A 129,775-nucleotide genomic window follows, 5' to 3' on the forward strand; every position below is an offset into this window, starting at 1 on the left:
TCTGAATTGAAATGAGCTTTAATCACTTTCTCCAAGACTGTCAAAATGCTTTGAAAGTTAAGCAGAGGACGGGAGATGTTTAGGACAAGGACAAGCGTGCATCTTTGTCTCAAAATGGGAGAGTGCTGGAAAAAGCATGTGAAGATTCAGTAACACCAGGGCGATTGAGCGTTTTAATGGGGGATGGCCTCAATCTTAGGATGGCATACTCCACCCCCTTGACAGCAGACTGGCCTCTATTACTTCTTAGAAACTCTCCTGGTACCTACTCTTGTTGTTATGGCGATTGCTAAGTGCTTACTATATGTTAAGCACTATTCTACGTGCTGGGGCAGATACAAGCTAATTAGATCAGACACTGCCCCTGTCCTATGGAAGCCTCACAGTCTAAGTAGGAGAGAGAACAGATATTGAATTCCCATTTAAAGGATGAGGAAACTCGGGCACAGAGAATTTAAGTGACTTGCCCGAGGTCTCACAACAGGCGACCGGCAGAACAGGGATTAGAACCCAGATCTTCTTACTTGAATGCATGTGCTCTTTCCACTAGGTTTTGCTGCTTTCCCAAGGCCTTGCCCAAGATGGGCTGCCAATAGATGCTACTGACTGACTAGCCAGGGGAATAATAATATTTATTAAGCATTTACTATATGCCAAGCACTGTACTAAGTGCTGGGGTAGATACAAGGTGATCAGGTAAAAAACATCCCCCTCCCCACCCCGCCATACCTGAGACTCCCAGTCTGAGGAAGGAGAATGGTTATTTAATTCCCATTTTAAAGATGAAGAAACTGAGGCCCAGAAAAGTTTAGCAACTTGCCCAGGGTCACACAGCAGGCAAGTGGCAGAGCCAGGTTTAGAACCTAGGTCTCCCGACTGTCGTGTTCCCTTTCCATTAGTTCATGTTGTTCTTGTGCATTTTTTCCAAAACAAAAGCTTTTTCTACTTTTTGAGGCTGCAAAGTAGACTTATGTGGTTGAGTACATTTTTCTATCACTCCAGGAATTTTGAATTGTGAGTAGATTCACACCCGCCCAAAAGCCTCACATAACATTTGAAGAGTTTGGTTCTAAAGTCGAGTTTCAACTTCTCAGAAGTGCTACAGCCGTGGCCTTTTGCAATTTTCCATTTTGAAAAATGTCAAAAGTGGCCAGGGGAAACTGAGTTTATAAAGTTCATACGGTGAAGAGAACAAACAGGGCTCGGTACCAAATATTTTGCAAACGTGTTCTTACCATGCATTCCACATCCTTTGCTTTTGAAATTTCTCCGTGATCTTCAGAAGAGCCTCTGGCAAAAACCGCTTAGGGTTCTGGTATTGACAGGCAGGATTGCTGCAAGATATAGTCACCTCATTAGTCCCTGGGATGTTTGTCGTGAAATAAACCCAAATTCTGGATTTGTTTTGTAACATGGGACATTAATGTGAATAGTTTGTACCCTGTAGAGAATAGCCAGTGATGGAGGGTGAGACATAACTTAAGATAAATCTGATCCATGAATAAATCAGATTTTATTTTCCTTACCAAGGTAAGTGAATCTTTACATAAACGACTTTACATGGGCCTTCTTTCCAAACATTTCAAGGTCCAGGCCATTGTTTAACCTTTTAATCCTCATATCAGTCCTAGGAGGAAAAGTGGAAAAAGTACTTAGCCCATTTTCCAGTTGAGAAAACCAAGGGAAAGAAATTTCATCCAAAGTAAGCATTTACTGAGTACCATTATGATTACAAGTAGTAAGAACAATAGTATTTATGGAGTTAGGGAGCAATGCACTGTGCTAAATGCTTGGGATGTATACATCAGAGAAGTGGCAAGTTCCTTGCCCATATGAAACATACTTATTAATGGAGGAGATAGACATAAAATTATAATTTACTATGTAAGTAAAGGACCCAATCCCTGCCCTCAAGGATATCTTATTTTCTAATGTTGTTGTCTTTTGATGTTGTTCCTTCAATTTGGGGGTTGGAAAAGATGAAGTAAATTCCCTGAGCAGCTGGCCCTGGGTCCCCCAGAACTTAAGGTCCACCTCAAACTTCAGGTTATTATTAGTAAGAATAATAATAATGAAGAATGATGCTATGTATTATGCGCTTACTATGACAATCTGTGGTATTTGAGTGCATACAGTGTGCAGAGCACTGTACTAGACTTTTGGGAAAGTACAATACAACTGAGCTAGTAGATGTGATCCTGTGCACGAGGAGCTTACAGTTTTCAGGGGCAACTATACGCCAAGGACCGGGCTCAACTCAGGGTTAGATAATGTCCCGTGTTACAAAACAAGTCCAGAGTTTTGGTTCATTTCATGACATACATCCCAGGTGCTAACGAGGTGACTATATCTTGCAGCAATCCTGACTTTCAGTACCACAACACTAAGTGGTTTTTGCCAGAGGCTCTTCTGAAGATTATGGAGAAATTTCAAAAGTCAAGGACATGGGATGAGTCGTAAAAAACACGTTTGCAAAAATATCTGGACTCGAATCCTCTTGTTTGTTCTCTTAGATACATGAAGCTTATAAACTCAGTTTCCCCCTTGAGAGCAGGGACTGTATCTAGCAACTCTTACACTGGAGAAGATACAAGATGGACACAGTCCCTATCTCAGTTGAAGCTCACAGCCTGAGCGGGAGAAGAGGTATTGAATCCCCATTTTACGGTTGAGGAAACCGAGGCATAGAGAAGTTATGACTTGCCCGAGGTCACACAGAAGGCAATTGTTGAAGCCGGGGTTAGAACCCAGGTCCTCTGACTCTGAGGGCCATGCTCTTTCCACTACATTACACTGCATCTTGCAGTTCCCATTGCATTTGCAATCTTTGCTAGTGTCCTGATGGAGTCTATTTCACAGAGTCTGGTTTCAGAAAAGTAGTGCTGCATAAGAAGTTTCAGTGAGGCGGCTCGTTGCCTCAGTGGTCTCGGGCAGCCCCAGGGCTCACCCCTCCACCGCCCCTAAGAATCCCGTGATTGATTTGCAATTTGGAAATTTCCTTGCCCAGAAAATCAAGATCAAACGAAGCCTGCTAGATCCTATGTAGGGATGAGAGCCGAGGGCTGGGAGAGTGAATTCTCTTGACACTCTCCACTGACTAACCCTCTCGGCAAGGCTGTTTGAATTAGAGGTGATGTTCTGTTCCGCGGAATATCAAGTAGACCAGAGGAAAGAAGAAAAGAAGAAAATTATATATCATTTCACAGCCTACAAGGGAAGGGAGAAAGGCAATTCTACATCTGAGGCTGGTTCCGTGACATTATTTGAATAACTTCAACCTTTCAGCTGCCTCACAGCAGAATTGGTGAGTAATGGCAAAATGGCACTTCCCTGTTTTCCTAAATTGGAGCTCAGAGAGCAGGAGGAAAGGATTCTGAGAAACTCGAGTGTTTTAGGGGAAGGCAGGGCCGGAGCCTCTCCTGAGGCTGCACTTTGCTCCAAGCAGAGTGAGCCGTTCTTAGAGGAGTGGGGTTTCAACGGTTTCCTTCTGAAGCCCAAACTGCCCCTCTCCAGCCTTCACAGGGGCCACTTGCCAGGCACCTCTGATCAGTCCTTCACCATGAGGGCGGTAACAGCGGAGGTCATCCAGAAGTGGATTTTTATTAGCCTTTCTAACTGTTTTATTGTACTTGCTTAATACAGTGCTGTGCAAACAGTAAGCACCCAGTAAAAACCATTGATTTCTACTCCCGACTAGGAGGCTGTGAGTTCTCCCCGGCTAAGCTGTCAGTCCCTTCATGTCAGGGATTATGTCTACTCACTTCATTAGGCTCCCCCAAGCCTAATGCTTTGCACATTGCTCTGCACATAGTACGTGCTCAATAAATATTCTTTATTAATTGATAGGTGTGATGAAGCCTGAAACATCATGAGGTCTCAGGAGGCACCTGTCCCTCCGTGTTAAGATTGGCACTTACCTGACCTTGGCACTTTGGTCTCCTCCCTCAAGAGATTGGGAAGGAAAGAGATTCAGGGATAGGGGCCTGGCTCATTTAAAACTGTTTTGTGGTGACGATTGCAAAATAACTCCCGCCATTGATTTTATTTTATTTTGTTAGTGTGTTTGGTTTTGTTCTCTGTCTCCCCCTTTTAGACTGTGAGCCCACTGTTGGGCAGGGACTGTCTCTATATGTTGCCAATTTGTACTTCCCAAGGGCTTAGTACAGTGCTCTGCACACAGTAAGCGCTCAATAAATACGATTGATGATGATGATGATGATTGAGTGACTGATGGGGTAGGGAAATCTCCCAACCAGACTCTCACAGCCCCTTACAGCTGTTCTACAAACTAGCCTTTAGAGCTCTGTCAGCAATTACATACCTTTGTGGTTGGGAAATGCCTATTTGATATTTGTCAGAAGAGTAATGATTGTAGCCTTTCTTCAATTCTTACTGTGTTACAAACACTGTACTAAGTGCTGGGGTACAGAAAAGATTTATCAGGTTGGACTCAGTCCGTGCCCCACATGGGGCACAAAGTTTATAGTCTTTAAAATATTTGCAGTAAGTAAAAACCTGAATGCTTTTCAAAGAAATTGTCCTCCCATTTTCAAAAAGATGGCCGTGTTTGACCACATGCCTCTTGTGAAAATGTGAATTAAGCCTAATCATAAATGATTAATGGATCTGCAACACGTTCTTGGCAGGCACCTTGTTTGCCTCTTTCCCGTCTCCAGCCCATCACTCATGCCTTTCCCCGTGCTGGGAGGTACATCCCCGTCAAGTCCACTGATCTTGCCTCCCTTCCTCTGCAGCCCTCAGATGTAGAGCCAGTTATAATTTATGCACTGATTTGATTGCCTGCTGTATTCGTTATCACTGGTATCTTTGGTCTTGCTCTTTTACCTAGATCATATTTGGCCATTTGCTCCTGTTTGGCTCCCCATTTGAGTTGTAAGTTCCTCAGGGCAGGGACTTCACTTTTGTAAAGCAGTGTGGTCTAGCGGAAAGAGCGTGGGCCTCAGAGTCAGGGCACTTGAGTTCTAATGCCAGCTCTGCCATCTGCCTACTCTGTGACCTTGGGCAAGTCCCTTAACTTCTCTGGGCCTCAGTTTCCTCATCTGTGAAATGGGAACTAAATGCCTGTTCTCACAGACCACAATCCACCTGGGGCTAAGTTCAAAGCGTGAGGGAGGACAGGTATTGAGGGCCCATTTTCAACTGAGGAAACTGCTCAAGATTACACAGCAGGTGGCAGAGCTGGGATTAGAAGCATGGCTTATTATTGTTTTTATTGTTATTATTATTATTTTACTTTTGTTGAATGTTCCTAAGCCCTTGCAGTTGGTGGCATCTGATAATTGTTGTCGATGATGATGCCAAGACTCAGCAGGTTTGCATTCCAACAACAGTGGGTTCTAAAGTGCTTGTCTTAAATGTGTATTTCAAAAATCTGTAATGACCACAGTCCTCGTGGCAGCAAAAGCACAGTATTACAGAACCGTGGATTTTCCCAGCATATTTTCTTACAGCCCTTATAAATTAGCTGTGCTCATCCCTTCCTCCCTCCTGCCTCCACCAGCCTCCTGAAAATACTCCCGACTTGTTTATTGAAATGTAGGATCCTTTGCTTGTCTCTCCTAGCCCGGACCGTGCTAGCGAGACAAGCACTCCCGCAGAGGGCAGTGTTTATGCCGTGTGATAATTAAATTCTAGCGAGACTTCATCAGTTACCTCACCGTCAGACAGATTACTGGTGCTTATCTGCCCACACAAAATAGGACATCCCCCCTACTTATAAATTAAGTTGGATAACTTGTCACTTGGAAAAGTGCTTTTGTCCCTGGAGAGCATGTGGTGAGAAGATGAGTAAGTTGGCCAAGTTTCAGCTCCTCTGCAGTAATCAATTGTATTTTTTGAGCGCTTACTGTGTGCAAAGCGCTGCACTAAGCCCTTGGGAGAGTACAGTATAACAGAGTTGGTCGACACATTCCCTGTCCACAACAAGCTTGCAGTCTAGACGGGGAGACAGACATTAATATAAATCAATCAGTTATGGATATGGACATAAATGCTGTGGGACTGAAGGAGCGGGCGGAAAAAGGAAGCAAATCGGGGGAAGGGATTGGGAGAGGAGAGGAGAAATTGAGGGCTTAGGGAAGGCCTCTTGGAGGAGATGTGCCTTCAATAAGGCTTTGAAGGTGGGGAGATTAATTGTCTTTCGGATATGGAGAGAGTGTGTTCTAGGCCCGGAGGACTTAGGTGAAAGGTTGGCGGTGAGATAGACAAGATCGAAGTACTCTGAGTAGGTTGGCAGTAGAGGAGCAAAGCGTGTGGGTTGGGTGTGTGCAGGCTGTTCATATATTGTATATCCTATATAACTGCCCTCAGGGCTGTGCGGGTAATACTGCCCACTGTCCTAGGACCATTTGAAAGAGCAGTGTCAGAGAACTAGATGTAGGCGTGAAGGGGGAGTGATTTTGAAGGAAAAGAACGTCTGATTCGACTGCCCTTTATGAGGGTGGCTTTTGGCGGGGGCTGTGGCGGCTCCTGCAGCTGGGTTTGTGTGCACTCCCTCCCCACAGTATGTACACACCTAGCCTGAAGATCGGGGGCTTCTGCCCCCAAAGGCCCTGGCTTAAAATGGTTGTGTATCTGGGGCCTCATGCACGTGAGATAGGAGTAACAGATGTAAAGCCTTCATATTTTCAGTGGGTGCTGTATGTGGGTTGTTCTTTCTTGAACTGATTTGATGACATTTTGTGCAAGCTTCTGTATGGTTTCTTGTTCGGAACAGGCTTGCTTGGGATCCTTTTTTCTCTTTAATTTCTCTCTGTGTCCCATTCCCTTCATCCCCCCTCGGCATGCTTGCTTCTCTCTCTCACCTTTATCCCCACTGCACTACCTTCTCTCTTGCCCATGCTGGGCCCCCAAGCCCACTTCCAACCCATCCCCTCTGTTCCAGCTGTGCTGGCTATACTCTTTGGAACCCTAAACCTGACCTCACCCTATTGCCCAGTTGATTTGCAGCCTTTAAAGCTGAGGAACCCCAAAGCCACCATGGGGGGCAGGGGGTGAGGATGGGCCTATAGAGAGAGGAAAAAAACATTTTAAGTGGCTTAGTGGAAAGACTACAGTACTGGGAGTCAGGAGACCTGGGTTCTAATCCTGGCTCTGCCACCGGCCTGCTGTGTAACCTTGGGTGAGTCACTTAGCTTCTTTGTGCCTCAGTTTCCTCATCTGCGTAATAGGGAACAGCGACCCTAGGCTTTGGTTGGTGCAGTTTTGGCCCCAGGATGTTTTGGGGCCTGGGGCCTGGGGAGGAGTGCACCAGGGTGGCAGCCCTGCTGTGCTGATATGCCATTGCTGTCTCTTCCAGGAAGCCAACTCGAGGCTACGACCGACCGGCAGGGCCGCCTGAGGCAGGATGAGAGGTAGGGACCTGCCTCGGAGGGTGTTTGTGTGTGTGGGGGGGAGAGGGGACGCACAGTTTTGGAGAGTGGGGTCGGGAGGGGACAGCCTGGGCTGAGCTAAAGTTTAAAAGTGCCCAGACCAAGTCAGAAGCGAAGCCCATGGTAACTGGGACCTGCCTGACAAGGGAACACAATTGCTCTGGAGTGGGAAATGTTTGAGGTTTAAGGGGTCCACGTGATTACTCGAAGCTACACAATGGGGGCACATTCATTCATTCAGCCGTATTTGAGTGCTTACAGTGTGCAGAGCACTGTACTAAGTGCTTGGGAGAGTACAATATAACAGTAAATAGACACGTTCCCTGCCCACAACAAACTTACAGTATAGAGGGGGACCTGGTGCTGGGCACCACTTAATGGGACAACGCCATAAGGAGCGGGGTTGCCAACAGCTGCAGCTGTCTCCAGTGACTGGCCCTGCCCGCCTATGGGAGGGGAAGGGTGAGCGGTAAGTTCTCCAGGGATTTCCATCATGGAGAAAGCCCAGGCAGATTGATTCCTTCCTAAAGTGGATAGTCTTAAAAAAGAGGATTGTTTGGTCTGATTTATGTAGTGGGAGGAAGCACTGGCCCAGGACTCGTGCAGTCCCGGTTTTGGTTCTGAAACTGCCACCAGCCCGCTGGGCTACTATGGTAGAGTCACTCAACCTCTCTGTTCTAATCAATCCCTTCTGGGTCCCAGGATCTTTGCAAAAGAGGTGGAATCCATGGCAAACGTGTTTGCAAAGCATTTGGCCTAAAATGCTATTGTTTGCTCAAAAGATGAATGGCTTAAGTGTTTTCTGCTGCCAGGGCTCTGCACTTTTTAAATAGAAAATTGCAAAAGGCCAAGTTGATGGGACATTTCCTAAACAAGCCTCTCTCAAGTTATGCCAGACATAGTTGTTTGAAACCCTTTGACTCTCAGGAGTGCCTGAACTTCAAGAAAAATCTGTAGTAATACTTCAAAGTGTATAGTGAGACAAAATTTCAGACCCTTTATACAGATTTAGAATGTGGTCACTATTAATGGTATGAAAGATGTCTAAATAAACACCTGGCAAGATCTGGTCACGTGAAGGCAGCAACCTTGGAATCCAATAAAATAATAAACTGAGTTGAATGAGACTTGAAAGCTGATTGGGTTTCCTGGCTACAAAGCTGCATCCTAGAATTTTTCCCCAGAGGACAGGACATCGGTCCAGTTCAGTTTTGCAGAATCCCTGCTGGTTTCACAGATTCCTATATGTTGCCAACTTGTACTTCCCAAGCACTTTGTACAGTGCTCTGCACACAGTAAGCGCTCAATAAATACGATTGATTGATAGATCTGCTCTTCCCCCAGTTTTTCAGGCAATTTTCAAGGTTGGGAGAGGGTTAGAACTGGAAAATTAGGACAGAAGCGCACAAGGAATTAGTGTTTTGTTGCTTTTTATGCTATTTGTTAAGTGTTTACTATGTGCCAGGCACTATACTAAACAGCATAGGGGTAGATTCATGTTAATCAGGTTGGACACAGTGTCCCACATGGCGCTTACAGTCTTAATCCCCATTTGACAGTGAGAGAACTACGGCACAGAGAAGTGAAATAGCTTGCCCAAGGTCACACAAGTGGCCGAGCTGGGGTTAGAACCCAGGCCCTTCTGACTCCTGGGCTCATGGTCAATCCTCTAGGACACGCCGCTTCTCATTTCCGATTGATTAATTGATTGACTGATTTCTGGCTGTGATTCTCCGGGCCATCAGGGAAGAGAGGTAGGGCCAAAGTAATGGCCACCGTGGACAGTCCTCCTGGCCCCCAGGAGAGGATGTTGTGGTTGCTTTTGTAAAAGCTGCTGCCTGTAACCATGTCACAGGAACAAGTCACCTTGTTGACTTGGTAGATGCTGAGGGGCTCATTGGATTCAGTCTTCTGTTGGATACTAGAGGAGAAGACTGCTTTACAGGGCCTGTGACGGGGACATCTTTGACCATCATGACACTGCAGCATTAATGCTTTCCTGAGCTGGGCACGTGGAGTGAGGGAGGACTGGTCTGGCCACCCACAGTCTCCTTATGAATTTATCTGTGCTCCCTTTGCATGGGAAAATGGGGTTTTGCATTTCTTCAATTATTAGTAATAAAAGTAATAATTGTATTTGTTTAGGTGTTGACTATGTGCCAAGCACTGTGGCTGATTTCTGGGGTTTATTCAGTAAAATCCGATCAAACAATGCCTGTCCCACATGAGACCCACAGTCTGAGGGGAAGCAGAGAGCAGGTTTCTTCTCCCCATATTATAGAAGTGGAAACCGAGGCCCAGTGAAACGAGATGACTTGCCTGGAGTCACATAAAAGGCTGGTGGTGGAACCAGGATTAGAACCCAGGTTTCCTGGCTCCAGTCCTGAGCTTTTTCCACTGATGCTTTACCACAATAACAACCCTTTGAAAGGGTTTTCTTCCCTGTAGTCTCTCTCTAGACAACTATCTCCACTCATATGCCCTCATTCTACTTCGGGCATATGTGCTACCCTTATGTTTTTATGTGTGAGTATTCAAGTGCTAGTGAAAGCATTGGCAGTGTGGGGAGGGGGCGAATAGAAAGGGGAATTTAGAGATTAATCAGGGATGGTACTCTGAAAATCTCTTCTTTCAGCTTCTAATGCATCTTAGTTTGGGGCCAATTACATCAAGCAGGGTAACAGTAAAACGCTTAACCCTCACCAAGTTATAAGGCTTAAATCATTTGCAGATGCAATTGACATTTTTTTTCTGATCATTAGTCCCCTGGCAATTTTTTTCTTTATCTGTTATTATCTAATAAAGCCTCTTGAAGTTTTATGGATAGTACATCATTTCGCTTTGATTTTATGGATTCTAAATGTTTGGCGTCCTCTGGCCCAGTCTGGTGAGCAGTCAGTTTCTTGAATAGATTGTCTCTGAGAGGCCCCATTGCGTTTGATCCCAAGCATGAATTCCTTTCATCTCAGGAGCACAGACAAGATCAGGTCGGGGGCAGTATTCCCTTTATTTTAGTATCTGCAGCACAGCAAACCTAAGTGATTTATCTTGGATCCACTAGTGAGATTCGCCCCAGATTAATAGGTGGTGGAGCAAGAGAGATAACTTCAGGTTTCCTTGAATCCAGGCCCAGGTCCTCTCCTGACTCAGTGCAGTCCTTGGGAGAAAACTCCCCCAGGCCCCTAATGAGCTATGGATGAAAAATGGCACCTATTCTCCAATCTCTGAGAAATCTCCTTTTTGGCAAATGAATCCTAAACTGTGGTTAACCAAAAGTTGTCCCTTGATACAGAATTATATTTCATGTTGTAGGCAGAAGAGAATCTTGAAATCCAGTTCAGAAAATCCTGAAGACAAGGTTCTTAAAGTTGGGGGTGGGGGGAGGAAGATCATGCAGATTCTCAAATAGAATAATCCAAAGAAACCGTTGCCATTTGCCTCTCGTTGTTGCTGAAACTGAACTAGAAAGATTTTCAGTATGTATGATTGTACATTCAGCAAAAGAGCATCGTTGTTCTGAGTAAATTATCAGCTACCAAAAAAAAATTCCCAACAATAAAATTTGGCTTGACTTTCTTTCAGCGGTGGGGGGATCAGGCGAGGGAGTGCGGATGACTGCTTGCAACCCATCACCACTCCGGCAAAAGGAATCACATGCCCATCCTGCTGGTCATGTGAAATAACTTTCTCCTTTGCCCTGCCCTAAACAAAAGACCTAGAAAATATAGGCAGTCTGTGCTGGTCTGGATCTGCCATAGCCTCGATGTTATCCCTGATTCCTCCCTCTCTTGCCACCCCTACCTCCTGTCTGCTGCCAGATCCTGTCGGTTCTTCCTCCATAACGTTTCCAGAGTCTGTCCCTGCCCCTCCACCCAGGCACTTGTCAGAGCCGGCTAGACTATTCATCAGCTCCAGTCTCTCTCCTCTCCATGCTTCACTCTCCTACCCAGATCATTTAAAACAAATATTCTGCACACATCTCCCCACTCCTCAAGCTTCCAATGGTTTGCCCATTCTTCTGTGTCAAGCAGAAACTCCTGACCATCAGCTTTAAAGCAGTCAATTCATTCTGTCTCTCCTTCTTACCCACTCCTCTCTCCCACATCACCCCAGCTCACATTCTTGGGTCTGCTCAAGACAACCTACTCCCTGTGCCTTGTTCTCGTTTTCTCTCTTTTTGGGGGGTATTTTAAGTGTTTACAGGTAGGACGCAGTCTGTCCCCCCCACATGGGGCTCACGGTCTTATTTCCCATGTTACAGAGAAGCGAAGTGATTTGCCCTAGGTCACACAGCAGACAAGGAGCAGAGCTGGGGTTAGAACACAGGTCTTCTGATTCCCGGGCCCGTGCTGTTTCTGCTAGGCCACGCTGCTTCTCTTTTGTTACTGACATCTTGCTTTCACCCTCCCTTGTGCCTGGAACTCCTTACCTCTTCATATCCGATAGACCGCAGTGAGCCCCATCTTCAAAGCCCTTCTGAGACATCATCTCCAGGGAGCCTCCCCTGAGTAACCTCCCCTTTCCCCACTTTATATTCCCCAGGTGCCACCTTGGGCCTCTGCATCACCTAAATCCTTCAGTTACAACAATCTCCACAGCTCTTCATTCTGTTCATGTATTATATTCTCTATTTAACCACTCCCATCTGTCATATATTTAAGTCTCTGCTCCCCCGCTAGGCTGTCGACCCCTTGAAGACACAGTGGTCGTGTTTTCTAACTCTTACACGTTCCCAAGTGCTCCGTACAGTGTTCTGTACAAGGTAAACATTCAGTAAATGATGCTGTTGCTGAAAGGAGAGCAGGCTTCTCAACAGCAGCCTTGGTATGGGAGCGGGTTTCCCATCTGAGATTTGGGTTTGGAGGGCCCTGGGCTGGATGGCTTTGGTTTTCCTCTTTCACCTTTTGATCCGGGGCCCTGGAGGGAGCCGGGATTGATCATTCCGATTCGTCAATTGCGACTATGGTAGATGTGTGTTTCCAGCCCTGGGGGACCATGTCCAGCCCCTCTAAATCCATCCAAGGTATTTATCGAGCACCCACTGTGCTTGGGAAAGTACAATACAGTAGGTAGACACAATCCCTGCCTCAAGGAGCAAACTGAACTTTGCAGACAAGGAGCAGGGTGGTCTGAGCGTTCTGTTCAACCCTCCGGCTGCTTCATTAGAAGCACCAGGGCCGCTTCTGAATGTGCTCATCTCCTCCTGCTGAGAGGAGAACCAAGCCGCCGCTCTTGTGACCCACATTAGCTTTCCAATTATGGGCTAGTTATAGAGTTACAATACTCACTGCCCGTGAAGGATGGGTGACCTCAATGAGCAATTTCCTCCACAGAAGGGAAATGCATTCATCTTTTCTAGATGGTTGGAACCAGAGGGACCAAAGACTCTGACAGGAATTGATTAATTAGCAAGAACGAGAGGCGGGCTGAGAACTCTCGACAGTTTGGTAATAGATGATGAAAACGAAGGAGAGGTGATTCAGTCTGTTCTAATTAGAGGAAGGTAGCGAGCACAGACACGCCATCAATCTTGAGGAAAACCCGTGCGACTGCCCACTGGTTGACTTCGTTGCTTCTTGTGGTGCAGTGGGAGGAAGGTCAGAGGTGACCCTTTCCTCCTCAGGGCCGCGAAGGTGGGGCCCGTCGAACCCAGTCCTCCCTTCTTCTGGAGCCAGGCCTCTTCCAACCCAATTCCGGGGTGGCCCTGGGCTGAGGAGGAGATGCTACCGGTGATCAGACAGTGCAGAGAGACCGGAAGGAAAATGGTTCGGGTCAACCGCCTTTTGGCGTCTCTGAGGAGAAGCAGAGATTCAGGGGATTGGAGCAGGTCACAGAGACTCAGTGGGTCTGATTTCCTTTCTCCACTGGAAACAGAGTTTCTAAAGCCAAGCTAGTTCCAGGGCATTCTTGAAAAGAGATGCTACAATCAAAGCTGCCCTGAAACTGTCCCCTGCGGCTTATTCTTCCCCGTCCTCTTCCCCAAATTCACCTGAGAAATGTCCTGGCGCTTGAGAGGGGATCAGGTCTTGCTGGATTTTACCATGGATAAGTGCTAGGTGTTTCCCCTTCCTCCCCTCAACTGTCCCGTCCCTCATCGCCAGCCTTCCACCAGGCCAGGGAGGCCCTGGAAGTTTAACCGAGCAAAGCCGGGTTAAGCAGCAGCGGGGTGTAGCAGCTAGAACACGGGCATGGGAGCCAGAAGGTCGCGGGTTCTAATCCTGGCTCTGCCACTTGCCTGCTGTGTGACCTTGGGCGAGTCGTTTCACTTCTCTGTGCCCCAGTTACCTCATCTGTAAAATGGGGATTGAGACTGTGAGCCCAGTGTGGGACAGGGACTGTGTCCAACCCCATTTGCTTGTATCCACCCCAGCGCTTAGTACAATGCTTGGCACACAGTAAGCGCTTAAATAGCACAATTATTAATTATTATTATTACAATGGGCATCTAGCCATCACCTTCAGGAGCCGCATAATATACTGAGTGCTTGCCACGTGCCGAGCACTGTACCAGGTGTTACAGAGAGGATACAGTTGAGTTGGTAGAAGCATTCCCTGCCCGCAGGGAATTGACAGTTTAGAGGGGGCTGACATTCTGCGGCCATGTCTTGTCAGCCTTTTCAATCCCAAACGTCCTCTGGGGCAGGACCTCTGTGAGAGCCGTCTCTTAGCCGTCTCTTCCGTTTCAAACAGGGTACACCCTCTCTGTCTCTAGGTAACAAACTTAAGGGCTCTCAGTTTTCTGTCTTCCAACTTGAGCAGTCAGCTGATCGTTTTGACTCCAAACCTTTACCTTCTGGAAATAGAAATGGAAGTCCTTCCCAGGAGGGAGTGCGATCAAATGGAAAGAGCCCGGCCTGCGAGTCGGGAGACCCGAGTTCTAATCCCGACTCTGCCACCTGCCGGATGTGTGATTTTGGGCAAGACCCTGAACCTCTCTGAGGCTCAGTTTCCTCTTTTGGAAACTTGGGATAAGATCCCCTGCCCTCCTGCTTTCTGAGACGGTGAGCTTCTTATGGAATAGGGACCATGCCCAATGCACTTGGCACATAGTAAATGCTTAATGCTTGGGTGAGTCATTTCACTTCTCTGTGCCCCAGTTACCTCATCTGTAAAATGGGGAAGAAAACTGAGAAGCAGCGTGGCTCAGTGGAAAGAGCCCGGGCTTTGGAGTCAGAGGTCACGGGTTCAAATCTCAGCTCCGCCACTTGTCAGCTGTGTGACTTTGGGCGAGTCACTTCACTTCTCTGGGCCTCAGTTACCCCATCTGTAAAATGGGGATGAAGACTGTGAGCCCCCCGTGGGACAACCTGATCACCTTGTAACCTCCCTAGCGCTTAGAACAGTGCTTTGTACATAGTAAGCACTTAATAAATGCCATTATTATTATTATTAATAAGTGCCATTATTATCGTTTTGTATTTAAGTTTTTAAAAGGATTAAGAAAGTGCAGTTTGGGACCTAAAAGGGGGACACAGTTGTAATGTAATTCCATCTTTCCCCCAGCCCTAGCTTTCTCATCTTGGTTGTGTACTTCTGCCGAGGGGGGAAGGCAGGTGGAACATAATAAAAGGGGGCCAAGGGGACAGGGAGGTGGCCAGAAGTGTGTAGGTTTTGGGGCCGAGAGAGCAGAGTTGGCCAGCCACCCGTCCGCAAAATGTGCTGTTCTGAAGGAAAGGTTTGAGGGAAAACATTAAGTGCATCTAAACTAATTGATTGCCTAGATACGGTCCTTTGAGAGTTTGCTTTCTCCTCCTAAATGCTGTTTGGGCTGATTTCTGGTGCCCTGTCTATCAACTGGTTAGGCTGGATAATAATAATATAGCGATAATAATGGTATTTGTTACGTGCTTACTATGTGCCAGGCACTGTACTAAGCGCTGGGGTGGATACAAGCAAATCGGGTTGGACCCAGTCCCTGTCCCACACTGGGCTCACACTCTCCATCCCCATTTTACAGATGAGGTAACCGAGGCAGAGAGAAGTGCCTTATAATAATAATAATAATGATGGCATTTGTTAGCGCTTACTACGTGCCAAGCACTGTTCTAAGCACGAGGGGGGATACAAGGTAATCAGGTTGTCCCACATGGAGCTCACAGTCTTAATCCCCATTTTACAGATGAGGTAACTGACGCACAGAGACGTGAAGTGACGTGCCCAAAGTCACACAGCAGACAAATGGCAGCGCCGGGATTAGAACCCATGGCCTCTGACTCCTAAACCCGGGCTCTTTCTACAGAGCCACGCTGCTTCTCTGTCGCAGGTCACCCAGAAAAGTGGCGGAGCAGGAATTAGAACCCATGACCTTCTGACTCCCAGGCCCATGTTTTATAATAATCATAATAATAATGATGATGGCATTTATTAAGGACTTACTCTGTGCAAAGCACTGTTCTAAGCGCTGGGGAGGTTACAAGGTGATTAGGTTGTCCCACGGGGGGCTCACAGTCTTAATCCCCATTTTACAGATGAGGTCACTGAGGCGCAGCTGACAGCTGACAGTCACAGCTGACCGTTGGCGGAGCTGGGATTTGAACCCATGACCTCCGACTCCAAAGCCCGGGCTCTTTCCACCGAACCCCGCTGCTTCTCACCAGGCCATGGTTAGCAGTGCTCCTTCCATCTGTCAGCTGGTGGTCGCCTGCCAGCGGTTCGGGCGGGTCACTGGGGCTCCCGCAGTCCCATCTCAGAGGTCCTCTGGTGACCCGGAAAGAAAAATGAGAGCTCTGGGCCAGGCAGAATGGCTTGAGGTAGCTGCTTCTGCCTAACTGAGGACTCCGGCTTCGCTGGCCGGATTCCCAAATGGGTGCCGTGAGAGAGGAGATCCCAACTCCTCGCCCCAAGGCCCCCACCCAAAGCCAGGGACCACTGTAGAAGTCCAGCCGCTTAACTGTAGAAGTCCACTGTAGAAGTCCAGCCGCTTAACTGGCATCACGGGGTCTGGGGGATGAAAAGCGACCTGCTCTCCTGAGGAGAGACAGAGGTACAAAGAGAGACAGTGGGAAAGGTCAGAGGTCAGGTGCTGCTTTTGCAGGACTTGGTGGTGCAGTGTACTGGACACTTGGGAAGAGCGTGGTAAAGAAGTGACAGGTTCCCTGGCCTCAGAGTTCTCTCCCAGAACTCTACTGGGAGAGAGAAACATAAAAATAGTTAACAACTGAAGTGGGCAAACTAAATGGAAACCTATATGTCATCATCATCATCATCATCAATTGTATTTCTTGAGCGCTTACTGTGTGCAGAGCACTGTACTAAGTGCTTGGGAAGTACAAGTTGGCAACATATAGAGACCGTCCCTACCCAACAGTGGGCTCACAGTCTAAAAGGGGGAGACAGAGAACAAAACCAAACATACTAACAAAATAAAATAAATAGAATAGATAGGTACAAGTAAAATAAATAGAGTAACAAATATGTGTACAAACATATATACATATAAACAGGTGCTGTGGGGAAGGGAAGGAGGTAAGATGGGGGGGTGGAGAGAGAACCTATACATACATAGGTTCCCGTTTATACATATTTATGTGTGTGTAGTGTGTGGTCTCGTTTTTATGCACCGAGGAGGGGATTAAATAAGTCAGTGGCATGGCTCAGGGTACGGGGATATTAACGGGGAAGGAGCTGGAATTTTAAGTAGGATTTGAATGTGGGGAGTTCTCTGGTGGATCTGCATAATCAAAATGTAGTTCCTGAACCACTGTCTCAAAGACTTCATGGTCAACGGGGCTGGAAGGCACCTTAGGAGGTCACTTCATCTGTACCCTGAGTTTCATCCTCCCAAGGCTAGGGCCAAAGCTCATCACTTGACCTTTCTTCCTCGAATGTAAAGGAGGAGAAAACATCCCAATTGTTGAATTCTCAGAAGGGGGGAATTATCTTGTGCCCTTGTTTAGAAAGAAACCAAAGGCCTCAGAATTTAATTTGGAGCTTTGTTATTACATTCTCCAGACCAAATCAATTCAATTCTTCCTGTATGGCCTTCAGTTGGTGACATTTTCAGCCATTACCTCCTGGGTGCTTTTTGTCCTAAGTAGCTCTTAAATACAGACAAGGTTTAACCTAATGTTTAGAGTTATTCTGGGGAGGAACAAAAAACAACTTTAGTGGATGCTTTCGAAAGCCGTCATAACCGAAGAAAATAATGTTTCTTCTTAGTGGATAGGGTGAATATCTGAATGTAATAATAACAATAATAATAACACTAATGACATTTGTTAAGTGCTTACTATATGCAAAGCACTGTTCTAAGTGCTGGGGAGGTTACAAGGTGATCAGGTTGTCCCAGGTGGGGCTCACAGTCTTAATCCCCATTTTCCAGATGAGGGAACTGAGACACAGAGAAGTTAAGTGACTTGCCTGAAGTCCCACAGCTCACGAGTGGCAGAGCTGGGATTAGAACCCGTGACCTCTGACTTCCAAGCCTGTGCTGTTTCCACTGAGCCACGCTGCTTCCATTGATCGAACACCGTCCAATATGGGGAGTCCAAACCCCCGTCACCCAAAAACCCAAAGTTAACCCCAAGGATGGTCAGATAATGACCAAAAACTAACTCCAGAAAAATCAGATGATCCAAAATCAAACTTCAACTCCAGACAGTGATGGAGGAGGCAGATGACAAGGTGACGGGGAAAAGCCCACAGGATCCGTCCTTCCTCGGGCCTGGCAGCCCCTCCTCCTTCGTAGCCGATAGTCCACCACTCTCCCACCTTTGAAACCCACCTAAAATCACAGCTTCTCCAAGAGGCTTTCCCTGACTAAGCCCTCATTTGCCCATTTACCCATCCGCCCCACAACCCCCGCTCGGTGTCACCTATGCACTTGGCTGAGTACCCTTTAAGCACTTTGATACTTCCCCCAGTCCCACTGCACTTATGAATATATCCTTGTCTTGCCTTATCAATCAATCAATCAATCGTATTTATTGAGCACTTACTGTGTGCAGAGCACTGTACTATGCCGTCGAGTCATTTCTGACCAATAGCGACACCACGGACACATCCTTATATTCTGCTATTTCCCCTCCCCCTAGACTATTTTAATGTCTATCTCCCTGTGTAGACTATAACTGAATAAAATGGGGTTTGGCTGTAGTGCAGGTTGCCTAACTTGGTTGACCCTTTTGCTCCTCTTTGATTATTTTCCAGATTTGCTTCAGCCTGGACTCCAGAGTCACCCAGTCGGCTCTCCACGGCTGTGACAGCAGGTTAGGAGGGGAATTCGCAGCACAGCCAAGTCCCCGGCCCTGCCCACATACAAAATGCAGGACTGATTGACCGCACAAGAAACAGAAGAGTTGTCCCTGGGAAAGGCATGCCCTGACAGTGCCACCGATGGGGAAACTGAGTCCCTGAAAAAGGCCCTTCTCTCGGGTAAGTACAAAGTTTCTCCAGGATTTATGAATCCCTGGGAAGGTGCAAACCTAGATATTTCCACATCGACATTACTTTCCCTATCATACCCTCCCAGTGAGCACCTAATTCCACTCTCATTGTAATAATAATGCTGGTATTTGTTAAGTGCTTACTATGTGCCAAGCGCTGTTCTAATTCTTCCCATTTCAGTGGGACTTTTCATCTTCTTAACTGGGGCAGGGCGTCTCGAAAGACAAGGTTTAGTCCTCTAGCTTACAGCACCTAATTCCACTTTCATTGTAATAATAATGATGGTATTTGTTAAGTGCTTACTATGTGCCAAGCGCTGTTCTAATTCTTCCCATTTCAGTGGGACTTTTCATCTTCTTAACTGGGGCAGGGCGTCTCGAAAGACAAGGTTTAGTCCTCTAGCTTACATGGCGGCCAAAACACTGATTACCTACTGCTACTTGGGTTGTGGTATTTAAGTGATTACTGTGTGTCAAGCACTGAGGTAGAAGATGATTCAGCTCATAGAGTCCCTGTCTCACTGTTTAGGTAGGAGGGGGGAATAGGCATTTAACCCCATTTTTAAAGGTGAGGCGATTGAGGCACAGATAACTTAAATGACTTGCCCAAGGTCACACAACTCACTGCAGTGGGTCCAACCCATTTTTGTACGTTACATTAATCCTGGTTGAGGCTTTGCCCTTTGGACCCTGTGACTGAATGCTTGCAGATAAGAATATTATGGGTGGAGGCTCAGACTGACTGCTTTTTCCAATTCCCCTTTCCCCAGGTCAGGTGGAGCAGTGCTGCTGGGTTTTGTTGTTGTTGTTTTATTTTTAATGGTCCTTGTTAAGCATTTACCATGTGTGGGGCCCTAAACTCAGTACTAGGGTAGATACAAGATAACCAGGTTGGACACAGTCCCTGTGTTTCAGAGGGCTCTCGGTCTTAAACCCCATTTTACAGAGGCGGTAACTGAGGCACGGAGAAGTGAAGTTATGTGCCCAAGGTCAGACAGCAGGCAAGTGGCAGGGCTGGGATTAGAACCCAGCTGCTCTGCCGCCCAGGACCAAGCTCTTTCTACTAGGCCACACTGCTCAGTCAATCAATCAATCAATTGTATTTATTGAGCACTTACTGGGTGCAGAGCACTGTACTAAGCTCAGCAACTGGGGGGGGGAGCTCAGCAATTTTACTGGTGGGCTGTGATGACACTGTTGATTGACAAGCAAGCATTTTCATCCTCTGAATCATTTCTTGTTCAACCTCACAGGCCTGCCCTTTGGGCCAGCGGAAGCCAGAGATGCTTTGAAGTACGTCAGAAGGTGAGCTTAGTTTGATTTGTTTTATTTTTATGGTATTTGTTAAGTGTTCACAGTGTGCCAGGCACTGTACTAAGTGCTGGGGTAGATACAAGTTAATCAGGTTGGGCACAGTCCCTGTCCCACGTAGGACTCACAGTCTTAATCCCCATTTTACAGAGGAGATCATTGAGGCACAGAGAAGTTAAGGAACTTGCCCAGGGTCACACCGCAGACAAGTGGTAATAATAATAATGATGGTTTTTGTTAAGCGCTTACTATGTGCTGAGCACTGTTCTAAGTGCTGGGTTAGATGCAAGGGTATCAGATTGTCTCATGTGGGGCTCACAGTCTTAATCCCCATTTTACAGATAAGGGAGCTGAGGCACAGAGAAGTGAAGGGACTTGCCAAAGTCACAAAGCTGACAAGTGGCGGAGCTGGGATTAGAACCCAGGTCCTTCTGACTCCCAAGCCTGTGCTCTATTCATTAGGCCATGCTGCTTATGGTGAGTCCCACATTCTTGTGGGCAGGGAATGTGTTTACAAAAATCTGTTGTAGTGTACTCTCCCAAGCACTTAGTACAGTGCTCTGCACACAGTAGGGGCTCAATGAACACCACTGATAGATTTTCTTGCCCTCTCTTTCCTTCTCATTATCTCTTTCTCTTGTTATTCTCATCAACTCTTCTTTTCTCTCTCACAAGCAGAACTGGGGGGCCAAGAGATAGTGGTAATAATAATGATGGTATTTGTGAAGTGCTTACAATGTGCCAAGCACTGTTAGTGTCTCACTCCTTTTCTCTCTCTCTCTCTCACACTCTCTCAATCAATCAATCGTATTTATTGAGCGCTAACTATGTGCAGAGCACTGTACTAAGCGCTTGGGAAGTACAAATTGGCAACACATAGAGACAGTCCCTACCCAACAGTGGGCTCACAGTCTAAAAGGGGGAGACAGAGAACAGAACCAAACATACCAATAAAATAAATAGGATAGAAATGTACAAGATAAATAGAGTAATAAATATGTATGTATTTCACACACACACACACCCACACACACACACACACACACCCCACCCCCACCCCCCCACAACTTAAGTGGAAAAAGGGTCAGACAGAGAGCCCCAGATGTGGCTAAGCTAGCCTCATGACATCCAATTCCCGTTCTCTCCTGCTTATTTTGCATCCTGGGCATTTTCCTTGAGTTTCCTGTCAATGCCTGTAATGGTGCCTCCAGAACCATTTGAGGCTACAGTTCATCTCATTTCCCTCTTGGAAGAGGAGAGGCCACAATATTCCAATGAAAATCACTTGGTGGAATTTATTGAGTGCTGATTGTGTGCAGAGCACTTGGGAGAGTTCAATACAACCGACAGAAATGCAGGAGACAGACATTAACTTATTTTATTTTGTTAGTATGTTTGGTTTTGTTCTCTGTCTCCCCCTTTTAGACTGTGAGCCCACTGTTGGGTAGGGACTGTCTCTATATGTTGCCAATTTGTACTTCCCAAGCGCTTAGTACAGTGCTCTGCACACAGTAAGTGCTCAATAAATACGATTGATGATGATGATTAATATAATATAAATAAATTATGGCTATGCACATAAGCTTCAGAATACTTTCTGCATGCCACTTTAGAGAGAACAAAGGTTTTGGAAATAGCTAAAGCAGCACCATTTACTGAACTACAAACAATTCCGATAGTTGTGTTTGTAGCTGCAACCTTCACTATGGATTAAACCCCCATTCATTCATCCAGGGCCCTAGCGCTCGATAAGATGCGTTGACCCTAGAGAAAACTAGATCTATGAAACATGACACAGAACGTTTTTCAATCGATCTCAGTACAATGAAAAAGGCAGCGAGTGTACGAGAGATGTGTGGAACCAGCCCCTTCCCTGGGTGGACTGATGTTTTCCCGTTAGCACAGGTGGCTTTTTAAAACGAGTACCGGTGCCTGACTTAGGCAATAATAAGAGGAACAAACTCTCGGAGAACAAACCATTTAAGTTTAATAAATTACAAAAATGTCACCTTACAATCTGTTGAACGTTCATATTCAACATATTACATCTCTTTTAAATAAATAACATTCACCATGTTGCTGTACCTCTACAGATCTACCCCACCATCTGCCTATGTCAGTGAAGTGAAAAATCTTGAGGCGAGAAAAAAAAACAAACTGAACAAACTCTGCCTCCAAAAACTACCTCCCAAATTCCCTTTCCTTCCATTTTAGCTATCTTACTCCGTAGAGCTTGACTTTGGAGATGGGTCGTTCTGTAAAGGCCTATAACAACCTTCCTGGAAAGCTCAGTGCAAATGGACAGCTTGGAGGAGCGTGTATTACTTATATTGCTGTATTTGCTCTAAAACTGCACTGGTTTGCGGCCAGGAAAGGGCAGTGGAAGGATCTGGAATCTCTTTTTAGCGGTTCAACGGCACATCCGTCCAACCGTTATTTGAGGCTGAGTTGGTAATCACGTGGGAGTGTGTGTTTGTTACACACACACACTCACTCACTTTTTGTGGTCCAAGTTAGATCACTGCTCCAGGATGGGTGTTCAGAGCAACAACCTCTCCCGGCTCAAAGGCATCTGAGTAAACAGCCGGCCGAGCTATCCCACCTCTTAACAGCCAGCCGGTCGGGTCAGAAAGGGTCAGGCAGACATCTGGCGCCCGCAGACAGCCAGGTGTCAGTCCGGCCACCGGGCAGTACCTGAGAACAGTTGTCTTCATCTAAGAAAGAGCCAGGCCGAGTCGATCGGTGTTCCCGTCGATAGAGAGTCGAGCAGTTCGACAAAAACGGACCTGCAAGGCACTTGGCGTATTTCTTTCAGCTTAGATAAGGCAGTTAGCAGCTTCCCAAATGCCCACTCTTTGAGAATTGCTGTCCTGAGATTGTTATGTGCAAACAAATCAAAACGAGAGACAGAGAGAGACAAAACGGGTTGTGGGGATGCTCAAGTTGGCTTCTGTGTTTGCTCCAGGTGGGTGAGCAAAATGCTGCTGGAAACGCACTCAGAGAGAAACTCAGCCTTTTGGAGGATGGGTGCAGAGCATCGGTCCCTCAGTGTTCTTTAAACCTGCAAAACAGCCAATGAGGTGAGCCGGGGGGTGGAGGGGGCATTGAGTGTGTACAGATTTATCGAAGAATCAGGGGTGGTAAACAAAGTAGCCCGCCTTAATTTGACACAAAACGCACTTTCGGATTACAGGCTGTGCTGAGGCTTCATTCAGCAGAAACTGCCTCTCCCTGGCGAGGTGTTTCTTTCTGCAGCATAATACTGAAAAAGCATTTTCCCTAAGTGCTGAAGCTGGGGGCGGAAAGCGAGGGACAGCTGCTATCTCTGGCCAAAAGCTGTAGTCGCCTGCCAATGACAAAGGAGGCAATTTTCCTCTAGAATCTTTTGTTCAGATGCTGAAGACAGATTTCCATGAGCACAAATGGGCCCAGCCATTTGATTAGGAAGCAGAAGAAAGGGGAGTGGATGGGACGTGCGGCATGAAGCCAACCACTGATTAATTTTTTTCTAATGGAAAGGCAATGTGTAAAAGGCAGATAAGCCATAATGATGTATTTAAATCACTTATTTAATTCTAGCAGCCCCCAGCCCCCAAAGACTCTGAACTTCAGACTTACTGAACTTGGTCCACATTCTTGGATCCTGTACAGCAGAGCTCCTTGTGAATGAGACGTAATAAGAACTGCAACCAAAACAAAAACCGGGGCATTACTACAGGCAGAAAGACAAAACTGCTAAAAAGCTGTGGTCTCGTTACAATAAGATGACATCATTCCGCATTTAGGCCGTCCTCTGTTTAGACCTAATTAAACATTTCCGGTTGTCAGTTTTAGCCTCTTCACAGAAGGGCTCGTTCCTGGGAGATGATGGGAAGCCAGTTTCTTTTTTGAATAGAACCCCAGACTGGAATGTCTCTAGGAAGAGGAGTAGGAGGAGCTCAAGTTGGTAAGAGAATCCCATTTGGAATTCTGCTTGGCTTCATCCTCTCCAGGTGCAGCCTTAACTGCTTTAACCCTGATTAGGGGAGAACCCTGAGAAGGAGTTCTTCTTCCAGATTCACTTTCAGCCTTGTTTCCTGATCCCCCTCAAAAATCCACATGATGCTTTAAAATGAAATAAGTCTGCTAGAGCATGTGAGGATGAGGGTGGGAGGTAATAAGTGAGCCAGGAGTTTGCCCACCGGGAAATGCCCATCTGGATAATGTCAGTCAGCGGCATCTTCAGAGGGTCGAGGTCACGTCAGCCCAAGGCAAGGCAAATAACTCACAGTGTCAAGATTCTGAGGGCCTGGAAAGGTGTTAAAATGGTTAAAAACAGGACTGTAACTCTCCTGAAATACCCCCATCTCTCCCGGTGTAATCTTCTTCACTTAAATGCAATATTAAAATCATTTTGGCAGCTAAAAATGAGGGCAAAAATCAATGACTAAAGTTTTACTTAAAAATATAACCAATTTTCCTTTTCATTTGCCAGTGTAAAAAACACAGTCTTCCCTAGGATTGCGCTTTGTGACTGAGACCAATGTTCTCCTGTGTGGCCTTGGTGTCTGGCTCTGTTCCCCAAGTCTACCAAGCTGTGGAGTCGGCTTTCTAAGGTGGGCAAAGGAAACCCACAGGTAGCCTTCTGTTTTGCTTTTTAAAGGTATTAAGCGCTTACCACATGCCAGGCACTAAGCGCTGGGATAGATACAAGCGAGTCAGGTGGGACACGGTCCACGTCCCACATGGGGCTCACAGTCTTAATCCCCGTTTTAAAGGCACAGAGAAGTTAAGTGACTTGCCCAAGGTCACACAGCTGACAAGTGGCAGAGACAGGCTTAGGACTCAGGTCCTTCTGACTCTCAGTCCCGTGCTCTATCCATCTATTAAGCCCCCTGCTTCTTTGAACCATTTTAAACACTACTTGGTTCTCACAGTCTGTAACTCAAGAGGGTGCTATGATCCACGGCAGCCCCTATGACATGGATATTTTGGACCCCTGAAAGCCAAATGAAAGCCAGATCCCTCAATCGTATTTATTGAGCGCTTACTGTGTGCACAGCACTGTACTAAGCGCTTGGGAAGTACAAGTTGGCAACATATAGAGACAGTCCCTACCCAACAGTGGGCTCACAGTCTAAAAGGGGGAGACAGAGAACAAAACCAAACATACCAACAAAATAAAATAAATAGAAAAGATATGTACAAGTAAAATAAATAGAGTAAAAAATATGTACAAACATATATACAAGCTTCTCCCCACCCTGCATGCTGGGAGTGGGAGTGGGAAGAGCACCTAAACAGAGTCACAGAGTTGGAGTGACCATTTACAACCTGGCAGAGCAGGGAGCACTGCACCCAAGGGTTAATGTTCACAAGGAAGAGGCAGACCCCTCCTGGGGCTGGTCAGTTTTAGTCACTCGACTTTACTCGGGCTTTTCTATTGCTCTGACACCACTCTTCTGAGGTGTCTCTGCTCTCATGCTGGGGATGACCCCACAGATGGGGAAAATAATGCCATTATTATTATTATTACTATTATTATTATAACCTCCCCAGCGCTTAGAACAGTGCTTTGCACATAGTAAGCGCTTAATAAATGCCATCATTACTTGTATATATTTGTACAGAGTTACTACTCCATTTATTTTACTTGTACATGGTTACTATTCCATTCATTTAGTTAACGATGTGCATATAGCTACAATTCTATTTGTTCTGACGAGTTTGACACCTGTCTACATGTTTTGTTCTGTTGCCTGTCCCCCCCTTCTAGACTGTGAGCCCGTTGTGGGGTAGGAACCGTCTTTATAGGTTGCCGACGTGTACTTCCCAAGTGCTTAGTACAGTGCTCTGCACACAGTAAGCGCTCAATAAATACGACAATGAATGAATGCATGAAAAAGGAAACTAAGCGGGCCGAGTTCTAGCTGAATTGGAGTAAAGGGATTGAGCCCCCAGGGCAAGGTTAATTCACTCCGTGAGCTCTTAGACCTTTCTGTTTCCCCTGCAGATCTGGCTGAGGCAGGAGAGAAAAGATATCTGCTTTTTGCCTCTTCAGGCCTGCCCTATTTAGAATGACCACCTCTAAGGATGGATGCTCCGAACTTTCCAGAATGGCTGCGAGCTCCAATCAGGTATTCTAACTTTCTAATCCACAGAGCCAACTGGGGAGACATGCCACTGAGCCTGGCCTCCCCAGAGATGCTCCCTGCCACCCCCAAGAAACCCCCAGGCAGGTCTGGGAAGGGGCTTTCCCAGTGGAAAGGTTGACCCTTCTGCTGTGCCTAGAACAGGAGGTGATGGAAGGGGCAGAAAGAAGGATGGAGTTCAGATCCTACGCTGCCGCCTTCCTCCCTCCTCCTGCATCCAGCTAGTGATGCGCTGGCTCTAGCCCCCATGGCGGTGTCGCGCTCCTTGCAGAGCGCAGGTCTTGGCGGAGCAGGAAGAGGGCTGGGATTTCATTCATTCATTCAATCGTATTTACTGAGTGCTTACTGTGTGCAGAGCACTGTACTAAGTGCTTGGGATGTGGGGATGAGATCAGACCGGGCTTCCCTCAGGCTCCGCCCAGCACCCCACGGGGGGCCATTCTAGTAGTCAGTCAATCGTGTGTATTGAGCACTTACTGTGTGCAGAGCACTGTACTAGGAGCTTGGGAGAGTACAATATAACAGATACAGAGGTGAGGATGGACTTACCAGCAAGGCGCAAGCGTCCGCCACCATGAGCATGTAAAAAACGTTGTTCCACCCTGAGGGAGAGATGAGTCCGGCCAACAGGGGACCCAAGGCAGCACCTGCAATACAAGGCCATTTTACAGTGACGGCTCTCTTAGCTAACACTCGCTTAAAACACCCACCCTCCTTGGGCTCTTCTGGAATTCACTCTCTTCACAACTGGACGAATTGTTAAATGTGTACCCAGTGCAAAACTCAGGGACATTTTTGGCACCACATACTCCAGAGGGCACCAGATGAAAAGCTTTAAGCCGGATGGCAATTTTATGATTCAAGAGGGCCCCATGCACTAAGCGAAAAATTTGGCCTCCAGCTAAACAAAAACCAATTATGGCTCATTAAAACATTCAATTAATACATTAGCTAAGTGACTTCATGTTGCAAGAAATCCACCCACGATGCTTGAATTTCAAAGCAAACTTTTTCTCTTTCTTTGTTCCTGCAGGGTTTAATTTGTGGTCATGAATGATCCCCCTCAACAAACCGTCAGACTAAACAAAAGAAATCAGTCAGGAAAGACTCTTCCATCCCAACACGGAGGACTTGGCTCATGACTTAAGAAGATCGAGGAAGAGAATGATCAAATGATCAAATTAAGTCAAGGTCAAGGTGTTATGATTTTATATAGGCTCTAAGCCTGTTTTACATACGCCTTAAAGAGGTAAGTGCTTTTTGTGCCCAGTTTTTAATTAATATATTTAATGTAAAATGCAACACCTTAATTGCACCTTCCCCTCCTCAGAGCACAGACTGCTTGCATATGTGCTCTGCACACAGTAAGTGCTCAATAAATACATTGAAGGAATGAAGGAATATGTGACATTATCTCATTTGTCCTCCTGCTATCTCTGTGAGTCAGGCTGGAGGCAATAAAGTATTGTTCTCTTCCTCCCCGTGGAGACAGAGTAACTGAAGATTCCCCGACTGGGACCTCAAACTCCTGATTTCTAACCTGTCATCTCTCTGCCCCTAAGAAAGCATGAGCTTCAGTGAAAAACAGAAATGAAATCGACAAAATGTACTTTTCTTGTGACTAAATCCAATTTTAAAGTAAGTCAGAGTTAAGGGAGGCCAGTGGAGCTCCTGTTATTGGAGATCCTTTTGTAGCTGACAAGAGAAGTGTTCACTTCAACTTGGGATCTCAGTGATTCGTTTACCTTCCCGGATGTGTTTCCAAACCTGGCAGGAAAAGTTGTCTGTTTTAGTACTGCAGGGGGAAGGTACAACATCTCAAAATTCACTTCTAGTCCAACTTAGAAATGGGCACATAGCAACAGTGAAATCGGGCTAAAATGCCATCTCGTGGGCCTTAGGTTGATGCCATTTAATGGCAGAAGTGGTGCCTAAACCAGGCCTGGACAATTCAGAAATTGCTTCCAGTGTGTATTCGCTTCCCTTCTTTTATTTTTAAAAATATGTTAAGCACTTCCTATGTACCAGGCCCTGTCCTAAGCACTGGGGTAGATACAGCTAATCAGACTGGACATAGTCTCCGTCCCACATGGGGTCTTAGTTCCCATTTTACAGGTGAGGTAACAGAGGCACGGAGAAGTTAAGTGACATGCCCAAGGTCACACTGCAGACAAGTGTCAGAGCTGGGATTCCTCCCTTTGCAAAGACAGAGAGAGGAAGGCCCCTGGACAAACTTACCTACCTGAAAGGGTGAAAGACCTAACCCCCTGCTGGGAGAGGGGGCACAGGAGGAACATCCCAGGCCCAGGGTGGGCACATCTAGCAAGAAGTGGTATAATTATGCTCCCTGTACTTCAATTCAACAAGGGGCATTTCTGATTGAGGTCCAGAGTATGTCAGGCCATTTCAGGCTACAGGCTTCTAGACTATAAGCCTGTTTTTTTTATGGCATTTATTAAGCACTTACTATGTGCAAAGCACTGTTCTAAGCACTGGGGAGGTTACAAGGTGATCAGGTTGTCCCACGGGGGGCTCACAGTCTTCATCCCCATTTTCCAGATGAGATAACTGAGGCACAGAGAAGTTAAGTGACTTGCCCAATGTCCAACAGCTGACACTTGGTGGAGCCGGGATTTGAACCCATGACCTCTGACTCCAAAGCCCGGACTCTTTCCACTGAGCCACGCTGCTTCCCTGTTATGGGCAGGGACTGTCTCTATTGCTGAATTGTACTTTCCAAGCATTTAGTACAGTGCTCTGCACACAGTAAGTGCTCAATACAACTGAATGAATGAATTTCAGCTCTGGAATATATAATGACACTTTTTCTAACTTCTAAGAAGACATCAGTCAGCTGTGTGACCTTGTGACCTTAATTTCTCTGTGCCTCAGTGATCTCACCTGTAAAATGGGGGAAAGATTGTGGGTAAGTTCATTATGGACAGGTAATGTGTCTATTTATTGTTATATTGTACTCTCCCAAGCACTTAGTACAGTGCTTGGTACATAGTACGTGCTTAACAAATACCACAATTATTACTGCTATCCTGGTTTTCAGAAATGAATCAACTCTCATTTACTTGCCCATGACTTAAGAGTTGGGGAGAAGGGAGGCCAGTAGAACCAGTCACATTCACTTCTCTGGGCCTCAGTTACTTCATCTGTAAAATGGGGATTGAGACTTTGAGCCCCATTAGGGACAAGGACTGTGTCCAACCCGATTTCCCTGTATCCACCTCAGCACTTAGTAAAGTGCCTGGAACACAGTAAGTGCTTAACAAATACCATTATTATTATTATCATCATCTTTATGAGGCTATGGCTCTATGAGGAGAAACTTACCTACAGAACCGGTCCCATCAATAATGGCTGTAACAGTAGACAGGGCTCTTGAATTTCCTTTCAGACTCTTATGGGTGCCCTAAGGGGGGAAAACAATGTCCATCAAAAAGAGCAAGGCAAGTCAAGTTTGCAAAGCTACAAAAGACCTGTGCTATAGCAGTCTCACTGATCCTTCCCCCAAATCTTCCAAGGCAGCATTTGACAAACAGGCTAGTTTTCCATGTTTGCTTAAAGCTCTATTTCTCTTTGGAGTTTCTCTGAAAGGTCACATCTTTCTTTGATTATTTAAAATGTCTGAGAATGCCACAACTAATATACCATATACGCGAGCTAGGCAGGGAACTTTTAGAACTAAAACCCTACTTGTGGAAGCGGTATTAAATTTCACTCACGGCCTGTAGAATGTGTGGGAGAGTGAATTAATGCCAGCAGGGCTGGCCCCCTCCGACCACCTGTGATGTGGTTGTCCAGATCCCTGCAGGCTGTGGCACTGATGTGACGGTGTTGAGGGTCGGCTCTCCCTACAACATGGGGCTATGCTTCCCCCTCACCCTAAACCGTCCGTCCCACAGACGTTGACAACAATCTCAATGTTAACTTCAAATGTTAGTGACAGACTCTTTCTCAGGTTCCAGTCCTACTCTGGGATGCATATCACTCACTTCGCTGTGTGCCAGTTGGAATGGAAACAATTATCACCTTCTCCTAGGGATACTGTAAAGATTAATGGAAGGAATTTACTAGTCTGGAAGGAGGATAAGTATTCTGAAATCCACTCGTTTTTTTCTGTTTTTTTCCTACTAAAAGTAAAAATCATGAAACTTTTCATTCAACTCTCTGTTCTTTGCACAGAAGCCCTTTAAGGTAAAAATGAATCCCAGTTCCCAGAGACATAAGAATTTACCAAGTCAGCAGACACTGCAGTTGTGATTAACGCGTAAGGACCATTGACAAGTGCTCCACTGATGAGAAGCATAACTAGAAATCAGAGAGAGAGAGAGAGAGAGAGACTGAGAAACAGGCCAAGAGCAAATCTAGGATATACAATTACCACCTCATCCTGGGCTTGGCATCATTGGCAGGGGCCTGCGCTCTTAGACAAGGTGGGGCAGCTGAATTGGCTCCCTGGAGTCTGGGCCAAAGCAGGGAGGGCCGCCCAGAAACCTATACATGGAAAAGTGAGGGTTTCCGATGCAGTGTTTACTACTGCCCATGGCTGGCCAGGTGACCTCGTTCTGCTCACTGTCCTAGCTCGCCAGCCTCCAGGAAGCTAAATGGGGCCATCTCCAGTCAGCATAGGCAAGAGGAGCACCAACCCTCACAGCTGGTGACCTTCTGTTGGGAAAGGACCAGTTTCTAGGGTTCACCCGTGTGAAGGGGAGGGTGTGTGCGGGACGTATGTTTACTTATCCATTTCAGCCAACAGGATCAAATAGTCCATCTGGAGATCTTTCCAAGTCTCAATTTCACCCAGGTAACAAAGCCCTCTTCTAAGCAGCAGCCCATCCCCGCCACTGTACCCCATCCTCACATGGGGCTGGGCAGAAGGACCGTCTTCCTTTCTTTCCCTGAACTTTGAAGCCGCCCTGCACCAACCCAGATCCAAACGTGCAGCCCCGGCTGCAGGCTTCCGTGTCCTGTGACAAGCTCCCCAGAGGACTCTGGGACTGGCTAGCTAAGAAATAAGTAGCTGGCATGTCTTCCTGTTACCCTTTCTCTTCTATCGTGGGCACCCGGGGACTGCAGGTACTTAAAAATAAGCTTCCTTTTATGTAACTGCCCCCAGATTGGCAGGGAAGGAGAATTCACAGGTAATAAGAACTGATGCAAGTGGGTCCCCGCCAGCAGCGGCTAGGGACATATGGCAGCTAAGACAGTGAAAGGTGAGAGCGCACACTTCGCTGGCTGTCAGAGACGGACAAGGGTCAAGGGCAGGTGGGGCTCCTGGCCCAGGCCAGCTTGGAAAGATGGCAGTAGGAGACCGGCATGACTGATCACGCTACGGTTCTGGGTGACATCTTTACTCCCTCAGAGAAAGGCGAACTCCCTCGGCTCTGCCGATGACTCACCGGCACTTTGTTGCTTGTCTGAATGGCATGCTTCCCAAAAGGCTCTCGAGTCAGAAGGAAGACCATTCTAGACCTAAGTACCCCTCACTAGGAATCCTTGGAGCCTGCCAATTCCTAGCTGTTGTTTCAGCCCTGGGTCCTCCCCTTTGGCCTCAGGTGTAACTGGCTGTTTCAGGCCCACAATACTCTCCTCTCACGGCCTAGCTTAATCTGCAATTGTTTCACCTCTCACCTGCAAGAACAGAGTCAGTCCCCATCGGAGGCACTCACCTACTGTGGCTTCCAGGCCCATTTTACTGATGGTAGAGAATATGTAGAGCTGTAGTGGATTAAGAAAAATAGGTTCGAAAGCATGGTTTATAACAGCCAAGTTTAAAAGACAAAGTGTACATTCAATCTCATAGCAGAAATTAAGTTGGTTTACTTTTATGGCAGACATCCCGTGACCAACACCACTCCTTTAAGCCTATGTAGTATACAATAAATCCAATGAAAGATTTCCATGCCTTTCAGTAGGAACGCTAGTAGTGCCAGTTCAGATTCACAGTGTATTTCCTCTCTTAATCCCAGAGGGATGGACAGCCCTGACTTTAACGAGGGTGGGGAGATGGTCTAAGAAGTTTACAGGAGTGAGGGTTACTTTGTCTGTAAAAGGGAAGGCTGAGAGATGACTTACATAGAGGACTGGGCCGGGCTCTTCTCCCCCCTCACTAGCAGGAAAAAAACATCCTGTTAAACTTGGGGAGAGGGGTTTTGGCTGAGCTGACAAAGAACCCACTTATTCATCTTCCTCACCTCTTGCACCCAAACTCCACAAAGGCAAGTTGGGAGGGGACTGTTGGTTGCTGGTTCTGGGGCCTGGAGGGTCATGGCCAAGTTGGCTTAGAGGAGGGAGGAGGAAGCAGCAAGGGTAGAGGAACCGGTCAGACAGTAGGAGACAGGCCTAGAGCCATGCAGTCTGCCCATATTAGGGGCTGGAAGAGAAGAAAGGAGGTGGCCAAAGCCGGGCATGAAGGATTTGCTAGATCGCTGCAGTAAAGTGGACGGTAGCCTATATTTTGTTACTGGTATTGACTCTCAAAGAGCAGCATAGCTATATGCCTCTTGGATTCCAAGCTCCTTGAGGGCAGGGAGTGTGTCTTTTCACCAGGTAACCCTTCTATCCAAATACCAAGTGTACAGGGAGCATGCAACATCCCCTTGCTGCTGTATTTCCCCAGCCAGTTGCTGGCTGATATTGACAGAACTGACCACCTCCAAGAGCCTTTCCTTCCAGTATACATTTAGCAGCCCAACAGCTCCATCCTCTCTCGCCTCTGTTCTTTTGCTGAGATCTGCTTCTTCAACTCTGACCCCAGAGGGAATTCTAAGCTATATAAGCGGTGAGCCCGGACCAACCTAGCAGAGCCAAAAAGAGGGCAGCCTGAACCGTGGGTCTTACCGTTGGGGCTGCTAGCAGCAGCATCAGCCCACAGGTACAGGCCCGCTTTCCCAGCCGGTCGGAGATTGTGCCCGCCAGCATTCCTCCTGAAAAGAGAGGGGGTACACTGCTAAGCACTACTGCAAGAATGTAGGCACGACTTCCTACCGCTTTCACCGTGAGAACACCAGCTTCATGGAAATAGATCTACTCAGCACTAATAACCTCTCCGTTTTTCTGTGTCGGGGAAAAAACAGCCCCCTTCTCAAAATGCCCTTTTCCCCTCCATCATCACTAGGTGTCTGCTGAGTGGACGGGGACTCCCATTAGTGCAGAGTAAAAGTCACTCTAGATAAGTGGTAATCTGCCAGGATGTAAAGCATATGCAGCATATGTAAAACAAACAGAAAACAAAGGCAATAGTCAGGTTGGTCATTTCAATCAATCAATCAATCAATCGTATTTATTGAGCGCTTACTGTGTGCAGAGCACTGTACTAAGCGCTTGGGAAGTACAAGTTGGGGATTTCAAAAGAATGATGCCACTGTGAACGGAATCAAAGTTCTCCAACTCCCCTCCCTCCACTCCTTGGCAGGGAGAAGGGGTTGAAAGCCTCTTGGAGGTCGAAGGACCTGAGAGTAGAAGAGGGAAGGAGCAGTGAAACCAGCAGAGTCAAGGTCTGAATCTGGGATGCGCAAGGGGAGGGGAGAGATTAAGGAGGAAGGGAAGGGGATCCTAGAGAAACTACCACAAACATTGATCAGTCTTTGGCCCTATCCCCAAAGAGACATCAATCAATCAATCATATTTGTTGAGTACTTACTATGTACAGAGCACTGTAATAATAATAATAGTGGCATTTGTTAAGCGCTTACTATGTGCCAGGCACACTTGGGAGAATGCAATACAACAGAGGTGGTAGACACGTTCCCTGCCCAAAGCAAAGTCTAGAGGGGGCATATTTCCTTTGTGGGGTCCCTGAGACTAACATATGCCCCGGAATGCAGCAGGGCACAGTGGAGACTAACCAGGGCCTCATCAATATCTCTGAAAAAAAAAAAAACTTGCCTCAATATCCCTCTGGGATATTGACCTGGGTAGAAAACGCAGATCAAATGCACAAACTAACCCTTTGCCTGTAGGAATTTGGATGCGTGTATTATCAATATAGTACAGGAAATCCAACTTATTCTTTCCCAACCACTAAATAATAACCATATTCCAATCCTTTGCAAACTCCTTCCACCCCCTTCCAATTCTCCCCACACTTGATCTCAAGGAGCAAAAAACCACTTTTCTATGAAAAAATCGACATCCTCAGCTCATCTTCATCCTCCGCTCATCCTCAGCTTCTCAGCTCATGAGAAGCAGCGTGGCTCAGTGGAAAGAGCACAGGCTTTGGAGTCAGGTCATGGGTTCAAATCCCAGCTCCGCCAATTGTCAGCTGTGTGACTTTGGGCAAGTCACTTAACTTCTCTGGGCCTCAGTTCCCTCATCTGTAAAATGGGGATTAAGACTGTGAGCCCCCGTGGGACAACCAGACCACTCTGTAACCTCTCCAGTGCTTAGAACAGTGCTTTGCACATAGTAAGCACTTAATAAATGCCATTATTATTATTATTATTATTATCTTGCAGATACTTTAAACTCTCCCAAAGCGGAAGAGACTCCCCCCGGCGCCAAACCCCTGCCTCCTTGACACAGTGCTGAGCTCACCAAAGATTCCGCCCACATCGAACAAAGTGGAGAGATCGCCTGCTTTTTTGGCATCCAGGTGATCTGTTAAAGCAAAAACACCAGAGATTATTTGGTAGTCAGATTCATCTTCATGAAAACCAGAGAGGGGTACACCACAGGCAGACATTATTACTCTCTATGTTACTGGGGAAGCAGCGAGACCAGTGGCTACAGCATGGTCCAGGGAGTCACAAGGACCTGGATTCTAATTCTGGCTCTGCCACATGTCTGCTGTGTCACTTCAGCAAATCACTTCTTTGGGCCTCAGTTGCCCCATCTGAAAAATGGTTTAAATACTACTCCCTCCCACTCAGTCTCTGTCCCACATGGGGCTCACAGTCTGAGTCCAACTTGATTAACTTGTCTCTACCCCAACCCTTACAACAGTGCTTGACACATAGGAAGTGCTTAACAAATACCAGAAGTATTATTAATTATTATCCCAGTTACTGTTGTTTAGACTGCTGAAAGTGTTGAGACCTAAGCACCATGGGCCTTATAAAACTATTAAAATTATGTGGATTTGCAGAGAACTTGTGGTTTAATCCTGGCTCTGCTGCTTACCTGCTGTGTGACCCTGGCAGGTCACTGAACTTCTCTGTGCCTCAGTTCCTTCATCTGCAAAATGGGGGTTCAGTACCTGTTCTCCCTCCTACTTAGACTGTGAGCCCCATGTGGGACTTGAGTACCTTGAATCCACCCCAGTGCCTGGCATATAGTAAGTGCTTAACAAATACCATAACTATTAGTTTTGCATGGTGAAAAAAATTAAATGGAAACATTTGACTTCTTGAGACTCCAGCAACCTGCTTCTGTCAATAAAAAGGGTACTGCATTTCATTTTATTAGTTTAAGTAAGCACTCTATTTCTACCAAAGGTACGTACCTACATTTGTGATATACAGAGGAAGCCAAAACAGGAAAGTATAGCTCACCAGCTTGGCAAACAGCAGACACAGAGAGAACTCTATGACACCCTGAAAACCAGAGAAAACCAGTATTTAGGTGCATTGTCCAGCAAAATGCTTAGTTCATACATGTCCAACAGCAAATATAAACGGTTGGTCTATGACCATGAAAATCAGAGAGAAAGTTTTCATTAGTTTAGCAGCGCTCTGCACATAGTAAGGACTCAATAAATACCATTGTAAATAAATACACTCGATGAATTCAAGGAAAGGCAGTTACCCAAGTTGGAGCTCAGCAGGCAGCGTGTCTACCATCTCTATTGTAGTGTCCTCTCCCAAGCGCATAGTACAGTGCTCTGCACTCAGGGAGGGCTCAATAATGACCACTGACTGATTTCTTTCTCTTAGGAATCTCATCCAATTGTACTGCATTTTAACCAACAGAATGGAACCAATCAAAACTGGGCCAGCTCCAAAAGAGTGGCGAGATAACATGTTTGCTCAGAGACAGGAAAACTCTGATGGAGTCAAAGCAGGACGGCTGCAGTCCTTGAACGAAGTATTCCCGCCCCCTATGCTTGTACGGGAATTTGGCCCTTGGGAAGACTATCTGTGGGATTTCATGAGATGTGAATCACGGCTATTGGGTGTGTGTTGGATGGCGGTTTAATTTTTACTCAGATCCGTAAACATAAAATACCATATGGTGACATTCAAGCTTTTTTTTTTCTTTTTAAAGCCTTCAGCTGGCAGCCTGAACGTGGGTCAAAGCCCAAAGCGATTGCTTACAGTCTGAATAGTCAATTTTAATATAAATAAATGAAACAGAATCACTGTTAGACAAGCTTCTCCTTCTCATGCAATAAGCTCTTAGTAGGCAGGGAACGTGTCTACCAACTCTGTTGCACAGTTCTCTCCCAAGCCCTCAGTGCAGTGCTCACATTCATACTATTGATATGTAGTACTTTTGTTACCTGATCAGTATCCTTTCAGACTAAGAAAATCTTTGCACGGTTCTGGAGTGCTGGTGAGACAGTGTAACTCAACGTGGAAATTCAATGCCTGGGGTGGCCTGGGGTCACTTCGTTTCGGGGAGTACAGAGAGACAGCCTCTGAAGAGTAACAAAACGTTCGACTTTCCTGTAGCCACGTGAAGGCTTCCAAAATGACCAATTATATTTGGAAACGGGCGTCCCTTGCCAACCAGTTACTGTATCAGATGACGTTACTAAGCTTAATACTGGACATACTCCTGAGGAGCAGCTGTGGTCTAGTAGAAAGAGCCTGGGCCTGGGAATCAGAGGCCTGGGTTCTAATCCTCGCTCCGCCACTTACCTGTTGTGTGACCTTGGACAAGTCACTTAACTTCTTTGTGTCTCAGTTACCTCATCTGTAAAATGAGGATTCAATACCTGTTCTTCCTCCTACTTAAGACTGTAAGCTCTTTTTGGGACGGGGACCATGTCTGACCTAACTACCTTGAATCTTCCCCACCACTTAGAACACTGCTAATAATTGTGGTGTTTGTTAAGCACTTCCTATTATTCAAGGAGCTAGTTCAGAGAATCATCCCTGCATGGAACACACATCAGTGCCTATGGGGGACGGACCATTCTTTCTGGCTTTAAAATGAATCCCTTTGAAGCATTTCCCAACTGGAAGTGGTGTTTAGCTCAAATATTATTTTTTGCTCACCACTGTTTGCTCAGAGGAATGCAGGCACCTAACCAAGCATTAAAGCGGTGTTGGAGTGGTGTTGCTGAGGGCCCTCATTCAGCAAAATACCTTTCTTGGTTCAACTCCTTGAACTCAGGCAGGAAGGAATATTATATACCCAATTTAAAAAGGGATGGAAAACTCTCTCACCAAATTTCCTCTGTCAGAAATGATATGCACACGTTCATTTCTGAGAGCTGAATTAAGCCAATTAGTACTGCAAAGGCAGATGACAATTTCAAGAGAGAGAAATGTGTCCAAGGAGACTTCTGCATTTCCTACACCCCACCTGCTGAAAAGCTTCGCCCCAGGACTAGGTATTCCTTCCTTTCTTTCCCCTGAACTTTGAACACTCATCCCTTTCCCTCTTATTAGACTGATTTATTGATTTGGGAAATCCTCATCAGGCATGGCCAGCTTGCGTGCTCAATTCAGAAAGGATTAACATTTGTTTAACCTTTAGATGTGCAGTTTTCAAGCTTATTACTGAAGCTTGATGGTTTTGGGGGTAAGTTCTACGCCCTTGCCTTTAGGGTTCTGGTGCCTACATTCTCCTATATGAATAAACCTGACACTCATGATGTACCTCTATCTCCTTTGAGCTCATTAAAAACTAAGTCCATGCTACTAGTGACTCCTGTCTCTCAGATGGCTTTCTGTTTCAGTGATGCAGGTATCAGGTTAAGCATTGGGTTACACTCCCCTGGCACATACTCACAGGTATCCTCAAGGCCCCTATGAAGCTGATGGCTTTCATTCCACTCCCGCTGTCTCCATGGAGCACGGCGACGTGACTCGGTTCACTGGTGCCATTTTCTCTAGTTGCCAATAAGCACTGCATCTCTGGGTCCTGTTTCAAATCCCACCCCCAAGAGAAAAAGAATCGATTCATTATTTACAATAACATCCCATGCAGTCATTTTTTAAGGGCGATGGGGAAAAAGGGAAGATTTATGACAAAGTTTCAGGATCTTCTATTGGGCCAGCGGACGACAGTTTAGGATTCTCAAGACAATTTGGGGATCTGTAAATTTTGTATGCCTGTCCCTCAGACTGTAATCTCTTTGTGGGCTTGGGAACATGTGTTTCACATGACTTGTGCAAGGTCACACAGCAAGACAGTGACAGAACCATAATCAGAATCTTGGTCTCCCAACTTCCAGATCCAGGGCCTTCCTCTAGGCCCTGCAGCCTGTTTATCAGTATCCCAAATGACTCAAAAATAATCCTATTCAAAACGGAGTTATTGACATATCTAGCCCTATGACTTTCAGTTTTTCTAAGCATTCTCACACAATTTACAAAGCCAGCAATGTACTGCAGTGCATGATACCAGTATATGAAGGTACGGTTAGAGCACAGATCTCTCAGTTTGACAGTCCATTTATGGAAGTTAAAAAAGATGAATTTAAAAAATATTCAAGGTTTCCCAAATGCCATCACTTTTGTTAAGTCACAGGCCTATTTGAACCGTAGATGGATAGGTACCATATGCCAACAGTGAGCCAAGTCCTAAAAGGCAACAGTCCTGAAGTCCACACCAGTGATGCTGCAGGCCCTTAAAATAGCCTTAGAAGATCCAGGAAGCACATACTCTGAACCTCTGCTGCTAGTACAGCTTATGGGACCATTAGATTTATGGTCAGATTTTAAAAACGTATCCTACAGTAGGACATTTGGGTAGGAAATGCAGTGGTGAGAAGGGAGAGTTAGAGGAGAAGCATTAGGAAATGTCCTTGTTACCCTGGAGGACTGCAGAAGTTGAAGGAGAGACGGAAAAACCAGGGAACAACAATGATTAAAAAAAAAAAAAAATCTAACATATGCACAGCACATCCAAAACCAGCAGAAGCAAACATCAATGCTTTTTTGATCAATGCCTTCTCGATCAATTGTTGGAATGCAGTGTGGCCTTGAGAAGCAGTATGGCTTTGTGGGTAGAACATGGGTTAAGAGTCAGAAGGCCAGGATCCTAATCCCGGCTCCGCCACTTGTCTGTTATGTGACCTTGGACAAGTCGTTTCACTTCTCTGTGCCTCAGTTACCTCATCTGGAAAATGAGGATTAAGACTCCGAGCCCCATGTGGGACATGGCCTGTGTCTAACCTGAGTAGCTTGTCTCTACCCCAGTGCTTAATACAGTGTCTGATACTTAGTAAAGTGCTTGACAAATACCATAAAAAACACATAGAAAAGTGCAACTTTCCACCAGGATGACCAAAAACTGCTTTCTAAATTAAGGCCAAACCAGAAGGTTATATTTTATGTTACCCAGGCTCCGAATACTTCAAAATATACCCATAAATATACAGAAGGATTCTAATGCTCAACAGTTACTTAACCCGCAAAGATGATTTGCAAATTTCTTTAGGTCAAATGAAAACTGAATGTTTCTTCTGCATTAGGTCTCTCATCCTGATAGATGAGAGATCTAGCTAACTTAAATGTTTTAATATTTGGAAATTAGCCTGATATTTCAGATGGGAACGGTGAAGCCCCCAATGAAAAGGACCTGCCACCTCCTGAATTCTCGGCAGCTGGGAGAATGTTTCCTGTGAAATGCACCTTCCCAGCACAGTTTCCACTAGTTTGGGACTAATCCAAATTCATCCAATTTACAAGGATGCAATGTGGCTCCTGCTGTGCAGAGGAGACTGCTGAAAGCCTTGAACCTCAGCAAAGAGGCTAAGATGACTGCCTGCCCTTGGGCCTTGAGAAGAAAAGCTACTATTATTCAAATTCACGAGATACAAGAAACCATCCTTTGGATGTATAGAAATGTTCCTGAGGGGTGCTAAATAATAATAAGGCTTTGTTTCAGGTTGTTGCCTGCCCTGTAGAGTCATCCTGTTTCTCATTCTTTCATTTTTAAGCACAGCCAGGAGGGAAAGAAAGCCCCCTCTGCAGCAGGCAATCAATTGGCTGGTTTCAACTGATGAACATCTGCTCTTTCTGAGCAGCAAGCAGCCGCGCTAATGCTCTGCAGCCCTGTCTTTGTTGGGCGTCTGTCCTCTGCCAAACCTTCGACAGGGCATTTACTGCATTGGTCAAGTGCTCTCAAAATGGAATTAGAAACAGTCATCTCTACTGTTGAGGGAGAGAGCGGAGAGAAGGTGGGGCCGCACTAACTGAGTCGAGGCAAGCAGGAGGTAGCTTTTGTGCTTGGCCTTTTCTGCACATAATGAACGGTCGAAAGAGATGGAAATGAAAACGGCTGTGATGCGTTGGCAGCTTCAGTCAGCTGGGTCATAGTCTCCAGGCCTCTTACAATGCAAAACCCGTCCCTTCCCCAAAAGAATGTAGGACTACCTGCAAACGATCAGGCCGACAGAATGTTGACAGGAAATACCAGCTTAAACCCTGGGAGTTGAAGAACATTCACCAATGCAAATCAGGAAGCTCAAGTTGGTTAAAGGTTGTAAATTCGGCTGGGCACGATTTTAGGAGGCAGAGATGTTGTGAGCACACACCCGCCATGATAACATAATAACGGCATGATAGCATCTTTGCCCCACATTAAACCCATCCTGCATTTCAAAACTGAGGGAATCAAGATCACAGCACTGGAGAGAATCACCCCAAACTGGCAGGGAACACTCGGGTCCCATCATCCCCATCACTACCCCCACTGCAGGTTGAGAAAAATTTGGTTGTTGATGTGGGGCTGCTAGGGTTCGAAAACACCAACCAGCACGGTTTAGGAAGAAAACACTTCAGCAGAAAACTAAATACAAATATATTAATACAACAAATTGATAATAAAAACTGATAGAAAGAATTTTCAGGCTTGTCCCAATCTGCTCAGAACAAGCTTTGGGCTGCAGGGCTATCTCACAGTCACAATGCCTGAGACGGGCAAAACAAAGCCAGGATTCCAGAGTCACGCACCCCCACGGGGAGCATCTGAGATCCCACTGGCCCCACGTCTGCCCGCCTGAAGCCATTCCCCATGGTCTCGCTTTGCTTGTTGAGCACAATTGGGGCAGGTGGCCTGCCTGACAGGCTCCCCTGAAAAATGCTAACTACCAACCACCATCTTGTTGGCCTGCTTTTAAGTCATGTCACTTCAGTGACGTTCTGGCAACTGGGAAAGCCGCAAACTTTTCCAACCTAGAGTCGGTTCACCCCACGCAGACCCGGGCTCTGAATCTGGGGAGCCGCATGGCCCCCGCCACCAGCCAGGATGAGAGTACAGGGCCCTTCCAGGTGGGGTCAAGAGAGACAAAAACTTGGCACCCAGTCCCTTAAGGTGCCTTGGTTTGAGGCCCGCTGAAAGGTGATACCCGGGTGACTGCTGCCAGGCAGCTGTTCCGAATTTGCTGCACGGCCACCAGCATGGGCTCGAACCCTGAGCTGAAACATGACCTTCTGGGGTCCTGGTTATTTGAGCGTGAGCACAACTTCCCATTTTGTCCCAACCCTGTCAGGAGGCGTGAAGCACGTGCTGTTCAGAAATAGCACGCTGGCCATGTCAGTTTAGAAAAGTCCTGCCCCCTGGTTCCTCAGTGCAAAACAGGTGAAACCAGTCCTATAATAATTCTCCTTCGGGGCAGCCCTCGTGAATTCAGAAGCAAGGAGTGACTGGCACCTCTGGCCTTTGGAACTGCCTGCCTGTTCAGAGCAGGACTCATCGGGAGGGGGTTTGCCAGAAACTCGGAAGCAGGATGCTATTAGGATGCTCTCGGAACGCACTTGGACTAGCCACAACCACCACACCTGTCCCCAGCTTGAGTTCGGCCCTGCCTCCAAGAAACCAGATTTCAAGGTCACCTAGGCCCCACACTTGCCTCTAGTTTCCAAGTTGTAATCTGAGCTTGGAAGCCTAGAGCACTGTAGAAGCTTTCAGCTGTTGCAGTGGATGACTATTCTTTCCTCTCTCTTCCTCCAGCCCATTCAGCCCTCCCAGGCACAGAATCTGGAGGAAGCATTAGGTCCTCTTAGCTGCCTGCCTGCCTGACCAAAATCAGAGGTGGGAGGGACAGAAAACCTGCCACCAGGACTAGTTGTCGGCACTTTACAACTAAATTCACAAGGGAGTCACTCTGCAAGGCAGAGCAGGATCCGTCTGTTAAAAAACCCAGTTTACCTGTGGTCCTGCTCTAAGGCAGAGGACCTGGCAGGGAGGGAGGGAGATGGTCTGCTTCTGGATCAGACTATCTATCCAGCAACCTGAGCCCATTTGCAATGATGCCAGACTGCTGGAAGGAGCTGCCAGGGATAGGATTGGAGAGAGGAGTTTGAGGTGTGCCAGCAGAGTGCCAGAATAAGGATGGGCACGGGGATGGATGTGGTGGTGAAGCAGCCATGGAAGGCCACCTCGGGAGCTCATAGGGAAAGGGCCTGAAAGCCCCTGGGATGCCCCATTTAGTCCAAGACTAGGTGACAAAACTTCCTCCAGTAGTTTCACTCACCAGAGGTTTGCTGCTCTCCTGGACGCTGCTGGTTTGTTTCTGGATTCTGAATCTGTTGGTACCGTTCTCACAGCCCCTGGGGAGCTGAAAAATAGGATTTTTTTAAAACACGTTAATTTAAAGCACTTTCTGAAGAGACCACCAGAAATCCAACCCATCTTAAATTGTAGAAGAGATTTTTGTTCTTTCCACCACAGCTCTCGAGGAGAGTGCATGGCTCACAGCTGAAAACAATACACCGTGATTGACCCAATCAATTGCCTCAAGTCCAAAGCCCTGAAAACTTCACCCATCAGGACAGACTAAGAAAGAGCAGTTTTTTTTCCTTTTGCCAGAAACACTTCAGGTTCCCATGTACAGAAACAGAAGAAAGGCAGATACCAAATATTTCTTCAACCACGACGACGCTGGCAATTCAGAGTACAGGTTTTAGAGAGAAACTCCACTGAAATTGAACAGCCTCCTACAGTTCATTTAAGGAAGAAAAAAGAATCCTGCTTTTCTGGAAGATAGGCCTCAATTTAATGCTATTGCTTTACTGCGCATTCTTTGACCAGAAAAGTAATGGAGAATGCAGGAAAAAAGTGGGTTTGACTGAAACTCTCATTAAAGTTGCATGCGGTGAGCTCTCCCTTATCACAAATGGATTAATCACTTAGTAAATGATCAGTGGTAGATTCTGTTTAGCTTTCTCCATTTCTGAGTCTGCCTTCCTCTCCCACCTTGCAAGCAGCAGCATCCCAGTGAGCAGCTTGGCTCCCCGGTGGCACTGATCCAGGCCCCACTCCCACCATGACTTAGGAAGCTCTTAAACCTCCTCCCCCTGCTATCAGGATGGGATCCAAATCACCTCCCCATTTCGAATTTTCTCCCTTAGGCTCTCTGGGCCCCAACTCTAGTCCATTCGGGCAAGAGTCTTGGGAGCGAAACTGTACTCTCGAAATAGGGTGGGGAACAAAATTTGAATTGGATAATTCTCATGATTATATACTGGACAAAAGTACAGAAATAAAAAGTTACAGCCATCCTTTCTGATGGGACACAGACAGATGACTGTTTTGCGTTAACTCCAGAATGAGAAACACTATCCTGACCAAGTAGCATCTGATTGAGGTATGGCAAACCATTACTATACACGAATAGAAAGCAACTGCATATTTTAAAGCCTGCATTCCCCTCAGCATCAGTGAAACCCACTGCTATACTGGTCCTCTCATTGAGAGCAGGCTAAACATATGGGAGGTGAGACAATATCTACAGATTCAAAAAGCTTTCGGATAAATTCGTATATGAGCCTTCCATGATGGGCTATTCATATTTAAAAAGTTCAGGACTGTTACTGATTGGAAACTTCACCTAAAAATGGGATGGCAAAGGAGATTAGCCAATCCTCTGCTCCCCCAAACTTTCCCTGGCAGCACCGTGGAGACAACACTGAGATGGACGGTCCACCATTCCGACTATGGTCTTACCTTTCTTACCTTTTTGAAAGGTTTGGGAAAGTGCCAGAAATGTAGATTGAACAGATAAACAGACAAAAAAGGGAGCAGTGCTACTCAAGTGCATGAGGAATACAAATTAAAACCACAAACCCATTCTTTGAAGTTTTGATTTTAGGACTTAATTTTTTATTAAAGGACTTTCATATAGGTTGCCTTCTATTTTTCAGCTAGCAACTGTAATTCCTTTCATGAAAACTTCAGCTGTAAATTTCCCTGCACACCTGAAATATTTCCAAACCTCAGGATCTACCTGGATTAAGAGTTTCCTTAGGAATCAATTCCACAGTCAAGTACTAATTCCCAGGGACTCCTGCAGTTTCTCTGAACTATAGTGCCACCTTGTATTTTTCTAGAACTCTTCTTCAAGATGCTCAGAGCACTTTTTGACCTTCATCAATTAATCCTCATATAATGTTATGCCAAGGCAGAGATAAGCATATCTGGTGAAGCTGTGGTGGAACTGAGTAAAACACAAGAGTCCTTTCCACAGTTCCAAGAACACCCTCCATTAGGCCACTGAGAAAATGGCCTCAAAACAGAGAGGTTAATTTATACAGACCATACTAGAAACCCTGATTCTGTCTCTATTGAAGCTCCAGAAAATGACTTCTCCGGAACAGACCTCATTTGTAACAACTTGCTGAACTCCATCAAAGTTTATTTTCAGAGAGTAAAATCTTCATCTCTGAAGATTATACATTTCTGAGGTATACTGCTTCAAGGAATCCAAGGGAGATAGTAATACCTTTTTAAACACAAACAACGTCACGGAAGAGTTTGGACAGAATGTTTTGGAGTTGGAGTTTCTGGAGAGTAGTAGTAATACCAGAAGAAATACTTTTTACTGAGATCTTACAAGGTGCAGAGTATTGAATGCCGGAGTGAATGCAAAAACACACAAATTCACACATGGTCCCTGTCTCGCAAGGGACTCACAATTTGGGTGGGGAGGGCAGATTCTTGATGTTCTTAAACAGAGAAAACACCTTTGTTTGTTGTATTTAAACTTCTATGTAATACCACCAGAGCCCAGTATCTGGATTAACCAGTTGGTGGTTTACCCAAGTTTGTTCTTCCTCTTCCTGGCTTGGCCTGTCTTTGGTCATCTCTTATCTCATTAGCCCCTCCAGCTGAGGGGGAGAAGGGAAAAATATTCAAATTCAATCCTATAAAGGGGATAGTTCTGTGCCTGGCGTTAAAGTTGTATCATGGCACTGAACTGTTGGGACACCTTGCTGGGCACCTCGAAACAAACACACAGAAAGGAGTGCTATTATATTTCAACTCAACAGCAATTTCAATGTTTTTGATGTTTTTTACTGTGTTGTTCAGCTTCCAAAATAATTTAAACATGGGCATCCAGCTTAACAACTAGGCTACATGGAAATATTAATGAATTTTGTAAACCACTGCCTAGCTCGCAAGTTCTAGGGATGGCCTAAAATTTGACATAATTCATATTAGGCCTTTCTCCTTGAATTATAGAGAGTTGACAACAGCCATTTATAATCCCCTTCCCTCCTTCCTCTCCCTTCTCCCACATTGCTTGTTATAATTGGGTCAGAAAATTGACTTCAGATTAGAAGCAGCATGGCCTAGTGGCCAGAATGCAGGCCTGGGAATCAGAGGAACTGGGTTCTAATCCCGGCTCTGCTATCTGCCTGCTGTGGGTCCTTGGGTAAGTCACTTAACTGCTCCCTGGCTCAGTTTCCTCATCTTTAAAATGGGGATTCTGCTCTCCATCCCCCTTAGACTGTGAACCTAGTCTGGGACTGGGACTCTGATTTAATAATAATAATGATGATGATGGGATTTGCTAAGCGCTTACTATGTGCCAAACACTGTTCTAAGCACTGGGGGGATACAAGGTAATCAGGTTGTCCCACGTGGGGCTCACAGTCTTAATTCCCATTTTACAGATGAGGAAACTGAGGCCAAGAGAAGTTAAGTGACTTGCCCAAAGTCACAGAGCTGACAAGTTGGGTAGGGACTGTCTCTATATGTTGCCAACTTGTACTTCCCAAGCGCCTAGTACAGTGCTCTGCACACAGTAAGCGCTCAATAAATATGATTGATGATGACAAGTTGCGGAGCCAGGATTAGAATCCATGACCTCTGACTCCCAAGCACATGCTCTTTCCATTGAGCCACGCTGCTTCCTTTATCTACTATTGTGTTATATTGGAGTTTCCCAAGCACTTAGTACAGTGCCCTGCACACAGTAAGCACTCAATAAATACGACTGACTGGCTGACTACATCAGTGCTTAGTCATACAGCAAGCACTTAACAGATGCCATTATTATTATTATTATTAGCCTATCATGCTATTGATCTGCAGAAATTCCACCATAAAAGTTTGGAGGTGGCATCCTACAGTCACCTCATTTTCAAAGATGTATTTTTTCAGCCAAAAGTCCTTTTAAAGCAGATTTGCACCTTGATTGAGAGAATGTCCAAATGCCAAAAAATTCACATTGGCAGGTGGGACAGGCAATTCTGGATTTAACATTTCACTTTGCCAGCAGGGAGCAACAGAACTGCCCTCCCCTCTCCTCCACCCCACGCCCACACTTTTTGCTTCTTCCTAAAGCCTTTAAAGAGCTTTCTGCTTCCAGTTGGGAGGCAGAATTAGAGCTGACCGCTACTTCGCATGGCAAATAAAATTTAAGATGGGTAAAATTTTGATAATGTCTACACTACAAAATGACAAAATCTCATGCCCCAGGAAGTCATAACAAAATGGAAATTTTTCCATAATATGGTGCTGTGCCTACACTTTTGCTAATTTTGACAAACCTGGAAGATCATTTAGGGTGCAAGAATACATTCCGGAATTCCAGGCTGATAAGAGCTTTCTTACCCTAATTCTGAAATTAACCTCCAGAAATAAATACATCCTCTTTCTTAAAGAATGCCAATCATTTACCTAGTTCTTAATTGTCACAAACATCCTAGGACTTACTCAAACCCAGGGAATTTTGATTTCTGGCACAGTTTCCAGAATAATTTTGAGACCAAAATGTGTCCAAAACTACTTATAAAATCTGCAATTCAAGACCTATTTTAGAAAAGGTGATGCCTTGTGCTCAAGGGAACCAGGTTTCCATAGAAACAGAGGTCAAATACACCAGAAAATACTATTAGGCTTGGGGTAGTGCTCTTCCTAGTACTTTGGGAAGATGACACTAAATGACATCCTAAAAGAGGATTGTTCTAATTTGTAAATAAGGATCAGGCAGATAATAGACAGACTTGTTACTTCAGCATTTGCTTTTGGGAAGTCACCAAATATCTTTCCACTCCCCGCAGAGAGCTTTTTTCTGTATAACCCAGAGACAGGGTGCAAGTGAAGGTTTATTTTTTTTTCCTCTTCAGATTGATTTCGCTTCAGGCAAATAAGGGATTAGACTGCATTAAGAAGGGAATGTAGGAAAGAACGCTGCCATCCTACAATGTCCATGGCAACCCTACCAGACGAACACCCTTCACCACATCCTGTGAGATGAAGCAGAAGGAAGAAGAGGTAAGAGAGACGGCTAGCAAAGGGATACAGCCACTCCAAAGAAGAGGAATTTGTTTTTTCAAAAGAGGCTTTCTCCAAGTACTCATTTGCCTTGTCAGCAGAAGGGTAAGAACAAAGAGGAATATTTAGAAGGGACTAAAACTTGCAATTAGCTCCTGCAGGACTCTGAAGGTCCCTCCAGGCAGACACAATCTAGTGTGACGTGGATTTTTGCAGGGTTCTGCTGAATTCATACTCTTTTCCTGCAGGAAGAGATGACATTTTAGCAGTCTTCACAATGTCCCTGAAAGTCCTTTTTACTAAGATTGTAGAAAACGAGGAGGAAAAGGAAACCGTTTTCCTCACACAGCTCATGATTACACCCTCACAGGATATATGGCAAAAAACTTTAGAGGTTTCCAAATGAGGAAGTTTGCCCTGACAGCATCTTTAACTAGCGTATTGCCAATTACTGTTTAGAACAGCAATATCACCTGCCACCCTCTTGCTTTCTCGCCTGAGAGCACTGGGTGAGATGAATTACTAGTGAGTCCATTTTATAGATTAGAGGCAAGAGAGCTTTGGTGGCTCAAGGCCACCAGGCAAGCCTTTGGCACCCCTGGGATTCAAATGTAGACTGGTCCAACCCCAAAGCATTGCTTCCTCCTGGAAATCCTTGGTTCACTGTCGGGATATATTAGCCCTTGTTAGAGACTGGTAAAGTAATATCACAGCAGAGCAGAGCATCAATTCTCAACACTTTGGAACTAATGTTGTGGCTCTGAAGGGACACCTGCTCCCCAAGAACCCAGGACAGCCTTGTTTGGGCTAAGGAAAGACTGTGGGTGACTGAAGCTGGGTACGATTGGCACCAAGCCAGGACTCTGCTATGTTTGGGCTGAGTTCATTTGGCTTCTACCCTCTTGCACATCCCCATTTCTGGCAAGGGATTGGGGGCCACCAAACAAAGTCAGCTGGGCCAAACTGGAGGATTGCCCCTTGGCTGTGGGGACTAGCAAGCACCCTATAGGGAAGCCTCTCGTGTGCCAGAGTCCTCTCCATGGAAAGTGAACTTCTGGCCACTTCCAGTTTAGCCCAGATAACTACCTTCCACAGGTGCTACTCTGTGGCTGGTCTCGGGCTGGGGGCTACAACTGACTCCAGGGATATTAGGGTGGCCTACCCGAGGCACAGATTTCTGGCTGTGCATGCTTTTATTGCCCACCGACCCCTAATCACAGAGCTCAAAGCCAACATTACATAACTCGATAAGTGGTCTTGTGGTCCAAGGACCAAGGGTCTTCGAAGGGTAGGAACTAAAAAGAGAGAGAGAGGCTCTGCCCACCTGGGAAATCAATCAATCAATCAATCGTATTTATTGAGCGCTTACTGTGTGCAGAGCACTGTACTAAGCGCTTGGGAAGTACAAGTTGGCAACATATAGAGACAGTCCCTACCCAACAGTGGGCTCACAGTCTAAAAGGGGGAGACAGAGAACAAAACCAAACATACTAACAAAATAAAATAAATAGAATAGATATGTACAGGTAAAATAAATAAATAGAGTAATAAATAAGTACAAACATATATACATATATACAGGTAAGAAATACTTCCTGACTCGCTTTAGGGCACTGGGTAGTAGTCAACTGTAAAATCCAACTGGCTTGTTGCCAACCCATTCTTCCACTGGGTGGGGGGGGGGTGGTCAATGAGAAAGGAAATTTAAGGTGAATATTGAAACACAATACCTTTTCACCAATGATGTTGTTCTCATAAACAAACCAAGCTGAATCCAGGGAGGAGGTCTCTCTGAAAACCCTATAGGGTCTCTTGAGAGAAAAGGACTTCCTAGCAAGGTGGCTAGCTTTTACTCATTACACTTGTAATAATAATATTTTGAGAAAGTAGCGTTTTCAGTTGGATCAGTTTTATTCTATCATTTCCCTCCCCATCACATTATGTATCTTATCTTCATCAGCCTACATCTTTATTTAGAAAGTTCTGCTGAGCAAAATTTAAAAGATACAACCAAGTGATCAAAATAACATGGAGGCAAAGCTCTGCAGATATGACACTGTCCCTCTTGGTAGGTTATCAAACAACTATTTTCTTTGGTCTAATGCAATCTTTTGGTTGTCCTCCCTTTCCACCTTAAATTCATGAGCACAGAGATTTTCCAGGGAATAGTAGTAGATGGGACAAACGGTCTGGAGACATTTCGGTTTGGCCAGAGTCTAGCATATAGTCAGTTAGATTCACGTGAAGCCCTCAGGTTAGCCATGGCTTATAGGCCTGGACTCTGGCTCAGGTCCAGAGCTGATACTGCCATTTAGACTATAGATTTAGTCTTTTAGACTGTGAGCCCACTGTTGGGTAGGGACTGCCTCTATATGTTGCCAACTTGTACTTCCCAAGCGCTTAGCACAGTGCTCTGCACACAGTAAGCGCTCAATAAATACGATTGATTGATTGATTGATTGACTAGGGCGAGCCCTGTGAGGTGGCGGTGAGAGGTCCTGACTGGCAGTTATCTTGCAGTCTGCAAATTACCTGAAGGAAGTTTTGTCCAATTCCACGTTAATCAGAGTCCGGAGGTTCCCGGGAAGTTGGAACTGTACCAGGACTCGTGGTACAGGACTGAGCAGCGTGGCTCAGTGGAAAGAGCACGGGCTTTGGAGTAAGAGGTTGTGGGTTCGAATCCCGACTCCACCACGTCTGCTGTGTGACCTTGGGCAAGTCATTTAACTTCTCTGAGCCTCAGTTACCTCATCTGTAAAATGGGGATTAAGGCTGTGAGCCCCACGTGGGACAACTTGATCACCCTGTGTTTCCCCCCCAGCGCTTAGAACAGTGCTCTGCACATAGTAAGCGCTTAACAAATGCCATCATGATGATGATGATGACTCCCTGGGGGTTCAGACTGGTTCTGGGTATTGGGAGGAGACAGGAGAGGCTGACTTGGGACCATGAAGACCAGCCTGGCCCTGGATTGGACATCTCAGAGGAGGGCCCAGTACTGACTGACAGCATGGCAATTTAAAAGCAAATCCCATTTTCGCAACTGCCTCAATGTTTTGAAGTAGTGGACTCTGCCTTAGATCGGATTATTGTGTATTATATTATCATCACTTAATACGGTACCTGGCACATGGTAGGCGCTTAACAAATACCATCATTTTTATGGATATTATTAGGATCAGTGAGAAAAGTTCAAGCTCATCTCTTGTAGTGTTGAACTGGATTATCGTTCCAAGATCGGTGATCTCAACTCAGGGTCTTCAGCATGTCCCAGTGGAAAGAGCACTGGATTGGGAGTCGGGATACCTGGGCTCTATTCCCGGCTCTGCCACTTGCCTGCTCTGTGACCTTGGAAAAGTGACTTCACTTTCCTATGCCTCAATTTCTTCATCTTAAAATGGGGAGTAAATACCTTAGAGCCCCATTTGATATAGGGACTGTGTCTGATTTAATAATTAATAATAATAATTGTGGAATTTGTTAAGCACTTACTATGTGCACAGCATTGTTCTAAGCACTGTAGTCGATACAAGATAACTGAGTTGGACACAGTCCCTGTCCCACATAGGGCTCAAAGTTTTAATCCCCATTTTACAAATGAGGAAACAGGCAGAGAGAAGTTAAGTGACATGCCCAAAATCACACAGTGGAGAAGTGACCGGGCCAGGATTAGAACCCAGGTCCTTCTGACACCCAGGCCTGATCTACAACCAAGATCTGATTGTTCTGTATCTACTCCTGTGCTAAGCACTAAAAGAATACCACAATTATTATTACTATATGACTCAAGTGGCTACCAATACATAGATGGTGCTCAAAGAAGAAATCAAGAGAATAAAGAAGTTGGACTTACATTTAATGGTGTGGAGGAGCACTTTATATCTTTAGGATCTGAAAAAGTAACATAAAGAAGCATCAATAAAGAAAATCTCTACATGAGACCAAACACTGAGGAAAAGTCAGTGTCCTTAATTCAGGCTACAGGCATATCGAGACAGTTCCAGCAATTTATTGTAAATCATCCTACCTTCCAGACAACACTAACATCAATTTCCAAAGGAAAATTCCCTATGACTAACGGTGTTTCAGAGACAACTGGGAAACATGATATCCTAGTTGGGGGTGGGGGGGGGAGATAAAACTAACCTCACGCTTCAGTTTGTGAATGCAATGTTTAAAAGTTTCCCCTATGATTCCCATTCAAAATTTCAGTTTTATACACCCTTTTTGGATTTTTTTCCCAAGATGATATTTAAAGTGCTTTTTAGTGGACGATTTCCTAGACAGTACAGAATACTGAACTGTCTAGAGAGCCACATCCCAACTAGAATCTGTGCAGGGCATGCATGCATCTCTTCAGCATGCCTTTTATTTTTATGATCGTGCACTGCTCGTAAACTAGTAGCATAAGACAACAATGGTGAGAAAACCAAATGTCTTCTGTGGCCATAACCAAACTGGAGAGACCAGTTAGGTTCCCCCTTGCTGCACCTTTCAGGACATTGAAATCATGCCAGAACTGCTCCAGGATGTAACTTCCTTCTCCCTCAGGGCCACTCAAAGAAAGGAATGAGGAAGGGAAGCTTGTGGTGGAGGCTGAAGAGTGGAGAGAGATACTATTGAGAATGTGGGGAACACCCAAAACCCAGCATCTAGTTGCTCCATGAATCAATCAATCAATTGTATTTATTGAGCTCTTACTATATGCGGGCACTGTACTAAGTGCTTGGGAGACTACAAACAACAATATAACAGACACATTCCCTGCCCACAATGAGCTTGGAATCCAGAGGGAGAGAATGCACCTCACAGAACTGGAATAATTGAAAAGACACAAACAATAGAGCAAGGTCTCTCCAAAGACTCTCTTTCTGGGTCAGTGGGACAGGGCAATAAAAACAGGGACAACCCCATAAACAAGGACCATCTGGCAACCCCAGGGTGAGCCACCATGAAGACTTTGGCCCTCAGAATGGTACCAGACACTCCCACTAATCTCTACCACCTGCAGTGTGCTCCCTGTCCCGGTCAGAGCCCAGAGCCCAAGGGAACAGCAGGGAGTTGGAAAACAACCCATGCAATCAGCGACTTTCTTTCATCCACACAGTGTTGCGTTCACCCTATTCTTTGGCTCCCAATTGCCAAAAATGTGCCTTGGATGGGGACTTCTCCATATCTGTAAATCATCCAAGTTCCCTTATGGGAGAAAAGAGGTTAAAATTTTAAAACAGAAGGAGCGGGCTGTTTGCTTTGGCATAGATAGACCGGGGATAATTTCTTCCTCATTTCTAAAGGAAAAGGGGATAGGTTTTTGTGAGCAATAAAAGAGTGGGGGAGGAGAGAATCATTTCCTCACTTTTATTTACGAAACCGTCAAAAGAGCCTTCAATTGTAGTTTTCCACTGAACTGTATATCTGCCTCTTCACATTAACTTTCCTTAACATGAGAATTAACTGGCTTGATATGATGTTAGTAGCGAGAGTAATAATGGTATTTATTAAGCGCTTACTGTGTGCAGAGTATCATACTCGGCGCTGAGAAAGGAATAATATGCAGGTGGGAATTAGACACGGTCCCTGTCCCACAGGGGGATCACAATCTAGTGTTACCAGGAAAAGCTGAGCAAGTCATGCTCCGCTTGCACAGACCATTCTCTACTGTGTTCCTGCCTTGCACACAGTCAGAGAGGTCACCTTAATCTCTTTCCATCCCAGTCAAAGGGGATGGCCGTGTTAAATTAAGAGTGCCCTCGAAAGGCTTTTTGCCTAAGGTCTATAAGTGAGTGGGCTTGTTCAGAAACCTTCATCCCTGGTGACCTTGCCAACTACTTTGTAGACAAAAATCAAAACCATCAGGCAAGAGCTCTCCAAAACCTCCCCAGCTCCCTCCCCCGCCCCCCACCCCGCCACTCTGTCATCCTTCTGACCATCTCTCAAAAAGAGATACTGTTCCTGCTTTCAAACTCCGCCCCCTCCCCCTCTCACCCCTTCCGTTACAAAACACACTTCTGCCCACTCTTCTCTCCCTGACTTTCATCCTTCAACAGCTCACTCTTGGATGGCTCCTTCTCCGCTGTCTTCAAGCAGAGACATCTTCCCTACCCTATAAAAAAAATACACTCCTGAACCCCATCCAGTTTTCTTCCTATTCCTAACTGTACTCCTCAAACTGACTGTACATATGCCCTGCCTCCACTTCTTCTTCTCCTACCACCTCTCTGGCAGCTCCTTTTCAGTCTCCTTCCTAGCTTTCCTTCTGCCTCCTGCTCCTTAACTGTGGATGTCTCTCCTCTCTCCAGTCAATCCCACCCAGACCATTTTTCTAAAACATCATTCTGTGCACATTTCCCCCGCCTCACAAATCTCCCATGGCCGCCCATTCTTTGCCACTGAAACTTCTGACCACTGACTTGAGACACTAAATCAGCTTTCTCTACTCTCTGAATGAAGCTCTTATGCTTCATTCTCCTCAAGCCAACCTACTCAGCCTACTGTGCCTCCTTCCTGCCTCACCAGATGCCAACCACCTGCTCACATCCTTCCTCTTGCTGTAGCTCACTCCTCCTTCACATCCAGCAGACCACGCTTCTCCCCATCTTAAAGAGGCCTTCCCTGAATAATCTCTCATCTATCCACAGCCCCAATTGTTAGCACTTTCATATCACCTAAGTCCTCAAGTAATGCCCCTCCACCTCATAGCACTTATGTAAGTATATTTATATTATATTACATCCTCTTATCTGTAACTTATTTTAATGTCTGTCTAACCTGGCCAAAGTGTAGGCTCCTTGAAGACAAGGATCATATCTAATTTTATTACACAGTGCGTGCTCAATAAATACCACTGATTGATTAATAATGGAGCACTGCCAGAGCTTTTTTTTCTGCTGTGTTGTGATGGGGGGCGGGGAGTAGCCTCTTGTCAAAGTGGACACCTTCTAATTTGTAGGATAACACCTGAAGCTGGCAGAACTGGAGGCAAAGTTCCCAGCAAAAATTCATGCCAAATGATGATGAGATAATCTGTACTTTGGAACAACTTCTGAGGTAATCAGAAGAAAGCTATCTGACAGCATGTGATTTCTCCCTGTTGACTTCCTTGCCTATGCCTGCTGTGAGATGGGAAATGGAGAGGGAGAGGGGGAAAAAACAGTCACAACTTCCTTGCCCCTCAATTTCCTCGTCTTTAAAATGGGGATACAATACCTGTTCTCCCTTTTACAGGACAGAAACGGTTTCCAACCTGATTACCTGCTATCTATCCCAGTGCTTAGGCACATGGTAAACACTTAGGGAATACCACAACTATTATTATTAGACCTGTAGACTAGGGGTGGGGGAAGAGGTGAGGGTGGGTTGGAGGAAGCTCTGAGCTTCAAGCTCTGACAGAGGGAGGGTGGTTCTTTAAAAAAACAAACAAAACCAACAACCCTCAGTCCATGAATCTTTTCTCAACCTAGGAATTTGCTCTCCCTGACATTATTGACACCTGCTGTGTATACATCACCTTCCTGAACAGAGATCCCACTCAAGTGGGCGGGCACACCTTCTATAGTCTAAAACACAACTGGTCTGCAGAGCAGTGGTAGCAGCACAAAATACTGGTTCTAGCTATTTGGGTGTGTTTTGAAGGTGGACATCAGGAAGAAACAAATCACTGAGGGATGGAAAGCTAATGTGAAAGCTGCACTGCAGATCTTGGGCAGTTTGGCTTCAGGTCATCTTTTAAGAGACCACAGGCAAACTCCACATCTGAGGATGGGATGAGGCTGAGGTGGGGCCAGGAGAGCGTCTTGTCAAAAAGGACGCGGTCTAATTTGTAGGATGACACCTTAGGCTGGCAGAACCGGAGGCAAAGTTCCCAGCAAAAATTCATGCCAAACGATGATGGGATAATCTGCACTTTGGAGCATCTTCTTCTGAGGTAATCAGAGGAAAGCTGCCGGCAGCATGTGATTTATTGTGCTTTCACAGCTAAATCAAAGGACCTGAGTGCCAAACCCACCCACATGAAGATTATATGGATTTACGACACTTCTGAGAACAATGGGGCAGAACTAGAGCATCCTGACCTGGGCAGCAGGCTGTGCCTGAACTAACCTTCAGACATCTACTACACTTGGAATTTGTTCAGAATGATATACTGCTAGACACAATAGACTGCTTAGTCACCAAGAGCCAAGCTGTTTCCATAGGCAACCCAGAACACTGTGATGAAGGGTTGAGTTCCACCTGGAGTGGGTGAAACATGGAATGTAATATTTGCCGATAAGACATCAGGTGAGGGAAGATTTGATCAGTCCAAGCTCTGCTGGGTGTGCAAGGCAGATACAACACGCTGGGCATATAAAGGAAACTCCACTGCTAGGAACAACCACGTCAGAAAACTATGAAACCAATCTATAATCCTTAATAGAAGCACGGACTTACGTTCAATGAGAAACAGAAAACAAACGATCCCCATGGCAGCGATGACTATGCCAGGCACCACAAATGACAGTCCCCAACAGGTCGACACCCAGTAGCCAGCAATCAAGGACCCTAAGATATTCCCCACCGAGGTGTGAGAATTCCAGATTCCCATAATCAAACCTCTCCTGCAATACACACAAAAAAATGGGGCAAATGTTAAATTGGTTTCCTGGCTTTAACAAATTCAACTTAACATGGCACAGGCTCACCCTTTCCTTTGCATGGTGCACAGGAAGGATTTATTTGTTCCAAAAGGGAAAAGGGGTTCAAGTCACTTGAACCCATCCACTCTCATCTTGTTGGATAACCCAGCTATAGCATTTGGCCAATTGATTCAACACCTTTCACTGTTACAGTTATATGTTAATGATCAAACCCTTTTAGAGCCTGATTATGTGACTTCAAATGGTATCTGTACCAGCCTTTTTTCTTTCAACAATCTTTTTAACCCAAACCTGGTCCCAGTTCCTCTTGTGTAACTGCTTTTCTTCAAACTCATTTATATAAATTAGACCTTTGTGTTGTTAATTGAATCTGAAGAGCACCAACTGCTATTTGTTATTGGACAGTTATTTCACCGACATACAGTGTGGTGTTTCAAACTGTAAAAGAGCTCACTGTGGTGGCAAACATAAAGTACAGATTTTCCTAGCCAACCATTGGAGTTTGATTCCTGAAAGTATCCACAGTTGACAAATCCCCAGTGTTAAAACCAAAGGCTTATGAAATGAATTGAGGTCTGTCTGGCTTCCATCCCTTGGGGGTGGAATTCAAGGTTTGCGGAATACCAAAAGAAGCACTATACAAGCCAGCTGTAGCTCCTGCTTTCTACCTCTGGCCCTGGAATCACAATATAGGTCTCCACACAGTATCGGTAACATTAATTATATTGGGAAGCAATTAATTGTTTAAAGTCCCCTCACCCCAAGAGTCCTGTAACAGTGACCTTTAAACAGTTACATTTAAGGACCCTGGGTAATGCTAATGAACAAATGATACAGTGTGATAAAAGCGTGCAGTCAGCTTGAAAGGACAGTAGTGTTATCCTCAACCTTGAGTACCAGCTCGACAACCTGATATGCTTGTATCTACCCCAGCTCTTAGTACAGTGCATAGCTCATAGTAAGTGCTTAACAAATACCATGTAAAAAAAAGACCAAATGGTATGCAGAAAATCGACTGTCAATACTCCTAACTGCTGCTGGGGAAACGAAGACTGACCAGAGAAACCTATACAGTCACAGTTTCCTTTCAGGGCCTATCAACTCTGCTGTAGTGTGCTCCCCCAAGTGCTTAGCATGGTGCTCCGCACACAGTAAGTGCTCAATACATAATAATAATAATAATGATGGTATTTGTTAAGCGCTTACTATGTGCAGAGCACTGTTCTAAGCGCTAGGGGGATACAAGGTGATCAGGTTGTCCCACGTGGGGCTCACAGTCTTAATCCCCATTTTACAGATGAGGCAACTGAGGCACAGAGAAGTAGCTTGCCCAAGGTCCATAAATACCACCGATGGACTGTGCAATCTCTAACTCTGCATATTGTCAATCGTTAATGTACAATATTTTTAGTACCTTCCTTTCCCAAACCAATTGCCAATACAGGTAACCACGCTAGGCCAGCCAGTCGTTTGGACCAAACCATTAGCGATCTGCAATGAAGAAAAAGAAAGAAATAAAAGCACATACCAAAAGCTCACAGTTCAGTGCTCTGCTTCCTTTAAACTGTTCTCTGAAGGGGCTGGTGCGGGAGGGGAGAGGAAATGTGGATGCACGTATGTATGGCTTGTAGCAGAACCTGTTTAGGCCAGACCAACACAGTGCTGAAGCTAGACAGACTTGGGCAGGATTTAGCTGTTCCCACAGGGCCTTCAGAGTTGAGGCACAATTGCGCTTGCAATTTCCGCTCCAACGTGCGGCCCTGCCGAACACCCCATAAAGACAAGCAACCACACAAAGGACCATCTCAACCCTCATAAACCCTCTTCTGGCAGGGCCACGGTGGGTGAACTGTAGATCTCCAGCCTGCGAAAGCAACTCTACTTCATGGATTAGAAATGGGCAGCAGTACCCTTTACGGAAAAAATTCACTGAGTTTCTATTACAGACCAGGGACTGGCCACGGATTTCTCCGTTTCTGAAAAAGATCTCTGAGGAAATTTGAGAAGCAGTGCGGCCTTGTGGGAAGACTCCCACCTGGGCCTGTGAATCAGAGGCCCTGGGTTCTAACCTCAGTTCCATCACTTTGCCTGCTCTATGACCTTGGGCAAGTTGCTTAGTTTCTCGGTGCCCCAGTTTCCTCATCTGTAAAATGGGGATTTAATATCTGTTCTCCCTCTTCCTTAGAATGGGAGCCCCACGTGGGACAGGAGCTGTGTCCAAACTAACTTGTATCTATCCCTGCGCTTAGCACAGTGTTAGGCACATAGTATGCACTTAAATACCACACTAACTATCATTATCTTTCCTAAAGGGTGTGCTTTCATGAAAATGAATTGGCATGGGGGTTGAATTTATGCATGAGAATCAGTGGGCCTCTGCTCAGTCACTGAAACCACATACCCACCTGAACAATCCAGATTTGTTCAGAGGGTCACCGTTCTAAGAATCACGGTTTGACTTTCCTTTTAAAATTGATAAAAACCTGTATAAAATATTATCTAATTCTCACCCATCATGGGGGAGTCCTAGGGTTGATTCCCAGCCAACTGAAGTCACCCTCTAGTCTGTAAACTCATTATGAGCAGGGAATGGGTCTGCGAATTCTCTTGTATTGTACTCTTCCAAGCGTTCAGCATAGCACGGCCTAGTGAATAGAGCACAGGCCTAGGAGTCAGAAGGACCTGGGTTCTAATCCCGGCTCTGCCACCTGTGCTGTGCGACCTTGGGCAAGTCACTTAACATCTCTGTGCCTCAGTTACCTCATCTGTAAAATGGGGATTAAGACTGTAAGCCTTATGTGGGACAGCCACCAGAAGCAGTGTGGCTCAGGGGAAAGAGCACGGGCTTTGGAATCAGAGGTCATGGGTTCAAATCCTGTCTCTGCCACTTGTCAGCTGTGTGACTTTGGGCAAGTCACTTAACTTCTCTGTGCCTCAGTTCCTTCATCTGTAAAATGGGGATTAAGACTGTGAGCCCCACTTGGGACAACTTGATCACCTTGTAACCCCCCCAGCGCTTAGAACAGTGCTTTGCACATAGTAAGCGCTTAGTAAATGCCATTATTATTATTACAGGGACTGTGTCCTTACATTTAGTCGTTAGCCTCTCCTAGTGTTTAGAGCAGTGCCTGGTGCATAGTAAGCACTTAACAAATACCATAAAAAATAGTACGTGCTCAATAAATACCACTGATTAACTGATCATCAATGGTACTTACTGAGGGCTGTGAGCAGAGCACTGTACTAAATAAAGAAGGTCTCTCCAAAAGTGGGCAAGAGGAATCTGGAAAACTTCAAGTTAGGGAACCCAGAAAAGGCAGCCATTAGAGGGTGAACTGTCTTGGCTCAAAATCAAACCTGGGTCTTTGTTCAAAGCAGGGTGTGAGAGGAAAAACAGCTAGCCCTCTGACCAGGACAAACAATTTTTAGGTTTGGGGTCACTTAGAACATTTGCCGGGAAGGGTGGGCCCATAAAATTCAATCACTAGATGGCTTCCCCTTTCACTGACCTCTGGTGAACAACGCTCAGCCCCCTCAGAGTAAGCAGAGGGAGACAGATTTCTCCTGGCCAACCTGAGCCAGCCTCAATCCTGCCACCCCCAAAAAAGCACACCCGAATTTTTTCAACTTCCTACAATCAGGGCCAGTAATTCATTTATTCGAAGAGTCATCCTTAAAAAAAAGAAAGAAAAAAGCGGGGACTTGATTGTAATATCAGGGTCTCTATTTTAATTCCTGGGCGAATCCGTGCCGGGTTTAAATTAGGTGGGAAAACTTACCTGAGCTACCACGTAGAATCCAAAGTTGTGGATATTGTAGAAATAGCCCAAACCGAAAAGGGCAGTGAAGACTCCACTGGCAAGCATTCCAAATGTTAGGTAATATCTAATTGGCAAGCGCTCCCCGATTATGCCACTGTGGGTAAAGGAAGAGATGGGAAAAGGATAAGACCTCCGCACTTGTCATCTAAGTCACTTGCCTACATCTTTCAGTCAATGTGCGGAGCTTCCAGACCTTAAAAACCCTGAAGATTCCAGGAGGAGTGATATTTTGACAATTCCTCCTGACATTTCCTCTAGCGTGAAATGGTCAATTTGAGGCATTTTATAAATGTGGCACTTGGTTCAAAGTGAAATTCATGATTTCACAAATATTAAACTTCAGGAGGAAAACGTTAGCATGGATAATAAGATTTTGCTGATGACTTGTCAAACAAAAGAGCTTAACCATTTCTCATGCACATAGGGACTACTAAATGGAAATTATTTTATGTAGAAATACCGGTTGTCAAACTGAAGCAATTCAGCACTAAACCAGAACAGGATAGGCTGGGCATTTCTAAAGGATTAACGCCCCTCCTTCAAATCACTCTTCTGCCACACCAGAGGTGCTGCATGTCTCACTACTGCGCTACTTTCAGGGAGGACGCAAGACCTGCCAGTGATTTACTGACTGAATCAGCGCTTCTTGATGGTCCTGAGAAGAACCTTTGGGAAATTCAGTAGAAAACTGATTGTCCAAGGTTTACTAACCTCATTTCAGAATATCAGTTAACTTAGATACTCTGGCCTTTTCCCAAAAAGCCTGAATATCTGAACAAAATTCAGCAAAGGCCTACTTTGGAGAGCCAACCCAATGTTGCTCAGTAACCTGGGCTTCCCAGTTATCTGAAGTGGTTTTGATCTCAATGAGTTCAGAAAACTGGTTTCTTTGGAACTGATATCTCTGGAGGCCTTTACTTCCCCCACAGTCACTCCTGAAATGGGGCAGCTCTTTGCATTGGGGAAATGGAAAAAATTATTATTATTACTGATAATAATTTGATATGCACTTACTATATGCACTGGATTAGATATGAAAATCAGGTAGGAAACAGTCCCTGTCACAGATGGGGCTCACAGTCTGAGGGGGAGGGAGAATAGGTAATTAATCCCCATTTTGCAGATGAGGGAACTGAGGCAAAGAGGAGTTAAAGTGAAGGAGCTAAATGGAAGGTGAAGTTACTTGTCCCAGGAGAGCAAAAGGAATGGACTGGCATTTGGATTTGCAGATTTCTGGTCTACCCTCCCTCTCCTCCAACTACCAATCGTATTGACATATGACAACTTTTCCCTCGCAAAACTTTTTTTTTCCTATTGGAAATTCATTAACTGGGTCATTCCGGGACTAAGGAAGAAAACACCTTGATAATATGGCTTTAAGCCCTTTTTTAAAATAGTTTCATACAAGTAGTAACCATTTACACTTTACACCAAACCAGATACTAAATTCTGGATTGGATCTGCCTCCTATCTAATAGGAAGGCTGCTGGAGGATGAAGGCTGCATATCTGCTATTATGAATTGGATGTGAGACTCGAAATAAAAAGGTAGTTCACTGGCTAAGTTGTCTTACCTGCCCAGGGAGCAAATAAGCCTTTACTTCTCCCTTTCTTGTAACACTAAAAACCTGGATCCAATTCACTTCAATGGAGCAATGTGGTCTTTCCTGACTTTAGCTCCCTTTAAAGTTAGGTTCAAATCCTGACATGACTGCCGACTTCTACCGAAATAGTGATGTTTATCCCAGGGGTTTCTATGCACTTCAGAGATGTGTATGATCATTACCAAATCTTGCCTCCTGCCTCTAAACTGCACCCCAGCAACACCGGGCTGAAAAGCAGTGAGGTGGAAGACCTCGGCTCTAATGTCGGTCTGCCACTTGCCTGCTGTATGACCACGAGCACAAGTCACTTAGCTTCTCTGTGCCTCAATTTCCTGATCTGTAAAATGAGGATTAAATCTCTCTTTCCCCTCCCCTCTAGACTGTGAGCTGCATGATGGACAGGGTCGTGTCTGATCTTATTATCTTGTAACTATACTGTCACTTGGTATTATTCCAATCAATAGTATTTCTTGAGTGTTTACAAGTGCATATCACCCTACAAAGCACTTCTGAGGGCCCTCACATGCTTTATGTAGCATGTGTATCAAATGAGCAATATGCACTATAACCAGAAGATTAAGGCTGTTTAGTACAAAAAACCCTCCAATTGAAATTTGGCTAAGATTTAGGCAGCATGTGGCAAATATTCCTATTCTATCATGATAATGCCTACGATTCATACAGTGTCTGCCCTCTGAAAGCCTTAGGACTCTCTGGAAAATGAAAAACAGTCAACAAATTCACCAGTGACCAAACAGAACCCCTTCCCTCATTGGATTCTTCAAACTTTGATGTGGAGTGTAGCCCTGAGCACTTATCCAGACTTGATCCCTGCTCCCTGCCCTGCCTGCTTTCACGGGTTGTCCATTTACCTGGGCACTCCAAGGCTACTAAGATGTGAACCCCTCCAAACGTGGGAACCCTTTCCTCACAGAGTCACAGGGGCTGAAGGCACATTCCCCCCCATCCAAGTAATTCCGTATATTCACAGAGAAAAGTAATAAAATCGGAGCTTACCTCAGATACATTCCAACTGCATAAGCACAGAGGAATGAATAATCCAGTGCCCCCAGCAATTGCTGATAGTTGTCCTTATCTAAATGTTATTTGCAAAACAAATAAATGAAATAATTCATTAACAGTGTCCAAGCCCTTATTACATTCTAGGTATAAGACCTGGAGTGGAAAAATGCCCCTTTCACTTCCACAAGGGCAAAATCTGCTCTCAATCAGCACCACTAAATGAAAGTCAAGAAGAGTAGCAATAAGGAACGAGCCTTTCATTTAGTACTCAGTTTCTGGATGAGGGAAAATAAAACCACCAACTTTCTCTCTGACAGCAAAGATATTCCATTTGTAAATAACCACTTAACCTAATTGTGGCAATGCTTCAGGTACAAAAATAAATGAACTACCAAAAAAAAAGCCGTTTCCCTCCCCAGATGAAAATACATTACCCAATTCCTGCCTGCTCTCCAGCCTCCACTACAAAAGTGATAAGGTCTGAGATCCTCTGATCTTCCTTGTCTTCCCACCCACAGATTTAAGTCCTTAAGCCCCCAAATAATAGCTCCAACAGCACCAAAATGTCACTAGACAGATATCCCCCTATCATGAACCTTCTGTAAAGGTGCCGATAATCTCTATACGCAGGATCGTCGCAAAAGCACCATTTAGATTCTGTAATGGCAATCTTCTGGTAGGGAAGAGTGGATGCTATTGTCAGAACCCTCACATACTGTCTACCAGCTCCTCATGAGAGGAGAGAAGAGCAATGAACTTACCAAATGGAGCCCAGCCACAGTGACTTTCATTAACCACTGTTTTTCCAGGGGGAACCTGAATGACATTTTTCTTATGATTGCTGAGTTCAATTTCACTGGGAGAAGCACACTGCTTATGTAGCTCACCCTATGGGAGACAAAGGGGGAAAAATGAAATTGAGGAAGATATTCACAATACAGCTTGAAAGGAACAACGGATGTGGGACAACTTTTCTTGAGCAAAATAGAATATGAGTGGGGCAGTGACGGCGGAAATTCGGGGTGAGAGAGCATCAGCAGGGAAAGGGGCTCAGATGCATTTGTTGCATCTTCCCAAGCACTTAGTATAGTGTACTGCACTGCATTATTAGGCACTCAATAAATACCACTGGGGTCCATTTCCTGCCTGTAGTTAGCAATGCTAGCCCAGAAGTAAAGTGGCAGGGAATGCATCTACCAAATCTATTGTATTTGCACTCTCCCAAGCGCTTAGTTCTGTGCTCCGCACACATTAAGTGCTCACTAAATACCGCTGATTGAGGGGAACGGATGTTCAAGGTTGATGGTGGGGGAGTGGAAGGAATCACTTACCTGAGCTCATCTCCCCTTTGCCCCTACTCCCTTGTTGCCATCACACTCTCATCATTACAACAACAAAGAAAAATGGTGGAGACAAAAGGGATTCAGGGAGAGGAGTTCAGAATGGGGCAGACCTGATCCCAGCCCAGAATTTTAGGCATTTGAAACCTGCCAATTCTTGCCCAGGCTAGGATGGTCTGCCTTTTTGTTTCTTTTAGCAGCAGTGTATCAACTACTGCCATTTCTTCCTGCTGCTTCTCCATCAAAACAATCTGGCTCCTCCCAAGATTATTTTTAATGGGTTAGACTTCAATATCACCATCCAGAAAACTAAGTGCAATTAAATTGATTCTTGGGACGATTCTCAGAGGTACAAAGGGAGCTCATCTGAAAGGCTAAATCTGCAGGCTCTGAGGCTGCCATCTGGGGAGATTTTCATGGGTTTGCTAGTTATGTGCTTACCTTCACCTTGGTCTCCAAATAATGATTCTAATATGGTTTCTATCGGTTAAGAAGCAAGCTGGGGAAAGGACTTGTTCTGCCCCCATCTGTGGCTGACCTCAGCAATACAAATCGACAGAATCCTATCTGAACACTGGCAAGCACGCGTGGCTGATTCACTTCAGCTACTTCCAGTCCCAAGTTTTGCATTGTAATACCATATTGTTGCCCTTGGCCTATGGAATGTGTTATAAAATGGTCATAAAATGGGTAGGATGGGGGGAGGAGGAGGAGTCTAACCAGGTTCATCTCTCCTATTCTGCACTCAAGGAACTGAAATTTGGGGTCCAGGGCAGGGGTCTTTCCTGGCTGGGGGAAGGAGTGAGAGCAAGTGGGGAAGAATATGTGTCTCAAACATTCCACACACCAAAGTCCTGAGGCAGTATAGCTTAGTGGAAAGAGTGTAGGCCTAGGAGTCAGAGCACCTGGATTCTAATCCCAGCTCTGCCACCTGATTGCTCTGTGACCTCAGGCAAGCCAGTTAACTTCTCTAGGCCTCAGTTTCCTCATCTGCAAAATGGGGATTCAATACCTGTTCTCCCTCCTACTTCAACTGTGAGCCCCAAATGGGAGTAGGAACTGTGTTCAACCTGATTATCTTGAATCTATCCCAATGCTTAATGCTTGGCACAGAGTAAACATTTAACAAATAGAACTGTCATTATTATTATTATTGTTTGGCACAGGTCTTCACCACTATCCTTAATCAGGGTAGAGAATTAGTGTGTCTAGTGGAAAGAACACAGGTCTGGGACTCAGACTTGAGTTCCAATCTCAGCTTCACCATTTGCCTGCTGTGAACTTGGGCAACTTCTCTGTGCCTCAATTTCCTCATCTGTAAAATGGGGTTTAAATCCCTGTTCTCCCTCTCCCTTAGACCCTGAGCCCCAGGTGAGCTAGGGACTGTGTCTGACCTGATTATCTGATATATACCCAAATGCTTAGTACCTACTTACTAACCCAAATGGTAAGTGCTTAACAAATACCACAATTATTACTATTCATCCACATATTGATCTTTTCAGTCTCTTCTTTCTCCCCTGCACATTATTTTAGTGTCTGTCTGCATTGCCAGATTGAAAACACCTGGGTGGCGGGGGCAGGGATCTTGTCTACAACTCTACTGTACTCTCCCAAATGCTTAGTGTGGAGCACTGCACACAGTAGGTACTCCATAAATTGACTGACAATGAGGAAGGTGTAAGGGAAATAGCTGCTTTGGAGAATGCCCCTTTTCCAAATCCAATTTTTATATTTCCTTTTATATCCTATGGGAGAGCAGCAAAGGAGGATCATCAACAAGGAGTTCAGGTGCACATTATAAATAGTCATTTATACATATCCCATGATGTCATATATTCAGTGGCTGTCACTTTGCTAACTCCATTTAATATCAGTTCAGTTCCTTTTTTAAGCCTCTCCTTCCTACCCATCTTGTCTCATGCATTTTGAAACTGAGCCAATTAGTATTTCTAGGGCTGTGACAGCTTACAAGAGGCTTATCATAAATGATGCTAAAGGTTTGCTATGCTGACAGGAAACCAGTTATCAACATTCTTACTATATTTCAATGAGCTTCATCACTTAATTATGGTGATTTTAGATTATGAAAGCTCAATTTACCGGGGATGAACAGATTAGAAATGAGAGGACTGGCAAGACTAATTAACATTTATGTGCTATAACAAAGCACACATCATCCTGAATCTGAAACAACAGCTTTTTCAGTTATGAGGCATTCTTCCCCCAGAAATGGAGATATATGAGGAAAAAGAATGAATTGGTAGAACTTGATACTTAGTAAGGAGATATATTTACGATACTGCAAAATAAATTGGGGACATATGCAAAAAGCAGCAGAATGGCTATAAAAATCTAGGAAATCATAGAGACTTTCATCATTACTGAAGCTGAGTTTTAATTTTAAAATTAGGTAATATTAAAATCAGTACCTAAGAGGAAGAATTTTAGAACTGAAAAAAAATCAGTTATGGTAAATTTAATTCTTCATTGATACATATGCTTCACTACCTGTGACTAACAGCTAGGGAAGCAACATGGCCTCGTGGAAAAAGCACAGGGCTGGGAGTCAGAAGGCCCTGGATCCTAATCCTGACTCCACTACCTAGCTGCTGTGTGACCTTGGATAAGTCACTTAACTTCTCAGGGCCTCAGTTACATCATCTGTGAAAATGGGGATTAAGACTGTGAGCCCATGACAAACATGGAATGTGTACAACCTGGCCAGCTTTTTATCTACCCCAGTGCTTAGAACAGTACCAGGCATGTATTAAGTGCTTAACAAATATCATAAAAAATTACAAAAATCTAGCCTTGTTAAGGACAGACATCTACTTATTTGAAAGGACTTAAATGAACTTGATGACATTTTACCATCTCATCCAGCCTTATGCATTGAAGCTCCCCCTCCAAATTTTCATTATTCTGTACTGCCAAAATGCACTGAATTATTTAAAATGGCAAATGGTTCCATTTAGCTGGCAGACCACGGAGGGGAGTGTTTCCCTTTCATCTCCATTGTTGCTTTCTTCTGTCCAGCTGAGGCAATGGAGCAGAAAGGGGGAAAAGATGAGGGGGGATGCCTGAAAAATGAATGACTTACAACCAATTCTTCCTCCTCAGCTGAGTTCTACAGCGACTGCAGTTAAGAGGAACCCCTCTATGGCTCTTTACACACCACCCAAAATCAAAGGCAGTTTTGGAGATCTTTTTTATTTAATGCTCTTGTTAAATCTGCCTGAAAGGCCGTTGATTTTGGGGTGGGAAGGCACTGCCCCCAGCCAAATTTGGAAAAAAAAATACACCATGGGCATAGACTGCAAATATGTAAAGACAAAAGAAGCTATTTACCTGATATCAAATTTTACTGACTTTAGGTTTTGCAAAGCCCACAAAATCAGGGCTAACGCTGTATTCCCTATTTCCAAAAATAGAAAAAGTACCAATGGCCCCGAGTAGCAGTGAAGATGCCACTAGTCAGGCACTCTACTCTCCCTGGAAAAGCTCCTCTTGCAAGTTATTTTGCCTTTCAAGCCCCTCAGTTACTATTGTAAAAGCCTGCAAAGAAGAGCAAAATGCTCACTACTAGAATATTGACCTTTTTGGCTAACACTCCTCCAGAAAAACCATTTGGAAAGTGGCCTCTGCTCCATTTAAGGAGAAAAATGGACTTATATGTAAACTTGTGTCTCTACTCTGCCTCCTAAACATGTGCCTCACATGTACCTACAACAAAAGTCTCAGCATGCTGACTCTGATTCACAATTTCCATATTCAAAATATTTTCCAAATATTTTTCTTAAAAAGTTATCATACTAAAGCTGAGCTACTCTTTGTAAGTAGAGAAGCAGCATGATTCAGTGGAAAAAGCACAGTCTTTGGAGTTAGAGGTCATGGGTTCAAATCCCGGCTCCACCAATTGTCAGCTGTGTGACTTGAGCAAGTCACTTAACTTCTCTATGCCTCAGTTACCTCATCTGTAAAATGGGGATTAAGACTGCGGGCCCCACATGGGACAACCTAATCATCTTGTATCCCCCAGCACTTAAAGCAGTGCTTTGCACATAGTAAGCGCTTAATAAATGCCATTATTATTATTACTATTATTATTAGTTAACTACCAAATTTCTACTACTTTGTTTCCCCTGCCAAATGAAGACAGGCTATTCAAAGCCAGAAAATCTTCAACAATGAGGGAATAAATGTTTGCTTAAAAATCAACCTGAGGGGCTATTTAAAGAATTTTTGATAACAATCACTAAGTACTTTCCAATGTTAAAAAAACCCCACAAGTAGTCTGCTGAGGAACGAACCTTATTCCTTAAATTCAAGGAATATGTTCATGACACCAGATGAACAGTGATATATTATAATTAAAGTAAAATTCAGGCAGTCTAGATTTCGATTTTTGGATACAAGTTACCTCAAAGAAAACTACAAACAAGCCAACAGAAAATTGGGCCAGAAATAGAGCAAATGTTAACTCATTAAGCTAAGTGAAGGATAAAGGTATAAAGACAAAAATATGCACTATTCCCACGAAAAATATCTGACTTCTGTTATGTTCCCCCTGCCACTTCCCAAAAGGAAGAAACTTGGGTGGGCTCATCAGGTGACTTCACTGAATTCAGCCAAGCATCAACTATGAGTTGCTGTTCTGGGAGATGCCAATCCAACTACTTCAGTCCCACAGGTTGGTGAATGGAAGGGGAACATTCATTCATTCAATCATACTTATTAAGCACTTATTGTGTGCAGAGCACTGTACTAAGCACTTAGAAAGTACAATTTGGCAACAGATAGAGACAGTCCCTACCCCAAAACGGGCTCACAGTCTAGATGGGGGAGACAAGACTAAGAACACCCTTAGGCTGCTGCTTGGTTGCCAGCATCTTAAAACTTCACAAAACCCATTTGGCCATCAGGACCGGGAATGATGGAAGGGCCCTGTTCCCGAGACATCAATCGATCAAAACTGGGAACCTGCACGAAGGAGTGGATTATGATATTGGTGGCTTGGGCAGCACTATTTGCCCTCTCTCATTCTTGCCCTATTATGTTCCTGCTGGGACCCAGGGTGCAATGAGAGAGTCAAGGGGGGGGAGAGGTGCAGCACATTACAAAATGCACATGCCAGTTTTTCTACTCATTTACAGCTGAAGTGCCTATAGTATAGTAACCATGCTGAGTTGTGGAGTATCCAATACTCAAAACCCTGCTCTGCTGTAGTAGTAATGCCATTTATTGAGCCCCACCAAGGGTGACGCACTGTACTATGTGCTACGCAACCTATAACAGTGTGGCCCAGGGGAAAGAGGATAGAACCGGGAGACAGGAGACCCATTAGATTGTATGCTCCCGAGGTACGGGATCGTGGCTACCAACTCCTGCATTTTACTCTCCCAAGTACATAGTACAGTGCTCTGCACACGGTAAGTGCTCATTAAATTCCACTGATTGACAGTCCAGGTCTGCCACTGGCCTGTTTGGGGTTCTTGGGCAAGTTCTTTTCTCCCCTCTCTGTGCCTCAGTTTTCTCACCTGCAGAATGAAGTAAGATACCTTCCCTTCCTACCTCATAGACTGTGAGGGATATGTACTGTGCCCAGTATGACTATCTTCCACATTTCTGTGGCAAATAAGCATTTAATAAAAGCCATAATTACAAAGATGGTGGAAGCAAAATATACGTTCCCTGTCCACCAAGAGTTTACGATCTAACACACTGAACCCAAGACGAGTCACTAACTGCACGTTAACTAAATATTCACTTGGGCAGAAGTCTTAAAATCCAAAAGTCAGTGTGGTAGCAATAACTCATTCACATAAGGCAGCTGAGCTACCAAATGGCTGCTTGAGAGCTGTGCTATTCAGGGGGAAGAGGAGAAGGGTGAACATGCCATTCTCCCAAACGACACCACTGTTTTTATTTCTCCATAGTCAACTGCAAGAGCAGGGAAGGGCAAGTGAAAGATGCAACTGAACTAACTGGCCAATGATGTCAAGTTTCTTAGTAGCCTAAGTGGTACTGGAGTGCTTAGCATTAGTTTAGTAGCAGCAAACTGACAGAAAACAAAATTTTAGTGTTTCTTTGTCCCTTCCAAAATAAAAACCTCGCCTCCACTCCCCAAAAAGTCAAGATGTTCCTCACTCTGTAAAATATATTTCAGGTTTTACCACACTGTCTTTTTTATCTCCTAATAATGTAAGATGTTGGGTCTACATGCTCCTAGAAATTTCCATTTCACCTTTCTAGGGTTACATATACACACTGGCCTATCTTCCCAAGATTCAAAATGAATTACCAAGATTCAGAAATATGAATATAATGGGGAGTAGATAGCCCTTTCAATACCTTCCATATGGTGTTATACCATTTTTGGTATACATGGATAATTACACTAGCAGCAGATGCTCAGTTCACAGAGTAAGTATAAATTTGAATATGTACACAGGAATGATACCATCAAAATGCAACAGGGCTGAATAATTATAATAACAATTGTGGTATTTATTAAGTGCTCATTATGTGCCAAGCACCATGCTGAATGCTGTGGTAGAAACAAAATTATGGAATAGGTCACAGCCCTTGCTCTGCATGGGAGTCTTACAACATGAAATTATAGTATCATATTTATTAATCTGCAATCTTTCCAAGATTTTGTGTCAGAGATGGAAACTCATCAAATCAGTTAATATCTTGCAGTCTCCCTTATTAAGACTTTATGCAAACATGGTCTAGAGGAGAGAGGACAGGCCTGGGAATCAGAGGACCTGTGTTCTATTCAACACTTACCTGCTGTGTGACCTTGGACAATTCACTTCTTTGTGCCTCAGTTCCCTAATGTGTAAAATGGGGATTCAAAACCTGTTCTCCCTCCTACTGAGACTATGAGCCCCATGTGGGACCTGATCATACTTTATCTATCCAAGTACTTAGCACAATGTTTGGCACATAGTAAGCTCTTAAATACCATGATTATTATTATTATTATTTAAAGAATGTTGAAAAGGTTATATTTAAAATTTCCCTTCCAAAATAATCTTGATTTTATTTTCCACTCATGAATAATAAGATTATTTCCTTGCTGGAGTTGTACATAAGTAGGACACCTAAGCAAAGGAGTTTTTTGCCTCTTACCTTAACAATGCTGATGGGTTTCCGAGATAAGTGGAAGCTTGCATACAGCCAAAAGGTCAAAAGAAAAATGAAAGTCCTGTACCTGTAACAGTAAGCAGCAGGAGACAAAACTGTGTTTATCTCCTCCAACAAAACACCACATTGTTTTCTTAAATTCTATATTCAGCACCACCTATGTACCCTGCATTTAAAAATCTAAGACGAAGTCTCTCTTAGCTCATTTCAAAGACAGAAGTTGTTTAAAGCTGAAACCTATTTATTACAATGTTTACCATGATGTTCACCCGCATAGACAAGGCTTGCTATTTTAGGAATGACCAAAAATGCACAAATATGTTATTATATGGTGACCAATGAACACAGATATTACTTTGGGTTTTAGAAAAAAAAAAATCAGTCAAGAATAATTCTAAGAATAATTCTCCCCTAGAGCTATATGCTATTTGCACGCATTCTTCTGACTTCAAAACTAGAAGTGCCATTTAGAGAAAGTCGGCAATGTAAATTATCTGTATTCACAAAATGGTCCCTGTTTCACTTTGGTGTGTAAGACAGCATGTTGCCAGCCAGAAGTATAACTTGTGAGGGTTTCAAGAGCCAGGATTCACTCACTCACTCCCAAACCTTTGGACATTTAATGCAAAATGTGGCCTGTAGAAGTGAAGGCACGAAACAATAAAACTGCAGACAGAGGACACCCAAGCAGTTTTCAATCTCCCTGATTCCAAAAGTCACCTCAGAGGAAAGAGCCAGTGAGATGGCACCCCTTCCTGTTGCTCCCACATAGATCTGTTTAAACCAACATCTGTGTCCCACTAATTTCTGGCTCCAGGGAATGGTATGTGTTGATGGAGCCAGATTTAATGAGACATTGCTACCTCCAGTTGATATAAAATACCCCACAGATACTCAACAACTGATTGCATTTGCCTCCTTCTCCAAAATCCAGTTCTTAAGAATGACCTTTTTTCAGATTCCTATCACAGGAAAGAGCAAATGCCTCACACCTAATATCAGCTATCATTTTTCTATTAAAAATAGGATAGTGGATCTGTTCTGTGGGCGGAGGTGTCATAAAAAACACAAAGAAAATCCAACTGCCCCATAAATACCTATAGTAACAATAATGGTATTCATTAAGCCTTTGGACAAGATCATCAGATGAGACACTGTCCCTGTCCCACACAGGCTGACAGTGGAAGAGGGAGGATGAACAAACAATGTATCCCCATTTTACAAGTGAGAACACTGAGGCACAGAAATTAGGTACTTAGACTGTGAACCCCTTGGGGGACAAAGACTATATCTAACCTGATTATCTTGTATCTACCCCAATATGTGCTTGGCACATATTAAGCACTTTATAAATACTTACTATTATTATTATTTCACTTGCCCAAAGTTACACAGCAGACAAACAGCAGAGCAGGGATTAGAACCCAGGTCTCCTGACTCCCAGTCCTGTGTTCTTTCCACTAGGCCACGCTGCCTCCAAATTATCAAGAATTCTCTTTATTTCCATTTCTGGAACACTTCAGAGAGCAAATAAACATTTATGTCTTTCTTACATTTATTTTCTACATTTTGTTTTCCTTTTCTATTCCTGATTTAAAATTCCTTAGCACAAGGGAGTAAAAATAGGCCAGGCAATTCTGAACAGACGAACGTTCCCATCACCCGAGAAATTTTTTATTTCCTAAAAAATGACCCGGCAGGCACCTCCGCTTTCCAATTGTTAATGAAATTTGTGAGTGTGGTCAAGCGGAAGGCCCTGGTTTTCTCATATTGCCATTTTCATCTATCAGTCTCATTTACTCTGAGAAGTCTCCTTTTTTCATCCTCTCAGAAAAGCACACAGGAAAGCTGACGTATTCCAAATGATTAAGATGTTGTCAAGTTGCCCGGAGTTAACTTCCCAAGTGATCACAGTCGGGCCTGCCACCCAGTTCTAACAACAGAAGGATGTTGCAATGATCAGGATACTGTGACACAGTTTATCTGCTCAATCAGGCCTTGGTTGCAACTTTAAAGGAATTCAAGGGGATTAGGCATCTTGCACACGGGGGCATAGGGGGCTGAGGTGGAGAGGAAAAGATGCTGAAAACATAGAAATGATCTAGAAGTTCTAGATCATCACATCCTTAACCAGACACCCCTACCCCCAACCGCAGCCTTTAACTTTACAACAGCTTCCATCGGCCACCCATGTTCTTTGTTTACCTGCTTTATTTATTCATTCCCTCGGGTCTACTATTTATATAGATTCTCTCCTATTTAACTCTACTGCCAATTATATCAAATGTTCTTTGAGGACAGGGGAACAGGTATTTTGCTTTCTTTGTACGTTTCCCAGGTGCTTAGAGCTCTGCCCCTAGTAGACTCAATAAATGTCAGTTGAGAGTCACAATGATTCTAGGTGGAGACTATATTTAAATGTGTAATTATTTCCCCCTAGGGTGTTAATATTTAGATTTGGGGATAAAAGCTCTCATTTCAATGCAGCCCTTCCTATTTATGCAACAGGAAAAGGATCGGAAGAGACCTAAGAGTTTCTGCTGCTGAACATTTTCCCTTAAGAATGGAGCGGAAAAATGCATCATTTAAAACGCCCTAGATTGCAGGGCAATTCTTAGTTTTCCCTAGTTCCAGCAGTTAATCCCGTTGAGGTTAGCAGACCGAGGTTACACAGCAAGGAAAACTCTTGCTTAATGGGTCTCTAGTCACGCTTGTTGCGTTCTATGACATGAGGAGGGACTGGCATGCCCTCCGTTCCCACCTACTTCAGGAAGATCAAAAGACGGGCCTATCCACCTGCAGAACAACATTTTTAGATGAGGTCATTTAGCTCACCAGAGGAAACGATGCCACTGTTCTCCCTGAGCGCTGGCTCCCAGAGGGAAGGTCCGGCCTTGTTTATCTCACTATGGGCAACACCATCCCAGCTATCAGGGGTAAACGGGTGCTTAATAAGTTCACCAAACAATTATGAGGGTGTTCCTATCCAATTAAGTGCATCTTAATAAGAACAGAAACAATGAAGTTCACTGTTGACCTGAAATGAGGACCTGACAAAAAAGGTCACCACAATAATTTTGGTGACTAAAAACTAGGAGGCAGGGAAGAGATGGCACTCAACAATAACAAGCATTCTTCTCTTTGGAAGGCACGAGTAATAATGAATAATTCTCAAGGGAGCCTTGGGTAAGCTGTTTTCCGTTAATTGGGGCTTCGTTCTCTTTTCTTAGGTTGAGGGACGTAACTAGGAGGCCAGTCAGGGAGCACACCACTCCCCTTTCCTAACATCATGGATGCACTGGTGTGCCCTCAATTTATAGTGTGCTGGTGCTTGGGTATGGAAATCTAAGATGGCAGAAGACAGATCCGAATTTAGCATCACCTCTTAGACTATAAAGCTCCCTCTAGACTGTAAGCTCCTTGTGGGCAAGGAACGTGCCTACCAACTCCATTGCATGGTACTCTCCCAAGTGCTTGGTACAGTGCTCTGTACGCACACAGTACATGTTCAATAAACACCACTGACTGATTGATTGATTGATCCACTGTAGCTCCATCTGGGATTTACCAACTCGTATGCAAGCGTGTTTCCAAGCTGGAATTGGGCAGGTGTATTGGCAGCAAAATCTTGGATGGTGCTATAAGGGAGAATTTCAACGTATATCTAGAAGCTTCTAGTAAAATGAAATTCCAAGCTTGATAGTTAATGATGTTTTGCAAGTGTGTGAGATGGAGGATAGAAACAGAGAGTATGATGAGGCCACTCTGTACAGAGCCTATACAACAGTGGGATTTGTCTAAGGAGGATTTTTATTTTGTTAATATGTTTTGTTTTGTTGTCTGTCTCCCCCTTCTAGACTGTGAGCCCGCTGCTGGGTAGGGATCGTCTCTATATGTTGCCAACTTGTACTTCCTAAGCACTTAGTACAGTGCTCTGCACACAGTAAGCGCTCAATAAATACGATTGATTGATTAGTACAGTGCTCTGCACACAGTAAGCACTCAATAAATACAATTGAATGAATGATGCTGGGATCGTAGAAGCTAGAATAACTGGGTTTTGTTTTCAGTTCTGTGGACAACTTGCTTCAGCCATGTGGTCCCTATATAAAGAAAAATCAGATTTCTTTCTTATAGGGATCTGCTGTCAAACTCCCTCCCAAGCCCTACAATTCAGTAACAGGAGGATCATAGAGTCACCAGCTGTAAGTGATTTTGAGCTCCCTGAAAGAATGATGCTACTTGAACCCAAAGTCTACAATAATTCCTTTTCTGGTTGGCCACTATTTCGAGCTCATGATTAAATTCATTTATTTCTAACACCAGCAGAGTGTTGTGTTCTTGGGAGTAATTTGTCACCATTCTCCTGCAGGGCCCATGGTTATTACCGCAACACAAAAGATAGCACATGGCCCAATTTGCATTTCAAGCTACCAGAATCAAATCACTAAAATGCAAATGAGTAAAGCTGATTTCAGTGTGCTTTTACTGACCCAGCGGCAGGGATGATGCAGCTTCCGGAACCTTGGTCTTGAGATTTCAGGGATGAAAACATGCACAGAGAAATGGATTGTAGGGCTAGTGGCTCATGTAGTGTCACTGACACTCTCTCCTCCCTGTTAATCATGTCATGCTGGGGCATACAGTGCAATGAGTACATAAGCACGCAGGGCTACAGCTCTTTACGAAAGGCATGCATGGCCTTCACTCCCATTAGCTGGACACAGGTAGGCCTGGGACTTGATCCCAACTTTCCTGATTCCCAGAGCCAAACTCTTCCCACTGGACCAACTGCCATTCATACAAACTGATTTTCGGAGAGGTGAGGGGTGGGAAACCAAGAAATCCCATTTTACAAGTGAAAATGGGTAGAAAAGAAGTCCCAGAGTTGAAGTCCCATTAATTGCTACAGAGGCTCTTCTCCTTCCCCATTTCTAACCCCATGACTCTCCGCAAATGCACAGAACTTGGAAGCAGCGTGACCTAATGGATAGAGCACTGGCCTGTGAGTCAGAGGGTCTGGGTTCTAATTCTGGCTCCTCCACTTGTCTGCTGTGTGACCTAAGGCAAGTCACTTAACTTCTCTGTGCCTTAGTTACCTCATCTGGGACAAGGACTGTGTCCAACCTGATTGGCTTGTGCTCAGTGCTTAGTACAGTGTCTGGTACATAGCTCTTAACAAATGCCACGGAAAAAAAAAACCACAAAAAAACTCACCACTGATCTCTTGTGAATGATGTAAGGAAGCGAATTCCTGCAGGAAGTGGAGCCATTTAACTGGTTTCTCTCTGCAGATCTTAAAGACCCAAATTGTGACTCTTAATAAAGGCTGCCAGCGCTTCTGGTCCTTAACCCACGATAGTCTTACTGTCTCCTGTAGACCACAGAGCCCAGAAAGTTTATGAGAATAATGCTCTTCTTGATGGGCCTCCTTTCAGATGTCTCCTTTGTCTCTTCAGGAAGCACTTGCGCTGCACTCTAAAAGGAAAATAAAAAAATGTTCAAAAAGCTCAAGTGTTCTAACAATAGAACCTCCGCAGAGAAGCTTCTGCCAGCAAACAGAGATAACCATTCTGATTAACGCACTCTGTTTGTTCCGGTACACTGCCCTGCCAACATGGCCCAGCCAGAAGTCAGCTTTACATTGGGCAGGAAACCTTCAACCGTGTCTCCAGTTGGCTGGAAATAGTCACCGTCACAAATGGAAACCAGGGCTCTGAACAAGCATATCTCTTTGGAGATGTTGGACACATTTCTGAAATCGAGGCTTCTGATTAGGAAGGAAGATGTAAAGGTTGGATTTCTGGGGAAGAGGAGAAAGGAAAAAGGGGAAAGATGCTATCTGACTATTTGGAAAGTAACTGCCACCTAAGTAGTACAGAGCATTGCCTAGGGGAAAGGGTACAGGCCAAGGAGATAAGGAGACCTGGGTTTTAAACCCAGAGCTGCCATTTGCCTGCTGACTGACCTCTGGTAAGTCATTTAACTTTTCTGGGCTTCGGTTTCCTCCCTTGCCAAATGGGGATTAAATACCTGTTCCCTTCTCCCTTTGACTGTGTGCCCCATGTGGAATGGAGACTGGATCCCATCGTATTATCTTGTATCTTCCCCAGTGCTTGGCACACAGTAAGCCCTTAATAGATGTTACAAGCATTATTACAACTTCATAGGCCAAAGGCAACTAGTCATGGGACCATTTGTGGGCTCTAGGCTTCACCCACCTAGAGCTGCGAAGTAATAATAATAATTATTATTGAATTTGTTAAGCACTGTTCTAAGCACTGGGGTAGATACAATAATAATAATAATTCTGGTATTTGTTAAGTGCTTACTATGTGCCAAGCACTGTTCTAAGCGCTGGGGTCCATACAAGGTAATCAGGTTGTCCTACATGAGGCTCACAGTCTCAATCCCCATTTTACAGATGAGGGAACAGGCACAGAGAAGTTAAGTGGCTTGCCCAAGGTCACACAGCAGACAAGTGGCAGACCCGGGATTAGAACTCACATCCTCTGATTCCCAAGCCCGTGCTCTTTCCACTAAGCCACATTGCCACCTCCTCCTCCTTCCCTTCCCTTGAATCTACTGAGGAAAAGAGCTAAGCCTCTCCCAGTTTCTGCAGAGGACAGAAACCAACCTTTCCCTTCCCACCCCATGGCCACATGCTGCTCTCTCTGCCCAAAATGGCCACCTTAGAACTGAGACTCACCTATCAATCAATCGTATTTATTGAGCGCTTACTGTGTGCAGGGCACTGTACTTAACGCTTGGGAAGTCCAAGTTGGCAACATATAGAGACGGTCCCTACCCAACAGTGGGCTCACAGTCTATCGTTACCGGTGGAAGACTCCATCCAGTCACCCAGAAAAACAACTGGTCAACAATGGATCACCAGGGAAGGGCCAACACCAAGTTTACCACAGGACTTTCCTGCCAGCAGATTTCATAGTGCCTCATTTGAAGAGAGCCCAAGTGATGCCCCATTACAGTGGTTGATAGAGATTCCAGGGCACATTACATGGGTCCTTCACCCACACTATTTTCATTGACTCTTAAGACTCTTAAGTCCCTGAGTGTCTATATGTCCCTAAAACATAAGGATCTGGGCCAGAAAGAACTAGTCTTTATTAAATGGGCTACTGAAAAGTTGAGACTCCAGTTTCTGCTGCAGCAGAGGTTTGGAAAACTCTGTTCTACGACAAATCTCAAGAAAACAGCTGGAAAGGCATCACAAATCACACCCAGAAAGACTGCTGTGGGCAGAAATTAGATGAGGAGGTCGGGTGCTATTTTTGCGTGCCCTTTGGGTGGGGGAAAGATGACTAATAAATACCGTCTTGGTGTATCACTCTTTTCACTTCTGATCTATTACTCCTACTCCACCCCCATCCCCAAGATTATCCTATTAAATTGGCAAGGCAATACTAGCTGCTTAGGACAACAGAGGAAGTAGGGTCATCATCATCATCAGAGAAAACAAGTTTCACTGGTTTAGCTGCTTCCCTGACATTTTTTTGCCAGGGTCACTGGCACATGTGAAGGTCACCTTATAGGTAAATAAATGGAATCTGTCCATGCCTTCTGGAGATTTAAAAAAAAAGTGCCTTGAAATCCTTGGGCTACAGATCCTAGGGACTTCCTCTGCATACAGCCCTAGATAATTCGAAAAGTCCCTTTTGGGATACTAAACTCCTTGAGAGCATGGACTGGGTCTACTTTACTGTACTCTTCCAAGGCCTTAGTGCAGTGCTCTGTACACAGTAAGAGCTCAATAAATACCACTGATTGATAAGAACACTTCAGGTTGAATTTACACAAGTGCTTTAACAAGCTGGTAGATTTTCACTAGGGAAATTATTAATAAATACTAGTTAATTCAGGTATCATTTTCACCTACTTCCTGGCAACTATAACTAAGATGAAAAAGAAAATCATAGGCATAGTCACATAATCACACTATAGTTAGGTCAAAACAGATATTCCAGGTAAATGTAGGGTTTTTACTTGAAGTATTCTAAGCTCTTTACTTGACATTACTAGTGATGGCCTGGCAATAAGGAAGTACCAAATCAATCCACCAATCATATTTACTGAGCACTTACTGTGTGCAGAGTACTGTACTAAGCGCTAGGGAGAGTACAATATAACAGTTGGTAGACATGTTCTCTTCCCACAACAAGATTACAGCATAGAGAGGATCTAATGGTATCATACATACCAGTCACTCTATTTTATATCTTTCCTTGGAAAGCCACAATTTCACAAAGGTGGTCATAGACTAATATTTGAGACATTTTGACTGAAGAGTCAAAATATGCAATCTCAACTGCCCTCCTTTCATATCAAACCAAATTTTGCATCAGTAACTCAGCCACACCGCTCATTTTCCATTATTCCTACGTGTAGTGTGCTCAGGAAATCAAATTACTACTGAATTACACTGCCTATTACACAAGAACATGGGGCACTGCTATGGCCTCTGAGGGATTTGGAGTTTGAATTTTTCTGATTAATATTTATCGAGTGCCTACAAGGTTGTATAAAATTTCAGCTCTAACACTACATGAGTGAATTGGTTCTGAAAGAACCAAGTGCCTTTATTTACTTAAAAAAGCAATCTCATCTAGTCAAATATAAACTAGATACGCTATCAAAATCATTCTGCTCAACTTCAGATTGGAAGAATTTTGAGACCTACAGTCACTGTGCCTTTCAGGACACAAGTCGATCCATGACTTTTAAGTTAAGGCTTTATCGCTTCAAATCACAGGGTCTTCATGTGTAACCAATGTCACTAGCTAATTTCACTGTAGATTTTTATTAAATATATGCTATAATACATTCAACTATGTGTATATAGTTGAGTATAAAGTGCAAGAACAGTGCTTGTATTATATACAAGACACTCAGGCCAGGCACACACCCTGTCCTATACAGGCCCCACAGTCTATGTAGGAGGGACTACAGGAAATGAGTTCCCATTTTACAGATGAGGAAACTGAGGCCCAGGGAAGTGAAATGACTTACCCAAGGTCACAGCAGAAAAAGTGCCATAGCTGGGATGAGAACCTAGGTCCTCAGAATCCCAGGCCTGTGCTCGCTCCACTAAGCCAAGCTGTTTCTCTCAAACATTTAGTTCAGTGCTCAGTTAAAAGTGCTCAATAAATATCATGAACTGATTCACACCTTGTCTTCAAGTTGCCTCAAGTGTTTTTTTTTTTTCAATTCATGCTCTAGCCTGTTAGCTAACTGTGCAATAAACATTATTACTTACAGACACACATCTCTTTCCTCCTGTCAAATGTGTACTCATCAATACCTTGTCATTTTTTCTATGGAATTGGTGCCTTGTAGAACATGATCAATTTCTCTGCTGCCTGAACAGAATCAGACAAAACCCACTGGACACTCAAGAGCTAACACCATTACTTCCCAGGGCAGTTCTTCACTAATATGGTCAAACAAAATAGTGATCAAGCAAAATAACATGAAGATCTGATTGATACTTCCAATAATCAGCTAAAGGATAGGCCAAACATTCAATCAGCTGAAAACAACTTGCATTCACTCAATAGAAAGCTCAGTTTCAACCTTGTTTATCAAGAAAAGTTCTGCCTTCTTTCAATAGTAAACACTTCACAGTGACTATTTTTAAAACAGTCCCTAACAGTTGGCTTTTGTCCCAAAGTGTCAGGAGTACACTCCTTCCAAAACTGTCATATTCTGTGGCATTTTACGATTTGATCTGGGTGAAAGGTGGTTCTCACCATGTAATGCAGGTACAGTTCTCTTTTAAATGGGGAAGTGGTAAAGACATTTCATTTTTTTAAAACCCTGATCAAGGGAAAAGTTATCTAGACATCTGATGCTAGCCTTTGTGCCATTCTCACTGACAAGCTAGGAAAGTCACCACGATCTATGATGGGTGGCTACCCAGTTGGCTCAAGAATGGCACCAAAGGTAGCTAGCACCGGTGTCTGGTATCAAATTGGGGTAGGGGGAGGAATATGGGGCACAATGACTATTCTTGGGATCAGTTCTATTTAATGTTTCAACTGTTGCCTTGGAGGAGATAATTGAGAATATGCTTTACCATCTACAGAAAACAGCAAACTGGGCAGCGTTGCTAGCACTGTGGAAAATAAGAATAGAAAAAATATTGAAATAAGCTGGAAAAATGGCCCTACAAAAATGCAAGATTGCATGGACACCCATTTTTCTCTTAACAAGCAAAAATTCCTGGAACATATCTAGCACTTCTATTGCACTGAAACTCTCCCAAGTGCTTAGAACAATGTTCTTCAAAGGCTTAATAAATATCAAGAAGGCACTTAAACAACGCTTTTTCCTGGGATGGACAGTGGGCAATCTATTCTACTCATTCAAGTGTTTAATAGAGTGCTCTGCACAGTTCTCAATAAATACACTGATTTGACTGACTTAACTCCTTCAAGAACAGGGCATTATAGGAAATGGGTTTAAAATAAAGCAGAAGAGATTTTGGTTGGATGCAAGGAAGAATCTTCTGACTATTGGGGTGATAAAAAAAAAAACGCTAAGTGGGCAACCAAGGGAGTCTGTGTAGGGTCTCCACCTTTGGAAACCATACAAAGGGGATGGATGATTTATCAATCAGTCAGCGGTATTTACTGAGTGCTCACTACTGTGTGCAGAGCAAAAGCAGTAAGGGCTTGGGAAGAGTACAGTACAATAGAGTTGGTAGGGGGGATCCCTGCCCCCAAAGAACTTACATCAACCTAGCTGGAAGTGATGTCTGGAGAGCCCTCCCGGTACTAGGATTCTATGAATTGCTCATTGTGATTCTGCCAATAAGGTGATTTACCTTTAACAACCCCCCGGTTCCACTTTTCCAGAGAAAAATAGGGTATTAACAATGCTGAATTGGCTCTTTTCAAGTTCAGCTGGCTACTCCCTATTTGCAATTTCCACATAAGGGTCGGGGCATAACCCATGATTCCATTTTGCCCACTGACACATCCTAAGTTTTCATGAATACCCACTGTAATACTTAAGGGTCCGTAGTTAACCCACCTTGGACAGATATTTTGGCAGAGGGCTCATTTCACTTTCCAATGTTCACTTCACAAATAACCCAATCACTCACTGGAAAGGGACACATTGAGCCCCACACAGTGCAGGAGTAAAATAGAGAGTTAAGCTAGAAATTCAGTTAGCTTTGAAAAATAAAAACTGAAGTTTTCTGGTCAGCGACTGGACCCTCCCTGGTTTTCAGACTAAACCTCAGGGTTTAGTCATCTCTATTAAGACACACTTCTGGATACATCTTGCTCAACACACAACAGATTGAAAAGAAAGAAAACAACCTTTATAAGTTTAACGGTCACACTTCTGGATTTCCCCGGCACCCATCACTGCTTTTAAACACACGACTGTTATTTCAGGTTTCTTACACTCCACTGCCCGTTAGTCTACATTTATGCCAGTCTTTAATTAAGTCAATATATCTCCTCAAACCTTTCATTCAAAACCCACAGCTGTCATTAGTTCTCTGTACTTCACCCACTGGACATGGAGTGGAGAGAGGAAGAAAGCGGGTGGAAAAGGCAGGTCTCAATTATCTTTATCACTACTCCGGGCAATGGTACCTCAGCCAACTGACATTTAACTTCTTGGAAAAGGAATCAAGGAACTGGGCTCTTCCTCCCTACTGTATCCAATATCCCAAGGCAAACCACTTAATTCCAATAACTCAAGTAACCTACTCCGCAGCCGTCGCATCTCCCTAAGCATTCATTCATTTATTCATTCAATCACATTTATTGAGCGCTTACTGTGCGCGGAGCACTGTACTAAAAACCTCCCCCTGGCATTAAATCACTCCCGACGATTTCAGTGGAAGAAAATTGCTTGAAACAAAGTCAACAAGGCAGACGTCAAGGGGAGAGGTTTTTTTTTTTTAACGGGATAGGCAAAAGCCTTAACTTCTTGGAAAAGGAATCAAGGAACTGGGCTCTTCCTCCCTACTGTATCCAATATCCCAAGGCAAACCACTTAATTCCAATAACTCAAGTAACCTACTCTGCGGCCGTCGCCTAAGCATTCATTCATTCAATCGTATTTATTGAGCGCTTACTGTGCGCAGAGCATTGTACTAAGCACCTCCCCCTGGCATTAAATCACTCCTGACGATTTCAGTGGAAGAAAACTGCTTGAAACAAAGTCAACAAGGCAGACGTCAAAAGGAGAATTTTTTTTTTTAAACAGGATAGGCAAAAGGCTTAACTTCTTGGAAAAGGAATCAAGGAACTGGGCTCTTCCTCCCTACTGTATCCAACATCCCAAACCACTTAATTCCAATAACTCAAGTAACCTACTCCACGGCCTCAAGTAACCTACTCCACGGCCGTTGCATCTCCCTAAGCATGTATATAAAGATACATGCCTTCTCCTCTTCTTGTTCTACTAAATCACCCCTTGAGCCTTGGTCCTTGTTCTGGAAAATGGGTCGTCCCCCCACGGGACAAGGTGGGGGGAGGGAAGCACGGGGAGAGGGGAGGAGGGCAGAAAGGGGAAAGGAAGGAGACAAGAGGGGAACAGGAGGAGGGCGGCTGGGGGAAGTCAGGAAGACGGGGGTTGAGGGAGGGCAGGAGGAGGGCAGTCGAGGGAAGGCAGGAGGAGGGCAGTCGAGGGAGGGCAGGAGGAGGGCAGTCGAGGGAGGGCAGGAGGAGGGCAAGAGGAGGGCGGTCTAGGGAGGGCAAGAGAAGGGCGGTAGAGGGAGGGCAAGAGGAGGGCGGTAGAGGGAGGGCAAGAGGAGGGCGGTCGCGGGAGGGCAGGAGGAAGACGGTCGAGGGAGGGTAGGAGGAGGGCAGTCGAGGAAGGGCAGGAGGAGGGCAGTAGGAGGGCAGTCAAGGAAGGGCAGGAGGAGGGCGGTCGAGGAAGGGCAGGAGGAGGGCAGTCGAGGGAGGGCAGGAGGAGGGCAAGAGGAGGGTGGTCGAGGGAGGGCAGGAGGAAGGCAGTCGAGGGAGGGCAGGAGGAGGGCGGTCGAAGGAGGGCAGGAGGAGGGCGGTCGAAGGAGGGCAGGAGGAGGGCGGTCGAGGGAGGGCAGGAGGAGGGCGGTCGATGGCGGGCAGGAGGAAGACAGTTGAGGGAGGGCAGGAGAAGGGCGGTCGAGGGAGGGCAGGAGGAGGGTGGTCGAGGGAGGGCAGGAGGAGGGTGGTTGAGGGAGGGCAGGAGGAGGGTGGTCGAGGGAGGGCAGGAGGAGGGGTGGTCGAGGGAGGGCAGGAGGAGGGCAGTCGAGGGAAGGCAGGAGGAGGGCAGTCGAGGGAGGGCAAGAGGAGGGCGGTCGAGGGAGGGCAAGAGGAGGGCGGTCGAGGGAGGGCAAGAGGAGGGCGGTCGAGGGAGGGCAAGAGGAGGGCGGTCGAGGGAGGGCAAGAGGAGGGCGGTCGAGGGAGGGCAAGAGGAGGGCGGTCGAGGGAGGGAGGGCAGGAGGAAGACAGTTGAGGGAGGGCAGGAGGAGGGCAGTCGAGGGAGGGCAGGAGGAGGGCAAGGGGAGGGTGGTCGAGGGAGGGCAGGAGGAGGGCGGTTGAGGGAGAGCAGGAGGAAGACAGTCGATGGCGGGCAGGAGGAGGGCGGTTGAGGGAGGGCAGGAGGAGGGCGGTCGAGGGAGGGCAGGAGGAGGGCGGTTGAGGGAGGGCAGGAGGAGGGCGGTCGGAGGGCAGTAAGGTGAGCAGGTGCGGCGCCAGGGCTGTCAGCAGAGGTCCCGGCCCCCGTCCGGCAGGTGCACCTGGGCACCCCGCCTCCCCGGACCCCAGGCCCCCGGACCCCCGGCTCACCTGCGGCGGGCAGACGGGCGGCCGATGGAGGGGCGGAGGGACGGAGGGACGGAGGCCTCGGCCCGGCTCCGGCCACCGCGGGCATTTCCTGCTGGTCCCCTGTCCTCCCTCCGTCCCTCCCTTCTCCTCTTCCTCTTCCTCCTCCTCCTCCCCACCCCCGGAGCCCGCCCCCCCACCCCCCTTTCACTTTCATTCCGGCCCCGGGGACACGTCACAGGCCGGGGGAACCTGCCCGGAGGGGCGCACCGACCCCTCCCCCGGCTCCCACCAGCCGGGAAGCACCGGGAAGCACCGGGAAAAGGGGGCTGAGAAGGACCCGGGAATGCTCACCCTCTTCCTGCACCGCCTTGCTCCCACGGCGCACGGGCTGTTCGGCGTGGGGAGGGAGTGGGGGGGCCCAAGGGGCTTCCTGATCTGGACTTAGGAAAAAAGAAAACCCACCCCCCCAGTTTGCTTCGCCTCCACCCTCAGAACTTCGTGCTCATGTTCAACCCACAACTGGAAATGACAGGTTGTTTTACAGTTAAGAAAACAAACCATTTACAATCACAATGGACATTATACCTCGTAATACGTGTGTGTCAATAGATACACACACATTTGATAGCTGGCGGTTTTGTTGCAACAAGTATTAGTCCAGTGCTCTGCAATCAATCGTATTTATTGAGCGCTGTGTGCAGGGCATTGTGCTAAGCGCTTGGGAAGTACAAGATGGCAACATATAGAGATAGTCCCTACCCAACAGTGGGCTCACAGTAAGCGCTCGATAAATACGTTTGAATGAGTGAATGAGAGTGTCTTCTTGTTTATTTTCACTCCATCCCCGCAGCCTAGGCTTCTGTCCTTTGGGAGGCTACTCATTCATTCATTCATTCATTCAATAATAATAATAATAATGATGGCATTTATTAAGTCCTTACTATGTGCAAAGCACTGTTCTAAGCGCTGGGGAGGTTACAAGGTGACCAGGGTGTCCCACGGGAGGCTCACAGTCTTAAGACCCATTTTACAGATGAGGTAACTGAGGCACAGAGAAGTTAAGTGACTTGCCCAAAGTCACACAGCTGACAACTGGCGGAGCCGGGATTTGAACCCCTGACCACTGGCTCCAAAGCCCGGGCTCTTTCCACTAATCATATTTATTGAGCGCTTACTGTGTGCTGAGCACTGTAGTAAGCACTTGGGAAGTACAAGTTGGCAGCATATAGAGACGGTCCCTACCCAACAGCGGGCTACTCCCAAGTGCTTAGTACTGTGTGAGTTCAATGTGGGCAGGAATGTGTCTGTTACACCCTACTCTCCCAAGTGCTTAGTACAGTGCTTTGCACAGAAAACGCTCAATAAATACTATTGAATGAATGCTCCCCACACTACTGTGTTCCACAAAGTGCTCCACAGTGCTCCATAAAAACCATCGATTGCTCTATTTATTTATTTTACTTGTACATATCTATTCTATTTATTTTGTTAGTATGTTTTTGGTTTTGTTCGCTGTCTCCCCCTTCTAGACTGTGAGCCCACTGTTGGGTAGGGACTGTCTCTATATGCCGCCAACTTGTACTTCCCAAGCGCATAGTACAGTGCTCTGCACACAGTAAGCACTCAATAAATATGATTGATTGATTGACTGATTGATACGGTAAGGGCTCAGTGACAATAGACATCTTTGCCAGGTAACCAGGCCACTTCTCTCCCCACCAATTCGCTAAAACCCAGGAATGGTAGGTTTTCAGATAGTCACGGAATGTCTTAGCTGCCCTCAGTGAATAGGGAGAAACCACTTACTACTTTGGGGGCAGACTCGTCCAGCTCTCTGCAGAAACATTTCGGGCTTCTGCAACATTACCTACTGGGATTAAGGACCACCATGCTATATCATAACATTTTAAAATAATACTTAGGTATGCGGATTTTGTGCTGACTCGAAAAAGGGGCCAAGAATTATTTCCATTCCTATTACGTTCCATATACGCTTCACAGCAATGAGGCTATTTCACGTATTGAAAAATTAACAACTATAACTGCAATATTTGTCAAGCGCTTACTATATGTGCCAAGCAGGTCGGACCCAATCCCTGCTCACATGGGGCTCACAGTCTAAGCAAGAGGGAGAACACGTATTTTATCCCCATTTTAGAGATCAGAAAACTGAGGCAAAGATAAACAAACCAAATCGCCAACAATCACACAGCAAACAAGTGGCAAAATTGGGATTAGAACCCAGGTCTCCAAGACTCCCCGCCTTGTTTTCACTACGAAGTTTCACCTGCTCTTTTGGCAACAGCACAGTCTTATGAAAAGGGCAGAGCACATGAAAGGGAGTCCAGAAGCCTGAGTTCTATCTCAGCTCACTGACCTCCTGGTTGGCTTTAGACGTGTCACTAACAGACTCTTCAGGTCTCTGTTTTCCTTTTCTGTACCCCTGGGCTAATAACAGCTTTCTCTTCCTACCGCACAGGTTGTGAGGTGAACTGAGGCAATCAATATGACAGTGTTTTGGTGAAACAAGAATGCTCTACAAAATCAATGCAAGATTATTACTTTAAGGATGGACTCTTGAAAACCACAGTCGTTTTAAGGGAGACCATGCCACACCTGCACGCAGCACGAGCAGGAAAGCAGAAATCTGAATACATCAAGGCACATTTTTCACTAATGAAGGGTGGGGAGGATATTGAACACCTGAGCAACCCTAACCTAAAACTCTTGGCAACCCGGCCCCATTCATTCAATCGTCCTTATTGAGTGCTTACTGTGTGCAGAGTACTGTACTAAGCCCTTGGAAAGCACAATTCAGCAATAGAGACAATCCCTGCCCAGACCGGGCTTTCAGTCTCAAATTGGTGCCTTCAGATAAAACTAATCAAGCAATCAAAATCACAAAGCAGAGGGGAAAAAAACCCTCAGGGCTCACCAAACTCATACACCTGCCAATCCATCTGCAGGTGCTATAACTTTCCAACTGCTTGGGGAATGAGGTTTAAATGGGTCTCTGCAAAGAGTCATCAGAGTTAAATTCTGAGAACCTCCAAACTTTTATACAGTAGAAGATGATTCTTCAATTGCAAAACTCTCCTTATTGGCGTGTCAAGTTTTCAGCCACAAGATCTATGTCTTACTTTCTTGGACTTTTGCCTTGAAAAGACCAGACTGAAGTTAAAGAAAATACCTCATAATGTACACTCTAACCCCATAAACAATTTGGCCTTCCAAGAAAAATAGAAACCTAAACATTAATGCCATTGCCAACTAAAACTTTTATGTAAAATGCAAATGCCCCAATATTGCATCTACCTTAGAAAAATAAACCTGGGCTAATCAGATATGCATTTTCAGTTATTTCTATTAATCATATTTTTAATCACAGATTCCATGAAAACAAATATTCTTAAATTCTCCAAAACTCAATGCATGGACAGGATCTCAAGCTAAAGGAGGTCTTTCCAGCTGATTTCTGTGCTCAACAGAAATAATTCAGGGACTAATTCTTCTAGACTGTGAGCCCGCTGTTGGGTAGGGACCATCTGTATATGTTGCCAACTTGTACTTCCCAAGCGCTTAGTACAGTGCTCTGCACACAGTAAGCGCTCAATAAATACGACTGAATGAATGAATGATCACTATGGGCAAGAAGCTGAAACTCAGGGAGTGATGAAGAGTTGCTAATAAAGCAAGCATAGACCCAGAAAACCTAATATCATCCTACCATTATAATTGGAACCAGAGTTGCTCCACAGCTGTTCACATTTCAGTTCTGAATCTCTGTGTTTGGATGATGGAAAGGGCATGACCCTGGGAGTCAGAGGTCCTGAATTCTGATCCTGCCCCTACTGTTTGCCAGCCATGACGCCCTGGGCGGGTCACATGGCTTCTCTGTGCCTGTTTCCCAATCTGGAAATAGGGGATTTGATGCCCGTTACCCCTCCTTCCTGGACTAAGGGGCCCTGTGTGGGACAGGAACTGTGTACAACTTGATAATCTTGCATCTACCCCAGGGCTTGGCATATAGTAAGGGCTTACCAAATTCCATCAAGCACAAGGGGCCTGTAGAGAGGAACACACAAATTCACCTTGACCGTCACTCCTCCAAGAATAGGCTCCTTTGCCCACCCCCAGTGATCTGAGACAAATCCAACCCTTAATTGAGGACTGAACTGAGTTCTCAGATCCCCACATAAAAGCTTCCAGGGAAGTTTGGAGGACATTGATGGAGATGATTTAAGAATTAGATGAAGAGGGGTTAAACTAAGAATTAAAATTCTTCTCTTTGGGGAGGAGGAATTTGGCCTTCATGAATACAAAATATGGTGGGGTTTGCGTGTCACAGCTGCCATAGGCTAATTACCCGGGAAAACCGTTCCGGGAGATTCAAATAGAAAGTGTTTTGAACACTGCATGATGGAACTGCACCACGTAAAGGGAAGTGGGGGGTTGGACCACTGTGTTGGATCATTCAGGCTGATGAATCCCAATAATATTGTTCAATCCTCCACTTTACTTGGTACACACCCAGGATGGAGCCATAAACTGAGCACTGGCTAGTGTGGCTGTCTTTATGCTGTTTTTTTTTATCTTCCTCCACAGGAGATAAAGAGTGGTGAGATGTTGTTTCCCACTTAACGGATAACATTGAATGTGTATCCCTTACTTAAGCATTTTGATACTCACCCCAGCCCCACAATACTTATGTAAATCAAACAGAAACTCCTTACTATTGACTATAAAGCATTCCATCACGGTACCACCTCCCTACCTTACCTGGATTATAATAATGGCATTTATTAAGCACTTACTATGTGCAAAGGTCTGTTCTAAGCGCTGGGGAGGTTACAAAGTGATCAGGTTGTCCCATGGGGGGGCTCACAGTCTTAATCCCCATTTTACAGATGAGGAAACTGAGGCCCAGAGAAGTTAAGTGACTTGCCCAAAGTCACACAGCTGACAATTGGCGGAGCTGGGATTTGAACCCATGATCTCTGACTCCAAAGCCTGTGCTCTTTCCACTGAGCCACGCTGCTTCTCTTACTTTCTTGGATGCTTTCTTACTGCAACCCAAGCCACACACTTCACTTCCCTAATGCCAAACTTACTCGTTTTACTTCAATCTCGTCTCTCTCGCCACCAATCTCTCACCCATGTCCCGCCTCTGGTCTGGAATGCCCTCTCTCTTCATATCCAACACACATTCTCCCCACCTTCAAAGCCTTATTGAAAGCACATCTTCTCCACGATACCTTCCCGAACTAAGCACTCATTTCCTCTTTGCTGCCCTTGCACTTGCATTTGCACCCTTTATTCACTCCTCCCTCAGCCCCACAGCCCTTATGAACGTATCCACAATGTATTTAATTATATTAATGTCTATCTCCCCCTCTAGATGGTAACCCATTGTGGGCAGGGAACATTTCTACCAACTCTGTTATACTGTACTCTCCCAAGGGCTTAGTAAAATGCTCTGCACACAGTAAGCACTCAATTTGACTGCATGATTGATCGATTGTAAATACTATACTCTAGTTCCCCTAATCGTAATATTTTTTAATGTCTTTCTCCCCCAGTAGACTGTAAGCTCCTTGTGGGTGTTGTGTTTACCAACTCTACTCTACTGCACTTCCCCCAGGGCTTAGTACGATGCTCTGCACACAGTACGTGTTCAATATATACCACTGACAATGAACTTACTTACTGCTCAAGGCAGACCGCTTGACCCATGAACTTAAGCCTGTGGTTGGGGCTCAGGTCACCTCCCTGCACATAGGGGACTCCTCCTAAATGATAAATTAGTTCCATTAGCTCAGATCAATGAAAATTGAGGTGGTAGAGCCTGGCACCAGCCCAGTGTGGCCAGACCACGGCTTCCACACAACACTTGAAACTGTAAAGGACTGGCCAGATTGGCTCCAAGCCAAGCCTGGTTGGGTTCAGCCCCACTTAGATAATGAGTAATGAGGAGATAACAAAGTGGTCTGGATTCTCTAGGACACTAGAGGTTCTGGGCCCCGGAGGAAAGAGAGGCAGAGATTGTGAGACTGTGGCCTCCACTGCCAGAGAGGAAGCAACAAGGAGTTGGTCCAGCAGCCTCAGATCCAACAAGGTGGATGGCAGAGAAAACTGAAGTCTTGGAGGTCCTAGGCAGGTAATAGCTGCTAAAAAGTAACTGACAATTTGAGCTGAATTGCTTCATAAATTTTTTTCCCAGTTATTTCTCTCTATTCTGAAAATTAGATTGTAAGCTCCTTGAGGGCAGGGATCAGATTTACTAACTCTGTTGTACTGTACTCTCCCAAGTGCTTAGTACTATGCTCTGTACACAGTAAATGCTAAATAAAATTGCTAATTTGCAGTTTTTGAGAGTTGGATCTCGTGTGTGTGCGTGTGTGTGTGAGAGAGAGAGAGAGAGAGAGAGAGAGAGAGTGAGACAAACAGAAAGAGAGAATACATGCAGGTGTTCACTTCAAATTGTGTTTGCCATGACAACATGGACCATGTCTTCTTTTTTTTTTATGGTATTTGTTAAAACCTTACTATGTACCAGGCACTGTACTAAGCTCTGAAATTCCAGTGTTATATACTGAATACTATCTAAATCCTAAATTCCATTGTTATTTTCCCCAGAATCAAAAATAGCACTATATGCTATTTAATAACACTAAACAATATGATGAGTTTACTAAATCGTCATGTGATTATGTATTTATTTATTATGCGATTCCCTGTGCTTCTGCTATTTGTCTTACAGTTGGCGAAAGGGGGCTAAATAAATATTTAGATATTTCCCTACCACTCCTCAAAGCCAGGGCAAAACGAGAACACATTTTTTGAATATGAGTATTTACCTTTTCTAGTGGCAGTATTCATTTTTTGTTATTTTAAATTAATTAACCAATGGTATTTACTGAACACAATATACTTTTCTATAAATTTGCTTCCTTCCCTCTACATTAAATTCTATGCTCCTTAAGGGCAGAGACCACATCTGAGTGGTTCTTCTGTCGTTTCCCCAAGCACTTATTACCATGCTTTGCAGAAAACAGGTGCTCAATAAATAAATTATAAAGATGAGGAAACTCTTATCACAGTTCCTGGCAGGGCATAGTTCTGGGACATGCCAGGAAAGGGCAGTGGCTCATTTAAACCCTCTCCCAATAACCACGGCATGAACAAAATTAAGAGACTTGGCTCATAGGACCTATAATTCCAAAACTGATTAGTTGAAAAGAACCCTTTTTTGAAGAGCCTTCTGCTCTATTTTGAAATTTATATATTTAGGAATGAAAATGGAACAGGATGTGCCCTTAGAAAATGAAATACACAGATTGTGCTGATACCCTTTCTTAGAAAGATAATTGAGAAATACTTAACTTGATTAATTACACAGCTTTTTTTAATAACCCAAATATCAGACATCAGATGTGAAATAAATTTGAACAAGGCATGCACTTTTACCCGGAATGATGGAATCCACAGATATTTGAGCAAGAACTGAATTAAAAGATCACCTTTCTTAGTGTGGCCTAATTACTTAATTTGTTCTAAATACTAGGTCTATTCTTGACATTCTTAACCAACCCTTTGAAAATATGCAATTCCTCCTTCGCATAAGTAAATCCTCTCCACAAATGTATCACGACTAGACACGCCTACATATTTTGCCCTCAAAGGGAGCGATTAATATACTTTAATAGGCACCTCCACCTCGACTACATCCAGAAATCCTTTCACCACCCACTCTTTTGGTGGTAAAACAACGTTTAATAGCACCCTCCACAGTACAGTCTAGACTGAAAGAAGGATCCAGAGTTCAAGGAATACTTAAGGTAGTAAACCTGAAGCTTCTTATCCTGAACTTGAGCTGGGTGCCAGATGTAATGCTGAGCAACATGCTGGCAAACAATGGGTCTGCCCATTTCTCATTCAGAACATCGCCTGGACCCTCCCACTGACCCATGCCCACTCAACACCAGAAAGAGGGGAACATAAATTAAACGAAACATTAGGACCGGTTTTGGTGGCTCACCCAAACGCTTGAGGCCTCCTTGGGCCTCGGCCTTGTTCCCAGAAGTGAAAGCCAGCTGGAACTGTCCTGACTGCCGCTGTGGGAACACAATGAGTGCCGGGTGGGAATGTCTGAGATTGAAGGGTTTCAAGGCGGACTTGGTTTATTTGCTTCCTTGGGTGCCAAGTTTCTCTCTGTGGAGGCTCAGGAGGGAAGTTAGCATATCTGGTCCAGGAGTTGACAGCCTCAGAGGAGGGGCATCGCTGGTTTGGGGGTTCTCATGATTGAATCCTAGAGGAGTGGACTTGGCCCTGGTGCAGCGCTGACTCCTGCCCGGGGTTGTAGTGTGCCAGGCTGGCAGTTGACTGCCAGCGGCAGCCCGGTCTGCTCCTCAGGGAGCCAAGACGGCTCCGGATGGGTGTGGGTAGACACTCCACGAGGGGATCTTGGGGGAAAGCTGAGCCGCATTCCCCACCACCCCCTGTGCAGCAGTGTTAAATGCCCAGCTGTTTCCTTAATAAACAAATTTTATTTTCCCCTCTGCTTGTTCTCCCTTACCTTATAAGGGCCACATACTGAGTGCCTACCAATAAATACGTTAAAAAAAATCTCTCAAGGGACAGAATCTCTTCCACTGCAAGGGAGGGAAGCGTTTCTTTCAGCTCCTATATCATCACGATAAACGGAGTGCTTACTATGTGCAGAACACTGTACTAAGAGCTTGGAAGGGTATAATAAAACAGAACTGGCAGACACAATCATCCCCAAACTCTGAACATCCAGTTGCCCTCAATGATATGGCATAACAAGGCCAGAAGCTAAACAACTGGAAATCCGCCAAGGAGAAAGAACATGTACACGTTACGGCAGAAGGCTAGGTCCCCTGGGGACTGAGAACAGCAGAGGTATGGAAAGTGTTTTGGAGGGTTTTCTATTTTTCATTCTATGGTGCTGGGAAAGAGAGTTGCCTTGAATGTTTAAAGAGTTAAAAAGGAAACTATCCTAAAAATCTAGTGGAAAAAGGAACCTGATTAGATTTTCTTTAAATCAGATTGTGATAAAATGAGGAGAGGTAGAAAGGTCGTTGAGGATAAACTAGACAAATTGGTATATTGGCTCTTCTCCTCTTTCCAAATATTGGTACACTCACTGCTGCAGAGGAGTCTACCGAACAAAACACGTAAGCCTGCAGTTTATATGTCCTGCCTCCACCCTAGATGACATCACAAAACTTTCTATCAACCCTTAATGGGTAACAGCTAATCCAATTTCCTAGGTGGAAAAATAGCAATGCTATTTGTACAGTAGAGACTATACTCAATTGTCTCTCATTCAGTGAGGCTGGTTGAAAGTGATCCCTCAACCAGGGTAACTGCATTGTCTGACTGGAAAAACCCTTGGGCCCAAATTCACATGGTATATGCGCCATTTACACGCCACTATCCTATTACCATTTGCAAAGGGATATTCTGGGCTTTTTAATTTTTCTGGCATTTCAGGTGCTGTCATAAATCACATTAATTGGAACTGATTTATATTTTCACATTAATCATCACCATCAACAGGTAAAGAGCACCTACAACATGAAGTTTAGAAATTAAGCAGAAGTAAATGATTTAAGGAAATCGGAAAATCAAAAATGCCATTCAGTGGTCCATCTAGTCCAGTACTCCGCCCCAACAGTAGAAAAGAATACTTGGCCCTCACTGGCAATCCTCCTCAGAGTTCTGGAATAGTCATTTACATCCCTAAACTTTCCCTCTGGCAATTCATTAGGGAATTCTCCTCCATGAATTTATTCAAGGTGTTCTTCAATTAATTAATATTGTCATCCTGCACAACTTCCTGTGGGTAAAAAAGGGCATTCAGATAGTATCCCATATGAAGACCTGTTTCCTTTTGTTTAAAACCTCCAAGCTTCGAAAGGGTGTCCGTGACCAGAGGGCTATGAGTGTGCAGGCAATGTGTCTGTTTATTGTTATACTGTACTTTCCCAAGTGCTAAATACATACAGAAAGCGCTCAATAAATTTGACTGACTCAATGAATCAATCAGTCATATTTATTGAGCGCTTACTGTGTGCAGAGCACTGTACTAAGTGCTTGGGAAGTACAAGTTGGCAACATACAGAGACAGTCCCTACCCAACAGTGGGCTCACAGTCTAGAAGGGGGAGACAGAGAACAAAACCAAACATATTAACAAAATGAAATAAATACAATAGATATTTACAAGTAAAATAAATAAATAAATGGAGTAATAAATATGTACAAGCATATATACACATATACAGGTGCTGTTTGGTTGGTGAACGACAACCCTTAATTTGCACAGTCCAAACGCTTCAGGGCTTTGTAAACTTCCAACGTGTCTCTTTTTGGCTTTCGTTTTCCAGACTGGAATCCTAAACTGTTCTGCCCAACTTCAGTCAGAGCTCTTTGGTGAAATTCAGATAGGGTGTATTCATTCTAATTAATGGCATGCCAAATACAAGGGAATCTACCCATAGAGGAAACATACTGCAGCCTGATTGTTAGCTAATCATACTACTGTAGAAAGCTGCTTTTCTCGATTAATTTGGATAGAGGTTAGTTCAGATAATCTAAAGTACCTGCCTTGATTGTCAAAGCCCAATTTTTGTTCAGTTTTCCAAAGATGAGACTAACAGAATCTCTGTTTCTACTACTTTGACTTCATCCCCTGCTATGGCTGCCACTCTATACACAGAATTCTCCGCTCCCTGACCCGGTTTATGCTGGGGGAGAGATCATGGATTGGATCACAGAGGGCATAAACAAGTCAAAACTGCCATCCTCATCTCATATTCTAGCATTACTGGCCAACTATAGCTATGGTCCTTCACTGGACTAAATTTGGAGACGGTGAACCAGACACAAGATTTCCAATTTTCTACTTAGATAACCATTACTTCAGAGTTTAATTAACATGATTAAAAAATGTTTACTAAGTGAGCCAATCAATCAGTCGCATTTATTGAGTGTTTACTGCACAGAGCACTATTCTAAGCACTTGGGAAAGTACAATATGCCTGAGTTGGTAGATATGTTCCCTTCCAACCTCAAGGCCTCTCAAATCACAATGCCCATGTTAACCAAAGCAATTCAGTCCCCTGTTTTCAACTGACCTACCAGATGGTTGGAAGGCAACTGATGGGAAAATCAGGGTTATTTGATGGCCATTATTAGGATCCAAATCACTATTTCAAGTCTCTTCTTAATCTGCTTGTGTATACCTAGTCTAAAATGGTCTAGTTTGGTCTGGGTAGCAGCTGGGAGCCTGTTTCAAGGCTTAGAGAAGCCCCACAATTCTGAGGAGGTAGAGGACCCTTTCACTGGCCTAAAGTGCAGCTGAACTGTTTCCCATCTGCTTTGCAACAGCCCTTGATAAAGAATACAGGAAAGAGTTACGAACCCTAACTCTCACCACTCCAGTTCTCTTGGCACATTACAAACGAGATCCTAGATGGGTATTTTTTTTTAAAAAAAAGGTATTTGCTAAATGCTTACTATGTGCCAGGCACTGTACTAAGCACTGGGGTAGATACAATGATCTGGTTAGATACAGTTTATGTGCCGTATTGGGCTCACAGCCTTAATCCCTATTTTATAGACGAGGTAACTGAGGCATAAAGAAAGACAGAAATTTGTCCAAGATCACACAGCATGCAAGTGGCAGGGCTAGGTTTAGAAACCAGGGCTTCAAACTGCATTCTGAGGGTTGCTTAAGGGTAACTGTGAGTTTGTTTTTAAATGCAAGGATGCAGTTGTCAAAGAGAGAAGGAAACATGGTAGAACACTGCGAAGGCTAGGATGGCCAATAAACTGGTTTTATGCTGGGCTGTCCTGTTTCCAAGTGACCCATCCCCTGTCTGATACTATGTTACTGGGTGCTTTTATATGCAGTCTACCTACTTTCAGCACCCGGACTTCCTCTGCTGAGGCTTGAACTCAATGTTCAAATTCAGAAGAATTTGTGGGAGAGTGCCATGGCTCTGTGCCAACTGGAGGAAGGGGTCAGGGTTCCCCACATAAAGATTTTGGGTACGGGCCAATTCTGGCCAGATCGGGCAGACTTCCACAAAATAGCAACCATTTAACATCATGACGCTGAGCTCTGGGGTCAGCCTAGTGTGTGCCACATCAGGTGGCCTTAGCCAGGGCCGTTTTCTTTCTCTCCTGGTTCACTACTGAATGGAGGCCACTGACAGCCTTGTTGGATTCTGGACACTCGGATGGGGAAGGCCTCACATGGGTCACGTCGGGCACTCAGTCTAGCATTAAGGACGTAGTGTAAGCCTACATCCCATTTTGAGAAACTACGTCTGATTCACCAGAAACCTATGGCGGCTCTCCCAAGAACGCTCTATTTTGCTTCTAGTTCCCATAAACTTAGCAAAGGGAGCCGAAGAGGCAGAAGGAGGCTGGGCGTTTACAATAAAGGCACTGGACAGAAAAGCATCCTAGGCCTCATCCGTAGTGGATAGGAGACAGCTTTGCAGAAAACCAAACAAACAGCCACCTTATTCCCAATATAGCACAATGTACACGTACCTGAGAAGAGGCTGGACCTTCTTCCTGCTTGGTGGGATGTCTAGATGTTTTCCCAAGGTGGCACCGTGAGGCCTTTTTAAAATGCTCTGCCAGTGTTCAACTTCCTGTTAGAAAGCAAAGAGGAGATTACTCTCTTATTTTCCTTTCCGCTGGTAGAATAAATCCTTTCCCTCTCTGTTTAAAGAAACCAAGCACAACCACGAATATCAACCAGAATATCACTGGGTGAGCTGTCTTAAGAATTGCATAGATTTGCCTTTGCCTAGCACTTCCAGATTACACTGAGGTCACCGAACATGAGGGGAAATTGGCCAACACAAAGCTCTCTTTCCTTTTAACTGGGCTGCCACCTTTTGCCCAGGTTGCACCAGAGGTTAAGCCTGGAGGACAAGGACACTTGAATTCTGAATGATCCCTGTGCCACGCCTGACCACCCGAAGCAAGGGAGCCTCGCAATTTTCTGGACAGCCGGGATGCAAACAGATGATGACGATTCTACAGCAGGAGGGACGTTCTGAGTGCTAGGCAATAATAAAAATAATTACTGTGGTATTTGTTAAGTGCTTACTAGATGCCAGGCACTGTACTAAGTGCTGAGGGGAATACAAGCAAATTGGCTTGCGACAGCCCCCGTCGCACTTGGGATTCACATTCTCAATCCCTATTTTCCAGATGAGGTAACTGAGGCCCAGAGAAGTTAAGTGATTTGCCCAAGGTCACACAGCAGACAAGAAGCAGAACCGGAATTAGAACCCATGACCTTCTGACTCATGGCCTGTGGATACACTAGGCCATGCTGCTTCCCCTAAGGAAAAAGAGCTGCTTAAAAGTATCTAAAATGCCCAACATTTGGAAGCTCTGAAAGTGGCAGCTTAATGAAAGAGGATGATCATTATAATGCACGATACAGTAAACACCTTCAAGGAGTTCAAAATGCTGTGGAAAGGAGAAAGATAAGCATTACGTGGGAATCTATGGATTGATACCTGCCATTCCAACCACTTTATTCTAAAATACCACTTGACTAATGAACATTTTTCTCCCTATACCCCCTCATTTTTATGCCTTTAGGTTTCTGTCTTAGTCCACTGGATGTTGTAATTTTAATTGGAAAAATCCCTCAGCAACCCTGCAGCTTTATTTAGGGCAGTATTTAAGGGAGGAGGGTGAAGAGGAGGAGAGGAGGAAAAGGTGATCTGTTTTATCGAAGACTCTTCTACCTATGCAAGTATTGCCCTGAGTAAATCCAACCTTGAAGCTTACATGATAAAGTGTCCTAAGGAGAGGGACAAAAGTCAGTGGAACTCAAACCCATTACACATCCTGGATTGTAGTTATTCATTATATACGAGAAAGGAGTGATAGTGTTTAACTTGGCCAATCTTTCAGCTAGGAATAATGCAAACAGCATAATCCTCCTTACAAAAGAGCAGTTTCTTTGCCACACAGATGTTGGTCATATTTACCCTTTTCTTACCACATCCACTGTGGTTTACTTAACTTTACAAGAGAATAGCTAGTGGCTTGGTTCCAAAGCATTCTTAATACAAAACCCTATTTTGTTCATCAAAGGTCAGGCACAGCAAAACACTGTTTTGACAAAGGATGTAGAATCAATTTGAAAACTGAGCCTTCCCAAGTTTTAATGGCATGAATTAAAAATTTGACATTTATCTTAGCTCACTGTGAGCATTTTACTAATGTGGATCTCCCAAGTGAGAATTCTAATATCTACCTACTAGACTGAGAAGCAGCATGGTATAGTGGATTGAGCACAGGTCTGGGGTTCTAATACTGGCTCTGCCACTTGTCTGCTGAGTGACTTTGGGCAAGTCACTTTACTTCTCTGTGCTCCAGTTACCTCATTTATAAAATGGGGATTAAGAACATGAGCCCCACATGGGACAGGGACTGAGTCAACCTGTTTACCTTGTATCTACCCCAGCTCTTAGAACAGTGCTTGGCACATAGTAAGAACTTAACAAATACCATATGTATCATTATTATTCTCTGCTTCTCCTTAGAAAACTATCTGACAAAGGATATTGGCCCTGCGCTCCCCTCAAGTTTTAGCTATCACAGTGGTCTTATTTTACTCTAGTATTTGTTAAGAGCCTATTCTGCATCAGGCTCTGTGGTAGATACAAGACAATTAGACATAGTCTCTATCCCACCAGGGGCTCAAAACCTAAGAGGTAGGGAGAGCAGCTATCAGCCTTATTTTACAGAAGAGGAAACTTTGGCCCAGAGTGAGTAAGTGACTTGCTGAAGGTCACACAGCAGGTCAGTGACAGAGCTGGGACTAGAACCCTGTTCTCCTGGCCTAAATTCATTCCCATGTTCATAGAAACCAGTCCTACGTTCATTCCAGCAGGCAGCACTGCCTCCTACTTCATTAAAGTTCTTTGTCTTGTGTGAGAGAACAATCAAGCAAGCAATCGAGGGCATTTATTGAGCACTTGCTGTGTGCAGGGCACTGTACCAAGCGCTTGGGAGAATACCGTATAACAGAGTTGGTAGACACATTCCCTGCCCACAAGGAGCACTCACAGTCCCAGAGAGGTTACACTGACCAGCACTACAAGGAATATGACTGAATTTTGGGGCCCTGAGCTACCGCTGAAAAAAGGCTGGTGGGCTCCCCCAAGTATCCCACTTTGGGCCAGGGACATGGGAATGAAACAGACATGGATAGTCCTGCCTAGCCCCAGCAGGAGTAGGGGAGGAGAGTGATGAAGAGAGAAGGAGGCATGTTTGTCCCTTCCCTACTGCTGCCTCTGTCTCCGTCTTGCTCCAAGGCATCAGGGCCCTGGTGACTAGGTGTCCCGCTTCAGGAAGGAAGGTCATACATTTTGAGGTTCTCTCCTATCTTCCCTTAAGCCTTGATCCACTAGGACCCCACTTTCACCTGGGTGGCAGAAAAGGACCTGATAGACTGCAACAATAATAATAATAATAATAATAATGGCACTTATTAAGCACTTACTATGTGTAAAGCACTGTTCTAAAGTGCTGGGGAGGTTACAAGGTGATTATGTTGTCCCACGGAGGGCTCACAGTCTTAATCCTCATTTTACAGATGAGGTAACTGAGGCACAGAAGAGTTAAGTGACTTGCCCAAAGTCACAGAGCTTACAAGTGGCAGAGCCGGGATTTGAACCCATGATCTCTGACTCCAAAGCCCATGCTCTTTCCACTGAGCCATGCTGCTTCTCCATCTGAGAGCAGCAGCGGAAAACAGAGGAGCGCAAGAAGAAAGTGTGACTTCTACTCCTCCTTTTCCTCAGAGGTGACAGCAGTCATCACTGAAGATGCAGAGAGGAGAGGAGAAGTCTCTCTGCTGCTTTTTTTCCTCCTCACTGTTTTCCTGCTGCTGCACGGCCAGCTTCCCCAAGGGAAGGAGCTGGAAGAGTTGACAGGGTGAATGCACTGAATCATGATCCTACCAAACTTCTCCAAGAAATGACTCTTGTTGGCCAAGAACAACTTTTCTGTCCATACAAATAAAAAACTTCCTTTTGTTTTTGTTAGTAAAAACATTTTCTCGAATATCTAAAAATATAACGAAAAACCAAAGCCAATAAAAAGTTTGGTTTCTTTTGCTAGAAAATCCCTGAACAGGGCAATCTAACAGGAAAAAAGCCTAACGTTTTGTAAACCTAGTTACAATCACATCAGGCAATCTGTACAGGTCTTGTGAAATTGATTAAAATGTTTACACCACTATTTAAACTTTTGGCTCTAATGGGAAGGAATAATCACACAGTCACACAACTGTCAGGGTGGAATGGAGAGTACAAAATCATCAAATCCTCTTTTCCAGGACCTCCCAAACCATCCTAGCTAGAAGGGGATCCAACCTTACCATCCAGAGTGGAGATTACACAATCCTCCTGCCACTACTCATTCCAAAGTCATTACTGCCAGAGTTGTTCTTTATATGTTATCAAAATCTCCCTGCTGCAATTGAAGCCCTTTTTCTTTTCTTTTGTGTTTTTTAACAATATCTGTTAAGCGTTTAATATGGGCCACACACTGTTCTAAGCACTGGTGTAGACACTAGGTGATACGGTTGTCCCATGTGGGGCTCACTGTTTTAATCCCCATTTTACATTTACATTTTACAGGTCACTGAGGCACAGAGAAGTTAAGTGACTTGCCCAAAGTCACACAGCAGACACGTGACAGAACTGGGATAAGAACCAGTTCCTTTTCATTCATTCATTCAATCGTATTTATTGAGCGCTCACTGTGTGCAGAGCACTGTACTAAGCGCTTGGGAAGTACAGGTTGGCAACATATAGAGACGCTCCCTACCCAACAGTGGGCTCACAGTCTAGAAGGGGGAGACAGAGAACAAAACAAAACATATTAACAAAATAAAATAAGTAGAATATGTAAACTAAATAAATAAATAGAGTAATCCTTCTGACTCCTGGGCCTGTGCTTATTCTCCCTCCTATTAGGTTGTGAGCCCCATGTGGGACAGAGACTGCATACAACCTGATTAACTTGTATTTACTTCTGCACTTAGAACAGTGCCTAACACATAGTAAGCACTTCAATACCATAAATTTTGGTCAAATACCAATTAATCAATAGCGTTTATTGAGCGCCTACTAAGAGTGATGTACCAAGCACTGGGGAAAATGCCACAGAATTGTTAGACATGTTCCCTGTGCCCAAGAAGCTTAAATTCTATTGGGGAGGCAAATGCAAAAATAATTTACACATCAGAGGAAAGAGGAAAAAGGGGTGTGGCTGTGTGTTGGTGCTTAAAAAGATATGTGCGAAAATGACAACTTTTTAAGGGCTGGGTGGTGACGAAATAGTGAAGTGACATTTGGGGAGAGTAGAAAGAGAGATTTTTGGAGGAGATATGTTTTTTCTCTGAATATGGGGAGTTGTGTGGTCTGTCACATTTGAAGGAGGGACGGAATTCCAAGGGGGTGAACTCTTGTGGAAGAAGTCAGAGGTGGGAGTGAGGAGACTGAGACCAAAGCACAGTAAGTAGGTTAGCTTGTGAGGAGTGTGAGCTGGGGTGTAGTGGGAGAAGACTGCATAAACGAGGGCATATAAACACTTGATATCCTCTGACTAGGAATGATAAGAAACCAAAAGTGGGGGGCGTTACTTGACTGTTCATGACATTAAAACTAAAAAACCTAAACAAAGACACTTTTGAAACACTGAAGAAGCATTATAATCACAGCACAATGTAAATTATGTTTATATAGGGAGAGTCAATTTAGAAACAAACCAATTGTGTAAATTGAGATTACATACCCACAAGCCTTCAAAAATGGCCCCAACCCAGGAAGAAAGGTTAGAAAGTTGACCGCAGCAATTGGAGAATTCTGTTATCTCACTGTTCTCCATTGCTGCCGGGAAACTTTCTCTAATCCTTTGGAACAGGCTTCTCCCCAACAACCACCGACAAGTCAATGACAAATAATTTATGCTAATAGTCCCCATCTCAATCAATCGTATCAAATTTATTGAGCGCTTCCTATGTGTAGAGTACTGTACTAAGTAATTGGGAGAGGACAATACAACAGAATTAGCAGACACTTTCCTTGCCCTGGATGGGGAGACAGATATTAATATGAACAAGTACCTTACTATATATAATTTAAAGATATATATACAAGGGCTGAAGGACTGGGGGGAATACCCAATACCCAAAGGTCACAGATTCAAGTGCATAAAAGATACAGAACAGAGAGTAAGCTGGGAAAATAGGGCTTAATCGGGGAAAGCCTCTTGGAGAAGACATGACTTTAATTCTAATTCTTATTCTAACAAGTTCAAAAAGGGTATTCTGCACCTCGTTGATTTCAGTTTCTATCACGGGCCGGCAGAAAAATGGAAAAATACACTAGACTATAAACTCCCTGAGGGTAGGAATCGTGTCTACCAACTCGATTGCATTGAGCTCTCCCAAGCATTTACAACAGTGCTCTGCTCACTGTAAACACTCAATAAATAGAAACAGCAGGACCCAGTGGATAGAGCACAGGCTTGGGAGTCAGAAGGACCTGGGTTCTAATCCCCTCTCTGCCACTTGTCTGCTGTGCGACCTTAGGGAAGTCACTTAACTTCTCTGTGCCTCAGTTACTTCCTCTATAAACTGGCAATTAAGACTAAAACAGGGACTGTGTCCAATCTGATTAGCTTGTACTTACTGCAGTGCCTGACGCATAGTAACCACTTAAATACCACTGACTGAGTAAAGAGTATGAAATGGGTGTGAGGGGCTAAAAGGTAGAATGAACATTTACTATTCACAACTCTTACTTTGGGAGATTGTTCTGAAGGGATGGTATTGCCTTTCCCTAGAGAAAACTCTGTGGATCCATTACCAGAACGATGGCAGATGGAGAGCGGGGCATTCGGGGAGAGACGTGTCCATGGCGTCACTATGGGTCGGAGACGACTCGACTCCATAAGACAAGAGAAAGAGAAATGACTACCGCTCCCTGTCCACTCGTAATAATAATGGACACGGACAGTCCTGCCTAGCCCCAGCAGGAGTAGGGGAGGAGAATGACGAAGAGAGAAGGAGGCATGTTTGTCCTTTCCCTACTGTTGCCTCTGTCTCTGTCTTGCTCCAAGGCATCAGGGCCCTGGTGACTAGGTGTCCCACTTCAGGAAGGAAGGTCATACATTTTGAGGTTTTCTCCTATCTTCCCATAAGCTTCTGGGAAGATCCACTAGGACCCCACTTTCAGCTGGGTGGCAGAAAAGGACCTGATAGACTGCAACGATAATAATAATAATAATAATGTTGGTAATAATAATAATGATAATAATGGCATTTGTTAAGCACTTACTATGTGCAAAGCACTGTTCTAAGTGCTGGGGGGATACAAAGTGATCAGGTTGTCCCGTGTGGGGCTCACAGTCATCATCCCCATTTTACAGATGAGGTAACTGAGGCTCCGAGAAGTTAAGTGACTTGCCCAAGGTCACACAGCAGACATGTGGCGGAGCCGGGATTCGAACCCACGACCTCTGACTTCAAAGCCCGTGCTCTTTCCACTGAGCCACGCTTCCTCTCTATAGGTATTTGTTGAGTGCTTACTATGTGCCACGCACTGTTCTAAGTGCTGGGGGGGATACAAGGTAATCAAGGTTGTCCCACGTGGGACTCACAGTCTTAATCCCCACTTTACAGATGAGGGAACTGAGGCCCAGGGAAGTGAAGTGACTTGCCCAATGGTGGTGCCAGAACTAGAACCCACGACCTCTGACTCCCAAACCCGGGTTCTTGCCACTGGGCCACGCTGCTTCCGACTGCTTCCACAGTCTTTTAGACTGTGAGCCCACTGTTGGGTAGGGCCTGTCTCTATATGTTGCCAACTTGGACTTCCCAAGCGCTTAGTACAGTGCCCTGCACCCAGTAAGCGCTCAATAAATACGATTGATTGATTGATTGACTGATCGGGCCGGCGCTTACCGAGTCCCTCGGGGCCTTGGCAGCACAAAGGGTGGGTTTGTGGGGATCCGGGCGGGCCTCCGGAGGCCGAGGGGAGGCGACCGTGGAGGGGAAGCCGGGCTACCGGCGGGATGAGGATGGCGACCCGGCCGCCTCGCAGCGCCCCGAAGCTCCCGCCCGGGGTCCAGGCGGCACGTGGGCGGGCGCGCAGGCGCAGAGCGCGCCGCCGTTGCCATGGGGACGGGAGGCCCCACCGCGTCTCCTTGGAGACGGTAGGCCCGCCGCGTCTCCCTGGAGACGGTAAACGGCGGCGGCGGCGGCCGCAGCGGGCTCATGTCGGACCTGGGCTCGGAGGAGTTTGAGGAAGAGGCGGAGCACGATCTCGGGGTGAGGGGCTGCCTGCCTGCCTGCCTGCTACCGTTCGCACCCCCCGGGTCTCACTGCGGGATGGGGAAAATCCTCAAAAATCTCCAGTGGCTACCAATCAATCTGCGCATCAGGCAGAAACTCCTCACCCTGGGCTTCAAGGCTGTCCATCACCTCGCCCCCTCCTACCTCACCTCCCTTCTCTCCTTCTCCGGCCCAGCCCGCACCCTCCGCCGCTAATCTCCTCACCGTACCTCGTTCTCGCCTGTCCCGCCATCGACCCCCGGCCCACGTCATCCCCCGGGCCTGGAATGCCCCCAATCTCTCTGCCCATCCGCCAAGCTCGCTCTCTTCCTCCCTTCAAGGCCCTGCTGAGAGCTCACCTCCTCCAGGAGGCCTTCCCAGACTGAGCCCCTTCCTTCCTCTCCCCCTCGTCCCCCCATCTTACCTCCTTCCCTTCCCCACAGCACCTGTATATATGTATATATGTTTGTACATATTTATTACTCTATTTATTTTACTTGTACATAGCTATTCTATTTATTTTATTTTGTTAGTATGTTTCGTTTTGTTCTCTGTCTCCCCCTTTTAGACTGTGAGCCCACTGTTGGGTAGGGACTGTCTCTATATGTTGCCAATTTGCACTTCCCAAGCGCTTAGTACAGTGCTCTGCACATAGTAAGCGCTCAATAAATACGATTGATGATGATGGGGAGGGAGGTCCTCCACCCTGAGGTCCCCAAAAGGCCCGTGGGCGGATGGAAGAAGAGATAATAATAATGATGGCATTTGTTAAGCGCTTACTATGTGCAAAAGCACTGTTCTAAGCGCCGGGGAGGATACAAGGTGATCAGGTTGTCCCACGTGGGGCTCACAGTTTAATCCCCATTTCACAGATGAGGTAACAGGCACAGAGAAGTGATGTGACTTTTAGACTGTGAGCCCACTGTTGGGTAGGGACTGTCTCTATGTGATGCCAATTTGTACTTCCCAAGCGCTTAGTACAATGCTCTGCACATAGTAAGCGCTCAATAAATACGATTGATTGATTGATTGATTGATTGACTTGCCCAAGGACACACAGCTGACAATTGGCAGAGCCGGGATTTGGACCCATGACCTCTGGCTCCCAAGCCCGGGCTCTTCCCATTGAGCCACGCTGCTTCTCTACTGTGGGAGACGTTCATCTGACGTATTGTGGCTCGGTGGAGAGAGCACGGGCTTCGGAGTCGGAAGTCATAGGTTCAAATCCCGACTCCGCCAGTGGTCAGCTGTGTGGCTTTGGGCAAGTCACTTCACTTCTCTGGGCCTCAGTTCCCTCCTCTGGAAAATGGGGATAAATCCTCTGGAAAATGGGGATTAACACTGTGAGCCCCTCCCCCCCCCCCCCACCATGGGACAACCTGATCACCTTGTAACTTCCCCAGCACTTAGAACAGTGCCTTGCACATCATAAGCGCTTAATAAATGCCATCATTATTACTGTTATAATTATGGGCGCCCCCTCCACCCACCTCTCGCGTCTCTCCTACTCCAACCCAGCCCCAAACTTGGCTCCTCTAACACCAGCCTCACCGCCGACCCTGGCCCAAGTCCTCCCTCTGCCCTGGATACCATAGTCCGTAGCTCTCCCCACCTTCCAAACCCTCTGAAAACCCCATAACTTCCAAAAGGCCTTCCCTAACTAAGCCCTCATTTCCCCTTATTTGCCTTCCGTTTTGCGTCATAGCTCTCCCCACCTTCCCAAAACCCTCGTAAAACCCCATAACTTTCAAAAGGCCTTCCCTAACTAAGCCCTCATTTCCCCTTATTTGCCTTCCGTTTTGCGTCACCTTGCTCTTGAGTGGGTACCCTAAAGCACATGCTATTCCCACCCGCAGCCCCACAGCACACATTTATATGCTTCTATATCCTGCCATTTCCCCTATCTGCAATTTTTTTTAATGGCATTTGTTAAGCACTGTGTCAGGCACTATTTTGAACACTGGAGTAGATACAAGACAATCAGGTTGGACACGGTCCCTGTCCCAGATAGGGCTCCTAGTCTTACTACCCACTGTACAGATGAGGCAACTAAAACACAGATAAGTTAAGTGACTTGCCCCAGGTCAAACAGCAGATGACTGGCAGAGCTGGGATTAGAACCCAGGTCCTCTGACTCCCATCTAGTTTTTTCCACTAGGCCATACCACTTTTCATTTATTGTAATGTCTGTCTCCCCCTCTAGATTGAAAGCTCCTTGTGGGCAAGGACTGTGTCTTCCAACACTATTGTACTGCACTCTCCCAAACACTTAGTACAGTGCTCTGCACCCAATAAGTGCTCAATAATAGCGATGATTGATTGATAAGGGAGGGGGCAGCTAGACATTTCCCAATATATTCCCTCACTGAATTTTAAATACAAGAGTATTTGTGTTATTGCACCAGCTCTGCCACTCACCTCCTGAAATGTCTTTGTCCCACGCGCTTCACCTCTGCTTGCCTCAGTTTCTCCAACTGTAAAATGCACCTAATGCAGTTGGTGGAGGGGGAGAGGAGACAGGGTGACAAATGACAGTTTGTAAAGCCTACAAGCTCTGGGTTTGATTTAACTGACGTTCAACAGGAAGGCTTCCTACCTCAATCTCCCTTCCCACTTCCTCCCCACCCCTTACTCCCCCAGACCCCACCAAACATTGAGGTTGCCCCTGGAGTTGACCCCAGTTTTGAAGAACCTACTGAAACTGATCCACTGTCATACAGCCATCCCCCAACTCCCAGTGATCCAGCTCCCATTAGCTCCCCATCTGCAAACCACGTCTTGTGCCTCCCATATTTCAAATCAAAACACACAAACACAAAACAAGAAAAAATCCAAACTCATATTTTTCACCTTTAGGCCTTGAGTATTGTAGTTGAACATTTTTGGACTAGGTGGCACAAACAGGTTATTGAACTTTACTTAGAATGAAGAGTTCTTTATTCATCACTCGATGGTATTTATTGAACACTTACTGTATGCAGAGCACTGTACTAAGCACTTAGGAGACTACAATAGAGTAAGTAGACACAATCCCTTTCCTCAAGGAGATTACAATCCTCTGTCATGTACATTTCTGCAAACTATATATAATGAGCTATCAAAAGATTAAGTGACAAAAATTGGATAAACTGTTTTCTTGACCAATTTTTGTCCACACTGGTTACTTGCAAGAGTTCATAGTTTGGGGGGACAGGGTAAAACAGGACCACAGGGCAAGTATGTCTGACCAGATTGGGGCTTCTTTGAGAAAGGCCTTCCAGCACTCAGGAACCACGGCTGTGAAGTCCAGATACTCCGGATAATTGAGAACACAAGCAGGTTTTTCTTCACTCGATCTAGTAACAGCTCATTTTTAGTTTGCAGAAATTTGTGTATAGATTTAAGAGATTTTAATTCCAAATAAAACATAATTCTACTGTACACATTACATAGTACACACATACACAGCCTCAGATACAATTGTGCCCAGCCCCAACTTGTCTCCTGATCAAGAAAGAAATGGCAAAAGTGGAAAGATTAAGAGAACTTTTATGGGATAAGTAAAGAACTCTCCAAATTCGCAACATCCAGTCCTGACTCCGGCTACTTTTGGGGACCCCAGAGACCAGCAGAGAGACCACTTCTAAACATCCATGATCTCCTCCCACTCCACCCCCTCCTCCCACTCCACCCCAGCAATTAAAAATGAAAATATTTGAACACAGGACAATGATTCCTTTAAAGCATGAATGTTTCATGAGTTTCCATTAACACCAATAAACACATCCTCACTAAAAGTGTAACTTTAACCGATGGATGAAGAATTCCCAGAAATCAGTGCCTTTTGCTTATCTGTCTTGTCTAGGAATATGAAGGTGACCGTAATGAAGCTGGTGAAAGGCATGGTCATGGCAAAGCAAGATTACCCAATGGGGACACATATGAAGGGCGGTATGAAAATGGAAAAAGATGTGGTCAGGCAAGAATGAATTATGTGGTGTTTTATGCAGTATTATAATTGTAGTTGACTTAGTTTTGAGCTTAAAGTTAAAAAATGACTATGATTGCATTTACAATTAATATGTTGCAGGGGACCTACAGGTTTAAAAATGGGGCCCGCTACATTGGAGAATACCTCAACAACAGAAAACATGGTAAAGGCACCTTCATCTATCCGGATGGATCAAAATATGAAGGTAAAGTGTCACAAAGTCGCTGTAAAAAGCAATCATAGGTTTCTCCTTTCTCAGAAGCGAATGCTTAGGAAATTGAGGGCTAAAATATGATGATAGCTCTGGGCCCCTTCTACCTTTACTTCCATCCCGAAGGGTTTTGATCATTTTGAGAAGAGATTCAGTGGTCCTTGTCTCAGCCAGAATAAGCCAAGAATCCATCACAACTCCTGAGGGTGCAGAGGGTTGAGGAGAATAACAGCAGAACCAATTCCTCCTCCTGAGGAATCTCCCAGCCTAGATGTTCCCCCAGTCCTGAAGTTGGCCCCTCAGGATGCCTGTAGTGTTCCCTGGCCAGGTCTAGGGAACTTGAGACTGCCCCACCTCCCACCCCAATGGGTAAGGCAGAGGATGTTCTCAGCCCAGTAATACCAGTTGACATTAGCACCTTTGTATCCTGTACCTGGCCACAGGAAAAAATGGCCCAAGAGCTTTCTGGGGTGGCTAACATTTTGCCACACCCCTTTGGGAGGCCATTTTTCTTTCCATCCCAGCAGTAGATTTAGGTTATCAAGCCATTTCCTGCTAAGTCTTTTCCGCTTTCGATGTGAAGGTCTTTCCTCCACTGAGGAATGATCTATAGTAGCTGACATTTTCACAGTTGAGTGTCAAGATATTGATAGGGCACTGATGCACAAAACTGTTTGACGTGGTTTCAGTAGAAGAAGATCCATCAGAAGTGACCAGGCAAAAGTAAAACCTTTTTCAGGGAAAATAGTAAAGCCTTTGGGGAGGAAGTTGGTGGGGGGGGTGGGCGGGTAGGGAGAGGGGCCCAGACCTACCCTGGGAAATCTTCCTAGGAACCCCCCAGTTTGGGAAGCACTGGCCAAGATGTTTATCCAGGAGAAGGCCATAGTGTTTTCCCTCTGTAGGCTTATCCACCTCTTCACAGAGAGAATATAGTATCTGAGGGAAACCGCGTCTCACTTGAGGAAAGGAAGAAAAGAAAATTGCATCCCCTTAAATAGAAAAGCCCCCGCCTCTGGTGTCAGGATAGACACATTTGGTCTTGCTGCCTGCTTCAACCTTCCCTTTCCTCAGAGAAAACAGATGATCTAAGAGAGGCACCATCTGCTTCGTTAACCAGCTTTAGGGGATCTCTTTCTACAGTGGCAGTTCATTTGAGGATTAGTCTCTTCTGTTATGAGCTTGCTCTGATTACTGTTTACCCCTGTTTGCCTCTGTTTCCTGTCCCTGTGTGAAAACTCGGACTCTGTCTGGAGTATTGTCTGCATTCCAAAAGAAAGGCTTAGAACAAGGCCTTTTAGAACCCGTTAAGATAGTCTGCAGTTGAAGAATAAAGCTTGTTGAAAACACTTACAAATATTCTTAAATGGTGCTGTACTATGTATTTGAGAAACGACTTCTCTTATTGAATCACTCCATCAACTATTAAAGAGATGGAATACTGTTTACGTACTGTAGGAAAATAGTTCTTGGGGCATCAGGAAAATAAAAAAATAATCTTCTAAACAAAATATAGAGGAGTAGGAGGCTGGCTATTATCAATGAAAATAATTTATTGAGCACTCAAAAGTGCATATTTTACCCTAATTATTTGATACAGAAGGCCAGTGAAAGATGTAGCTGCCACCATTAAAGACTTGATTGCTTTCTCTTTGTAATCTGGGGCCTAACACAAATTAGAGTGTGTGCGAAAGTGACAAAGCATTTATCAATAAGGACAGACCTTGCTAAGGGTGAGAATAAATTTGATGGCGCACGACAGGCAGGAAAATATGCCAGATGGGGTAGTGTGAATTAAGAAGAAAATGAGTGGTTTGGAAAGAAACAAGATCAGGAAGAAAAGAGAAAGAGAAAAAAAAATTGGAGGTTGAGGAGGAAGAGAAAGAAAGACAAGGAAAATGGACTGAGTCACAGGACGAATTTTTTTTGCAAGATAATAATGTTTAGTGATCATATTCTCCACAAACTACTCAGGCTATCAAGGATTCTGAAAATTATATCTTCCACATATAGGTGGTACTACTTACTTATCTGCATAATTAATGTTTTCAGTTTGCCCCTAGAAAATAAAAGACCCCTGGCTTCATTCAGGGATGACAGACAGATTCAGAAGAGACAGATTCAAATGCAGACACAGAGGGAAAGACCCTCAGACACCCACCCCGAGAGAAGGCGGGAAACATGAAGATGGTCACAGACTAACTTACCTCATTACCATTGTCCTGGTTGGCATTGGCCTCCGTGGCCAAAAGCGGGACCTTCGTGAACCTGGTAGCCTTGAGCGTCAGCGTGCAGACGGTGGGACTGAGACATCGGTAGCTGGGTAGTAGAGTTGTCCTGTGGTTTGAAGGCGAGGAAAAGCCACTCACAGCTTCCTTCTCCCCAGGTGTCACACCATGGTGTTGCTACTAGGCCTTTGAGAACCGGCAGAGGCCGGGAGTTCCACTTGGTGGGAAGGAAGATGAAGACGGACAGGCTCTTTTCCCTCCAGTCCTCACCTCCGGGGTGGCAAGGCTACAGGAAATGGGAGGAAGTACGTTAGAGATTGAGAGGGCCCCACTCATCATCATCATCAATCGTATTTATTGAGCGCTTACTGTGTGCAGAGCACTGTACTAAGCGCAGGCCAAATGCCCCTGCGAACTTCTCCGCACCTACCAGATAGCAACTCTTCCCATATTACACCATTACAGGTCCAGTTCTCACCCATTATTCCCTCTGCCAGGAAGTTTCAACATCAGGGGATTGTTTCACAGACATAACCTGAATTGGACTGTGTGTCCCTTTGGCTTTTATGTTTTTTGCATTGTCTATTTCAGGAGACTGGGTAAATGACCAAAGACAAGGCCAAGGAGTTTACTACTATGTAAATAAAGACACCTACACTGGAGAATGGTTTAGTCACCAAAGGTTCGCTTTACTATTCTTTATCAATGAAATCTGAACTATGTTATAGCTTTAGGCTGATTTTATTTAAAGAAAGATGCTGAAAATCAGTCTTAAACATGCCAACTGAATCAGACTACTTATGTGCATTATTAGAACAAGCTACAGGGCAACAGCTTTTTATTTCCCTATTCTTTTTTTAATGAAGAGGTAGCGGAATGGACACCAAAAGTTTTTTTTAGACTCAGTTAAATAGTAAACGTAACAATAAATGTGGTTTCCATGAATTTTCTTTTCCCATGCATATTGAAAAACAAGTTCTGCCCTTTTAATTTTAAGGGACATAAAATGAAAAGAGATTATTTTTCTTAAGCCAGGCATGGACAAGGTACCTATCTCTATGCTGACACCGGCTCTAAATATGTTGGCACCTGGCTAAGTGGACAGCAGGATGGAGCCGCTGAACTTATTCACCTAAACCACAGATACCAGGGCAAGTTTGTGAACAAAAACGTAAGTCCTTCTAAACATATTTTTTGCACGAAACAAACCCACAAAACACAAGGACTGAATTGGTTTCAAAATTCACAAATTCACTTGATCTCAGTAAAATCATCGATTTCCTCCTACTCCTTTCCTCCGTTTTGTGTAAAATAGTCTTGTACTCACACTTTATTTTTTGGACCTTAATGCTCCTCTTTCTCTCTTCTCTGCACAGCCAGTGGGACTAGGGAAGTACATTTTTGACATTGGGTGTGAACAGCATGGTGAATATGTACCAGCAGATCAGGTAAATTGCATAGCAGGTGGTAAATCACATTGTATTGATTTAAGGAGAGGCCTAGTGAGAAAAACAGTTAAGATAGACTTTAGTTTTGTATTACTTTCTTTGGGTCCAAACCCACAAAATTAGATTGTCTCCCCTGCAAGATTAGTAAACTCCTTGAGGGCAGCGATCATGTCTACTAACTCTAGTTGTACTCTCTCAAGGACTTAGTACAGTGCTCTGCTCAAGAGTAAATGTTCAATTGACTGATTAGGAAGAGAGTGATGCAATGTTCCATGTATGTTTTTGTATGTGTGCATGAGTGGTTAGAAAATATATACAGATACTGGGAGAAAGAGAAAGTAAACTCTGGGTGGGTGGGCGTGTTTGGGGGGGTGAACGCTATAGTTTAAGACCCATTTCCTGCCCTCATGGAATGTGGAGTCTTCTGATAAAATGGAACCACGACACTATTTCAAACATCCTAGTTAGGGGACTCCTGGGTCCCCTATGCGATCCCGGAGGTGGATTGGTTGGGAGCAGCAGATCAAGAACTGGCCGAAAGCAGTTCTTTTCCTGTTCCAGCCACTCCCAAACACTAAATCTCCAGAGTGAAAATGACGCCTTCTCTCCCTGCCACACGCTAACCCAGTAATCTCAAGGACAGGGTTAAGGGGACCCCTGCCTTGGGATGAGAAACAGGATTCAGCCATCCGCTCTTTCGCCGGCAGCCTGGGATGTGACCAGGCTGGGCAGGCTAACAATAACCTGGCCTCCAGGTCAGAGTTGAGCTAGGGATTCAATCAACCAATCAATCAATCGTATTTATTGAGCGCTTACTGTGTGCAGAGCACTGTACTAAGTGCTTGGGAAGTACAAGTTGGCAACATATAGAGACAGTCCCTACCCAACAGTGGGCTCCATGGAGGGTGATCGACCCCTCGGCTCCTGGGGCAGGAAGGGTGGTCAGCTGTAGCTACCCTGCCCGTATATATCAGAGTTGGGAAGTCTGGGGAACGTGAGGGCAAGCTGTCCCTTTAGTAGGTCCTGGCCACACACCCTGATGGTTGTGGCCCTCACTTGTCCATTGGGGTTAGGCCAAAGGGTCAGTCCATCCCTGGCCCTGGGACTCCATGAGGACCAGTAGTCCACCTACTCCATGCGCTAGGCCCACCCAGGCAGCCTGGGAGATCCACTGGGGTCAAGCTAGAATGGACCATGCCTCAACCTCGAGGGCCCTGGAGCCCGGTGAGGGCAGAAAACACCACGGCAGTCCCTCCCTCCCTTCCCCACTCTCTCCCATTCCGCCCTCCCCCTCTATTTTTGCAACATTTGAAAGACTCTGCACTATTAAAATTATAATGAGGAGTTATCAACTTAGCCTTTTTTCATGTTTTCAACAAATCAGCCAATAAAACTATAACCCTCAAACATAGGCTTCTCGATGGTTCGGAGCATGGATCGATCCTTTTATAACCGTGAACTGAAATCTTGTTACTTCAAAAAAATAATCATACTTTATTTTTTCTTTCTTAGCCTTGACACAATGAGCTAAAGGTTGAGCCCCATATTTTGGAAGGCCAAATAACATTCATGCCAACAGCACTAAGGAAAACAAAATTGAGTTAACTTAGTGGTGATAGTTTCCATAGGGAGACAAAACCCTTGCCCCATATAATCCAGTTTCCATAGGGAGACAAAACCCTTGCCCCATATAATCCACAGAGTTGAATTTACATACTGTTCAAAGGTCTGTTGGATGGAATTCATTACTTAAAAAACACCAGTGAAACTATGGTTTCAGATCATAAGAATATCTCAGGGAAAACCTTTGTATGTCTAGAGATTCACATTTTGCCTTACCCTTTTTTCGTCATTTCCCTAAGAAATTTTTTGGTATCCTTGATTTACTCTATTCTATTTATTTTGCTTAGCCATCTGCAGCTAAAGAAAAGAGAAAAGGAAGCAAAAATGTACCTTTTCTTTCTGAATATGGGAAGCCACCCACTTTGGAAAGTGTTCTCTTCAAGGAACCCAATCAAACATATTCATTGAGCACTGACTCTGCGCCAAGCACTGAAATAAGACATCAGGGGAGTATAAGAGAGTTAGTAGACATGATCCCTGCCTTCAAGGAGCTTACAGCCTAGCAATGAAACAGAGATGTCTTCTGGGTTTAGTTGAAGTGTGTCTGTGTGCTGTTACTGCCATATAGCAAAATATCAATAATGTGGAAAACAATCATTTTCTACATTTCTTCAAATATCATTATTTTCTTCCTGAAAAAAACTTGTAAAACATTTTTTTTATGTTATAATTTGGTGTTTGGCTATCCTTATTTTAACAGCTCTTGTTCCTGAAGACTTATGTTTCCAGATTTTCCTTCCAAATGACTTTTTGGGCCTTCCTCACTTTTAAATGAAAATAATTTAATACTCCTGAGGTAGTAGTTCTCTCAGGTTTTAGAGTCTAGGAAGCAAAGTATAATGACTGGGTTAAATGGCAAAAATTGGGATATCTCTATTCCCTATAGTCCAATGTAGTTAATTGTGTAATATAATATGAGAGAGTTGTTCTCTACCATTACTGAGTACGCTATACTCAGCTCTTTATAATTTTGCCGTAGTTGGAAAATTGAGGCACAAACTGCAATTTACCACAAATCATTCTTAAAATAAACGTGCTTCAAGAGCTCCTATTCATTCTGCCTATTAAGCAGTGACAGCGTGGAATTGCACCATAAGTCAGTTGCATTTCAAAACCATGAGCTGAGCTGTCTAAAGGGTACTGCATGGGTTCAAATCCCAGCTCCGCCAACTGTCAGCTGTGTGACTTTGGGCAAGTCACTTCACTTCTCTGTGCCTCAGTTACCTCATCTGTAAAATGGGGATTGAAACTGTGAGCCCCCCTTGGGACAATCTGATCACCTTGTAACCTCCCTAGCGCTTAGAACAGTGCTTTGCACATAGTAAGCGCTTAACAAAAAAACATCATTATTATTATTATTATTACTGCAATTGTTGTTTGAGCAGTAGGTGCAGTGCCTTCTGGGAGGAGGTGGCAAAAGGAAGCGTCTCCTCAACTGTTAGGGTGAGGGGTTCCCTTGAGGTGGTGGGATTATCCATCCTCCTCACCCAGAACCCTTGGGACCCATAAGCAGCAGTGTGGCCTAGTGAATTGAGCAAGGGCCTGAGGGTCAGAAGGACCTGGGTTCTAATCCCCACTCCGCCACTTGTCTGCTGTGTGACCTTGGGCAAATCACTTAACTTCTCTGTACCTCAGCTACTTCCTCTGTAAAATGGGGATGAAGACTGTGAGCCCCATGTGGGACAGGGACTGTGTCCAACACAGTTCCTGCACATAGTAAGCATTTAACAGATACCGTTAAAAACAAACAAACCAAGGAAGTACTCCCATCTCCGGGAGTGGGCTCGACTCCTAACCTTCCTACACTGTAGGGGTTTGGTGGGGAGGCAGGGAGGGAGATGGGGCAAGTTCAGTGTTGTGCAATAGGCCCAGAAGCCCCTAGGCCCAGGCTTGAAGGCAAATCCAGTCATTGCTTTGCTCATTAAACTCTGTGCATCTCCTGGAATCCCCGGCTGAGACTACTGGGACCAGGAAGTTTGCTCTATGTAAACTCTAGTACACTCCTTTTTTGGTCTTCCCAGTCAGTCAAGCATTAGTATTTAGTGAGCCTTTACTGTGTGCAGGGCCCTGTATTCAGCACTTGGGAGAGTACAGTATAACAGAGTTGGTAGACACATTCCCTGCCCACAGTGAGCTGACAATCTAGAGGGGGAGACAGACATTAATATGAATAAATTACAGATATGTACAGATATGTGGCGTAAGTGCTGTGGGGTAGAGGGTGAGGGGACTATCAAATGCTTAAAGGGTACAGATCCCAATGCAAAGGCAATGCATAAGGGAGAGGGAATAGGGGAAAAGAGGGCTTAATCAGGGAAGGCTTCTCGGAGGAGATGTGACTTCAATAGGCTTTGAAGTGGGGGAAAGACATTGTCTGCCATATATGGAGGGGGAGGGAGTTTCAGGCCAGAAACTATTTTGGCTTTCCATAGAATATTGTTCAATTTTACTATCTCATCCTAAAGTCATAGGAATGGAAGGACCATGCAAACTTGACCTTAAGCTCGTCTCCCTCGCCAGCAACTCTTTGCTCACATCCTCCCTCCTACCTGGAATCCCTCCCTCTTCATTTCCGACGGCCCAGCAGTCTTCCCATCTGCAAAGCCCTCCTCAAATCTCATCTCTTCCAGAGACTTCCCTGACTAACTTCTCATCAAGCGTTTTTGTTCTCGTCCAAGATCTGGGGACTATTGTCATGTTTCACTAATGACTCTTTAGCATTACAACAGAAAAAAACCAGAAATATTGCCCTTTTAAAGCTTGAGTTGCATGAAAATACAATATTTATATTTCAAATGATCCTGGGTATAGTTTCAATTGTGTTTTATAAAACATTAGGACAGAGGGGAAGAAGAGGAGGAGGAGGAATCTTTATCAGCTGCTTCTCCAAAATGGAGAGTTTCCAAAATCACCCCATTAGCCCTCTGGACAGCAACCGATGAAGAGCCCCCGGCCCCGGTCACCACGGTGCTATCTTCAGAAGGGGTATACATGTCTGAAGGTACAGTACTAAAATGGTCCTGGGTTATGGAAGGGGATGATGGCAGCTCAGTGGTGGTGTTGGCCACTGCCGAGGCCTCTCTTGGTGACCACAGAAGACACAGTCAGATGACTCTGGCCCAAGGAAGGCAGGGAGGGAAGGATGGTGAGACAGCACTAGACAGGGCTCCGCCAACCCCTTCCTGGACCTCTTGTCAAGATGGGGTTAGACAGGCTTCTTCCTAGCCCTTCCCCGAATCACTGCCAACCTACTTCTCTTTGGGGCTTCCTCACATTTCTTCTCTGTGCACCCCCGGGCTGACTATTTCCCTGGTCCTTCTGATACTCCTTACGGAAAATGGACATTGTCCCTGAAGCACCATTTTCTGCTACCCAAGAAATACTGGCTTCACCCCTTTTAGACTGTGAGCCCACTGTTGGGTAGGGACTGTCTCTATAGGTTGCCAACTTGTACTTCCCAAGCGCTTAGTACAGTGCTCTGCACACAGTAAGCACTCAATAAATACGATTGATGATGATGATGATGATGGTATACTTGATCTTCTGCCCAAGTCCTTAACCAACTCCCTTGAAGCCTAAGCAATCTTAAACGAAAAGAAGCAGGGTGACCTAGTCAATAGAGTTCAGGCCTGAGAGTCAGAGGACCTGGATTCTAATTCCAATTCCCCATTTTATCTGCTGCTTAGCCTTGGGCAAGTCATTTAACTTCTCTGTGCATCAGTTACCTCATCTGTAAAACAGGGATTAAGACTGCGTGCCCCACGTAGTATATGGACTGAGTCTGACCTGATGATCTTGTATCTACTCCAGCACTTAGTACAATGCCTAGCACATAGTAAGCACTTTACAAATACCATTTAAAAAAGCTTCCAGAGCAGTGTTTACCAATTCCAAAGCCTTACAGCATATAAGTATAAATAATGGCCACAGTGGCACTTACTGTTTTACCCGTGCAGCGTTCAGGACATTTCTGGCTTACTTGCACCTCTGAGCTTCCAAAAAAATCACATTTGGCAAGTTTGTAAAGCCTTGGCCACCTTATTTTCAGTGATCTGCAGGGGTCTCTGCTTGACGCCAATTTTCTTCCTTTGGTTTTCCTGTTTCTTCTGGGGGGAAGATGGTGAGAGGGAGCCATCTCTAGTTGAAGTTGCAGAGAGTAGAGAAGCTGAACCCGACGCCAAGCCAGGGGAAGACTTGCAAGAAGAAGAAAAGGACAAAGAGGAACCCAAGGAGGAGCCCGAAGAGGAAGTCAAAGATGATAACATGGATCAGGGTGAGGAAATTAGGAAAAGAGAGGAAAGCCAATGGTTGAAGCTACAGTGACCTAGCGACTGAATGCTTGTCCATTTGGGGGAGTGCCATTCTTTCTTAGAGAAGTCAAACTGAGTCCCTTTTCCCCACTCCCCCAGATCAAGACTTTCTTCCACTGGAAACAAGTTTAAAATCCCCTTTCTCCCTGACACCTTCCCCCAAAATGAGCTTTAATGGTGGGTTTTACTGGTGGAAAAGGAAATCGGCAATGACCGCTTGGGGGTAAAGGTTATCACTGAAGTTTCTTTTCCTGAATTATAATTGTCATTTTTTGAGGGAAATGATGCTGTTGCACATCATATTCACCAACTCAAATTCATGGCTTGCTTTAGACATAGACACAAATTATGACAACGTTCATCCAAACTTGTCAATAACACTTTTCAAGTAGATGAATGCCTAACAACAACCTTCAAAATAAGAATTTTTCTTGTAACATTATATTTCTTACATTAAATGTAGCTGGATAGTTTGGGGTTTAAGAATCTTTTCCCAAAATATCAGTTTTACTTTAGCGACTTCTGACGGGTAAGTACTTACCCAATCACAGTCCGATAGGAAAGGTTAGTCACTTTAAAACATCTTTCCTATGTAAGACCCCAACTAAAAAGTCTCAGTCAGTTGAGATAATCCAGCAAGTAGATGTGAGCTTGTTATGGTCAGGGACTGTATCTATTTGTTGTTGTACTCTCCCAAGCACTTACTACAGTGCTTTGCACATGGTAAGCACTCAATAAATATGACTGAATGAATTAGGATTCTGAAAGTCTGCATTGAGTTTCTGCTTCAACCATTGCTTTGTGATTTAGGCACATTTAAGCTTGTTTTCCTGCGGTTGCTTTTCTATAAATTTGAAATTTACAAATAGTAGAACTACTTGTACCTTCCTAGAGGAACTATTGTGAGGGGCCAATAAATAAATTATAAAGAAGTTTGCAGATTTAAAGTACATAATACAAATATAGACTTTCTCTAGACATTATTAGAAAAGAATTGCAAGGAAGGCTTTTGCAGATTAGGTCATATAAAACAAGTAAACACATGAAACAAATTGCCCTAATTAAACAAAAGTCACCTCAGCAGGAAGTACTTGCATAAGCTTAAAATCATCAGAATTTGGAAGGCACTTAAGGTTTTTCTAACTCCATTTTGTTCATCATTTTCTCATTAATTCTCATTAGATAGCAAGAGTTGCAGACTGCAAGTACTAAGAAGAGATGCTCATAAAAGTCCTAAAACATTTTTTATAGCATCTGGTAAAGATTTAGCAAATCCTTACAGTAATTTTGGTTCTTTCATTCAGGATTTCTGAGTAAAAGGTAGCAAATGATCTATGAAACCCTGAAAGCTGTATCTATTCCAAAAAACATAAAGACCCTATTAAGCAGGAATATGAGTTTTTTTGGCTTTTGCCCTGGCATTTCCTTTGGCATTGTTGATATGACAAATGAGACATTTTAAATCTAAAATAAGTAGCAGTAAAAACAAGCCTGTTGCATTGACATTCATTTTCTGTGTGTTAATAGTCACAGTATCATGTCTATGAGAGACGACTTGAACTATTGAAGGATTTCAAAAATTAATTCAATTAAAATAAATCCCACGTCTCCTATTTCTTTCCCAACAGAAAATGTCATGGCAGATGAGAAAGAAGAGGAAGTGAGAATGTCAGAAGCTTCAGATGTAAACTAAGAGGACTAAAGCAAAGCTGTTTCTTCTTCATAAACTACAGAAATTTTATTTCACACAACTGTTTGTTAAAGGGGGTTGAATTTAAATATGCAAATAAAGGTGTTCATGATAGTTTACTTTAAAAATACACATGGTAACAAGCTGAGGTCAGGGTAGGGTGTGGGAAAGGGGTTGGCAGTGAGATAGATGAGATGGGGACACAGCAAGTAAGCTGGTACTAATGGAGTAGAGCGGGCAGCCTGGGCTGAAGTAGGAAATTAGTGAGATGCGGTAGGAAGGGGGAAGAAAAGCTGAGTACATTGTACTCTCCCAAGTGCTCACTACAGTGCTCTGCCCATAGTGAGCACTCAATAAATACTATTGACGAGGATGAGAGGCCCAATACTGATCTCGCCCCAATTTTTCCCCTTCTCCCCTCCCGCCCTTCTAGCCCTCATTCCAACCTGTCTATGGGCCAGTGGGAGAGAAGCCGGTGAAAAGCTGATTTCTTTTCCTACCTGTGTTTATTATTAATACCTACTTTCACACTCTATTGCATTTTCATCAAGTTTAATCTCATTGTGTCCTCCAAAACATTGTAAGCACCTCAGAGACACAGATCATGTCTCGTATTTCTTCGGCTTGGGCCCCAGCTGCCTGGAATAGCATGCTGCATAGAGCAGGCCCTCAATAATGCTGCCAGTGAAAACGACGACTTTAGCCATATGTATTCCATGATTACATCATTCGGATATTATGCAAACAAGATGAGAGTCTTACACCCTGAAAACTAAGCAATTGCTAATTTAAGTTTGCTGGCATTTTAGTTTCATCAACAACCAGGATCTTTAATCAGTGAGTGTGAGGAGTGCTGCCCTGAAGAATGATCACTTCTCTGCAAGGAGGCTGGTTGGCCCTATTTTGTCACAGAGCTAACAAATATGAAACATTAAAGAGACTTTATGGTTGAGAAGCAGCGTGGCTCAGTGGAAAGAGCACGGGCTTTGGAGTCAGAGGTCAGGGGTTCAAATCCCGGCTCCACCAATTGTCAGCTGTGTGACTTTGGGCAAGTCACTTAACTTCTCTGGGCCTCAGTTACCTCATCTGTAAAATGGGGATTAAGACTGTGAGCCCCCCGTGAGACAACCTGATCACCTTGTAACCTCCCCGGCGCTTAGAACAGTGCTTTGCACATAGTAAGTGCTTAATAAGTGTCATCATTAGAGCTCACCTTGAACCTGAACCTGGTCTGACCACCAACTCAAATGGATCACTGATGCCTACTAGGGGAGGGGAAACTGTAAAGGAGATGAATTTGAAGCAGATTGTTATAAAATACAAGTTAGTGGTGAAAGAAATAGAGGGCAGAATCATCACCCTTGTAAAAGGATTCTCATCCTACTATATAGCTATATCTCTAAAGCCCGTGTTTTTAGTGGTTTTTAGGAATCACAGAAGCTTTACCCTGTAATGCTATTTCACATTAAAGGGGGTGAATGGCATGAAAGATTACCTCCTCCAGGGACCTCATGGGAAAGTGATGATGAACGATTCCAGACAATCCAAGGCTGGGAAGCAGGCTAGTGCGACAGGGATCAGGTTGGTGGCCAGACTCGCCCCCCAAGGTGTGGTGAGGATGGTTTCAGTCTTACCATCGCCTAGCTTCTCCCCTCTCCTTTCTCTTCTCTAACGGGGCTCCAGCAGTGGAGGTCCCTGTCCTGGGGGTAGAGAGGAAAGAGAGATAAGCCTGACCCTGCTGAAGGGTCTTCATTGCATCCTTATGGCTCTTTCGGTTAGTAGCACCTCTTGCGCTAGACCCACTTACAAATAAAACCAACACGAATACATTAGCTGTTTTTTAAAAGTAAAGGTTAATTTGCCAATTCCCAACACACTTGCACTCAGCAGCTCTCTCATGCTCTCCATGCTCTTCTTCTTACTCTGCCCAGCTCCATAGATTCCCTCCACAATCTGAGTTTGCCTGAAAGGAGACTATTTGCAAAGTTTGCCTATTCCTCTGGCAACCCTTGACTTTCACTTTTGCTTCTGCTGCCACTGATTGCTGGGCCTCTCCAGAACCCTCTGTCCTCCATCTCCACAAAATCCATCTTTTCTCCCTCTTTTTTGGCCTTTAATTTATACTAAGAGATCTTAGGACTGAGAATTTGAGGACCTGGGTTCTAATCGCAGCTCCGCCACCTGCCTGCTAGGTACCCACGGGCAAGTTACTTCACTTCTCTGTGCCTCAGTTTCCTTATCTGTAAAATGGGGATTCAATGCCTATTCTCCCTCCCCCTTAGCCTGTGAGCCTTAAGTAGGACAGGGACTGTGTCTGATTTGATTGTATTCAAACTACCTGAGTGTTTCCTACAGTGTTTGGCACATGATAAGCACTTAACAAATACCACAATCATTATAACTATTAATCACTAACAAGCCCCACACTTCTGGGGCTCAACTTTGACATTCTCCATATTCCCCACTGGAGGGGAGGGTGCAGAAAGTGTGGTCACCCTGGCCCGGATTACTCACCATTTGAGTCAGCCCATGCACGGTAGGGGAAACAGATACCCACTAGTTTTAGAAGCTCTTGAAAATAGTGACTTCTGTAGGAAACTGTTCCAAGAGTAGCAGGGTGACAGAAAAATGAGGGTGAAAAATAAAAGAGCCCACCCTGGGGTGGGTGGACTTCCCACTCCTGTGCTCTGGATAAGGCTCCTGCCTGGGGACTTCTCCTGACACACGACCTCCTCGCCAAGGGCTGTGGACAGGCTCCGGGTACAGGGGCAACTTTAGCAGGAGGAATGGGAAAGGAAAAGGGGAGGGGATTGGGAATACACAAGGGGAGAGAGAAGAGCGAAGGGCAGAGCAAAGGGAAGGGGAAAGAATAGCAAAGGAGAGAACACAGGGAAGGGGAGAGGGAAGTGGGAGGGGGAGAGGGAAGGAGAAAAGAAGGGAAAGGGAAAGAGAAGAAGGAGGGGAAAGAGAAAAGGGGACGGGGGAAGGAGGGTAACCGGGTTAGAACCAAAAGTGGGCCGGCAGCCTCCAGCCCTTCTTTAACTCTGGACTGCTGAACCTCAGACTAGGTCTGTCTGTCCCCCCTGACTTGCAAGCTAGAGTCCCTGTGGTCCGGGCTGGGCCGGGAGAGCCACAGGGTAAAAGCCACAGCTGCAACCACCTGCGGGGTCAGTGCCAGGGTTGGTCCCCAAAAGTCCTGCCCAAACAGCGTGGCTCAGTGGAAAGAGCACGGGCTTTGGAGTCAGAGGTCATGGGCTCGAATCCCGACTCCGCCACATGTCTGCTGTGTGACCTTGGGCAAATCACTTCACTTCTCTGAGCCTCAGTTACCTCATCTGTAAAATGGGAGTGAAGACTGTGAGCGCCAAGTGGGACAACTTGATCACCTTGTATCCCCCCCAAGCGCTTAGAACAGTGCTCTGCACATAGTAAGCGCTTAACAAATGCCATTATTATTATTAAACAGGGGCACAAATCGGCCTAGAGGCCGCCCTGCCTTCACTGCAGCACGGGAATGGTGGGAAGAAGAGTAGATTGGAGATGAAGGGGGCAGGGGAAGATGGATTGGGGATATGAGGAGAGGGGAGCATGAGGGGAAAGGAAGAGCACGAGGTTGGGAGGTGGAGGGGTGTCGCTGGGGCCCAGTTTGGGGAGCCTTGGACAGGGCGACTCCTTGGCCGAACAGGGAGCTGAGCCTTGGGCCTGGGCCGGTGGGAGGCTCCTCGCCCTAAAACTGAGACAAACGTGCCCTCTAGTGCCAAAACAGCCTTCCTATATCCGTTTAGAGCCCTGTAATAGTAATAATAGTAACAATAATAATAATAATAGCATTTGTTAAGCGCTTACTATGTGCAAAGCACTGTTCTAATTGCTGGGGAGCTTATGAGGTGATCAGGTTATCCCGCGGGGGGCTCACAGTCTTAATCCCCATTTTACAGATGAGGGAACTGAGGCCCAGAGAAGTCAAGTGACTTGCCCAAAGTCACACAGCTGACAATTGGCTGAGCCGGAGTTTGAACTCACGACCTCTGACTCCAAAGCTCGGGCTCTTTCCATTGAGCCACTCTGCAGGCCCGGCGCCTCGCATTCTATGTTCTGTTGTCTGTCTCCCCCTTCTAGACTGTGAGCCCACTGTTGGGTAGAGACAGTCTCTAGATGTTGCCAACTTGGACTTCCCAAGCGCTTAGTACAGTGCTCTGCACACAGTAAGCGCTCAATAAGTACCACTGAATGAATGAATGAATCGCTCCCGTTCCTCAAACTTAAGCGTGCCGGTAATCTCGTTTCATTAAGCACTTTGGCATTTAAGCGGGCGAACTGCAGAAACAGGAAAAATGTTCATCGAAAACGTGGAATAATAATAATGATGATGATGGCATTTGTTCAGTGCTATGTGTCGAGCACTGTTCTAAGCGCTGGGGTAGATACAGTTGTCACACATGGGGCTCACAGTCTTAATGCCCGATTTACAGATGAGGTAACTGAGGCACAGAGAAGTCAAGTGACTTGCCCAAAGTCACACAGCTGGTCAGTGACAGCGTCAGAATTAGAACCCACGACCTCTGAATCCCAAGCCCATGATCTTTCCGCTATGTCACACTGCCCAAGTCCCAGCTGGAGCCCAATCTATCAAAAATGCTGCCCCAGGGACCACAGCAAAGTCCTGTGAATTGATAATAATAATAATTATGGTATTTGTTAACCACTTACCCTGTGCCAGGCACTGTACTAAGCGCTGGGGTGGATACAAGCAAATCAGGTTGGACGCAGTCCCTGTCCCATATCGGTCTCAATTCTCATTTTACAGATGAGGTAACTGAGGCCCAGAGAAGTAAAGTGACTTGCCCCAAGGTCACCCAGCAGACAAGTGGCAGAGCTGGAATTAGAACCCCTGACCTTCTGACGCCCAGGCTTGTGTTCTATCCATGATGCTTCTAGACCCACAGAGACTACCCACTAGGCTGTAATTACCTCTAGAGCAGGCACTGCATCTTCTATGTCCACAAGAGCCCAGTTTAGTGTTTCACACACAGTAAGCGCTCAATAAACATGATACATTTATGGCATTTAAGCACTGAATCAATCATACTGAGCGCTTACTGTGTCCAGAGCATTGTATTAAGCGCTTGGGAGAGTACAGTATAACAGAGTTGGTGGACATATTCCCCGTCCACAATAAGCTTACGATCTAGAGAGGGGAGACAGACTTTAATAAATAAATAAATTATGGACATGAACATAAGTGCTGTGGGGCTGAGAGAAGGGTGAATAAAGGGAGCAAATCCAAGTACAAGGGTGACACGGAAGGGAGTGGGAGAAAGGGAAATGAGGGCTTAGGCAGGATAGGCCTCTTGGAGATGTGCCTTTAGTAAGACTTTGAAGGTGGGGAGAGTAATTGTCTGCCAGAGATGAAGAGGGAGGGCCTTCCAGGCCAGAGGCAGGATGTGGGCGAGAGGTCGGAAGCGACGAAGGCGAGATCGAGGTACAGTGAGTAGGTTGGCATTGGAGGAGCAAAGTATGTGGGCTGGGCTGTAATAGGAAAGTAGCAAGGTGAGGTAGGAGGAGGCAGATGATTTGAGTGTTTTAAAGCTGATGGTAACGAGTTTCTGCTTGATACGGAGATGGACGGGAAACTACTGAAGGTTCTTGAGGAGTGGGGAAATAATGAGCTGGCCTGCAGAGTGAAGTATGGACTGGAGTAGGGAGAGACAGGAAGCTGGGAGATCAGTAGGCACAGTACTAAGTAGTGAGGTAGGTACATAATCAGGTTGGACACAATCCATGTCCCACATGGGGCTCACAGTCTCAATCTCGTTTTTACAGATGAGGTAATTGAGGCACAGAGAAGTTAAACGACTTGCCCAAGGTCACACATCAGACTGGGAGTCCGACGAGGACAGTGACTGTTCCCCATCTGATTAACTTGTATCTACTTTAATGCTTAGCATAGTGCTTGGCACACTGTAGGTGCTTAAGAAATAGCATCCATTATTATCTACACAAAGCGCTGGAAGACTACAGTAGAAATAAATGTTTTGTCCCTGTTCTCGAGGGCTCACTTCTGCACTCCCGAGGAGAGTTCATCCCATCCTGCCTTCCACCACCCTTGCAGTTGAGAGAAAAGCAGGCCCAGCGCATCTTCAATTTCTCCCCCGACTGGGCCACTAGCCATGCTAGCTCCCTGGGAACTGGCACCAGCTTTCCTCTGCACCACTGAGGAGACTCCAGCTCGTCCTGCCTTACCCCAACTCGGTGGAAAAGTGGGAAAACACCCACAGCATGAAGCCTCCACACAACACAGGGAAGGCTGGTGGCTGCTGTGTTATTTGATGTGGCTTTGGGAGTTCCCTGATCTCTGAACCCCAAGGAGACTGGAATTCTGTTCCTCTACCCACAGCTCCCTATTCATTTTTGTTTTTATTTTGGGTACTTTAATGTTTCATCTTTCTTGATGAATCTGTCCCCAATCCCTTCTCCCCACTTACACTCTTATAAAGTGAGCTCCCCAAGAGATAGGGACCATTTCTAATTCCCAACCGTGCATTCATTCCCAGTACTTAGCACAGTGCTCTGCACGGTAAGCACTTAATAACTACGATTACTACAATTCAATATCATGCTAATTTATGACTAAGTTTTTTAGTCTATACAGTTAATAATAATAATGGCATTTATTAAGCGCTTACTATGTGCAAAGCACTGTTCTAAGCACTGGGGAGGTTACAAGGTGATCAGGTTGTCCCTCGTGGAGCTCACAGTCTTAATTCTCATTTTACAGATGAGGTAACTGAAGAACAGAGAAGTGAAGTGACTTGCCCCAAATCACACAGCTAAGTGGTAGAGCCGGGATTTGTATTCATGACCTCTGACTCCAAAGCTCCACTGAGCCATGCTGCTTCTCTACAGCTTACATTTCAATAGACTAATATCTTATGACAAATAAAGTTGAGAAATCTTCTGAGAGTTGATCTGCCTTGGCAAAATGGAGATGATGCATGCTTATGAAATTTCTGCTTGGCCAGATTAAATTTTGTCTTCATTTTCTCAGAAGACTTATACTGACAAGTATTTCAATCAACCTCCTAACTTTGTTGAAATAAAAATCGGTTTCCTTTTCCTAAGAGATTGCCTTTTTTTGTAGCACAAAAGACCTCAAATCAAATGTTTCATAATGATTAAGTGAGAAAAAGCATAGATGGCAAAACTCTTCAAAGGAATACCCGGAAGGCAGAAGAATTAAAGGATTACTTGGGTAACACAAAATTTAGTGACTTTAAAATATCTCCAACTGCATTTTCTGCATTGTTTTTCGGTATTTGTTAAGCCCTTACTACGTGCCAGGCAGTATATTAAGTGCTGGGGTAGATACAAATTAATCATATTGGACAAAGTCCATGTACCACATGAGGTTCACAGTCTCAATCTCGTTTTTACAGATGAGGTAACAGGCTCAGAGAAGTAAAGCGACTTGCCCAAGGTCACACAGCAGCCAAGTGGCAGAGCCGGGATTAGAACCCAGGGCCTCCGACTCCCAGGACCGTGCTCCGTCCTCTTGGCCAAACTGCTTCTCACTTCTTATTTCAAGGGAGACATTCTCTTGCGAAGCCCTTTTTCAGTTGACTTGTTCTCTAGCTTCCTCCTTTGGGACTGGAAATACTTCTCCCCAAATATGCTGTAGTCTGTCTGTCTACTAGACTGTAAGCCTGGTGTGGGCAGGCATTGCCTCTATTGCAGAATTGTACTTTCCAAGCTCTTAGTACAGTGCTGTGCACACAGTAAGTGCTCAATATGAATGAATTGAATGGATAGTCCACTGATTTAATAGATTTTTCACCCCTTCCCTGAATATTAATTATTAAAGGAACTAAATTCTAGAAATTCTGAAGAGTATCTATTTGGCATCATCAGCTCATTAATTTGTAGGATGACAGCTTGGTTACCTTTCTTGAATGGATGTCTCACAAGAGATTAAGCGATAACATGTTTATCGGAGGGAATTGGCCTGCATATGCCTTAATGAGTTTTCCACAGTTTTGATGGAGAGAGATAAATGTAAAACAGCTGGAATTGGCATTTCCCTGGAACAAAATAAATTGACGAGTGGGGGAATTGAATTGCAAATACGCTTCAATAGCAAATGGGTTGATTTTATGGAGTTAAGATTCTGTAAAATCAACGGGAAAGTAAAAGCTGGAAACGGGTTTTGCCTACTGAATGTTTTTTTTTTCTTATTTTACTCTTCAGCCTATAAAAATGTTCTCACTTCTGTCTTTGAGCACTTGCATCTTGCTAAAGTATTAATGAGTTAGGCCATATATGTCATCTGTATACTAAACCCCTATATGAGTTAACCCAGATACCCTTTACTATGTAAGCATCTTGAGGGCAGGGAACAATTCTATCAAATGTTATATTTTACTCTCTCAAGCGCTTAGTATAATGCTCTGCATATAATAAATGTGCCATAAATACAATTGATGGATTGATACTTCCAGCCAGTGCTGAAATGTTTCCTGTGCTTGGTTACTGTCCCTATAGGCCCTGTCTCCATTCAACTGAATTTTTTTTAAAAAAACAAAAAAACAACAAGACAACAAGAAAAATCAAACCTCTCAGGAAGCATCTGAGCAGGTCCTGCTCACTCCTTAATGGCCTGACATTCATA

The 129,775-nt window shown here is 44.9% G+C and overlaps 2 protein-coding genes and 1 long non-coding RNA gene across 4 annotated transcripts; 2 read left to right on the top strand and 1 right to left on the bottom strand.

Moving 5' to 3' along the window:
- Positions 1–18,548: 18,548 nt before the first annotated feature.
- LOC119940234 lies at positions 18,549–24,675 on the top strand. Its single transcript, XR_005454897.1, has 4 exons — positions 18,549–18,764; positions 20,029–20,080; positions 23,052–23,166; positions 24,561–24,675. It is a non-coding gene; the product is annotated as an uncharacterized LOC119940234 (long non-coding RNA).
- Positions 22,056–112,056, bottom strand: SLC37A1 (solute carrier family 37 member 1). Of its 2 annotated transcripts, XM_038760372.1 has the most exons (22): positions 112,019–112,056; positions 108,052–108,120; positions 97,806–97,909; positions 76,643–76,903; positions 71,411–71,492; positions 63,692–63,818; positions 62,925–63,003; positions 60,263–60,398; positions 57,898–57,974; positions 56,278–56,444; positions 51,701–51,738; positions 42,821–42,904; positions 38,128–38,259; positions 35,672–35,762; positions 34,765–34,827; positions 33,070–33,155; positions 31,899–31,947; positions 30,464–30,537; positions 29,560–29,638; positions 26,767–26,864; positions 23,705–23,769; positions 22,056–23,147 (listed from the first exon to the last, which is right to left on the bottom strand). In XM_038760372.1, exons 4-22 carry the CDS (start codon positions 76,696–76,698, stop codon positions 23,132–23,134), a joined length of 1,599 nt encoding a protein of 532 aa, XP_038616300.1. In that variant the 5' UTR covers positions 76,699–76,903; positions 97,806–97,909; positions 108,052–108,120; positions 112,019–112,056; the 3' UTR covers positions 22,056–23,131. The 2 variants fall into 2 exon arrangements, with proteins under 2 accessions (XP_038616300.1, XP_038616299.1); XM_038760371.1 differs by lacking the exons at positions 108,052–108,120; positions 112,019–112,056 and adding an exon at positions 105,265–105,389.
- Positions 105,535–121,229, top strand: RSPH1 (radial spoke head component 1). Its single transcript, XM_038760373.1, has 9 exons — positions 105,535–105,630; positions 109,478–109,591; positions 109,703–109,808; positions 112,631–112,721; positions 113,075–113,210; positions 113,416–113,487; positions 117,949–118,111; positions 119,228–119,383; positions 121,049–121,229. Exons 1-9 carry the CDS (start codon positions 105,577–105,579, stop codon positions 121,111–121,113), a joined length of 957 nt encoding a protein of 318 aa, XP_038616301.1. The 5' UTR covers positions 105,535–105,576; the 3' UTR covers positions 121,114–121,229.
- Positions 121,230–129,775: the final 8,546 nt, after the last annotated feature.

The sequence above is a fragment of the Tachyglossus aculeatus genome, chromosome 18, assembly GCF_015852505.1.
Source record: "Tachyglossus aculeatus isolate mTacAcu1 chromosome 18, mTacAcu1.pri, whole genome shotgun sequence".
NCBI lineage: Eukaryota > Metazoa > Chordata > Mammalia > Monotremata > Tachyglossidae > Tachyglossus > Tachyglossus aculeatus.

Excerpts from the sequence above, each read along its gene's own strand:
- SLC37A1 (XM_038760372.1), bottom strand. The coding sequence starts at position 76,698 with ATGGCTCCACTTCCTGCAGGAATTCGCTTCCTTACATCATTCACAAGA. Across the intron at positions 34,828-35,671 it reads TCTGTATATCACAAATGTAG|ATCACCTGGATGCCAAAAAA; the intron begins GTACGTACCTTT and ends TTGCTTTAACAG. Across the intron at positions 23,770-26,766 it reads CGGACGCTTGCGCCTTGCTG|TTCTTATTACGTCTCATTCA; the intron begins GTAAGTCCATCC and ends TTTTGGTTGCAG.
- RSPH1 (XM_038760373.1), top strand. The coding sequence starts at position 105,577 with ATGTCGGACCTGGGCTCGGAGGAGTTTGAGGAAGAGGCGGAGCACGAT. Across the intron at positions 112,722-113,074 it reads GAATGGTTTAGTCACCAAAG|GCATGGACAAGGTACCTATC; the intron begins GTTCGCTTTACT and ends TTCTTAAGCCAG. Across the intron at positions 113,211-113,415 it reads GCAAGTTTGTGAACAAAAAC|CCAGTGGGACTAGGGAAGTA; the intron begins GTAAGTCCTTCT and ends TTCTCTGCACAG.